This window comes from Ranitomeya imitator, chromosome 8 (genome assembly GCF_032444005.1).
Source record: "Ranitomeya imitator isolate aRanImi1 chromosome 8, aRanImi1.pri, whole genome shotgun sequence".
In the NCBI taxonomy this organism is placed as follows: domain Eukaryota; kingdom Metazoa; phylum Chordata; class Amphibia; order Anura; family Dendrobatidae; genus Ranitomeya; species Ranitomeya imitator.
This window is the reverse complement of record NC_091289.1, coordinates 159,396,899-159,541,077: the sequence shown is the minus strand read 5'-3', so window position 1 is coordinate 159,541,077 and position 144,179 is coordinate 159,396,899. Positions and strand designations below refer to the sequence as shown.

The 144,179-nt window shown below is 44.1% G+C and overlaps 1 protein-coding gene across 1 annotated transcript; it reads left to right on the top strand.

Annotated features, from left to right (window-relative positions):
- The first annotated feature begins 65,240 nt into the window (after window positions 1-65,240).
- On the top strand, window positions 65,241-132,564 carry PTBP2 (polypyrimidine tract binding protein 2). The gene is made up of 14 exons (XM_069737686.1): window positions 65,241-65,452; window positions 91,718-91,748; window positions 92,797-92,872; window positions 106,951-107,123; window positions 115,241-115,384; window positions 117,202-117,366; window positions 117,462-117,572; window positions 117,731-117,926; window positions 119,432-119,571; window positions 120,991-121,024; window positions 121,486-121,578; window positions 130,511-130,727; window positions 130,857-130,934; window positions 131,096-132,564. Exons 1-14 carry the CDS (start codon window positions 65,445-65,447, stop codon window positions 131,223-131,225), a joined length of 1,596 nt encoding a protein of 531 aa, XP_069593787.1. The 5' UTR covers window positions 65,241-65,444; the 3' UTR covers window positions 131,226-132,564.
- Window positions 132,565-144,179: the final 11,615 nt, after the last annotated feature.

The following is a 144,179-nucleotide window of genomic DNA, read 5'->3' as shown; positions in this document are numbered from 1 at the left end:
AGACATATGAAGCTCTATCCTCACTGTGGATGTGATGTGGAGACATATGAAGCTCTATCCTCACTGTGGATGTGATGTGGAGACATATGAAGCTCTATCCTCACTGTGGATGTGATGTGTAGACATATGAAGCTCTATCCTCACTGTGGATGTGATGTGGAGACATATGAAGCTCTATCACCACTGTGGATGTGATGTGGAGACATGTGAAGCTCTATCCTCACTGTGGATGTGATGTGGAGACATATGAAGCTCTATCCTCACTGTGGATGTGATGTGGGGACATGTGAAGCTCTATCCTCACTGTGGATGTGATGTGGAGACATATGAAGCTCTATCACCACTGTGGATGTGATGTGGAGACATATGAAGCTCTATCCTCACTGTGGATGTGATGTGGAGACATATGAAGCTCTATCCTCACTGTGGATGTGATGTGGAGACATATGAAGCTCTATCCTCACTGTGGATGTGATGTGTAGACATATGAAGCTCTATCCTCACTGTGGATGTGATGTGGAGACATATGAAGCTCTATCACCACTGTGGATGTGATGTGGAGACATGTGAAGCTCTATCCTCACTGTGGATGTGATGTGGAGACATATGAAGCTCTATCCTCACTGTGGATGTGATGTGGAGACATATGAAGCTCTATCACCACTGTGGATGTGATGTGGAGACATGTGAAGCTCTATCCTCACTGTGGATGTGATGTGGAGACATATGAAGCTCTATCACCACTGTGGATGTGATGTGGGGACATGTGACGTTCTTTCCTCACTGTGGATGTGATGTGGAGACATGTGAAGCTCTATCACCACTGTGGATGTGATGTGGAGACATGTGACATTCTTTCCTCACTGTGGATGTGATGTGGAGACATGTGAAGCTCTGTCACCACTGTGGATGTGATGTGGAGACATGTGACGCTCTATCACCACTGTGGATGTGATGTGGAGACATATGAAGCTCTATCACCACTGTGGATGTGATGTGGAGACATGTGAAGCTCTATCACCACTGTGGATGTGATGTGGAGACATGTGACGTTCTTTCCTCACTGTGGATGTGATGTGGGGACATGTGACGCTCTATCACCACTGTGGATGTGATGTGGAGACATGTGAAGCTCTATCCTCACTGTGGATGTGATGTGGAGACATATGAAGCTCTATCCTCACTGTGGATGTGATGTGGAGACATATGAAGCTCTATCACCACTGTGGATGTGATGTGGGGACATGTGACGTCCTTTCCTCACTGTGGATGTGATGTGGAGACATGTGAAGCTCTATCACCACTGTGGATGTGATGTGGAGACATGTGACGTTCTTTCCTCACTGTGGATGTGATGTGGAGACATGTGAAGCTCTATCACCACTGTGGATGTGATGTGGAGACATGTGACGTTCTTTCCTCACTGTGGATGTGATGTGGAGACATATGAAGCTCTATCACCACTGTGGATGTGATGTGGGGACATGTGACGCTCTATCACCACTGTGGATGTGATGTGGAGACATGTGAAGCTCTATCCTCACTGTGGATGTGATGTGGAGACATATGAAGCTCTATCCTCACTGTGGATGTGATGTGGAGACATATGAAGCTCTATCACCACTGTGGATGTGATGTGGGGACATGTGACGCTCTATCACCACTGTGGATGTGATGTGGGGACATGTGACGTTCTTTCCTCACTGTGGATGTGATGTGGAGACATGTGACGCTCTATCACCACTGTGGATGTGATGTGGAGACATGTGACGCTCTATCACCACTGTGGATGTGATGTGGAGACATGTGACGCTCTATCACCACTGTGGATGTGATGTGGAGACATATGAAGCTCTATCCTCACTGTGGATGTGATGTGGGGACATATGAAGCTCTATCACCACTGTGGATGTGATGTGGAGACATGTGACGCTCTATCACCACTGTGGATGTGATGTGGAGACATGTGACGCTCTATCACCACTGTGGATGTGATGTGGAGACATATGAAGCTCTATCCTCACTGTGGATGTGATGTGGAGACATATGAAGCTCTATCCTCACTGTGGATGTGATGTGGAGACATGTGACGTTCTTTCCTCACTGTGGATGTGATGTGGAGACATGTGAAGCTCTATCACCACTGTGGATGTGATGTGGAGACATGTGACGTTCTTTCCTCACTGTGGATGTGATGTGGAGACATATGAAGCTCTATCACCACTGTGGATGTGATGTGGGGACATGTGACGCTCTATCACCACTGTGGATGTGATGTGGAGACATGTGAAGCTCTATCCTCACTGTGGATGTGATGTGGAGACATATGAAGCTCTATCCTCACTGTGGATGTGATGTGGAGACATGTGACGCTCTATCACCACTGTGGATGTGATGTGGGGACATGTGACGTTCTTTCCTCACTGTGGATGTGATGTGGAGACATGTGACGCTCTATCACCACTGTGGATGTGATGTGGAGACATGTGACGCTCTATCACCACTGTGGATGTGATGTGGAGACATGTGACGCTCTATCACCACTGTGGATGTGATGTGGAGACATGTGACGCTCTATCCTCACTGTGGATGTGATGTGGAGACATATGAAGCTCTATCCTCACTGTGGATGTGATGTGGAGACATGTGACGTTCTTTCCTCACTGTGGATGTGATGTGGAGATAAGTCTACATTTTCCAGCCAGCTCATTCATGCTGCAGCTCACAAGCACAAAATGACAGCATCCAGCTCCCCTTTGCTTGTTGCAGTTCAACTTTGATGGGGTCATAAATCAGAGAAGAAGATTGTTCAGAACTGTTAATGGTTACAGACCCTGATATCAGACGAGCTCACTGTTACATTAATCTGTTAATAATATTAAAGCATTGGATTATGTCCTTTGGTAACTAATTTTCTTTAAGTTAATATTCTGCATATTTTGTAATTTAATTTACTAGCCCTTAGCTCTGCATTTCCTTCGATACATGTGGTTACAATTCCTTCTGCATCATTTTCAGCAAGGCTAACAATATACAGAACACATGGCTGTTAAAAATAAGGATACTGAGTAGCATTATCAATTTGCTGCATCATATTGATTTTTTTTTTTCAGCTAAGATATTAATGGAAAAAAAAAACTTCTTTGTAAAGTTTACCCCAATCATCAGAAAGAGTACAGGAGGCTATTACCACCAAGAAGAAATCTGCTGTCAAGAAATTGCAATAAAGGAGTAAATTGAAAGTAGAACAGAAGAATTGTACAGTTATGCTGCGCCAGTTATCACAGTGTTTCTTTACAGCAAGACTGATAAGAATCTACAAGCAAGTAGAGCCCAAGGGACTTCAACATGCCTAGTGAAAATTGGAAATCAATAGGAGTCTATAATCGCAAGCAAACTGCATCATTTTCATTAGGGTGAAAGATGACAGACATTGCACTCTTTCTATAGAAATGGTAACACACGGGGCATTTCGGGAAGCTTGCCTCCTCAGTCATCAACAATTCAGCACAGCGGTGGAGAAGAAAATACCTGGCTTTCCTATAAAAGCCTCACTGATAAAATCAGCTACCATGTCACATACCTCCCTTCCAATGCAACCCTTCTTATGATTATGGATGAATATCAGACGCCTTCCAAAGACGTAAGGGGGAAGGGAAGGGCAGATAGAAAATAACGAGGAAATGGAATTAATCAAAAGCACAGATGAAAATATTGCAGTGGATTTTTTTCTCCTTTTTTTTTTTTTTAATAGTGTGCAGGTGTAGACAGTAAATCATTTTTTTTAATGATCCAAAGAATATTTGAGGTAAACTTTTTGCAATTTTAAGGTGAGAGATTTGTATCGTTAGTCCTATAGGCCAAAACCAGGAGGGTGGGTGGGCGTCATTGCTTCACATTGAAAATTGCACCATGTACCCCCATGGTGGGTTACATTTCAGCTGTTCCTCTGTTTTATGTCACAGCAAAAGAAAAATATTGAAATTATGGCTTCTAGACATTTAAGGGGGGCTGACTGCAACAGTTTTATCATATTTTTATTTAAAGGGGTTATGTCACATAACATTGTGGGTTATAGTTAAATTAGTGACCAAATGTACAATTGGCAGAGAAAGGTGGAACTTGACGGACTTAGGTCTTTTATCAACCTATGTAACGACAAACATTCTGTGGTTAGGTGATACATGTATGCTTACTGGGGTTTCGATTGATGACACCTTCACTGTTCAATTAAAAGCGGGTCCTCAAGTTCCCTATGTGAATGGAGCAGTAGTGTGCATGTGTGACCCCTGATCCGTTTACTGCTAAGAGATTGATGTAGGAAGTGCTTGGCTTTCTGTTAGTAGGATATTCATTTTCTTTCTGCAATTGGAGGAAGAGAATAAAGCGTTCTACTTTTAATTCGAATGCAAAATCTTATTTGATTACTCTATCCTCCATAATTTGGTAAAATTCAAGTAGAAATATACCTTCCTTCCACTGGGATCCAGAGTCATGTAAAAGAATCGAGTTGATTACGCAAATCACACTATAATCAAATTCTGATCAGCGTTTGACCAGAGTGTGAGCATTGTGTGATCTGATTCTCTCAGATGAGAAGATGGAGAAAAAATATCTCCATCTTTTCCATTCTGTCAGTCCGTGGAAATTGGACAGCACTCAAATGTCATCTGAGTGCTTTCAGATGGTTTCCAGAAATTCATGACTAGCATGGCCGAGTGCGATCCGAATATCAGATCAAACTTGAGCGAGGTGATTTTTTTGTCTGATTTTAAAGGGACTCTCACCTGAATTTGGTGGGCTATGTAAATGCCCTGTTTTCAGTCCGATGGGCGGTGTTTCTTCTTTTTTCCTCCACCCATCCTTCCCCGCTGTCTGCAATATTTTCCGGAATTGGAGTAGGTGTCCTCCATAGTTCGCGTGTGCGCAATCCAATCTTGTCTTGCTCACGCGCAGTATGCTTTGCCCATCTGCGGGCAAAGCCGGAAAGCATTACTGCGCATGCGCCGGTGCACTATGTTCCGGAAGTATTTCTCTGTGTTCCGGGACATAGTGCACCAACGCATGCGCAGTAATGCTTTTCGGCTTTGCCCGCAGATGGGCAAAGCATACTGCGCGTGCGCGAGACAAGATTGCATTGCGCACGCACGAGCTGTGGAGGACACCTACTCCAATTCGGGAACATATTGTGGACAACGGGGGAGGAAAAAATAAGAAACACCGCCCATCGGACTGAAAACAGGGTCCCTTTAATCTGGATTGCATCGATTTTTTTAAGGTTTTTCAGATCACATTTAAACTGAAAATACGATCTTGTGCACAAAAGTGTAAAAAAAACATATCTTGCCTCTGTTCACAAGTATGCTGTGGTTTCTATTTATTACGGAAGCCATAGATTTTTGTTAGATCCATCCGTTGACTCATAATGAGGTCAACTAGCTCCATCATTTTCACAGAAAAAAAAAACAATGCAGCGAAAAATGCTTTAATTTGGTAAATAAATGACAGAATCTCCAACAAGAACCTCTTCTAGCTCAGTGTTAATGCATCATCTGTACGATGCCCTAATGTTCAGGAGACCGTCATGATGGACACCCTTCCAATGTGGTTTTATGCGTGTTTCTAAAATTTAGAGTCAACAATCAGACACCGGCCATTTGAAAGGACTCGGAAAAGCCATTTCTCAACTTGCTGATAGTACATAATTTGCACTTGTATGGGGGATTCTCCACAGAAGCGCTAACAAATCACCATTGCATATGGATCATTTGCTTTTGTTGCTTTTTTGTTGTTCTAAAAAGGAATTAATTTGCAGACAAAGTGAGAACAAGTTGAAGGGAGAATAAAACAAAATCCTGTGGGGAAAAGTAGAAAACTGTCACCTTGGGTTTAAGTATGGCAACTTTACAAGCCAATCTGTAGGAAACACTTACTTGCCTGGTTTATAGAGCGGGATGTGAAGTTGCAATTATTTTTCACATGGATATTGTAATTTTTTAAATTAAATATCAGTTTTAGTGTTAATATGTTTAACCTTTTTATTTTAAAAAGTTCAGAAAATTTTGTTATTTTCTTGTCCTATATTCATAACTCGAAAGTGGCGGTGATGGAAAGAACAAGGATTCGGTGACATATAAGACTATTCAAGGAAATCAAGTAACATACTTTCAAAGTTATTACCTGCAGCAGAGAGTGAAGAGACCCATAGGATGAAGGAAGCTAATGCCGGCTCGCTCTTTCTAATCATACATGGAGATCTCACTTGGATGCCAGCCTTGAATGCTGGGGATTTTTTTTCTCATCTCCGGAGGCAGCCCCAGAGTGAAGAAATGATGACTTGGAACACAGTGGTGAAGATTTATCAAAGCTAGTGCAAGGGACAAGAATAGATGTAGCCCAAGGCATTTTCTAGGGAAATTTCCTGCCAAGTCAAACTTCAACCCATTAAGGACGTAGCCATTTTTTTCTATTTTTGCACTTTCAATTTTCCTTTCTTTTTTTTCCCAAAAGCCAAGACTTTTTTTTTTCAGCCAACATTGCTATGGGAAAGCTTATATTTTGGCAGCACCAGATATACCATAATTTTGAATAGCACCATTTACTTAATTTTATAATAAAGCAGAAAAAAATTCCAAGAGGAGAGAAATGGTGAAAAAAAAACAAACCAAACTATTGATTCATTGTTACGGTGTAAAAATAACCTGGCAAATTGGTTTTACAAGTTAGTATGTTTACGGCAATACCAAATCTATGTTTTTTTTTAATTTTCCTAATTTTATAAAAAATTCAGAACTTAAAGGGAAACCCGTCACCAGAAAAAATGCTGTTAATCTGCAGATATGGGGTTAATCTGCAGGTTAATAGCGTTATTATGCTGTCCGGAGCCAGCACGTAGCTGAACGCTGTGGGGAGAAAATTAACTTTATTTTCCCCAACAGCGTTCCCGTTTCAGTCATGATGGAGGCGCCAGATCAGTCACCACTCTAAGTATACAGAGCGGCTGCTGTACCGCGCCCCTGACTGACACTCAACTCTGCATTGAGGCCGGCTGTCAGTCAGGGCTGGGGGTGCCGTACAGCTTCCGCTCTGTATACTTAGAGCAGTGACTGAATCCACACCATTGCAGCTCCCGTGACTGAAACCGCACGTGTGGCCCTGACTGACAGCCGGCCCCAATGCAGAGCCAGTATCAGTCAGGCCTGGGGGTGTGGTTTCAGTATCAGGGCAGCGCTGGAGCGGGTTTGGTCACAGCTCTGAGTATACAGAGCGACGACTGTAATCACGCCCTCAGCCCTGACTGACAGCCGATTCTAATACAGAGTGACGGCTGTAACCATGTCATCGGCCCTGACTGACAGCCGGTCCTAATACAGAGCGAAGGCTGTAACCACGCCCTCGACCCTGACTGACAGCCGGTCCTAATGCTGGGGGAGCAGTTACAGCCATTGCTCTATATACTCAGAGCGGTGACTGAACCAGCGTTGGTGGCGCCCCATGACTGAAATGGGATTGCTGTTGGGGAGAATAATTTTCTCCTAGCAGCATTATTCTACAGTAGCATAATAACGCTACTAACCTGCAGATAACCCCATATCTGCAGGTTAATGGCGTCTTTTCTGGTGACAGGTTCCCTTTTAAAAAAAAATGGTTTGTGTTGCCATTTCTATTGATCGATAACTTTTTTGTTATTTATCTCTCAATGGAGCTATATGTTGTGTTTTGTTTTTTCTTTATTGTTTACGGTATGGGTAATTTTCTTTGAATGGACTTTTACAGAAGTGGCAATACCAAATAAGCTTTCTAAATCTTTTTTATCTTTCTATTTTTTTAATCACCTTTTAGTCTCTCTGTGGGATATGAACCTGCGATTGTCTGAAAACTTATACTATATATTACTTTAGTATTGAAATAATTAGTAAAAAAAACAATCTCCTTTGAATCCCATCCACTGACTGGATTTCATTGAAATACCAGGATGGCAACTACTGGGGCCCTCCGTAGTCCTCCGGCTGCAATGGTAATCCATCACAACCCTGTCATTGAGTAGCAAGAGGAAGGGAGGCCATGGGCGCCTGGATGGAAAATTAACCATTTCATAACATTTAAATTCCTCTTGCAAAATTATTAAACAGCAGTGTTTAGAGCTGGCTACCGCGCATGAAACCTGCTCAGCCCCTGAGACTGTTTCATGCTTGCATCTGCACCCATTCTGTGATGTTCTGTGTATATACTATTAATTTAATTTATTAATTAAAAAAACACAAACAGAACAACATATGTAACACCCCAGGTTCCGGGCTGTTACAGTGGCATTGCTTTCCTTACGGGGAGAGTGATGTCACGCTTGGAAGCGAGGAAGGATCCCTTTAACAGGTATTCAGCACATACCACACCGTTCTGACTCAAGGCCAGAAGGGGGAGCTCTACATCCGACTTCAGGTCGGGAGGAGGAGTCAGTTGCTAGGCAGTTGCAAGGCAGTTGGGGAGAGTTAGACAGTTAGTGAGAGGAGAGCAAGGAGTGAGGAAGGAAAGCTGGGGCCATGCAGATGAGTGATTCTGCAGCTCCCGGGAAGGAAAAAGAGCGCAGAACTGAACTTTCTCCACGCTGAGCGCATTTACCAGTAGCCGGAAGACCGAGGTTGTGGGGGTAACTTCATGCCCCACGGCAGAAACCGGTGGACAGCTAGATTTCAAGTTACCTGTCCACCATTAACTCCTGAGGACACAGTAACAGATAGAGCCCGGGTTGTGACAGAGATCCTGTAAAAAGGTTCGAGTTACCTGTCGTACGGGTTAGTGTCCTACCTAAAGGGGGACAGAGAGAGACAGTGAGGACTTTGTGTGAAACCTAAGGCAGCAAGGGACTACAACACAGAGCTAAAAGGAAGGCTTCCAACCCCACCTGGTTAGGGGGATTTCTGAGACGCTTCCAAGCCAACCGGACCACCACCAGCACCTGTGATCTGGTACCCTGAACTGTGGCTGCCTGAATCATACAGTAAAGAGGTAAAGAAACTGCAATCCTGTGTCCTCCGTTTCTTTCTACACCACACACCACCTGTCCCTACTACTCCAAGAGCCCTGGGGACCCAGCTTCACCTGTGGGAAGCTACACCATCCCAGCTGCCATAACATCACCCCAGTGGACCCCTTCAAGCAGCGTAGGTCATACCTGACTGAATAACAGGTGGCGTCACAAACTTTTATTATCTCACACACCCCTTTAAAGACCGTCCCTTTTACATGGGTGCCCAGGGCCACGGACCGGGTCACCGCCGCCGTGAAACATCCCTTTAAGTACAGGACCACCACACTGCCTTGACAGGCGACTCACATACACATTAAAAACAATATAAAAAAGGCACAGAAAGGCCATGAAAAACCACTAAAGGTCAAAATAGGGACCAATAACTGACCTCTTCCAATGTGCTAGCTGCAGGCTAAATGAACATTGATTTGTGAGCACAAAAGGAAAACCTCATGATATTACAGTTGTGCTCAAAAGTTTACGTACCCAAGCATAATCTTTGCTTTCTTGGCCTTTTTTCAGAGAATATGAATGATAGCAACAAAACTTTTTCTCCACTCATGGTTAGTGGTTGGGTGAAGCCATTTATTGTCAAACTACTGTGTTTTCTCTTTTTAAATCATAATGACAACCCAAAACATCCAAATGACCCTGATCAAAAGTTTACATAACTCATTTCTTAATACCGTGTATTGCCTCCCCTAATATCAATGACAGCTTGAAGTCTTTTATGGTAGTTGTGGATGAGGTTCTTTATTTTCTCAGATGGTAAAGCTGCCCACTCTTCTTGGCAAAAAGCCGCCAGTTCCTGTAAATTCCTGGTCTGCCTAGCATGAACGGCACCCTCGAGATCTCCCCAGAGTGGCTCAACAATACTGAGGTCAGGAGACTGAGATGACCACTCCAGAACCTTCACTTTGTTCTGCTGTAGCCAATGACAGGTCGACTTGGCCTTGTGTTTTGGATCGTTGTCATTTTGGAAAGTCCAAGTACGTCCCAAGCGCAGCAGTATTTGATAATAACGTGCTGCATTCATCTTTCCTTCAATTCCTTCAGTTTCCTGTGACTTTATAGCTCACACATGCCCCAAAATATCAGCAATCCACCTCCGTGCTTTACAGTAGGAATGGTGTTCCTTTCATCATAGGCCTTGTTGACCTCTCTCCAAATGTAACCTTTATGGTTGTTGCCAAAAAGTTCAATTTTGGTCTCATCACTCTAAATTACCTTGTTCCAGAAGTTTTGAGGCTTGTCTATGTGCTGTTTTGCATATTGTAGGCTAGATACTTTGGGGCATTTGGGCAGTAATGGCTTTCTTCTGGCGACTCGACCATGCAGACCATTTTTCTTCAAGTGCCTCCTTATTGTGCATATTGAAACAGCCACACCGCTAGTTTTCAGAGAGTCCAGTATTTCAGTTGATGTTATTTGTGGGTTTTTCTTTGCATCCTGAACAATTTTCCTGGCAGTTGTGGACGAAATTTTTGTTGGTTTACCTGACCATGGATTTGTTTTTACAGAGCCCCTTATTTTCCAAAGTTTGTAAGGAAAAATAAAATGGTACCGTTTTTCGATTCCTGTAGCCCCTCCATTTTTCAAGATCTATGGTTGGGTAAAGGTTTATCTGTTGAACGCCGAGCTGACGTTATTATTCAAACCATTTTGACGTAGATATGATGTTTTGATTGCTTGTTATTGCATTTTATTGCAATGTTGAGGTGACCAAAGAAACGTAATTTTGGTATTTTTTTTATTTTTTTTTCTTGGTACGCCGTTTACTGATCAGATTAATTTTTTTCTATAATAAAAAATGAAAAATTTTGGCACCATCAATAAACTCTCCCTTTCAGGCAGTTGACTCGACAGGACATCAGGTGCGTAAATACAAACACGGCAGGCCTCACATAGAAAGAGGACGAGTAATCACACTCACCATCCTTAAAACATCTTTTCTTTATTTGGAAAATATAAAACATAGTGTAGCAGGGGTGAATGGAATATTTACAGGACGACGGCTGTTTGCCTCCTGGCGCTTCAACGGGTCCTAAGATACACTAGGGCCCATTGAAGCGCCAGGAGGCAAGAAACTGCTGTCACCCTGTAAGGATTCCATTAACCCCTGTTACACTATGTTTTATATTTTCCAAATAAATAGATGTTTAATGGACGGCAAGTGCAATTACTCTTCCTTTTAATTGTTTTTATATTTTGATAGATATTTCAGAATGCAGCGATACCAAATATGTGTATTTATTTGGAATGGGTCAAAAATGGGGTGATTTATACTTTTATATTGTTTTACTATTTTTCAAAACATTTTTGTTCTACTTTTTGCTTTTTTCAATAGTCCTCTAGACTTGAAGTTGCGATCATCCGATCGCTTGTGCTACAAATAGCAGGGCTTAAGCCCTGTTATGTGTAGCAGAAATCATCATCTTTTATGAAAGCCATCGACGGTCCAGCAGATCTGAAATGACAAGCATGGGGGTCTTCTGCAGACCTTTGACAGTCATGCAAATCCATCGGCACCCCGCAATCATATGACAGGGGCGCCGATGGGCAGGGTTTGTGACGCGCATCCGGTATACGCGAGTTAAATGGAATTGTCAGAGATTGATAGTGAAATTTAACATGTTAACAGCTGAGGGTGGATCGTGATTCCACCAGTGGATGTTTGGGGCACATGACAGCTGATCATGTGCCAGGAAAAATGCAAGCTTATCACCAGAGCCCGCATCAAAGGGAGGGACATAACCTATAACGTATCTGTACGGTCATAGATCATGAAGGGGCTAAAACAGATATATTACCCTTGACTACATATTATTCCCAAGTATAAGTAATGTTGTTGAGCACTGCCATCACCATCATCACCGTGAAGGTAATCATACATGCTGAATTTCAAGCAATGGCTAAAAAAAATTGTAAAGCTGTTTCTGAAAATTCACTCATCTTTAATTAGAAGAATTGAAGAAGTACAAAAATCATTGAAAATGATTGAAGGATTAAAAGCTGATTTGCTACCAAGTTTAATTTAATTTCAATAACTGTTTTTTTGTGAGCGCAAAAAGAGGCATGATCTTCTTTCATTCCACACATCAGACTGAAGTATTCCTGGGTGCAAACCAATTAAAAGTAAAACTAGCAGACGTTAATTTTCATGAACTGTTAATTTGCATATTGCTCATTACATTTTAATATCTGGGAACATCACATTTAAATAATAAGACAATTCTGTAAGCAAACCTTTTTCAGATTCAGCTATCTTCTGAGGCTGTTTTATCAAGCATGGAAATTGTACCACTAACAGCAATCAGTGGTACATAGGCTGCAATTTCTGCCAATTTATTTTGGAAATGTTTTATTAGGCTTAGACTAGGATTTCTCTGATGAATGTGCAAGTGAGGCTACACTGAAAAGCTTCCATCTTCTGTCTAGTCAATAAATCGTTTATTTAGAAGTCACAGTGCAATAAAGCCACCATTACGCTAAGTATAGTCCATTAGCTCTACATTCTACAGTAGTTTATTCCAATGAGCCATAGTTTGTTTTTGCTATCCATAAATTTCCATGTGCGCACAGACTCTTCGATAACCCATCATGAATTGTACAAAGTTGTGTAATTAAACTTTTAACATCATACGATTTAAGAAGTTGAACCAAAATAGGCTTGTTATTATTGGTAGTAAATCATTGCAGTATATGGACAAATGGGGAACAAAAGGCTAAAAAAAGAAGAAAAAAAATTACCATATCCATGCACCCATTATCTATGCCGTTATTCTCCTTGGTTCAGCACTGCCCTTCTGCTCCTTGTCAACAATTTCAAGCTTTCCCTAAGGTCAGTTATTTTTCTTCTGCAGCCTACTGTGGTCTTTCAGATTTTGGGGCTCAACCATACTGGATGGGCTCTGCTGTCCCACCAGACCTTGCTTGAACATCAGGTTATTGTTTCTGACTGTTTGCAGTATTTCACATAACATATTTATTTTCTGTTCTTAGCTATGAACATTTGCCAAATACCAACCTTTTGCTCCTGTGGTCTCTCTGGTCCTGCACCAGATCTGTGTGCTTGCCTGTTCTCGGTGGTCAGCACAAGCCCTACCAACCTTCTGATAACTTCAGGTTAGTATGCCTGACTGCTAACAATATCTCATTCATTATATACTGGATTCCATGATTCAAAGCCTCTGTCTTCTGTGGAGTAAAAGCTTCAAAGCTCTGGTTATGGCTTCTCTCTGTCCTTCTCTTGTAGAGTGTAAGCTCTTATCAGTAGGTCCATCTCTCTTGCCTAGAAATAGTAAGCTCCTATGGTTAGCAGGGTCCTCTCTCTCTCGTCTATTGAGTGCTTGTAGAGTGTAAGCCAGGGGTCCCCAACTCCAGGCCTCGAGGGCCGCCAACAGTGCAGGTTTTCAGGATTTCTTTAGTATTGCATCGGTGGTAATGTGATCATCTGCACAGGTGATGATTCCAACCCATGTGCAATACTAAGGAAATCCTGAAAACCTGCACTGTTGGTGGCCCTCGAGGCCTGGAGTTGGGGACCACTGGGGTAAGCTCATATGGTCAGCATGGTTCTCTCTCTATCCTCTCCCCATTTGTATTTTCTGAACAATTATAAGTTTGCCGGTATTGAGATTAATGCAAATTTATTCTTGCAAATAAAATTAATTGTCAGAATTCAGCGAATTAACATTTCAAAAGATCCACTCATGTCTATTTACTAATATACTTTATCAATTTTGGCCCATTTAGGAGTGTTCTGAAGCAGTCATACAACCTTTCTGCATGAAATGTGTTCACTTGCACTGATTATCCATACCGAGCGCTGGAATAATTAGGTTTCCTGTGCACTGTATGTCTGGATCATCAGCCTGTCAGGAACCATCAGGAAGAAGGGGGGTGTTGTTCATCTTGTTCAGAGCCTGCATTGAAAGATGCTTTGTGATATTTCAACCATGCAGGCTACAGTAAGTTAGCTATTATTACAGTCATACTGAGACCTTGGGCTGACAGTAAAGATTGCTTCCACGTAGGAAGAGATGGGCGGCCTAGTGGGCTGTCTAGTTGTCGTGGGCATCACGTTAACAGGCAGGTGAGCACAGAAAAAAAGGGCCAGACGTTGTCGGAGCACAAATATTACCAGTGTACAGCAAAGACAAAAAAGCTATCAGATAGTTGCAAAGTTTAATGGAGGGGAAAAATAAGTTGGGTAGTGGCCAAGCTGTCTCAATTACCTTTATGACTTTTGATGTATCTACTAAGTACATCTCAGATCTTTTCTGGTACTTCAGCCTATTCTTGAACAACAGTATTGATCTACAAATCTGTATTTATGACCATGTCTTTGACTGATATTCTCAGCAGTGCTGCTAATGACTACTGTGTGGTCTGAGACTTGAGTATCTGATCAGGAAAGTCCATCCTTCCAAGAGGGATTTAAAGAGTTTTCCATTACTTTATCATTGATGACCTATCCTGTGGATAGGTCATCAATGTCTGATGGGTCACTATCCGACACCCAGCACCCCCGACGATCAGCTTTTCTTCGTGTCGGCAGCGGTAACCGTCGGACGGAAATGCTCAATTGATTTGAATAGGAGGCGGATGTGCAGTACCCGGCCATTTCCACTCTCAGGAGATGGAGCAGCTCCACAATTGAGCATTTCTGACTGGTGGCCACAGTCGACGAGAACAGATTATCGGTGGGAGTGTCGGGTGTTGTACCCTGACCAATTAGACATTGATGACTTATTCTAAGTATTAGTCATCAGTGATAAAGTAGTGGATAGCGTCATTAAGGTCAAAATTTAGTTAGATGATTGACTACACACCCTGGTTACTCAGTGGCACCTGTAAAGTGTTAGGAAAAAAATTCAAATTCAAATATAAAAACTATTGAAAGAATTATGAACTTGGTACTAAACCGTCATCCTAATTCCATACTTGCACATTTTCCGTTGTATGGGGCAAAAGCATAATAATATTCCTTTATACAACTGTTTCCACATTATTGCTTGTTTACTGGTTATTTTATAACAGTTTGGGTTCTAATGTCATTGACTAATTATGAGATACTAGAAGCTGTCTGCGGTTTTGTTTGGGAACTGTTCTCTAGACCTTTAATTTCTTGTTTATTCTTACAGCTCCAAACTTCTAATAAAGCTTACTTTATATTAGTTTTCGTGTGTAATTGTTTTTCAATATCTAGTGATATTCTAACATGTTTTTCATTACAGATGCATTGAAAGGGCAGGGAGCTCCACATTTCTGTTTTTTCCTTTTTAATTGAGGCAACAAATAACTGTGTAAATTAAAAAAAGGAAAGGGACGAGAGTTTAGAAGAGAAAGTAACAAATCTAGTGTTCATCTGTCATTTTAAGAGGAGAACATAACCAACATTTTCTGCTCACTCTCTCAACAATTTAAGAAATCAAATAGCATTAAAGGTGTTGTCCGGAACTTTAACACTCATGGACTATCATTAGGATAAGTCATCAATGTCTGATCGTTGGGGGTGCAACACATGGCGCCATCGCCAATCACCTGTTCCCGATGTTGGCTGGAACTGTTCAATTATGTAGCTGCACAGCACTACACAGCACTACCAACTGTATAGTGGCTGAGAACTGCACATCCACCTCCTATTCAATTCAATAGGGGTTGAATGTGCAATACACGGCTGCAGCCACAATTCCGTCAATGGACCTGTGCAGAACTGAGTAGCTCCAGCCACCGCTGACACTTCGAATACTTGCTAGGTGCAGGTACTGGGTATCATAAAGCCACCGATCATACATTGATTACCTATCCTAACTATAGGCCATCAATATTAAAGTCCCGGGCAACCCTTTTAAGACAGGCAGTAATAGAAGAAAACTATTGAACTTTCTATGGAGATCCTAGAAGACTCATTTTATATTGTACATTTTGCACTGGAATTTTCCAAACACGTTGCTTTCACAGAGCATTTCAAAGACTCACAAAATTTCTGTAAAATCATTGGTAGATAAACGAACAGTGGGTGAAATAAGTATGGGACATGTCACCAATTGTCCAAGTACATATATTTCTAAAAGTGAACATGAATTTCTCAGCAGATGTCGGTACCAATCTATCCAATCAACACAGGCAGAGACATCAAATTATAGGTGTCTGTAAATTAAGTTGTGTAATAACGAGAAATGACACAGGGAAAAAGTATTGAACACATGAAGGAAAAGAGGTGCAAAAAGCCATGGACAGTCATGACACCAGCTGAAATCTATCTAAATAATTTCAGCTGGTTGAACTGATGGCCTATAAAAATATGCCTCATCACCAATGTGCCACACAACAAACATCTCATGATGGGTAAAACCAGTGAGGTGCCTCAAGACCTTCACAACCTTATTGTAGCAAAACATACTGATGGCATTGGTTACTGAAGCATTTGTAAACCACTGAAGGTTCCAGTGAGAACTGTTGGGGACATAATCTGGAAGTGGAAAGAATACTATGTTACAATAATCTGGCAATGACCAGATACTCTTCGCAAGATTTCAGACAGAGAAGTGAAAAGAATTATCAGAAAAGTTGCCCAAGAGCCAAGTGCCACCTGTAGAGAGCAACAGAAAGACCTGGAATCAGCAGATACAATTATTTCAAAGAAAACTGTAAGTAATGTACTCAACCTCCATGGCCTGTATACAGGCTCACCTACGCAAGACTCCATTGCTGAACAGAAAGCATGTACATGCCTGTTAAAAGTTTGCACACCATCATTTAGACAATCTTGTGAAATAATGGGAAAATATAGTCTGGTCAGATGAGACCAAAATTGAACTCTTTGGATGTCTTAGTACACACCTTATTTGGAAGCAAGTCAATTTATTCCACAAAGTAATTTATGGACATCTATGGTTTGATTTATTTGCCTGTGTGGATTGGATAGGTGGTTACCAACATCCTGGTGAGAACTTCATGTCAATAGCACTTTAAGAAATTTATTTAGAAAATTGTTGACGTGTTCCATACTTCTTTCACTCACTACAGTATATATGGATAATACATTGAAGTACATATACAACTATATCACATTAGTGCTGGCCAATGTACTGAAAATTAAATTTTCATAACGTTCTTCTTAAATCTTTCTCAATCAATCTTCAGATCGAGCATGGAACAAAGCAACTGAATATTCAATCAAACAGTTGGATTCTATTGCAAAGAGGCACACAGTAATTGCTGTGAGTCACATGGCTGCCTCAGCAACCCAACCGTCCAGTATGCAGTTACATCGCTGTATGGCCAATCTTAAGTAATTAGTAAATCATTAGGATGATCACCCATGTAGGTGATAATTAACTCTAGTAAACTATATGAAATATGTAGAACACTTGTTGAGTCACAACACACGCTGGATGCAATAATATTTATTTTTCAGTGTCATTTGATTTACATTTATTCCATAAAGTATCTAAGTAGCAAATTTCTATCCACTTTTACAGACAATTTTAAGCCATGAAATGGCCGTTGGAGAGGTCCATCTAGTGGTGTGCTGGACCATGTTGGTCAACAGAACCGAATAATGTTACATAGATTTCACCAGGTGTTGAAATCAATCAGCAGAAATATTGGCCTATGCACATGAGATACATTTTGATCAAACTGTGTGCTCATCATCTACCAGTGATAAGGGAGCCTTTTCAGATAGGAAACTATACAAAGAGACCTGTGTCTCCCAGGTTTGGCCTACAAATTTAAAGGATCTAGCAAGAATTAAAAAACAGCATTGAAAAGATAGGGGAAGTGCTCAACCAACAAAGGGGGCAGTTGCGACACCAAAATATATCAAGACAAAAGCAAAGCAGCTTTTTACAAAATTAAACAAATGAAAAGAAGTTGCTGCGACTGCATTGCAATAGCATACAAACAATCTATGAACCTCTACCATACTTGACTGTAGGTACTGTGTTTTTTTCTTTGTACACCTCATTCTATTTTCTGTCAACAGTAGAATGATGTGCTTTGCCAAAAAGTTCTATCTTGGTCTCATCTTTCCACAAGACTAAATGCCAGAAGAATTTGAGCTTACTCTAATACACTTTTGGCAATCTGCAGTCTAGCTTATTTAAGTCTCTGTGTCAGCAGTGGGGTCTGTTGTGAATTCTGTGGCAGAGCTCCCTCCTGTGGTCACAAGTGGTACTTCGGCTGATTCTCTCTGTGAGCTTCCGTTGGTGGAGGAAAGTGGTACTGCGGCTTCTGAGTTGCCTTCCTCAGGTGATGTGGTGAAGTCGTTAGGTGCTGCTCTATTTAACTCCACCTAGTGCTTTTATCCTGGCCTCCAGTCAATGTTCTAGTATTGGACCTGTTTCCTCCTGGATCGTTCCTGTGGCCTGCTGCTCTGCATAGCTAAGTTCCTCTTTGCTATTTGTTTGCTGTTTTTTTCTGTCCAGCTTGTCAATTTGTTTTTTTTCTGCTTGCTGGTAGCTCTGGGACGCAGAGGGTGTACCTCCGTGCCGTTAGTTCGGTACGGAGGGTCTTTTTGCCCCCTTTGCGTGGTTTTTGTAGGGTTTTGTGTTGACCGCAAAGTTACCTTTCCTATCCTCGCTCTGTTCAGAAAGTCGGGCCTCACTTTGCTAAATCTATTTCATCTCTACGTTTGTCTTTTCATCTTAACTCACAGTCATTATATGTGGGGGCTGCCTTTTCCTTTGGGGTATTTCTCTGAGGCAAGGTAGGCTTATTTTCTATCTTCAGGCTAGTTAGTTTCTCAGGCCGTGCCGAGTTGCATAGGGAGCGTTAGGCGCAATCCACGGCTGCCTTTAGTGTGGTTGGAGAGGATTAGGGATTGCGGTCAACAGAGTTCCCACGTCTCAGAGCTCGTTCTTGTTTTTTGGGTTATTGCCAGGTCACTGTATGTGCGCTGACCTCTATGTCCATTGTGGTACTGAATTACCTTTCATAACAGGGGTCCTCCTGGGTTTCCTGTCATAGCACTTAATTTCATTCAAATCTCGACGGATAGTTTGAATTGACACTGATGCAACGAGAACCTGCAGGACAGCTTAAATGTCTTTGGAAATGCATTGCAACATTTAATCGATTTTTCTCTGCTGTCCACGTCCAGGGAGATTAGCTACAATGCCATGGGTTGTAAACATCTCGATTATGTTGCACATCATGAGCAAAGGAACATCCAAGATCTCTGGAGATGGACTTGAGATTGTTGATATTTTTCAATAAGTTTGGTTCTCAAGTCCTCAAACAGGTATTTTCTCTTTCTTTTCTGCATGCTTAGTGTAGCATACACAGACGCACAATGTAAAGATTTAATCAACTTCTCTCCTTTTTCTGGTTTAGGGCTCCTTCTCACTTGCGTAAAATATGGCCGAGTCTCGCAGGTTAAAACTCGGCTCTGTCGCCGGCACTCCAGAGCGGAGCGTGCGGCCGCACAGCAATACATGGAGCTGCACGCTCCGCTCCCAAGTGTCGGCAGCAGAGCCGGGTTTTAACCTGCAAGACTCGGATGTATTTTACGCAAGTGAGAAGGAGCCCTTAAGGTGAGATTTTCACATTGCCCAAACATGTTACTTGCCACAGGTGGGTTTGAACAAGCATAGGCTTGGTGAGAAGGCAACAAGTGTTGGCACAATTATTAGAAAATGGAAGAAACACAAGATCATTAAATGTTAGAGTCGGAAGGGACCTCAAGGGTCATTGTGTCAATCTTCCTTGGTCTGGGGCTCCGTGCAAGATCTTGCCTTGTGGGGTAAGGGTATGTGCACATGTTGTGGATTCGTGTGTGGATTTTTCCATGCTGAATCTGGAAAATCTGCAGGTAAAGCACTCTGCGTTTTACCTGCGGTTTACCTGCAGATGTACCGCGCATTTAACATGCGTTTTAACACCTGCGGATTCCAATTATGGAGCAGGTGTAAAGCGCTGCGGAATCCGCACAAAGAATTGACATGCTCCAGAAAATAAACCTCAGCGTTTCCACGCAGTATTTTCCGCAGCACATACACTGCGGATTTGGTTTTCCATACGTTGACATGGTACTACTGCGAATCCGCAGCGTCAAATCCACTGTGGAACCGCAACCAAATGCGCAACGTGTGCACATACCCTTAGAATGATTTTGAGAAATGTCAGGAATGAGCCCAGAACTACATGGAAGGACCTGGTCAATGAACTGAAGAGAGCTGGGACCACAGTCTTAAACATTACAGTTAGTAACACACTACACCAGCATGGCTTAAAATCAAGGAGGGCATGCAAGGTTACCCTACTCACGCCAGCACACGTCCAGGCCCTTTTGAAGGTCGCCATTGACTATCTGGATGATCCAGAGGAGCCATAGGAGAAGGGCATGTGGTCAGATGAGACCAAAATAGAACTTTTTGGTATTAACTCCACTTGCCGGGTTTGGAGGAAGAAGGATTAATACAATTCCAAGAACACCGTCCCAACTGTGAAGCATGGTGGGGGAAACATCATACTTTGGGGGTGCTTTACTGCAAATGAGACAGGATGACTGCACCGTATTGAAGAGAGGATGGATGGGGTCATGTATTCCGCGATTTTAGCCAATAACATCCTTCCCTCAGTAAGAGTATTGAAAATGGGTCATGGTTGGGTGTTCCAGCATGACAGTGAGCAGAAACACACAGCCAGGGTAACTAAATAGTAGCTCCGTAAGAAGCATTTCAATGTCCTGGAGTGGCCTTGCCAGTCTCCAGACCTGAACCCAATAGAAATTCTTTGGAGGGAGCTGAAACTCAATGTTACCCAATGACAGCCCTGAAACCTGAAAGATCTGTATAGAGGAGTGGGCCAAAATCCCTACTGCAGTGTGTGCAAACTTGGTCAAGAACTACAGGAAATGTCTGACCTCTGTAACTGGAAACAAAGGTTTCTATACCAAATATTAAGTTCTGTTTTTCTATTGTATCAAATAGTTATTTCATGCAATAAAATGTAAATTAATTATGAAAAATCATGCAGCGCCCCAGGGTCCTGGTCGTTGCAGTGATGTAATTTTCCTCTAGGGGAGAGCGATATTACATTTGGAGGCAAAGAAGGACAACTGAATCAAGGCATCACAAACATGCAACACATTTCGCACTCCAGGCCACCAGGGGGAGCACTGCTCCTATTTATTAGGGCACTTCTCACACTTATGTAAAACTGGTTGCCTGGAGAGGAAGTTAGTTAGTTGCTGGCTGAGCTTCGCTCAGGTAGTTGGTCCCTGACAGGGGTGGGAGCCTGTCAGAGATCGAGACAGAAGGACACGGAGCTGTGCATGCCCTGAGAGCTGTAGCTTCTAGAAAGAGACACCGAAGGAGAACTGTATTGTAAAGAGGGTGAAGAAGTCGTTGCAAAGGAGTGGATACCAGGAGGAGTTCTGCCCTACACAGGCTGCCTCCTTCTGAGGCACAGGATCCCAGTAGCCGGAACACCGAGGGAGCAACGATCCTTTATGCCTTGCTCCAGAGACCGGCAGGACAGCTAATTTCACGTTACCTGCTTGCCCCTACACCCAGGAGGCAAGGTGGCACCTTTTAAAGGCTGGGGCATGATAGATTCCCTGTAAAAGCCTCAAGCCACAGGTCATATGGGTTTGTCCTATCCATCTGGGGGACAGAGAGAGAGACATAACATCTACAGCATCTGTGAGAACCTTATGAGAGGCTTAGCAGTAAGGTACTACCACACCACGGCGCTAGAGGAAGGCTACTGATTCTTACCTGGACAAGGGGACTCTGGATTTGCCTCCAAACCGGCCGGACTCTGTCTGCCCTGTGATCTGGTGCTCTGGACTGTGGATGCTGAACCTTTCAGTAAAAGGTAAAGAGACTGGAACCTTGTGTCCTCGTTCTTCACTGCGCCTCTCACCATCCACCATCTACATACTGGGAAGCCCAGGGGACATACTTCACCTGTGGGAAGGTATACCATCTAGCTGCCATAACATCATCCCAGTGGACCCCTTAAAGCAGCGTTGGTCAACCTGACCGAATACCACAGGTGGCATCACAAACATATCCCTTTAAAGACATTTCCCTTTTACACAGACATCCTAGGGCCACGGACCGGGTCAGCCACCGTGACCTCTCCCTGTGAACCAAAGGACCCGGTACTGAGAACCCCACTTTCCTTGGGGGCACTCCAATCATACAATGTGATTTTCTAGAATTTTATTTAAGATTCTGTCTTTTACAGTTTGTAGTGTACGTACGATAAAAATTACAGACCTCTATTCTTTTAAAACCTACAGGAGAAAAAAAATTACAAAATCCCTGCTGTAACTAACTAAAAAGCAAAAAGTGCATTTAAATAACACAAAGTTTTTAGTAAGGCTTCTTTTATACTTACCGTGATTTTAGGGGCCCATTTTTGCAGGCTGTATCGCCGTAATTTTCCCAGTCTGCTGCAAAAATCTTGCGGATCACCGTTTTTCTGGATTAGAAAAGTAGGGACCAAAAAAAACCGATGATACTCAAAAATGGAATTTATGGTGCACCACAAAATCAAGCTTTCGTTGTTTTTGCGGCCCCATTGATTTTCAATGGGGGCCGTGTCAATAAAGCCGTGAAAAATTTTGAGCAGGCTCAATATTTTTTCATGGCCGTAGATACGGCCCTCATGGTCAAATGGCATACGGCGCTCCGTGGAATTATTGGTGACGAAAAACCACGGCAAGTGTAAAAGAAGCCTAATACTGTTTTTGATCAAAACTAGCATAAAGCTATATTTTTAAGAAAAAAGCTATATAGCAAAAAGCATACAGCTATGCTATTTTTGATCAAAAACAGTATTACTAAAAACTCTGCTATTTAAATGCACTTTTTGCTTTTTACTTAGTTACAGCAGGGTTTTTGTTCACTTTTTCTCCTGTAGGTTTTATACTGTATGTTTTGTAGCCGGTGTGAACATGCGTTTATGTGCTGCATGTGCACCAACTCAAGTCAAGCTCAAATTTTGTGTTTTTTCTTTGTATTATTGCATTCTGTGCAAGCCGGGGTGTGGCCTCCCTTTTTTGAGCTGGAAACTATATAAGGCTTCCCCAGACTGGTGTTCCACTGGTTGGGACCAGTCCTTTTGTCTGGCCTTATTCATACACTGAGGTCAACACTAACACATGGTAAGGTTTTTAATATTAGGCCGGGATCACACACAGCGAGATACAGCCAAGTCTCGCAGGTTAAAACCAAGCTCTGGGACCGGCACTTCAGTGCGGAGCGTGCAGCCGCATAGCAATACATGGAGCTGCACGCTCCGCCCCAGAGAGACGGTGGCAATGCCTGGTATTATCATGCAAGACTCGGCCGTATTTCTCGCATGTGTGATCCCGGCCTTAGGCTAGTTTCACACTAGCGTTTTGAGGAGCTGCGGAGGGCTGCGGACTTCCTCCGTGAAGCCCTGCCCTCGGCCACACCTCCGCCGCTAGCTCCGCCTACTTCTGCATGCGGCCTGCATACCTATCTTTATCATTAGGTACGTAGGTTGTGCGGCTGTATGCGGATGCTTCCACATGCGTTGTTTTGACAATGCAGAGAAAAAAAATTGCTACAAGCTGCGTCCTACGCTGGTCACCACATCGTCAAAACGAAGCATGTGGAAGCATCCGCATACAGCGGCACAACCTGCGTACCTAATGTTAAAGATAGGTACGCAGGCCGCATGCAGAAGTAGGCGGAGCTAGCAGCAGAGGTGCGGCTGAGGGCAGGGCTTCATGGAGGAAGTCCGCAGCCCTCCGCAGCTCCTCAAAACGCTAATGTGAAACCGGCCTTAGACAGTGTAGGACTGTCCCGATCAGAGTTACCTTGTCATGGTGGGATGGCTTTTATGCTATTTTTGATCAAAAACAGTATTACTAAAAACTCTGTGTTATTTAAATGCACTTTTTGCTGTTTACTTAGTTACAGCAGGGTTTTTGTTCATTTTTTTCTCCTGTAGGTTTTATATGTTTTGTGGCCGGTGTGAACATGCGTTTATGTGCTGCATGTGCACCAACTCAAACCAAGCTCAAATTTTGTGCTTTTTCTTTAGACCTATATTCTTTGTAGGTGGGAAAACTTGCAAAATTGGAAGTGTATCAAATACTTAATTTTTCCCACTGTAATATATTCGACTTTTGCTTTGCAATATCCGTCTTCATATCCACTGATATGCAAGTGTCTAAATCTGGATATTTTCCTAGATTTTTCAATTTCATTCTTCACAGTTTACTTTTCTTGTCTGATTGCAGTATTAGGTTTTGTGTACATGATATCTTTAAGATGCCGGTGAATCTGCTGAGGTTTTTGTAGACGCAGTCACTTTAGGAAATAGCTGGTATTCTCCTAAGCTGGCTTTAGGGTCGTTTTTTATGGCCACTCTGCTGCTAGTGTCTTCTATTATTTTAACTACAGTATACAATAAGTAGAAAATGGCTTCCTACCAAAAAATGAACAGGTAACTTCTTTTAACTGCTTCACAGTTTCCAAAGTGCCGAAACACTGATCGTGTGCACAGCAATGTCGGTTTTTACATTACATACTCTAAGTCTGTGCATGGGACTTGACAATGCAAACAAGCACAAAACAATGACAGTGTTTAAGGGGTTTGTAACAAGTTACTTTCCATTAATAGGATAGGAGATAATTTATTGATAAATGAGGGTCTGACAGATGGGATCTTTTGCAGTGCCCCATATGAATAGAGAAGAGGTCCCGCATGCACACATCTGCTCTATTCATTCTTTATGGGACTGTCAAAGTAAGTGGAGTGCAGAATATAAAAATTTCTGTTTAAACCTGCCCATGTGGGCGATGCTGCAGCATTAATCCATCTGTAGTCAGTTTTTCAATGGTAATAATACACACTGTTCCCTTCTAAGCTGTTTTACATGAGAGAAATAGAATGATTGAGAAGGGTTTGTCTGACTAGTGGACAACCTCTTTAAGCATACTGAGCTTTATTTTTCATTAGTTAATTATGGGCAAAGACATTTACAACCCAATCATGTAGGACATTTGTAAGCATGTGATGAAATAAAGCACTCCAATCAAAATTTGTATCCTCTTAATACATTGCAATCATAATATTATATAGCACTGTGGATTTACAGTTGCTCATATTTCCTTTCCGCTAATTCTTCTCTTTTTTTCTGCTCTATGAAGAAACAGGAAGTCTATTTTCCCTGAATTATTATTCCTCTATTAAAATACTGACTCAACTGCTCCTTCCTCCACCCCTACCAGGGAATGTTGCAGTGTCTCAAGACTCATACAGGGAAAATTTAACTCCTGTTTCTACATAGAGCTTAGAAGGTTTCAGCTAGTGTTTTTAGTCATGTGACCTAATAGAAAAGAGAATAATTAACTGGGTAGAAAGGCAAAATGGGAAATTGTAAGAGCATATTGCTATATAATATGCTGGTGTTTTAACTTTATGGGTTGTTCAGCTAAAGTCTCTTTTGCAGTAGGTAATATGGTTCTAGCCATGACTCTTCACAGTTATGGCAAACTCTATAAGGCAAGGGATAAATACAAAGAACAACATAGATTATTTTGCGTATGAACATTCTATTCTTCATTAAAGGAATCTGAAAAATAACCACAATACTATTTTAACATCCCAGTGAGTGCTGTTGTGATTTGGATCTATTACCTTTGAATATTGCATGAGACTGACAAGCACTTGTCATTTAAAGACCACATGGAGCCATTTACTTTTCAATTTAGACATAACACATTGTGCAAATGTATATGCCAAGGAACGCTAGAGGCTTCTATGATGGAAACTACCAAATACAAGTTACTAATAAATGAAGATTTTATATCTCATCTTAAATTGTAAGTCAGAAAGCAGCATGATCAGACACAATGCACTTTTTCGGAATGCCTCGGTTCAATGGTTGCTTCAAGAAACTCTATTAATGTGGTCATTTACAAAAAAAATTGTGCTTAAGTGAAAATGTAATATTTTTTATGAAGAAATGCTCAAGATAATTTTCCTTAAACAGATGCATATTATCATAATCGGCTCATTTTTGGCTATATGATTTTCTCCGGCACATTTGAAATACTTTGTTGGAAACCCTCATTGTAATTAATGCAACAAATTGTATTATCTATTCATGATATGCAAGTAAATTGGGGGCTGAAGAAGCAAATAATAAAAATGAAGCAGTAAAATACTATTAAAATTCTGCTGTTCATGCTTTATCTTAATAAGAAGTCTTCTGAATTTGGAACTTAATAGATGCGCACAAAGAACAGGAAAGTGTATGACAATTGTAGTTTATATGAAGCAATACTATTACAAGGAGTTTTCTTATATTTTGCGTTGCATTAAGAGGAGCTTTAAGTTTTTCAATTGAAGAAAAATTGGGAAATCAGCAAAAAGAAAACACGCAGCTGTAATATTTGGTATTATGGTCAAATCTGTTTTGTGGTGACCAAAGTGGACAAGTATGTGTATTGATGAAATAGGGGATCATGCTTTGCTTCAGTATGTCACAGTACATGTTAGTATTCAAGATTCCCTGAATGAACTGGAGCTCCCCAAAAACAGCAGCACACATGTAACCCCAAACCATGACACTCCCACCACTATGCTTGACTGTAGGCAAGCGACACTTGTTTTTGTACTCTTCATCTTTTTGCCGCCAAACACGCCTTTCACCATCTAAACCAAATAAGTTTATCTTGGCCTAATAAGACCACAGGACATGGTTCCAGTAAGCCATGTTCTTAGTCTGCTTGCCTTCAGGAAACTGTTTGCGGGACTTTTTGTGCATAATCTTTACAAGAGGCTTCCTTCATGGATAGGAGAAGGCTAAGACCAATCCATATTAAATGTGCGCACCTGTTTAATCATATGGTTTATTAACACTAATAGACAAACAAGGAAATATAAAACCATTTAAAACCATACAAAAAAGTGCAATGTCAGAGCACCCCTAGATCCAGAATGGATAGAACAATCACAGTGATAATTGCAATGTATCATATAATAGTCAGCAATATTATTTAGCAATGCAGAATATTTAACCAACATGCTCAATATGCATTTATCATCTCCGGAAACTTGGGATTGCAACCATGTAAAAAGAGAGAGATAAATGCATGAACAATCTGGCACAAAAGTATAAAGTATAGCAGTCACTCATAGGGCTGGTAGCCAATGAATCAATGGGTGTCTCATAAGATTAACAACAGTGTATATCAATGGGCGTCATCAGAGATTCGGCATGCATAATACGCGATCGAAAATAACAATCTGCAGTCAAATAAGCAGAAAGACTAGAGAGACACCGAAAGCAGAATCATAATATGAATTTTAGGATGCCAAAGCCCGTAATAATATATCAGCTTCCATAGGAGTAGGCTATGAACAGGAGGAAGGGTGAGCACTGACTCACAGAGGCACATATAAAGGAGAAATAGCCATGGTGAAGGGTTGTCAGGAGTGACAGGAGTGAAAATAGAACCCACGCGTATCGATGCGGTGAGCTTCATCATGACCGTTGTCATTGCCGATCTGCAGCAAGATTGCAGCTTCAAGTCCCCTTATTCAAGTCAGTAAAAAGTGCCAAAAAGAAAAGATTTTAAAAATATAAAAAATATATTAAACTTCAAATCCCCCCTTTTGCCCCACTCAAAATAAAACAATAAAAAATGCACATATTTGGTATCACTGCGTTCAGAAATACCCGATCTATAAAAATATAAAAAGAATTAATCCAATCGGTAAACGGTGTAATGAGAAAAAAAATTAAAACACCAAAATAGTTTTTTGTTGCCGTAACATTGCAATAAAATGCAATTTGTAGATTGTGAGCCTTCGCGGGCAGGGTTCTCTCTCCTCCTGTACCAGTTATGACTAGTGTTGAGCATTCCGATACCGCAAGTATCGGGTATCGGCCGATATTTGCGGTATCGGAATTCCGATACCGAGTTCCGATATTTTTGCGATATCGGGAATCGGTATCGGGATGAAGATTGATGTGTAAAATAAAGAATAAAAATAAAAAATATTGATATACTTACCCTCGGACGCGCCCTGGTTGTAACCGCTGCAACCGCCATGCTTCTGTTCCTAAGAATGAGCGCGTGAAGGACCTTCGATGACGTCGCGGCTTGTGATTGGTCGCGTGAGCGGTCACATGAGCGGTCACGCGACCAATCACAAGCCGCGACGTCATCGAAGGTCCTTTACGCGCTCATTCTTGGGAAGGGAATCATGGCGGTTGCAGCGGTTACAACCAGGGCGCGTCCAAGGGTAAGTATATCAATATTTTTTATTTTTATTCTTTATTTTACACAGGAATATGGATCCCAGGGCCTGAGGGAGAGTTTCCTCTCCTTCAGACCCTGGGAACCATAGAGGATACCTTCCAATATTTGTGTCCCATTGACTTGTATTGGTATCGGATATCGGTATCGGCGATATCCGATATTTTTCGGATATCGGCCGATACCATGCGATACCGATACTTTCAAATATCGGACGGTATCACTCAACACTAGTTATGACTTGTATTGTTTAAGATTATTGTACTTGTTTTTATTATGTATACCCCTCCTCACATGTAAAGCGCCATGGAATAAATGGCGCTATAACAATAAATAATAATAATAATAACAAGTGATCATAAGATCGTATCTACCCCAAAATTGTATCGATAAAAACATGAGCTCAGCATGCAAAAAATCCCAACCCCAGATCCTGAAAAATCAAGAAGCTACTTTTTTAAAACAAACTTTGGATATTTTTTTCACAACTTAAATAAAACAGAACCCATACATGTTTGGTATCTGCAAAATGGAAATGACCTGGAGAATCATAATGGCAGGTCAGTTTTAGCTTTTAGTGAAAATGGTAAAATAAAAAAAAAAAAGCCTAGGTAACATATCCAGTAAGCCAGATTTTAGCACAGTTAAAAACTCTGAGTGATGGAGTGAGTCAGGAGCACTGAAGAGGGGAAAGGCATGCAGCACTGAGGAGAAGCAGTGTGATGCTGAGAAAATGTTTTAGCAGTACAAGAATATGTCTACTCATTCAGGTATGTGAAGCTGCATGCAAAAAGTAGCAGAAAGGGATGAAAAAAAACAAAGGTACCAGAAAGTCTTCATCTTGGGCTTGGGCTGTATATTAACAATCAGTATGTGTTTACCGTGTTTTGTGAAAAATAATGTGATCGTAGGAAGAATTCTTAAAATTTCACTTTCTGTAAATGCAAACAACACCTGATCAAAGATTTGTGAATTTTCAAAATGTATTTGTGGTAGCAGACAGCTTTTATGGGGTTATACACTGCAGAACAACGGGACATTAGCTACATCTCTCCCATGACACAAAAGCCTTGCTTACTATTTGCTTAACTGTGGGTGGACACAAAAGCTAAAAAGATATTCTGCAGGTACCCGATCACCAAACAGCTTTTCTGAAGACCTTCCTATCGTTACAAGAAATTAGCCACAAGTCTGTCTCACTACGAAGGATGTAGTGACCTTCTGACAGCAAAGTGTAAAGGTGACCACTCTGCTCATTCTTCTTGACCTTTCTGCAGCTTTCGACACCGTTGACCACCCTCTCCTACTCTCTAGGCTCCAGTCACAAGGCATTAAGGACATTGCTCTATCCTGGTTCTCCTCCTATCTTTCTGACCGCTCCTTCAGTGCTCTGTTCTCTAGCTCCACTTCATCTCCTCTTTCTCTCAGTGTCGGGGTACCTCAGGGCTCAGTCCTTGGCCCCCTTCTCTTCTCCCTCTACACGGCCCCAAATGGACAGACCATCAGCAGATTTGGCTTTCAGTACCATCTTTATGCTGATGACACACAACTATACACGTTATCCCCTGACCTTACCCCGCTGTACTACAGAACGCCACTGACTGTCTGCAGTCTCCAACATCATGTCCGCTCTCTATCTGAAACTCAACCTCTCCAAAACTGAACTTCTTCTGCTACCGCCATCTACTAACCTCCCTAAATCTGACATTTCCCTATCCGTGGGTGGCACCACAATAATGCCTAGGCAGCAGGCGCGCTGTCTGGGTGTTATGTTTGACTCCGATCTCTCCTTCACCTCCCATATATAATCTCTTGCCCGCTCGTGCCGCTTACACCTAAAGAACATCTCTAGAATCCGCCCTTTTCTCACCATGGAAACAACAAAAACCCTCACTGTCGCCCTGATCCACTCCCGCCTGGACTACTGCAATGCTCTATTAATTGGCATCCCCCTTACTCGACTTTCCCCTCTCCAGTCCATCCTTAATGCAGCAGCCAGGGTCGTCCATCTAGCTAATCAGTACTCAGACGTGTCCGCTCTTCGCCAGTCGTTACACTGGCTGCCCTTTCATTACAGGATATAATTCAAAGTACTTGTTCTCACCCACAAAGCTCTCCACAGTGCGGCACCCCCTTACATCTCCTCCCTCATTTCTGTCTATCGGCCTAACCGGCCACTGCGCTGCTGCGGCAATCCTCTGGAATGCTCTACCCCAAGATATTAGAACCATCCACAATTTGCATAGTTTTAGGCGCTCCCTCAAAACATATATGTTCAGAGCGGCCTATCATGCTCACTAATCAAAGTCATTTTGTTTATGTTTGTGTGTAGCCCATTCACTATCTCCATCTATCCCCCACCCCTGAAGATGGCTGGACCATCATTGTAAACACATCATTGTAAATACACACCTGTACTTTGTATCTCCCCCACCTCAATGTAGATTGTAAGCTCTCACGAGCAGGGTCGTCTTATTTCGCTTTAATTATTGTATTGTTAACGTTGTTACTTATGACTGTTGTGTTTGAAACTGTAAAGCGCTGTGGAATATGTTGTTGCTATATAAATAAAGACTATTATTATTATTATCTATGAGTGAACTTCATCTGACAAAAAAGTACCCCAAAGAACAGTTTGAAACAAAGCTTTACACTCTGTACTTACAATCATGGACACCTTGCATCAAAAATATAAAGGCAGAAAAAACTGAAAACTTTTTGGAACCCATCAGGAATTGATTTATTGTGTTGTTATGAAGTCACAACCTTTACTTACACCAGAGATTTTTGTGTCATAAGGATCGACAAAAAGCAGAAGACCTCTACAAAAGAGACATTGGCATTTTCACATGACTTCTTAGTCCATCACACTAATTTTTGTTTTTGAAGCCCAACTGTTACCACATTGGTAACAGTGGTAATGATGAGAAATGGTTACAATAAAAAATGGTTAGGACACATTATTTTGGAGTAAGGTTTTATGGTAACCAACAAATATTTGATTGAAAAGAATATGTTAAAGTGGTAGAACCAGGGGTGGAATGTATTGTAAAATGTTAATTTAATGGTTCATTTTGATTTTCACTCTTTAATATTGGTTTAGCTTTTGAAAAGGGGGATGTCAGAGAGTCAAGGGAATACAAGGTACGTTGGCAATTCCAGGACAAAGGCAATCCAAAGTGTGAGCTCAGGGTCTCCAAAGACTTATAACACCAGTCTACAGTTTAGTCATGGGCATCCACAACACAAGGGGGGAAGATGTCAAAATATCCCTAGGGTAGAAAGTTTGAGTTATACAAAAGGCAACAGAGTCCATATGATACTGCAGGATGGACTATTCTTGATAATTTAACCTTCTAAACTACTGGGCTTCAGAGCTGGGGGGAAGGAGGTAGAGTAACCCAGATATGCAAGGTTATCCCATATCTTTTGATATCTTGTCTGCTTAGCTATTGAGGATATCTTTTGATATACTGTATATACTTTGCCATCTTATACATCTTATAAGGTTTTATATTCTCTTGCATGTATTTTTCATTATGATTTCAGGAAACTGAATTCTTTCAAGTAGCCAATGTGTAGGAATCAATTTATCTTCCATCTTCAAATCCATGATAGAACACCAGCGTTTTAGGCCTCCACAGATTTATTGTAACTTAGAAACATACATTGCCTGCATTTGTGTCATACATTATAGTGAAATATGACTAGAATTTAAAGTAGGAATGCTTATAGCTTGATACATGTATAATGTCATAAATAGAAAGTATTTGGATTACCTTATTTGAAAAGGAAAAGACAGGAAACAAGTTGTAATTTGAAAGAAATGTCAAAAGTACCTACCTCTTGGAACACTGTAAACTTTGTATGCATTTTCATTCAATGACACAGCTTTCAATTACTTACAAGAACACAGAGTTCATGTGATAGGCATTTTTTAAGGATTCCATTCTGGTTATTATAAAAGAGTTAAAAAGAAATCTAGCCCTTCTACAATCTTCATATGGCTTAAAAACTCATGCTTACTGTTATTTTTATTTAGGGAATCCTTTTAACCCTGCTGTTTTGTTCGTTTTCACTATACACTTGTACTGTTCGGGTCATTTTTGACCGGACCTATTAAAATGCTGTTTTAGCTACTTAAAATTTTTTTGGGGAATACCTGTTGCATTATTATACATTATGTGAACATGGTTGGTCATTATAAAAAAAATACGCAAAAAACACAATTTTTTTTATTTATTTTGTGTTTATAAAGGTTACAATGGCTTATTGAATTCTGCACAGAAATTTCAAATTTGAGCTTAACTAACTAAAACAACTACTACTACTAAAACTATAACAACTATAACTAACTATAGCTATAATTAACTATAGTATAAAATGTAACTGCGTGCAAACATTTTGAAAAAAATAGTAAAAATAATTTAAAAAAATTTTTTTTTCAGAAAATCTTCACATAATTCTAATCGAAGAAAGAAAGAAGGAGAGGCGGCACTCACCGATCCATGACGAGAGGTAATTTTTATTAATTAAAAGCCATCAGCCGGGGGTACAAAACATGCAGTGCGGCAAGCCTGACGACGGCCGTTTCGCGCCCTCCTGGCGCTTCCACGGGTCAGTGAGTGAGCGTCCAGGGAGGCAGAGGAAGTAGGTGCACGGAGGTAAGATCCCTCCCCCCGCCATCAAACCCACCCCACCTGGCGCTTCACTCGCTTACAAAATACTTTTAAAAACAATTAAAACCAATATCAGCTTAGCATGCACTAATCACCTCTACAAAAACGCTCTGGACTAATGAACAATTATAAGGATAATGTTACATGCGACTATTTTGACACACTCCGATGTACTTATCTCTCAGTCCTTTGAACTGATTCTCACTACGAACGAACACACAAGCTATCGGTTTTAACAAAAGAACCGCACCTTAGGAACTGTAAAAAACATCAGCGAAATGGTAACGATGATCTCATGCACTTTAAACCACCAAGAAAGGAGCAACCAATAGTAATGTGTTAATATATGGAGGATGTTGTGAATTCTGTTGTCGGGCTCCCTCCTGTGGTCATGAATGGTACTTCGGCTGGTTCTGTCCATGGACTTCCTCTGGTGGGCGTTTCTGAGTTTCACAGGTGACGAGGTTAATTCGTTAGCTGCTGCTCTATTTAACTCCACTTAGATCTTTGCTCCATGCCACCTGTCAATGTTCCAGTATTGGTCTGTTCACTCCTGGATCGTTCTTGTGACCTGTCTTCCCATCAGAAGCTAAGTTCCAGCTTGTATTTCTTTGGTTTGCTATTTTTCTGTCCAGCTTGCTTTTTAATTTGTTGTCTTGCTTGCTGGAAGCTCTGGGACGCAGAGGGAGCGCCTCCGCACCGTGAGTCGGTGCGGAGGGTCTTTTTGCGCCCTCTGCATGGTCTTTTTGTAGGTTTTTGTGCTGACCGCAAAGTAACCTTTCCTATCCTCGGTCTGTTCAGTAAGTCGGGCCTCACTTTGCTAAATCTATTTCATCTCTGTGTTTGTATTTTCATCTTTACTCACAGTCATTATATGTGGGGGGGCTGCCTTTTCCATTGGGGAATTTCTCTGAGGCAAGGTAGGCTTTATTTTTCTATCTTCAGGGCTAGCTAGTTTCTTAGGCTGTGCCGAGTTGCATAGGGAGCGTTAGGCGCAATCCACGGCTATTTCTAGTGTGTTTGATAGGTTTAGGGATTGCGGTCAGCAGAGTTCCCACGTCCCAGAGCTCGTCCTTATTATCAGTAACTATCAGGTCATTCCGTGTGCTCTTAACCACCAGGTCCATTATTGTCCTGACCAAAAAGTCATAACAGGAGGAATTGCGGGACATGTTTATTATTATTTTTATTATTTTTAATATTATTTTTATTATTTTTAATGTATTATTAATTTATTATTAATATATTGACCGCCCTCACTTATGATTTAATTTTCTCTATGCCTGCTCACAAAAAAATGGACATATCCAAACGATCATTTAACCCTAAAGGGCCCATCGCCCGTGTATCCATGATCCATCTGGCTTCCCTTCTTAGCAGCATATTATGCAAATCTCCTCCTCGACTTGGTAGAGTTACTTTTTCGATTCCTGCGAAGCTCAGAACGGAGGAATTTCCTCCATGGATCTCATGGACATGGTCAATTAATCTTGGTACTCCTTTCTTGGTGATGATAGATCTAAAATGTTCACGGAACCGTATATACAAGCATCGAAAACAGGCGAAAACATCAAGAATATTAAAAAAAAAAATAATTGGCCACCGATTGGTTTTTCGTTTGCAAGTATAAGTAGTTATTAGTTGGTCAAGTGTATCTACGGCCCCTTTTGTTGCATTGTAGTCCATTATCATGTCCGGCTTTCTATCTTCTCTATTGCTTATTGCATCATCATTGTGCATTGTGCTCATAAGTATCACTTGTTTATTTTTTGGGGGAACATAAGAAACCACTGTTGTGTCTCGATTGGAATAAAACATGGAACTATGTACACCTCTTTTGCTGAGAATACCTTCTGGAAGCTCAGGCTTGTTTTTTCTTATTTGCACAGAACTGTACTGAAAGCCAATGCGTATCGTTTGTACTGAAAGCATGTGTAGATCTGCACCTAAAGCAACTGTTTACTTCATAAACAATAGTAGATGTAATAAGTAGTCTCAAAATAAATTATAACTCATTTGTTTTACTCAAAAAATGGCTGAAATTAGCATAAAATTCTATTTGGTCATTTTTGACCAGGAACAGTACAAGTGTAAAAAAAATGTGGCCCTAAAACTAAACCAAAAAAAAGTACCCTTTGAAAGAACCCCTCAAATTAGGAAAATAGAAGTAACCACAAGTTTCAGAACCGCATAATGAATCTCCTAAAAAATATCAAAGTTCAAAAACGGTCATTTTTGACCGAACATAAACAGCATAATTCATGATGACATTATTTAAAATAAAAATGCCTTTTTACTTGACATCCAGTAAAATAAAAATGATGTAAATCTTGTTTTAGACAAATAAAAAGGCCAAAGTCATAAGTCATGCAGGGAGAAATTTTTATCTTTATCTTTTATCAAATATTCAGAATTTCTAAATATTATTATAGATGATCAAACAGATTTGGCACAAGTTTAATTAACAGTTGAATTTTATGAAATTTGCAGGTCCTGGAAAGTTTGAACAATATGCGACTCATTTTAAGTAAATCGTCCCAAAAATAGCAACCACTATTTTACAAATTGCTGAAGTCACAGAAGGCCGACATGTCCGCAGGCATGACCACTGTCGTATTATCACATGGGATAGCGCAGTCATTCAGGAGACACTATTATGTAGTCTGTATAAAAGTCTAAGCAGTGAATGCAGCAGCCACTTTAGTGTTACCTTTAGGGCCCCTTTCCACTTGTGAGAAAAACGGACGAGTGCAATCCGATAAGAAATCGGATTGCACTCGGACCAATGTTTTTCAATAGGTGACATTCCATTTGCGATTTTTTTCCCAGCCGAAATCGGACTGAGAAAAATCTGTGTCGGCTGAGAAAAAAATCGCAGCATGCTGCGTATTGCTGAGATTCTCGGACGAGACTCGCCAATGCAAGTCAATGGGTGCGAGAAAAAAAACGCACAGCACTCGCACCATGCGAGTGCTGTCCGAATTTTACGCACCCGTGTCCTTAGAAAAGCCGGCAATTCAGCGCAGAGTACAGTAAAATCACACTAACAGGTTAGATGAGAGTAGATATATACACATAGAATAGGTATATATACATATATATATGTCAGGGAGACACCTATATATATATATATATTTATATTTAATGCAGCGTGAGATAGCTTTAAAGCTGGTAATTCAATTACCGGCTTTTGCTTTCTCCTTCACAAACCCGACATGATATGAGACCTGGTTTACATACAGTAAACCATCTCATATCACCATTTTTTTTGCATATTCCACACTACTAATGTTAGTAGTGTGTATATGCAAAATTTGGGCGTTCTAGCTATTATATTTAACGGTTAAATGGCGGAAAAAATTGGCGTGGGCTCCCGCGCAATTTTCTCCGCCAGAGTAGTAAAGCCAGTGACTGAGGGCAGATATTAATAGCCTGGAGAGGGTCCATGGTTATTGCCCCCCCCCCTGGCTAAAAACACCTGCCCCCAGCCACCCCAGAAAAGGCACATCTGGAAGATGCGCCTATTCTGGCACTTGGCCACTCTCTTCCCATTCCCGTGTAGCGGTGGGATATGGGGTAATGAAGGGTTAATGCCACCTTGCTATTGTAAGGTGACATTAAGCCAAATTAATAATGGAGAGGCGTCAATTATGACACCTATCCATTATTAATCCAATACTAGTAAAGGGTTAAAAAAAATACACAAACACATTATTAAAAATTATTTTAATGAAATAAAAACAAAGGTTGTTGTAATTTTTTATTTAACGCCCAATCCACTCAGTGAAGACCCTCGTCCTGTGACAAAAAAAAAAAAATAAACCAACAATATACATACCTTCCGCAGATCTGTAAAGTCCAACGATGTAAATCCATCTGAAGGGATTTTAAACATTTTGCAGCCAGGAGTTCTGCTAATGCAGCACTACTCCTCGCTGCAAAACCCCAGGGAATGAAGCTAAATATAGGTCAATGATCTATATTTAGCTTCATTTGCGGTGAGGCGCCCTCTGCTGGTTGTTCATAGATCGTGGGAGCTTTCCTTGAAAGCCTGGGAGCTTTCTAGGAAAGTTCCCACGATCTATGAACAGCCAGCAGAGGGCGCCTCACCGCAAATGAAGCTAAATATAGATCATTGACCTATATTTAGCTTCATTCCCTGGGGTTTGCAGCGAGGAGTAGCGCTGCATTAGCAGAACTCCTGGCTGCAAAATGTTTTAACCCCTTCAGTGTTATGAAAGATAATTCAGAACCACAATGGACATAGAGGTCAGCGCACATACAGTGACCTGACAATAACCCAAAAAACGAGAACGAGCTCTGAGACGTGGGAACTCTGTTGACCGCAATCCCTGATCCTAACAAACCACACTAGAAGCAGCCGTGGATTGCGCCTAACGCTGCCTATGCAACTCGGCACGGCCTGAGAAACTAGCTAGCCTGAAGATAGAAAATAAGCCTACCTTGCCTCAGAGAAATACCCCAAAGGAAAAGGCAGCCCCCACATATAATGACTGTGAGTAAAGATGAAGAGACAAACGTAGAGATGAAATAGATTTAGCAAAGTGAGGCCCAACTTTCTGAACAGAGCGAGGATAGGAAAGGTAACTTTGCGGTCAACACAAAACCCTTCAAAAACCACGCAAAAGAGGCAAAAAGACCCTCCATACCGAACTAACGGCACGGAGGTACACCCTCTGCGTCCCAGAGCTTCCAGCAAACAAATTGACAAGCTGGACAGAAAAAAACAGCAAACAAATAGCAAAGAGGAACTTAGCTATGCAGAGCAGCAAGCCACAGGAATGATCCAGGAGGAAACAGGTCCAACACTAGAACATTGACTGGAGGCCAGGATCAAAGCACTGGGTGGAGTTAAATAGGGAAACACCTAACGACCTCACCACATCACCTGAGGAAGGAAACTCAGAAGCCGCAGTACCACTTTCCTCCACCAACGGAAGCTCACAGAGAGAACCAGCCGAAGTACCACTTGTGACCACAGGAGGGAGCTCTGCCACAGAATTCACAACAGTACCCCCCCCCTTGAGGAGGGGTCACCGAACCCTCACCAGAGCTCCCAGGACGACCAGGATGAGCCATATGAAAGGCACGAACAAGATCGGGAGCATGGACATCAGAGACAAAGACCCAGGAATTATCTTCCTGAGCATAACCCTTCCACTTAACCAGATACTGGAGTTTCCGTCTTGAAACACGAGAATCCAAAATCTTCTCCACAATATACTCCAACTCCCCCTCCACCAAAACTGGGGCAGGAGGATCAACAGATGGAACCATAGGTGCCACGTATCTCCGCAACAATGACCTATGGAATACGTTATGGATGGAAAATGAATCTGGAAGGGTCAGACGAAAAGACACAGGATTAAGAACCTCAGAAATCCTATACGGACCAATAAAACGAGGTTTAAACTTAGGAGAGGAAACCTTCATAGGAATATGACGAGAAGATAACCAAACCAAGTCCCCAACCCGAAGTCGGGGACCCACACAGCGTCTGCGATTAGCGAAACGTTGAGCCTTCTCCTGGGACAAAGTCAAATTGTCCACTACATGAGTCCAAATCTGCTGCAACCTGTCCACCACAGTATCCACACCAGGACAGTCCGAAGACTCAACCTGCCCTGAAGAGAAACGAGGATGGAACCCAGAGTTGCAGAAAAACGGTGAAACTAAGGTAGCCGAGCTGGCCCGATTATTAAGGGCGAACTCAGCCAAAGGCAAAAAGGACACCCAGTCATCCTGATCAGCAGAAACAAAGCATCTCAGATATGTTTCCAAGGTCTGATTGGTTCGTTCGGTCTGGCCATTAGTCTGAGGATGGAAAGCCGAGGAAAAAGACAAGTCAATGCCCATCCTACCACAAAAGGCTCGCCAAAACCTCGAAACAAACTGGGAACCTCTGTCAGAAACGATATTCTCTGGAATGCCATGCAAACGAACCACATGCTGGAAAAACAATGGCACCAAATCAGAGGAGGAAGGCAATTTAGACAAGGGTACCAAATGGACCATCTTAGAGAAGCGATCACAGACCACCCAAATGACTGACATCTTTTGAGAGACGGGAAGATCTGAAATAAAATCCATAGAGATATGTATCCAAGGCCTCTTCGGGACCGGCAAGGGCAAAAGCAACCCACTGGCACGAGAACAGCAGGGCTTAGCCCGAGCACAAATCCCACAGGACTGCACAAAAGTACGCACATCCCGCGACAGAGATGGCCACCAGAAGGATCTAGCCACTAACTCTCTGGTACCAAAGATTCCAGGATGACCAGCCAACACCGAACAATGAACCTCAGAGATAACTTTATTCGTCCACCTATCAGGGACAAACAGTTTCTCCGCTGGGCAACGATCAGGTTTATTATCCTGAAATTTTTGCAGCACCCGCCGCAAATCAGGGGAGATGGCAGACACAATTACTCCCTCTTTGAGGATACCCGCCGGCTCAGATACACCCGGAGAGTCGGGCACAAAACTCCTAGACAGAGCATCCGCCTTCACATTTTTAGAGCCCGGAAGGTATGAAATCACAAAGTCAAAACGGGCAAAAAACAACGACCAACGAGCTTGTCTAGGGTTCAAGCGCTTGGCGGACTCGAGATAAGTCAAGTTCTTATGATCAGTTAAGACCACCACGCGATGCTTAGCTCCCTCATGCCAATGACGCCATTCCTCGAATGCCCACTTCATGGCCAGCAACTCTCGATTGCCCACATCATAATTACGCTCAGCAGGCGAAAACTTCCTGGAAAAGAAGGCGCATGGTTTCATCACCGAGCAATCATAGTAACATAGTAACATAGTAACATAGTTAGTAAGGCCGAAAAAAGACATTTGTCCATCCAGTTCAGCCTATATTCCATCATAATAAATACCCAGATCTACGTCCTTCTACAGAACCTAATAATTGTATGATACAATATTGTTCTGCTCCAGGAAGACATCCAGGCCTCTCTTGAACCCCTCGACTGAGTTCGCCATTACCACCTTCTCAGGCAAGCAATTCCAGATTCTCACTGCCCTAACAGTAAAGAATCCTCTTCTATGTTGGTGGATAAACCTTCTCTCCTCCAGACGCAAAGAATGCCCCCTTGTGCCCGTCACCTTCCTTGGTATAAACAGATCCTCAGCGAGATATTTGTATTGTCCCCTTATATACTTATACATGGTTATTAGATCGCCCCTCAGTCGTCTTTTTTCTAGACTAAATAATCCTAATTTCGCTAATCTATCTGGGTATTGTAGTTCTCCCATCCCCTTTATTAATTTTGTTGCCCTCCTTTGTACTCTCTCTAGTTCCATTATATCCTTCCTGAGCACCGGTGCCCAAAACTGGACACAGTACTCCATGTGCGGTCTAACTAGGGATTTGTACAGAGGCAGTATAATGCTCTCATCATGTGTATCCAGACCTCTTTTAATGCACCCCATGATCCTGTTTGCCTTGGCAGCTGCTGCCTGGCACTGGCTGCTCCAGGTAAGTTTATCATTAACTAGGATCCCCAAGTCCTTCTCCCTGTCAGATTTACCCAGTGGTTTCCCGTTCAGTGTGTAATGGTGATATTGATTCCCTCTTCCCATGTGTATAACCTTACATTTATCATTGTTAAACCTCATCTGCCACCTTTCAGCCCAAGTTTCCAACTTATCCAGATCCATCTGTAGCAGAATACTATCTTCTCTTGTATTAACTGCTTTACATAGTTTTGTATCATCTGCAAATATCGATATTTTACTGTGTAAACCTTCTACCAGATCATTAATGAATATGTTGAAGAGAACAGGTCCCAATACTGACCCCTGCGGTACCCCACTGGTCACAGCGACCCAGTTAGAGACTATACCATTTATAACCACCCTCTGCTTTCTATCACTAAGCCAGTTACTAACCCATTTACACACATTTTCCCCCAGACCAAGCATTCTCATTTTGTGTACCAACCTCTTGTGCGGCACGGTATCAAACGCTTTGGAAAAATCGAGAACTTCTCTGCGACAAAACAGCCCCTGCTCCAATCTCAGAAGCATCAACCTCGACCTGGAACGGAAGCGAAACATCTGGTTGACACAACACAGGGGCAGAAGAAAAACGACGCTTCAACTCTTGAAAAGCTTCCACCGCAGCAGAAGACCAATTGACCAAATCAGCACCCTTCTTGGTCAAATCGGTCAATGGTTTAGCAATACTAGAAAAATTGCAGATGAAGCGACGATAAAAATTAGCAAAGCCCAGGAACTTTTGCAGACTTTTCAGAGATGTCGGCTGAGTCCAATTATGGATGGCTTGGACCTTAACAGGATCCATCTTGATAGTAGAAGGGGAAAAGATGAACCCCAAAAATGAAACCTTCTGAACACCAAAGAGACACTTTGATCCCTTCACAAACAAAGAATTAGCACGCAGGACCTGAAACACCATTCTGACCTGCTTCACATGAGACTCCCAATCATCCGAGAAGATCAAAATGTCATCTAAGTATACAATCAGGAATTTAACCAGGTACTCACGGAAGATGTCATGCATAAAGGACTGAAACACTGATGGAGCATTGGCTAGTCCGAATGGCATTACTAGATACTCAAAATGGCCCTCGGGCTTATTAAATGCAGTTTTCCACTCATCGCCTCGCTTAATACGCACAAGATTATACGCACCACGAAGATCTATCTTAGTGAACCAGCTAGCCCCCTTAATCCGAGCAAACAAATCAGATAACAATGGCAAGGGGTACTGAAATTTAACCGTGATCTTATTTAAAAGGCGGTAATCTATACAAGGTCTCAGTGAACCATCCTTCTTGGCTACAAAAAAGAACCCTGCTCCCAATGGCGACGATGACGGGCGAATATGCCCCTTCTCCAAAGACTCCTTCACATAACTCCGCATAGCGGCGTGCTCTGGCACAGATAAATTAAACAGTCGACCTTTAGGGAATTTACTACCAGGAATCAAATCGATAGCACAATCACAATCCCTATGCGGAGGTAGGGCATCGGACTTGGGCTCATCAAATACATCCCGGTAATCAGACAAGAACTCAGGAACCTCAGAAGGGGTGGATGACAAAATAGTCAGAAATGGGACATCACCATGTACCCCCTGACAACCCCAGCTGGACACAGACATGGATTTCCAATCTAAAACTGGATTATGGACTTGTAGCCATGGCAACCCCAACACGACCACATCATGCAGATTATGCAACACCAGAAAGCGAATAGCCTCCTGATGTGCAGGAGCCATGCACATGGTCAGCTGGGTCCAGTACTGAGGCTTATTCTTGGCCAAAGGCGTAGCATCAATTCCTCTCAATGGAATAGGACACTGCAAGGGCTCCAAGAAAAACCCACAACGCCTAGCATACTCCAAGTCCATCAAATTCAGGGCAGCGCCTGAATCCACAAATGCCATGACATAATACGATGACAAGGAGCAGATCAAGGTAACAGACAGAAGAAATTTTGACTGTACCATACCAATAGTGGCAGACCTAGCGAACCGCTTAGTGCGCTTAGGACAATCAGAGATAGCATGAGTGGAATCACCACAGTAGAAACACAGCCCATTCAGACGTCTGTGTTCTTGCCGTTCAACTCTGGTCAAAGTCCTATCGCACTGCATAGGCTCAGGTTTAAGCTCAGGTAATACCGCCAAATGGTGCACAGATTTACGCTCGCGCAAGCGTCGACCGATCTGAATGACCAAAGACATAGACTCATTCAGACCAGCAGGCATAGGAAATCCCACCATAACATCCTTAAGGGCTTCAGAGAGACCTTTTCTGAAAATAGCTGCGAGCGCACCTTCATTCCACTGAGTGAGTACGGACCACTTTCTAAATTTCTGACAATATACCTCTATTTCATCCTGACCCTGACACAGAGCCAGCAAATTCTTCTCTGCCTGATCCACAGAATTAGGCTCATCGTACAGCAATCCGAGCGCCAGGAAAATGCATCGATATTACTTAATGCAGGATCCCCTGGCGCAAGGGAAAATGCCCAGTCCTGAGGATCGCCACGCAAAAAAGAAATAACGATCCTAACTTGTTGAACTGGGTCACCAGAGGAGCGAGGTTTCAAAGCCAGAAATAGTTTACAATTATTTTTGAAACTCAGAAATTTAGTTCTATCTCCAAAAAACAAATCAGGAATAGGAATTCTCGGTTCTAACATAGAATTCTGAACCACAAAGTCTTGAATACTTTGTACTCTTGCCGTGAGCTGATCCACACATGAAGACTGACCTTTAATGTCCATTGCTACACCTGTGTCCTGAACCACCCAAATGTCTAGGGGAAAAAAAAAAAGGCAAAACACAGTGCAAAGGAAAAAAAATGGTCTCAGAACTTCTTTTTTCCCTCTATTGAGAATCATTAGTACATTGGCCTCCAGTACTGTTATGAAAGGTAATTCAGAACCACAATGGACATAGAGGTCAGCGCACATACAGTGACCTGACAATAACCCAAAAAACGAGAACGAGCTCTGAGACGTGGGAACTCTGTTGACCGCAATTCCTGATCCTAACAAACCACACTAGAAGCAGCCGTGGATTGCGCCTAACGCTGCCTATGCAACTCGGCACGGCCTGAGAAACTAGCTAGCCTGAAGATAGAAAATAAGCCTACCTTGCCTCAGAGAAATACCCCAAAGGAAAAGGCAGCCCCCACATATAATGACTGTGAGTAAAGATGAAGAGACAAACGTAGAGATGAAATAGATCTAGCAAAGTCAGGCCCAACTTTCTGAACAGAGCGAGGATAGGAAAGGTAACTTTGCGGTCAACACAAAACCCTTCAAAAACCACGCAAAGGGGGCAAAAAGACCCTCCGTACCGAACTAACGGCACGGAGGTACACCCTCTGCGTCCCAGAGCTTCCAGCAAACAAATTGACAAGCTGGACAAAAAAAAACAGCAAACAAATAGCAAAGAGGAACTTAGCTATGCAGAGCAGCAAGCCACAGGAACGATCCAGGAGGAAACAGGTCCAACACTAAAACATTGACTGGAGGCCAGGATCAAAGCACTGGGTGGAGTTAAATAGGGAAACACCTAACGACCTCACCACATCACCTGAGGAAGGAAACTCAGAAGCCGCAGTACCACTTTCCTCCACCAACGGAAGCTCACAGAGAGAACCAGCCGAAGTACCACTTGTGACCACAGGAGGGAGCTCTGCCACAGAATTCACAACACTTCAGATGGATTTACATCGTTGGACTTTACAGATCTGCGGAAGGTATGTATATTGTTGGTTTATTATTTTTTTTTGTCACAGAACGAGGGTCTTCACTGAGTGGATTGGGCGTTAAATAAAAAATTACAACAACCTTTGTTTTTATTTCATTAAAATAATTTTTAATAATGTGTTTGTGTATTTTTTTTAACCCTTTACTAGTATTGGATTAATAATGGATAGGTGTCATAATTGACGCCTCTCCATTATTAATTAGGCTTAATGTCACTTTACAATTGCAAGGTGGCATTAACCCTTCATTACCCCATATCCCACTGCTACACGGGAATGGGAAGAGAGTGGCCAAGTGCCAGAATAGGCGCATCTTCCAGATGTGCCTTTTCTGGGGTGGCTGGGGGCAGGTGTTTTTAGCCAGGGGGGGGGGGGGGCAATAACCATGGACCCTCTCCAGGCTATTAATATCTGCCCTCAGTCACTGGCTTTACTACTCTGGCGGAGAAAATTGCGCGGGAGCCCACGCCAATTTTTTCCGCCATTTAACCCTTCAATAAATGCAACAGCAAAGAAGATGAGGGTAGGAGCATGCAAATATGTCTGGAGTCACACTAGAAAATGGTATCCGATGCAAAATACTAATGACACTCAGCTCCAGCTCTGCTGCGGGCGTAAGCTGAGTATAAGTGCTCTGATCCTCTCACATGAAGGAACATAACATAGCACAACAGCTGGCGCACTCCTGAATATATGTAAATGTAACATGGGGGTGGGGGTGCAGAACCAGTGGCTGGAAAGTACTACTAGAAACAAAAAAGAAAAGAAGCCACTACACAAATGTTCGCACACCACCTGATACGTATCAAAAGACAACAACTTTAATGGGTAACACAACAATAAAAACAGTTAAAACCAATACAACAAAACTCCCCCCGTCAGGTCCAAAATGCTCACAAATGTATATATAAATATGCTGCATAAACCATATGACTATAGAACCGGCTGTGTTCACAATAAGGCACCATGTAATGTCACCTGGGATAGCATCATAAAGAACTGGGCATCCAGAGGGTCAGTGCCCCAATGCCCCGCACGGTAAACTCAGAGGGGGGAGGGAGAAGGAGGACGACGAACCCCAACCCCGTAAATGAAACCCCCTAGAGAGTCCAAACTACTGGAACGTAGGGTATATAAACGCTAAAAACATCTAATAATGCTGTGAGATGTAAACAGGGATCGTAATGCCTGGGCACATACTCTGAGCAGACCCCTAGGCTACCATGCTAGGTGCCTCACTAGCCATATAGTCACCTTAGGTAAGAACACACAGCCGCAAGTGGAGCAGGACCAACACGGGGGAGAACCCAACGCGTGTCGCGGTTACTCGGACCGCTTCGTCAGGGGGAAGTACCTCCCCCGTGTCGGTCCTGCTCCACTTGCGGCTGTGTGTTCTTACCTAAGGTGACTATATGGCTAGTGAGGCACCTAGCATGGTAGCCTAGGGGTCTGCTCAGAGTATGTGCCCAGGCATTACGATCCCTGTTTACATCTCACAGCATTATTAGATGTTTTTAGCGTTTATATACCCTACGTTCCAGTAGTTTGGACTCTCTAGGGGGTTTCATTTACGGGGTTGGGGTTCGTCGTCCTCCTTCTCCCTCCCCCCTCTGAGTTTACCGTGCGGGGCATTGGGGCACTGACCCTCTGGATGCCCGGTTCTTTATGATGCTATCCCAGGTGACATTACATGGTGCCTTATTGTGAACACAGCCGGTTCTATAGTCATATGGTTTATGCAGCATATTTATATATACATTTGTGAGCATTTTGGACCTGACGGGGGGAGTTTTGTTGTATTGGTTTTAACTGTTTTTATTGTTGTGTTACCCATTAAAGTTGTTGTCTTTTGATACGTATCAGGTGGTGTGCGAACATTTGTGTAGTGGCTTCTTTTCTTTTTTGTTTCTAGTCTCACATGAAGGAATCGCAGCACAGGTTCAGAGGAGACGGAGAAATTAATTTTGGGTGATATCTGAGTGCAGTGCAAAGTTTCACACGCAACCATAGATTTGTATGGGTGCGGGTGATCCAAATCTCGGATGCAATCGCACTGTGCTAAGATTATGTTATCATGCCGATTCGGGATGTCAAAACAATCACAGAAGTGAGCTGCCCCATATTTCAACCCCTTCAGCCCCCAAGCCTCTTTTCACCTTCATGACGAGGCCAAATTTTACAATTTTGACCAGTGTCACTTTATATGGTAATAATTCCGGAATGATTCAACCAATCTCGCAGTTTCTGAGATTGTTTTTTGTGACATATTATGCCTCATGATCGTGGTAAAATTTCTTCTATATGACTTGTTTTTATTTGTTACGAAAATAGAAATTTGGGAAAAATTTAGCAATTTTGAAATTTTTTTTTTTATGCCTTTAAATCAGAGAGTTATTTCACTTAAAATTGTTAATAAATAACATTTCCCACATGTCTCCTTTATATCAGCACAATTTTTGAAATATAATTTTTCTTTGTTAGGAAGTTAAAAGGGTTAAAAGTTGACCAGTGATTTCTCATGTTTCCAACATAATTTACAAAACCATTTCTTTTTACTGACCACATCACTTTTGAAGTGACTTTGCATGGCCTATATGACAGAAAATGGCCAAAAGTGACACTATTCTTATGACTGCACCCATCAAGGTACTCAAAACCACATTCATGAAGTTTATTAACCCTTCAGGTGCTTCATGTGAATTAATGGAATGGGAAATGTGGTGGGATGGCTTTTATGCCATTTTTGATCAAAAACAGTATTACTAAAAACTCTGTGTTATTTAGATGCACTTTTTGCTTTTTACTTATTTACAGCAGGGGTTTTGCTCATTTTTTCTCTTATAAGTTTTAAAATCAGGAATTATTAGTTCTGAATCTTGGGACGGGTGAGGTCCATACAGGGTCAGAAAAGGTAGGCGGTGGTTCGGATTCTGTCCTGGAGATCTACGTGGCAGTTCGGTATCACTGGAGAAAGAGGAGGAGGAAAAATAAAGTAAGATGGGATCCTCCTCCTCACTGTCAGTGCCGGAGGCATGGAAAGTGTATGCCTCCTACTCTGAAGCGAATGCCTCCACAGCTGAATACCGGGTTTGAGATGAGTGGCATATTTTTTTTTACGTATGCGAGGCCAGTCAGTGATGTGCATAGGACGAATGCATGGATGTGGTGCAAAGGGGAGGAGGAGAAAAAATGGACAGGGACAAAAAAAAGTCCTTGGCATAAACAAGAACTTGTGCTAATCAGTGGTGTACGTCTGATCAGCGACTGCAGGACATACACACAGAGTGGTGCAAAGGGGGAGAAGAAAAAATAGTCAATGAAAAAAACTTGTGGAAAACAGTGAGCACAAGTGTGGATCAGTGATCTGAATCGCTGATCAACATCCAGCAGCTGCTGAATGCACGCACGGAGGTGGTGCAAAGGAAAGGGTACAAAAATGAACACTAACAAAAAAAAAGTACTGGAAACCAATGAGCCCGGACGTTGATTAGTGATTTGCATCACTGATCAGCGCTTGGCTGCTGCAGGATGCATGAAAAAGAAAAAAGTGCCCCAATAAACAAGCGATCAAGTACCGATCAGCACTCGGCGGCAGAGGGGGGAGAGGGGAATTGGGGTGGATGAGGAGAGACCAGACAAGGATCAGAAACTCTTCTTTCTTCAGCAGGAGCGGTGATAATCAGGCAGCAGCAGCAAGATCTGTGATGTCACAAATGGACAAAGTGACCACCCTGAACAAATCCGAGGCTAGAATGAGGAATTAGAGCACCAGCCTATGATCGACGCTCTTACAGCACCTATCTAAGCCTGGACATCAGAGTTTCAGGCAATCTGATTGCCTGAAACTCTGAGAAACGCTGTGATTGGCTGCTCAGAATTGAACAGCCAATCACTGCGATCGTACTTGCAGGGGGCATCGCCGCCCCCCCGGGACGACGACTCCAGATGGCACTGGAATTTTAATCCCAGCACCGTGACCACGGTCGCAGTGCTGCATTAAAGATGAGACGTATCCATGCGCCCTAGTTCACAGGGACGTATGGATACGTCTCCAGTGGTAAAATGGTTAAATTGAAAAATAAAATTAAATTGTTTTGGGTGGAAAAAGAAAAATAAAGAACTAAAATAATATGGTTGCATAAATATGCATGCATAACATTAAACTAGTACTTTGCTGAAGTATGCTTTTAATTTATGACAGCATATAGTCTCTTTGGGTAGGAGTCTATCATCATGGAACACATCTAGAATTGGAAATCTTTGACCATTCTTCCTGGCAGTAGCGCTGCATATCTGTCATAACATTTTCTCACATGCTTTTGGCAGTCTTGATGAAGGTTTGTTAAAAAAAACTGCTGTATTTGATGTTTTCTTTGCAAGAATAGGTTTCTGTCCTGCCACCCTACCCCACAGGCCAGACCTATGAAGACTACAGGAGATTGTTGTCACGTGCAATACATTACCAGTACTTGCCAGAAATTCCTGCAGGTCCTTCAATGTGGCAGCCTCCTGGACCACTTTCCATCTAGTCTTTTCATGAGGTGCGTCGAGTTCTAGGTAACGTCACTGTTGTGCCAATTGTAGCAACTTCTTGATAACCATCTTCACAGCATTCCATGGTGTAACTAATGCCTTGGAAGAAATTTCTGTACCCGTCTCCTGGTAACTTTCTACAATGAAAACTCTTTACTGTGTTGTAAGTAGTTTAGGAACCATGGATTTAGCTTTAAAATGCAACTAAGAAACGGTCAGGAAAATCCTACTAGATAGACTCGTAGGGTGCGCTTGATCCAAACATCGGTTCCACACACAGTATGCTGTAAGATTATTTTCTCATGCCGAATCAACATGAGAATATAATCACAGATCTATAATAATGTAGCGCCCGCTAAGACCATGGGGTACTTGGTACCGGGTCGGCACAGTTCTTAAAGGGGAAGTCACGGCGGCAGTGACCCGGTCTGTGGCCCTGAGCGTCCAACTAAAGGGGATAAAATGTAGTGGCAAATAAAGTCTAATGTAGTAATGTTCATGAGGCCACCTGTGGTGCTCGGCTGGGGCCGATGGCAATGCAGCTTAGATGGTTTTGCTCTCCACAGGTGGAGCAGAGGCCCCAGGGCTACCAGGACAGTCTATGACGGGTTGTAGATGTTGGGGTGCAGGAAATAATTGGAGGACACAGGATTTGCAGTCTCTTTACCTTTTACTGGTGAAATTGCAGTCCAGGGCAAAGGCTACAGGTGATTTTTGAAATTCGGGCAGCCTGGAAGCAGTTAGGTTGGGTTGGAAGCCTTCCTTTCTGCGCTGGATTCTAGGTTCTTGATGCATTAGCTTTCCTCAAGTCCCTCTTTCAGTCTGTCCTTTTAGTGGAACACTACCCACATGGCAGGCAGCGCAAGCCTTTTTACAGGTGTCCTTTTTTCGTGGTGACTCGGGCTCCAATCTGCTACTGTGCCTTCGAGTGTCAGTTGTGGCCGGGAGACCTGCAATCTCCTGCCCTCTGGTTTCAGCTATGGGACATACAGTTCCCACATAATCTCAGACCCAGTGTCCGGTTTCTTGCGCTCAATCCTGGGGGTGAGCTCAATCGTAGCTCCACTCCCAGTTTCTCTCCCACTTGCTCCTTCTCGCTTCACTGTCTCACACAGATTGACTTCCAACTCCTCCTCCAGACCAGAACTTATAGTGAAGCTACCCTGAAACTGGGTCTAGAGCTCCCCCTTCTGGCCTGGGGTCAGGAAAGTGTTGTATGCTAGTGTTACCTGCTAAGGGGATTCCTTCTCACCTCCAGGCATGGCATCACGCAATACCACTGTGACAACCGGATTCCTGGGGTGCCACAATAAAACATCGGATAGCACTCGGCCATGTTATACTGCAGTGTGAGCTTACCCTATATGTGATTGGCTAATTCTGAAAGCAACTACATCCTCATTTATAAAAATGGTACTCACACTTATGCAACTTTTAATTTTGTTACTTTTACTTTCCATCTCAAAATGATTTCAGTTTCTTTCTCAATGACTTTCTACAGATTATGGGTAACATTAATGGAAGCAAAAGTTTAGAAATGATTCTAATTGGTATCATTATCGTATGATAAAAACCTGGCATTTTGACATGGGTCTATGGACTTTTTCCACTGTGTGCCATCTTTTTACAATTGAAAACGAGATCAAAGTGCACAACCTAACTGAAAAAAATATTCTGTAGCAATTCTCATTTGCTGTAAGTGAAATTATCTTTCCAAAAAAAGAGCAATGACATATTAATTTCCTCATTAATCTTTCTACCTGAAAATTATTGATGACAGAATTAACACAAGAACCCCTAAAGCGCTTTCATATGAGCGCAATATGTTATATTTCTTCTATAATGAACATAAGCCTGATGAGCACATTAGTTCCCTTTAATAAGAGGACATTCATCATCACTGATCGTAAACATGGAGAACCACTAACTGATTTTGGAATACATTTTTACCAGAATCCTATGTGTTACATATCATACCAAAATGACAAACTAATGGTCATTCACAAAAAAAAACAACCCTGAAAGGGTACTTACAATTTTATGGCTGAACCACACTTCAATATGACTTTATTATAATTCTCAAGGTCGGCACTTGGATTTGGCTATCCTAAAACTAAAATTTTCACTTCAGTCTTCTTTAACCATTCTTTTGAGGAATGTTTTTTTTGTATGAAAAATAGGAAAGAGCAGTGAAGTGGAGACAAAAAAAAAAATCAGTCAATGACTTTGTGACATAATCTTCAGGTCAGCATGACGATTGCAAGAAACGTTTGCATTTTGTATATGTTAATGTTTTAAAAAACATCTAAACTTTGTAAAGAAAAAAATATATAAAAAATGGTGTCTTGCCATTGTCTGAGATTTGTATCTTTGAAGCTGTGTGAACGCTTGTGGATCGCCCCCCCAAGGGTCGTGGGGTACATAAATAGGAGCAGAAGCTCCCCCTGGTGGCCTGGAGTGTGAATGTGTTGCATGTTTGTGATACCTGGATGCAGTTATCCTTCTTTGCTTCCAAACGTAGCATCACTCTCCCAGAGAGGAAAGCAATGCCACTGCCACGACAAGGACCCTGGGGCGCCGCACTTGTTTTTTTGTTTGTTTTACTTTTGCACCAGCGAACTGTAATTTTCAGGGCACATACATTGTTTGAATGCATTTCTAATGAATATGTTTTTTGCGAACTGTGGCAACAGAACGATGCAATTTTTTTTATTTCACTTTCTATCCCTTTACAGCATTTACTGTACTGCTTAAATAATTTTGCATTTTGACAGATCAAACTTTTGCTTACATGGCAATACCTTGTGTATTTATTTTTCGTAAAAAAAAAATGTAACTGTTTTGGGAAAAGAGGAACTTTTTTTTTTATAAAAACAGTCCTCCTAGGGAACTTGAACATATGATTATTTATTATTGCTGTCAGAAATCATCCCTACCACTTCCACCAATTTGTCCTGAACAACACACACGTGCCTTGGATGGTACTGTAAAGGGTGACTCCGCTACCCATACTCAGTAGTCCACTCACCTATCATCATAGGCTGACAATGAGTTAAGAGCGCCCCACAGCCATTTCTTGCATCCATACCACACATTTCGCTGCCACAACTTGCTGTTTTGATAGGTCAATGACACACCTACACTGCCAAGCTTTCCCGAGAGCCTGATAGGTACTCTTCTTGACCTCTGACACACACAGGGTAGCACAATCAAGCTATTCAGGGTTTGTGGGTACGTTTAGAGCAGCAAAGAACAAACTTATTACATTTTAGATTTATATATACAGAAATAGTGCAGTGTATAAAAAAGGATACAAAGAGTAAAATAACAAAAACACACATACCGCCAAAACCAATATAAAATAAAGGGATAGAATACAGTACTTCTTACAAAGTAGATTTGTTAGAGCTACTGGCAGAGGAGAACGTTGTTTGAAATATGGACAGATCTGCAGTACTTGTTGCTTTTCCTGGGGTCTGACGTGGATATTTCTTAGATACCATGATATAAGTGCACCAGACCCTTGCACCTCCCTCAGCTGAGGTCAGGGGAGGACGGCTGATTAGATTTGATTCTAATCGAGTTTTAGGCTATATTTTGGCTGTCAGCTATACTTTCCTCCAAGAACCTCCTAAAGAAACAATATAGCCAACATCTTACCAAGCATTAGAGTTGAGCGAATTTGTTCTGGTTCCCTCTTACTCGGCAAGCTATAGCGCTTCCTGAATAAGCTGCAGAGGGATCCCGGCTTCCTGGATCGCGCCAGCTGATCGGCGCCGCATCTGCATCTGTCGCGGCTGTGTCACAGCATATGCATGGAGAGCCTGTTTGTTGGGCTCTCCATGCATGTGCTGTGACTGTGACACAGCCACGACACATGCAGTTGTGGAGCCGATCAGCTGGCGCGATCCAGGAAGCCGGGATCCCTCTGCAGCTTATTCAGGAAGCGCTATAGCTTGCCGAGTAAGAGGGAACCAGAATAAATTTGCTCAACTCTACCAAACATCCTTCAAGTATTCTATACATATCGCACATAAATAAAATATATCCTTGATTTATTTATCTTACTTACTGACATAGAGCCAGCACTGTCCCCATTGGGGCTCACAATCTAGATTTCCTATCAGTATGTCTTTGGATTGTGGGAGGAAACCGAAGTACCCAGAGGAAACCCACGGAAACACAGGCAGAACATACAAACTCCTGTGTATATTGTCCTTGGTGGGATTTGAACCCAGCACTGCAATGCTAACCACTGAGCCGCAGTGCTGCTCATAATTTAGGGAATATTGCTTTCCTGTGGGTTGCCATCTGCCAAACCTTTTGCAATTTTAGCCATATATGCGAATACGTTCCCCAATCATGGATATATCCATGGATTGTGTCAAACTTGGATTTTATAGATATGGCATAGAAAATATTCTACTTCCTTTGCCATGGGAGGTCTCTGATATGGAACCGTACTGACTGCCTGAGGGGCAGATATCTTCCCCTTGCATTGAAGCACCTTTTTGGTAATCAGGCTGTACACAGTCAGTTTTCCCTTCCAACAACTATTCATTTGAATGTGTGAAAAACGCTGCTAAAACAATGAAAGAAATGATGTGCTGCAGCCTGCAGATACGAAAAGAACAGCTTTATTGGTCCAAATTTGCTAGGAAAAAATAAGCAGTGTGCATGAGATTTCAGAAATCTCTTTCACTTTGCTGGGACTGTAAAGTAAAGTGTTTTTTACCACTAAAAAACATGTGGAAAAAAAAAAACGGGACAAAAACACAATGTATGAACTAGCCATTGGAAGAAAAAAACTCTAAGGCAATGTTCCCAAGTAGTGTAAATGCTGTTTTCCTGATGCATACCCACTGTGCGTTTAGAGATGCGGCAGAACTAAAGTATATCTTTGCCAAATGCTACTTTCCATATACAGGCAGGCATACAAAATATATCTCCGCTGTTCCCATGAGAAAAGTCAAAGAGACAATGATAGTCAGATATTGCAGGAAATTATTTGTAAAGTGACCTATTATCTTTCCAAAAGAAATTTGCTTTTGGCTAAGAGCAAAATAAGAAATACAGTAAGTGATTACTCAAGAAAAATGGTTAATCATCTTTCTCATGGATAAACACCAAAAAAGGACACATTCAAGAAAAAACACCAAAAAACAGGCAAAGATGCTTACCTGTCTAAATAGGCCTCAATACAAATGCACAAGCATGGTGCATCGGACCCAAAAAAAATAGCAAGTGCACAGGTGCAATACCTAATGAAACAGCCAGCCTTCAATAAGGGTTTGGCCGTGTGGTACACCAATGCACTAAGATAAAATACTCTGTATGTGGCGTGTTCACACAAGGAAAACAAAGCGTCTGGATACAGCTTATAAATGACGCCATATGGCGGGCTTCCCAGTGCTAAAATGCATCCTGTGTGAACAGAGGCCACAGTGTACAGAACAATTTGGGCCCAAATTGCTATAAGGTCTGGGAGTATGTGAAAAATGTAGCTAACCATATGCCGACAGTGTCTGATAGCTGGATCCAAGTTTTAGTAACAGCCAGAAGGTTAAGGGAATTAGACAGAAATGTTTGCTACACACTGACCTTGAGTTCCAGAGGGCACAATTAAAAGAGACAGGAGAAGGCATGCACTGAATGTTAGCAAGATTAGCAGTATTTCTATGTGCAGCAGGAAGAGAGTTATATTTGCTAATGGAAGGAGGGAAATGGTTAGAGGAGATGTCGCCAGCAACTGCTTGTGATTATTTACCTTGTACTTTGGTATAACATGGTAGTTTACAATGAGGAGAGCCACATTCACATATTATTATTATTATTATTATTTATTATTATAGCGCCATTTATTCCATGGCGCTTTACATGTGAGGAGTATACATAATAAAACAAGTACAATAATCTTGAACAATACAAGTCACAACTGGTACAGGAGGAGAGAGGACCCTGCCCGCGAGGGCTCACAATCTACATATGATCTACCCCTCTCTTAAGTGCTAACTGGGCATAAAGGGGGCCCATATTATTCCCATAGGTGCAGGGTCCACTTTCTTAGCTACTATCTATCAGGCACTTCTAGCATATGATTTTGATATGCCATCAATATCTAAGATGGTAATGCCTCCTAGTTTTTATTGCCGCCCTTAGGAAGTGATTCAGCATGACTTGACATGACATGGCCACATCCTTTGGACCAGAAAAGCTTGTGCATCCCTGGTCTCATGATAGGTTAGCTGCATGATACCTGCTGATCAATAATGAATCCCAGTAGATGCAATGTCAATGGACATTTTCACTTCCTGATGTCCAGTGAGCAGAACTGGGGTAAACCTTTTAGCAGTTATCGCCGGTCGTGGCTGTTATTCTCTGACAGCAGTGTTAAATGGAACGAACCACTGCTCGCACTCTGAGGGTGTCAATATCAGGGTGTCAGTGGGTTACTATAGCAACCCGGGGCCTGCTGAAGGCCCCCGTTACCATCTTGGTGCTCCAATGAAACTCAGCTATTTGTAGAGCTTCAAAGGAGACTGAGATTTACATTATATACTGCAATACTGTGCTGCAGTATATACAGTCATGGCCATGTTCGCACTCTTGAAATTATTCCAGAAAATGAAGTATTTCTCCCAGAAAACAACTGCAATTACACTTTTTTTATACACATGTTTATTTCCTTTGTGCGAATTGGAATAATGCATAAAAAAACAGGAAACAAAAAAGGAAAATTGGACATCATTTCACACAAAACCCCCAAAATGGCCCGGAGAAAATTGTTGGCAGCCTCAACTTAATATTTGGTTGCACACCCTTTGAAATAAATAACTGCAATCAATCCCTTCCTATAGCCATCAAAAAGCTTCTTATACCTCTTAACTGGAATTTTGAACTACTCTTCATTTGCAAACTGCTCCAGGTCTCTGATACTTGAAGGGTGACTTCTCCCAACCGCAATTTTAAGATCTCTCCACAAGTGTTTAATGGGATTTACATCTGGACTCATTGCTGGCCATTTCAGAACTCTCCTGTGTTTTTGTTTCCATTCATCTCAGGGTGGTTCTTGAAGTATGTTTGGGGGTCATTGTCCTGCTGGAAGACCCATAAACTAGGATGCAAACCCAGCATTCTGACATGAGCATTACATTGCCACCCAAAATCATTTGGTAATTTTCAGATTTCATAATGCCTTGCACACAGTCAAGGCACGCAAGGCCAGAAGCAGCAAAACATCCCTAAAACATTTTTGAACCTTCACCATAGTTGACTGTAGGTATGGTGTTCTTTTCTTTGATGGCTCATTTTTGGGAGGTAAACTGTCATGATTCCAATGGCAGGGAATCACAAAAGGACAAGCACCAACGAGCTCTAGGGTGATGGAACCTGAGCTGACCGCGACCCTAAACCTGAACACACAAATAACAATAGCCGGGGAACGTGCCTACGTTGATCCTAGACGTCTCGCACCAGCCGAAGATCTAACTTCCCCTATTAGAAGAAACACAGACCTCTCTTGCCTCCAGAGAAATACCCCACAGAAATAGCAGCCCCCCACATATAATGACGGTGAAATGAGAGGAAGGCACATACACAGTATGAAAACAGATTCAGCAAAATGAGGCCCGCTAAAACTAGATAGCAGAGGATACAAAAGTAAACTGCGCGGTCAGCAAAAAACCCTTCAAAAAACCATCCTGTAATTACTTGAACTCATGTTCCAACTCATGGAACATGAGGAGCAATTACAGCCCACTGGAGCAACCAGCAGCAAAGAAACAATTATATGCAAGCTGGACAAGACAAAAATAAAGCAAAACGTGGAACAAGAAAATCAAAAACTTAGCTTGTCCTGAAGATTACTGAAGCCAGAAGCTGAGGTAACAAAACACTCTGATAACCTTGATAGCCGGCGGGGAAATGACAAGAAAGCCCGGTTAAATAGGAAACTCCCAAATCCTAATAGAACAGGTGGACACCAGAGACAGCAGAACACAAATCACCCAGTACCATCAGTAACCACCAGAGGGAGCCCAAAAACAGAACTCACAACAGTACCCCCCCCTTGAGGAGGGGTCACCGAACCCTCACGAGAACCACCAGAGCGACCAGGATGAGCCCTATGAAAAGCGCGGACCAAATCATCAGCATGAACATCAGAGGCAACCACCCAAGAATTATCCTCCTGACCATAACCCTTCCACTTGACCAAATATTGGAGTTTCCGTCTGGAAACACGAGAATCCAAGATCTTCTCTACAACATACTCCAATTCTCCCTCCACCAGCACCGGAGCAGGAGGCTCAAGCGAAGGAACAACAGGTACCTCATACCTCCGCAACAACGACCGATGGAACACATTATGAATAGCAAACGATGTCGGGAGATCCAAACGAAACGACACAGGGTTAAGAATTTCCAAGATCCTATAAGGACCGATGAACCGAGGCTTGAACTTAGGAGAAGAGACCTTCATAGGAACAAAACGAGAAGACAACCACACCAAGTCCCCAACACGAAGTCGAGGACCCACGCGGCGACGGCGATTAGCAAACTGCTGAGCCTTCTCCTGGGACAACTTCAAATTGTCCACCACATGACTCCAAATCCGATGCAACCCATCCACCACCATGTCCACTCCAGGACAATCAGAAGGCTCCACCTGACCAGAGGAAAAACGAGGATGAAACCCCGAATTACAAAAGAAAGGAGAAACCAAGGTAGCAGAACTAGCCCGATTATTAAGGGCAAACTCGGCCTGCGGCAAAAAGGTAACCCAGTCATCCTGATCAGCAGAAACAAAACACCTCAAATAAGTTTCCAAGGTCTGATTAGTTCGCTCCGTCTGGCCATTCGTCTGAGGATGGAATGCAGACGAAAAGGACAAATCAATGCCCATCTTAGCACAGAACGTCCGCCAAAATCTAGACACAAACTGGGATCCCCTGTCAGAAACTATGTTCTCCGGAATCCCATGCAAACGAACCACGTTCTGGAAAAACAGAGGGACCAACTCAGAGGAGGAAGGCAACTTAGGCAAGGGTACAAGATGAACCATTTTAGAAAAGCGGTCACACACAACCCAGATGACAGACATTTTTTGAGAGACAGGGAGATCCGAAATAAAGTCCATGGAAATGTGCGTCCAAGGCCTCTTCGGGATAGGCAAAGGTGACAACAATCCACTGGCTCGAGAACAGCAAGGCTTAGCCCGAGCACAAACCTCACAAGACTGCACAAAAGAACGCACATCCCTCGACAAGGAAGGCCACCAAAAAGACCTGGCCACCAAGTCTCTAGTACCAAATATTCCAGGATGACCTGCCAACGCAGAAGAATGGACCTCGGAGATGACTCTACTGGTCCAACTATCCGGAACAAACAGTCTCTCAGGCGGACAACGATCAGGTTTACCCGCCTGAAACTCCTGCAAAGCACGTCGCAAGTCTGGGAAGACGGCCGACAAAATCACCCCATCCCTAAGGATACCAGTGGGCTCAGAATTTCCAGGGGAGTCAGGCACAAAACTCCTAGAAAGAGCATCCGCCTTCACATTCTTTGAACCTGGCAGGTATGAAACCACAAAATTGAAACGAGAGAAAAACGGTGACCAACGAGCCTGTCTAGGATTCAGACGCCTGGCAGACTCAAGGTAAATCAGATTTTTGTGATCAGTCAAGACCACCACACGATGTCTAGCACCCTCCAGCCAATGACGCCACTCCTCAAATGCCCACTTCATGGCCAAAAGTTCCCGATTACCCACATCATAATTCCGCTCAGCGGGCGAAAATTTTCTAGAAAAGAACGCACATGGCTTCATCACCGAGCAATCGGAGCTTCTCTGCGACAAAACCGCCCCCGCTCCAATCTCGGAAGCATCAACCTCAACTTGGAAAGGAAGCGAAACATCAGGCTGACGCAACACAGGAGCAGAAGAAAACCGGCGCTTAAGTTCCTGAAAGGCCTCCACAGCCGCAGGAGACCAATCAGCAACATCAGCACCCTTCTTAGTCAAATCCGTCAAAGGCTTAACAACACTAGAAAAATTAATTATAAAACGACGATAGAAATTAGCAAAGCCCAAGAACTTCTGCAGACTCTTAAGAGATGCAGGCTGTGTCCAGTCACAAATAGCCCGAACCTTGACGGGATCCATCTCAATAGTAGAAGGGGAAAAAAATATACCCCAAGAAAGAAATCTTCTGGACTCCAAAGAGACACTTTGAGCCCTTTACAAACAAGGAATTAGCCCGCAGGACCTGAAACACCTTCCTGACCTGCTGAACATGAGACTCCCAGTCATCAGAAAAAAACAAAATATCATCCAAATACACAATCATAAATTTATCCAGATATTCACGGAAAATATCGTGCATAAAGGACTGGAAGACTGAAGGAGCATTAGAAAGTCCGAAAGGCATTACCAAATACTCAAAATGGCCCTCAGTCGTATTAAATGCGGTTTTCCACTCATCACCTTGCTTTATTCGTGTAAGATTATACGCACCCCGAAGATCAATCTTAGTGAACCATTTAGCCCCCTTAATGCGAGCAAACAAATCAGTCAACAAAGGCAAAGGATACTGATATTTTATGGTAATCTTATTCAAAAGACGATAATCTATACAAGGCCTCAAGGACCCATCTTTTTTGGCCACGAAAAAAAAACCTGCTCCCAAAGGGGACGAAGATGGACGGATATGTCCCTTTTCCAAGGACTCCTTAACATAATCCCGCATAGCAGTATGCTCTGGCACTGACAGATTGAACAAACGACCTTTAGGAAATTTACTACCAGGAATTAAATCTATAGCACAATCGCAATCCCTGTGAGGAGGAAGCGAACTGAGCTTAGGCTCCTCAAAAACATCCCGATAATCAGACAAAAATACAGGAACCTCAGAAGGAGTAGATGAAGCGATAGAAATCGGAGGTGCATCATCATGAACCCCCTGACATCCCCAGCTTAACACAGACATTGTTTTCCAGTCAAGGACTGGATTATGAGTTTGTAACCATGGCAGACCAAGTACTAGAACATCATGTAAATTATACAATACCAGGAAGCGAATCACCTCCTGATGAACGGGAGTCATACGCATGGTCACTTGTGTCCAGTACTGAGGTTTATTCATAGCTAAAGGTGTAGAGTCAATTCCCTTCAAAGGAATAGGGACTTCCAGAGGCTCAAGACTAAACCCACATCGCTTGGCAAATGACCAATCCATAAGACTCAGGGCAGCGCCTGAATCTACATAGGCATCGACGGATATGGATGATAATGAGCAAATCAGAGTCACAGACAGAATGAACTTAGACTGTAACGTACTAATGGCAACAGACTTATCAACCTTTTTTGTGCGTTTAGAGCATGCTGATATAACATGAGCTGAATCACCACAATAAAAGCACAACCCATTTTTCCGCCTATAGTTTTGCCGTTCACTTCTAGACTGAACTCTATCACATTGCATTGTCTCAAGTGCCTGTTCAGAAGACACCGCCAAATGGTGCACAGGTTTGCGCTCCCGTAAATGCCGATCAATCTGAATAGCCATAGTCATAGACTCATTCAGACCCGTAGGCGCAGGGAACCCCACCATAACATCTTTAATGGCCTCAGAAAGGCCATCTCTGAACTTTGCAGCCAGGGCGCACTCATTCCACTGAGTAAGCACTGACCATTTCCGAAATTTTTGACAATATATTTCTGCTTCATCTTGCCCCTGAGAGAGAGCTAATAAAGCTTTTTCAGCCTGAATCTCCTGGTTAGGTTCCTCATAGAGCAAACCCAATGCCAGAAAAAACGCATCCACATTAAGCAACGCAGGATCCCCTGGTGCCAATGCAAATGCCCAATTTTGAGGGTCACCCCGCAGGAAAGATATAATAATCTTAACCTGCTGAGCAGGGTCTCCAGAAGAGCGAGATTTCAAAGAAAGGAACAGCTTGCAATTGTTCCTAAAATTCAGAAAACTAGATCTATCTCCAGCAAAGAACTCTGGAATAGGAATTCTAGGTTCAGACATAGGAGCATGTACAACAAAATCTTGTATATTTTGAACCTTAGCAGCAAGATTATTCAAGCTGGAAGCTAAACTCTGGACGTCCATGATAAACAGCTAAGGTCAGAGCCATTCAAGGATTAAGAGGAGGAAAAAAAAAAAAATCAGCCAGGCTGCAATTAAGGCTAGGCAGCAACCTCAGAGGAGAGAAAAAAAAAAAAAAAAAACTTCCTCAGACTACTTTTCCTCCTACTTCAGCCCAAACATTTAGGCCGGCTATACTGTCATGATTCCAATGGCAGGGAATCACAAAAGGACAAGCACCAACGAGCTCTAGGGTGATGGAACCTGAGCTGACCGCGACCCTAAACCTGAACACACAAATAACAATAGCCGGGGAACGTGCCTACGTTGATCCTAGACGTCTCGCACCAGCCGAAGATCTAACTTCCCCTATTAGAAGAAACACAGACCTCTCTTGCCTCCAGAGAAATACCCCACAGAAATAGCAGCCCCCCACATATAATGACGGTGAAATGAGAGGAAGGCACATACACAGTATGAAAACAGATTCAGCAAAATGAGGCCCGCTAAAACTAGATAGCAGAGGATACAAAAGTAAACTGCGAGGTCAGCAAAAAACCCTTCAAAAAACCATCCTGTAATTACTTGAACTCATGTTCCAACTCATGGAACATGAGGAGCAATTACAGCCCACTGGAGCAACCAGCAGCAAAGAAACAATTATATGCAAGCTGGACAAGACAAAAATAAAGCAAAACGTGGAACAAGAAAATCAAAAACTTAGCTTGTCCTGAAGATTACTGAAGCCAGAAGCTGAGGTAACAAAACACTCTGATAACCTTGATAGCCGGCGGGGAAATGACAAGAAAGCCCGGTTAAATAGGAAACTCCCAAATCCTAATAGAACAGGTGGACACCAGAGACAGCAGAACACAAATCACCCAGTACCATCAGTAACCACCAGAGGGAGCCCAAAAACAGAACTCACAACAGTAAACAGTAGAAACATTTACTTTACTAAAAAGCTCTATCTTGGCCTCATCTGTCCACAAGATGCTTTGCCAGAAGGATTTTGGCTTACTCGCCTACATTTTGGCAAACTGCAAACTAACTTTTTGATGTATCTGTCAGCAGTGCGCTGCTCCTGGGTCTCCTGCCATAGCACTTCATTTCATTAAAATGTCAAAGGATAGTTCACGCTGATACTGATGCACACTGAGCCTGCAGGACAGGCTGAATTTCTTGGGAACTTGATTGGGGCTGATTATCCACCATCTGGACTATCCTGTGTTGCAACCTTTCATCAAGTTTTCTCTGCCGTCTATGTCCAGGCAGATTAGCTACAGTGCCATGGGATGTAAACTGATATTACCAGTATTGGAAAAACCATTACCAGTGCTATCCGTGTCCTTGTGTTACATACATGTGGCATCCGTGTGCTGCATCAGTGTGACACGTACCAGTGCCTTGGAAAAGCAGTACACTTAGCGCTGTTGCCAGGCACCGGGTGCTGAATGCAGCTTTCATTATTGTCGCCTGGTCTCCCTGCAATCAGCTTCGGTCACAGTGCTGGCTCACGCTGCGTGAGAACCGCAGCTCTCTGACTGGCTGTAATAATCTTACCAAAGATCAGAGCCACCGATACTTCTCATCCTGTCATTCAGATGAGAGCAAGGGAAGCACCCGATGTTTTTGGGTGCTGAACCCAAACAGTAACACGGTTCCTGGAGAAGTCAGTGTTCAGGATCCATGTCCGAACAGTAGGCGTTCATACGGACCCCAAACTTTACTGTTCAGGTTTGTCCATCTCTAATTAATGCCCAGGTCTCATGATGATCCGGATGGCTTGGTAGGCAGTCACATCAGTGATATGACCTCTCACCATGCCAGCCGGAACACAGTGAGCCCCGAGTGTTAGAACCGCTGCCTGTGACTGGAGATAACCTTAATAACGTCACCGCTGGTCACACGCAGCCGCGTTCTCAAGCTCAGATGTGTGCTCCGGCTGGTGTGATGAGAGGTCATATCACTGATGTGACCGCTCACCAAACCACCCGAATCGTTGTGGAATATGGGCATTAATAGATTATTGGCGGAAAGGTGAGCATAAATTTGCTTTTTAATTTTTATTTTTTTGTGAATAAATGGGCAAAAGAGGGTCGGGGAGTGTTTATTTTACTTAAAAAGACTATGTATTTATTACATTTGACTTGTGGTTAGTAATGGGAATGTCTGATCGACGCCTCTCTATTACTAAGGCTTGGTTCCCATTGCGTTAATGGGAAAGCGCTAACGGACAGCGTTGCACGGCGAAATTAACGGCGTGCAACGCGTCCGTTAGCGCGCCCATTCACCGCAATGGGAACGCGCAGCACTAGCGTGTGCCATGTTCGGCACGCGCTAGCGACGCGCCGGTGTTTCCTGGCGCACCGCGGACGCTGCTTGCAGCGTCCGAGACGCGCCCGCGGTCCGTTCCCCGCTCTCGCAGATCGGGGATCTGCGAGAGCGGGGACGTTACCGCGACCCCGGGACGCGGCCCCATTAAAAACATTGCGTTAGCGCAACCCGCTAGCGCTAAACGGATTGCACTAACGCAATGTGACCCTAGCCTAACTCCTGAGCTTGATGTCAGCGGCCATAAACCAGCTGACATCAACCCCACAACTATTACACCACTTGTCACCGCACCAGGGCAAGTGGGAAGATCGGAGACTAAGTGCCAAATGTGGTGCATCTAATGTATGCACCATTTCTGGGGCGGATGAGGGCTGATGTTCTTAGTCTGGGAGGGGGACAATATCCATGGCCCCTTCCTAGGCTGTTAATATCAGCCCACAGCTGTCTGTTTAGCCTTTGCTGGTTAGTAAATATAAGGGGGACCCCATATCATTTTTTGTGGGGGGTCTCCCCTATAAAAATCAGTAAAGGTTAAGAAAACAGCCTGGGAACCTTTGTGGCTATTGGCTCCTTTTCAGAATATTAACATCAGCACCCAGCTTTCCCTCAGCTGGTTAAGAAAATGAAGGGGGGACCCCACTGTTTTTATTAGTCAATTATTTAATTAACGCTATACACACACAGCGGGTGCCGACTCCAACTCCCATCAGTCGCCTGATCTCGCTGATCGCAGGGAGACCAGGAGACAATGATGAGAGTCGCCTTCAGCGCCTGGGAACAGCGCTAAGGGCAGTCCCACACGTCCAGATAATTCCGGTACCGGAAAAATCGGTACCGGAATTATCCGTGTCCCTGGGCCCGTGTGTTTCTGTGGCACATCAGTGTGGCACACGTGTGCCCACTGGGTACCACACGCACCGTGCAGGAGACAGCGCTAAAGTTTAGCGCTGTCCCCTGCATCTGGTGCTGAAGCCGCCATTCATATCTTCTTTGCAGCAGCGTTTGCTGTAGAGAAGATATGAATATTCCTTTTTTTTTTTGTTTCTCGTGTTTAAAATAAAGATCCATGTGCCCAACCCCCTCCCACCCCCTGTGCGCCCGCCCGCTGTTCTTAAAATACTCACCCGGCTCCCTCGCTGGCTGGCGCTGCTTCCTGTCCTGGCCGCACCTTCTCCTGTATGAGCGGTCACGTGGGGCCGCTCATTTACAGTAATGAATATGCTGCTCCACCCCTATGGGAGGTGGAGCCGCATATTCATGACTGTAATCGGCGGCCCCACGTGACCGCTCATACAGGAGAAGATGCAGCCAGGGCAGGAAGCAGCGCCAGCCAGCGAGGGAGCCGGGTGAGTATTTTAAGAACAGCGGGCGGGCGCACAGGGGGTGGGAGGGGGGTGGGCACATGGATCTTTATTTTAAACACGAGAAACAAAAAAAAAAAGGAATATTCATATCTTCTCTACAGCAAACGCTGCTGCAAAGAAGATATGAATCGCGGCTGCAGCACCAGTGGGGGGGACAGTGCTTACTGTAGCGCTGTCTCCTGCACGGCACACGGACTGCACACGGACAACGTCTGTGTGCGGTACGTGTTTTACACGGACCCATTGACTTTAATGGGTCCGTGTAATACGTGCGCTCCCACGAACACTGACATGTCTACGTGTTTGGCACACGGAGACACGGTCCGCAAAAAATCAATGACATCTGCACAGAGGCATTGATTTAAATGTGTCTACGTGTGTCAGTGTCTGCGGTACGTGAGGAAACTGTCACCTCACATACCGGAGCCACTGACGCGTGAAACCGGCCTGACAGAACTGATACGTGTCACACAAAAACCAAGCCCTCATAGGTAAATGGATAAAAAGTTATGGCGTGGGTATGAGAAAAAAAACAAGTGTATGAAAATGAAAGCTGGAATATTGCCATTTACTACTCTTGTTACTGAATGTACTGAACCCCTCCCCCCCAAAAAAAAAAAATCATCATGTGTGAACAGGACAAGCCTGTAAAGAGAGACGGTGCCTGCACGGTGTGAGGAGAAGGGCTGTGCCCGCCTCACGCGCCGCTCCCCTCGGTAATTTCCGTCCTGTGTCGTCGCTCGGCTCGCCCAGCACTCGGCTATTTCCGTCACATCGGGCGGCGCCATTTTGTTTCTATCTGGAGTCGGCGCGGAGCTGCAGTTCAGGATCACACAAGGAGCGGTGACCAATCCGGCAATGGACGGGTAGGTGTCTTCTCCGGAGGTTGTGTGTTTGTGTGTGTGGAGCCAGTGTGTCCCCGCTGATATCGCCCATAGATAGCACCGGTGTGTGGCGAGCGCGGCGGTTACCTCAGCCCCGTTATGGCGGGAAGGCGCTCGGGCTGTGGCCGCACTCCGGCGCGGAGGCCGCTACGCAGCACAGCCGCTCTGTGGAGACGGTGCGAGGCGGCGGCGGAGGAGGAGGAGGAGGGAGAGCTTCCCCCTGCCGTCATTGTCCGGGCCTCCATCACTGGGGACCTGCTGCCCTTATGGCTGCGGGATGGCTGCCGTCTATTGTTCTCTGGGAGCAGCCATTCCAGGCTCGGGCCTTGTGAGGCGGCCGCTGACACTGGCTACATGCAGCCGTAATGTAAGGGGATAGTTCAGCCATAAGAGAATCCTCACATTGTCCCTTGTATTAAAGGGAATCTGTAACCCCCCCAGGCCATATATAACTACTAGATGGTGGCCCGATTCTAAAGCATCGGGTATTCTAGAATATGCATGTCCACGTAGTATATTGCCCAGTGACTTAATATACAGCACAGAGCCACGTAGTATATTGGCCAGCCACGTATGTCACAGGTTAAAAAAAGTAAACATATACTCACCTTCCGACCGAGGGAAGCCCTTGTAGTCATGTCGCCTGTGTGCGGTGCACTCGGCAGCTTCCGGTCCCAGGATTTGTAGCGCAGCACCCGTGATGACGTCGTGGTCACATGACCGTGACGTCATGTCAGGTCCTTCTCGCGCAGGCGCACCGGACCTGTGATGAGATCGTGGTCACATGACCGTGACGTCATGGCAGGTCCTTGTTGCATACCATCCTTGCCGCCGGAACCTGCCGCTTGCATGGAGCGGTTACCGGAGCGGGAAAGGCGGTGGAAGCTGAGTATATACGGTAATTACTTTTTATTATTTTTAACATTAGATCCTTTTACTATTGACGCTGCATATGCAGCATAAATAGTAAAAGCTTGGTCACACAGGGTTAACAGCAGCGGTAACGGAGTGAGTTACCCGTGGCATAACGCGGTCCGTTACTGCTGGCATTAACCTTGTGTGAGCGGTGACTGCAAGGAGTATGGAGCGGGCGCCGACTGCAGGAGAGTAGGGAGGGACTAATCGGACTGTGGCCATCGCTGATTGGTCGCGGCAGCCATGACAGGCAGCTGGCGAGACCAATAAGCGACTTGGATTCCATGACAGACAGAGGCCGCGACCAATGAATATCCGTGACAGACGGAAGTGACCCTTAGAAAATTATATAGTAGATTATTATGGGCATACAGGAGATAGAAATGTTACACTAATCCTACCTGTATGCCCATAATAATCTGTCACACCCCCCCTCGGGATGTACCTAACCTATTAATATGGGCATACAGGTAATAGAAATGTAAGGGTATGTGTACATGTTGCGAATTTGCCTGCTGATCTGCAACGGATTGGATGCTGTGGATTCGCAGCAGTTTTCCATGCAGTGTACAGTACCATGTAAACCAAAATCCGCAGTGCACATGCTGCGGAAAATACCGCGCGTAAACGCTGCAGTTTATCTTCTGCGGCACATCAATTCTTTGTGTAGAATCCGCAGTTTTACACCTGTTCCTCAATAGGAATCCGCAGGTGTAAAAACACAGGTGAAATCAGAACAAAAAAACGCTGGTAATCCGCACTGCGTTTTACCTTCAGATTTTTAAAAAAAATCTGCCCGGAAAAATCCGCACACGAATCTGCAATGTGGGCACATAATAATAATCTTTATTTTTATATAGCGCTAACATATTCCGCAGCGCTTTACAGTTTGCACACATCATCATCACTGTCCCCGATGGGGCTCACAATCTAAATTCCCTATCAGTATGTCTTTGGAATGTGGGAGGAAACCGGAGTACCCAGAGGAAACCCACGCAAACACGGAGAGAACATACAAACTCTTTGCAGATGTTGTCCTTGGTTGGATTTGAACCCAGGACTCCAGCGCTGCAAGGCTGCGGTGCTGACCACTGCGCCACCGTGCTGCCGTAACACGTAGCCTTACACTAATCCTACCTGTATGCCTCATATTAATCTCTCCCCCCCCCCCCCCCCAAACATATGACTTAAAGGGAACCTGTCACCCCGAAAATCGCGGGTGAGGTAAGCCCACCGGCATCAGGGGCTTATCTGCAGCATTCTGTAATGCTGTAGATAAGCCCCCGATGTTACCTGAAAGAGGAGAAACAGACGTTATATTATACTCACCCAGGGGCGGTCTCGCTGCTGGTCAGGTCGGATGGGCGTCTCCGGTCAGCTCCGGCGCCTCCCATCTTCATTACAAGACGTCCTCTTCTGATCTTCAGCCACGGCTCCGGCGCAGGCGTACTTTGCTCTGCCCTGTTGAGGGCAGACAAAGTACTGCAGTGCGCAGGCGCCGGGCCTCTGACCTTTCCAGCGCCTGCGCACTGCAGTACTATCCTCTGCCCTCAAGAGGGCAGAGCAAAGTACGCCTGCGCCGGAGCCGTGGCTGAAGATCAGAAGAGGACGTCTTGTAATGAAGATGGGAGGCACCTTATCGGACTGCGCATCGGAGGTCACAATGACTCGCCAGCGCAGAAGATCCCTGAATGCAGCGCCCATAGAAGGGAGGATGAGGTATGGATATCTGAGGGGGTGCAGGATTCTGAGGCCATAACTGATGCTGAATGGAGGGGGTAGTATTACAATGAAGAAAGGAGGCAAGGATTTTTTTTTTCTAGGCACCAGTTCCCAAGCCTGGAATCAATCATTAGCATACAGAAAGAATATAATTTTTCTTAGCAACAAGATCATTAATTTGAAGCATACAAGTAGGACCAGTGTACAATTTCTATTACCTGTATGCCCATATTAATAGGTCATATAGTTCACGGGGGGAGCCTGTTTGTTGGGCTCTCCATGCATGTGCTGTGACACGGCCGCGACACATGCAGCTGCGACACTGATCAGCCGATGCGATCCAGGAAACAGAGTTCCCTCTGCAGCTTATTCGGTAAGCGCTATAGTTTGCCGAATAAGAGGGGACCTGAACAAACTCGCTCAACTCTACTCATGACACACAGGAAGTGTCTGCTCAGCCAATCAATGCCTGTGGGTGGTGCCTTGTGATTGGCTGAGCCCATGTTTCTGATTGGACCAGGAACTGCAGAAGGGCATTAGCAAAACAGGAAAATCACCTGGAAAGTTCAGAAGTATTATGTTTTTATAGCCTGCAATTTAAATTTATATATATATTTATGGGACTGTAAGTTAATTCCGTCACATTGCAGGCAGTTTTAAAAGTATGGAGCAATTGTTCCTTGGTGCTCAAAGGTTTAAAGGGGTTGTGCCATAAATACAAGTTACTGCTGAGCACTGACCTGCCCACCCCGACCCCTCCACCCCAAAGGCGGGGATCTAAGGCCTGTTTCACACGTCAGTGTCTCCGGTACGTGAGGTGACAGTTTCCTCACGTACCGGAGACACTGACACACGTAGACACATAAAAATCAATGCATCTGTGCAGATGGCATTGATTTTTTTTTTTTTTTTTTTTTTTGCGGACCGTGTCTCCGTGTGCCAAACACAGAGACATGTCAGTGTTCGTGGGAGCGCAGGTATTACATGGACCCATTAAAGTCAATGGGTCCATGTAAAACACGTACCGCACACGGACGTTGTCCGTGTGCCGTGCAGGAGACAGCGCTACATTAAGCGCTGTCCCGTCCCCCCCACTGGTGCTGAAGCCGCCATTCATATCTTCCCTGCAGCAGCGTTTGCTGCAGAGAAGATATGAATAATAGTGTTTAAAATAAAGGTCTATGTGCCAACCTGTGCGCCCCCCCCCCCCCCCCCCGCTGTTCTGAAAATACTCACCAAGCTCCCTCGTTGGCTGTCACTGCTTCCTGTTCTGGCCGCATCTTCTCCTGTATGCGGTCACGTGGGGCCGCTCATTTACAGTAATGAATATGCGGCTCCACCTCACACAGATCTTTATTTTAAACACTATTATTCATATCTTCTCTGCAGCAAACGCTGCTGCAGGGAAGATATGAATTGCGGCTTCAGCACCAGATGCTGGTACGTGTGGTACCCAGCACGGTGCATGTGGTACCCAGTGGGCACACGTGTGCCACAATGATGTGCCACAGAAACGTAGGGGCACACGGACACGGATAATTCCGGTACCAATTTTTTTCCGGTACTGGAATTATCTGGATGTGTGAAACCGGCCTAAAGCGGGGTCGTGGAGGCTGAGCCCATTTTGGTGGAGTCAGTGTCATGGAAATTGAGTTGAAGATTTGGCTTACCGACTCCACAGCCCTACCAGGGTCATGAAGTCGGTGTCATGGAAATTGAGGAGTTGGAGGTTTGGCTTAATGACTCCACAGTCCTGATAAAGTGCCCAGCAATGGTCCTGCTGTCTGTGCTGGTGTGAACCCTCTCTCAGCCGTCGCCAGTATTTGGAGCATTGCTGCTGTCTCCCAGTTTAGATGGGGCACTCCGGAGGCCATTCTCTAACTACAGGTACACAGGTTGGGGTCTATAACAAGTTCACAAACATCGCCACCTCGCTTTTTCATCACTTAGCATTGCCATCTTTGGCCATGCGACTCCTGCCTAAAGGCCACATATGAAATAGGAAGCAGTCGGCTGAATGATGGTGTTCGTCCGGCAGCCATCTATACCATGTCACTCTTTTACACGGGAGCGCTCGCTTTGCTCAGCCCTCTGTTATTCGCTATGGGAGAGCTGCTGACGGACTTCTCTGACACCAACTTATCTTGCTGAAGCAAAATGATCTGCAGTCTGAAGTCAAACGTTCCGGATCCCTATTACCCCCGGCATCATTTGCCGTATTTAACCCCTTCCCGACCTTTGACGCATACGCTGCGTCATGAAAGTCGGTGCCATTCCGACCCATGACGCAGCATATGCGTCATGGAAAGATCGCGTCCCTGCAGGCCGGGTGAAAGGGTTAACTCCCATTTCACCCGATCTGCAGGGACAGGGGGAGTGGTAGTTTAGCCCAGGGGGGGTGGCTTCACCCCCTCGTGGCTACGATCGCTCTGATTGGCTGTTGAAAGTGAAACTGCCAATCAGAGCGATTTGTAATATTTCACCTAAAAAACTGGTGAAATATTACAATCCAGCCATGGCCGATGCTGCAATATCATCGGCCATGGCTGGAAACACTTATGTGCACCCACCCCACCCCTCCGATCGCCCCCCCACCCCCCCGATCTGTGGTCCGCTCCCCTCCGTCCTGTGCTCCGCTCCCCCGTCCTCCTGTCCGCTTCCCCGTGCACCAATCACACCCCCTGTGCTGCAATCAAACCCCCCCGCACTCCGATCCACCCCCCCCGCACAGCGATCCCTCACCCCGTGCTCCAATCCTTCCCCGTGCTCCAATCCTCCCTCCCGTGTTCCGATCCACCCCCCCCCATGATCCGATCCACCCCCCCGTGCTCCGACGCCCCCCCCGTGCCCTGATCTCCCCCCCTTATACTTACCTGGCCGCCCGAGGTCCGTCCGTCTTCTTTCCTGGGCGCCGCCATCTTCCAAAATGGCGGGCGCATGTGCAGTGCGCCCGCCGAATCTGCCGGCCGGCAGATTCGTTCCAGAGTGAATTTTGATCACTGAGATATATCCTATCTCAGTGATCAAAATAAAAAAAATAGTAAATGACCCCCCCCTTTGTCACCCCCATAGATAGGGACAATAAAAAAAATAAAGAATTTTTTTTTTTTTCACTAAGGTTGGGGTAAGAACTAGGGTTAGGGTTAGGGGTAGGGTTAGGGGTAGGGTTAGGGGTAGGGTTAGGGGTAGGGTTAGGGGTAGGGTTAGGGGTAGGGGTAGGGTTAGGGCTAGGGTTAGGGGTAGGGGTAGGGTTAGGGCTAGGGTTAGGGTTAGGGTTAGGGGTAGGGTTAGGGCTAGGGTTAGGGTTTCGGTATGTGCACACGTATTCTGGTCCTATGCGGATTTTTCCGCAGCGGATTTGAAAAATCCACAGTGCTAAACCGCTGCCGATTTATCGTGGATTTACCGCGGTTTTTCTGCGCATTTCACTGCGGTTTTACAACTGCGATTTTCTATTGGAGCAGTTCTAAAACCGCTGCGGAATCCGCAGAAAGAAGTGACATGCTGCGGAATGTAAACCGCTGCGTTTCCGTGCAGTTTTTCCGCAGCATGTGTACAGCGATTTTTGGTTCCCATAGGTTCACATTGAACTGTACACTCATGGGAAACTGCTGCGGATCCGCAGCGTTTTCCGCAGCGTGTGCACATACCTTTAGAATTAGGCCATGTGCACACGGTGCGGATTGGCCGCTGCGGATTCGCAGCAGTGTTCCATCAGGTTTACAGTACCATGTAAACATATGGAAAACCAAATCCGCTGTGCCCATGGTGCAGAAAATACCGCGCGGGAACGCTGCGTTGTATTTTCCGCAGCATGCCAATTCTTTGTGCGGATTCCGCAGCGTTTTACACCTGTTCCTCAATAGGAATCCACAGGTGAAATCCGCACAAAAAACACTGGAAATCCACGGTAAATCCACAGGTAAAACGCAGTGCCTTTTACCCGCGGATTTTTCAAAAATGATGCTGAAAAATCTCATACGAATCCGCAACGTTGGCACATAGCCTTAGAGTTGGGTTGGAATTAGGGTTGTGGTTAGGGTTAGGGGTGTGTTGGGGTTAGGGTTGTGGTTAGGGGTGTGTTGGGGTTAGGGTTGTGATTAGGGTTACGGCTACAGTTGGGATAAGGGTTAGGGGTGTGTTGGAGGTAGAATTGAGGGGTTTCCACTGTTTAGGCACTTCAGGGGGTCTCCAAACGCAACATGGCGCCACCATTGATTCCAGCCAATCTTGTATTCAAAAATTCAAATGGTGCTCCCTCACTTCCGAACCCCGACGTGTGCCCAAACAGTGGTTTACCCCCACATATGGGGTACCAGCATACTCAGGACAAACTGCGCAACAATTACTGGGGTCCAACTTCTCCTGTTACCCTTGAGAAAATAAAAAATTGCTTGCTAAAACATCATTTTTGAGGAAAGAAAAATGATTTTTTATTTTCACGGCTCTGCGTTGTAAACGTCTGTGAAGCACTTGGGGGTTCAAAGTGCTCACCACATATCTAGATAAGTTCCTTGGGGGGTCTAGTTTCCAAAATGGGGTCACTTGTGGGGGGTTTCTACTGTTTAGGCACACCAGGGGCTCTGCAAACGCAACATGACGCCCGCAGACCATTCCATCAAAGTCTGCATTTCAAAAGTCACTACTTCCCTTCTGAGCCCCCACGTGTGCCCAAACAGTGGTTTACCCCCACACATGGGGCATCAGCGTACTCAGGAGAAACTGGACAACAACTTTTGTGGTCCAATTTCTCCTGTAACCCTTAGGAAAATAAAAAATTCTGGGCTAAAAAATTATTTTTGAGGAAAGAAAACGTATTTATTATTTTCACGGCTCTGCGTTATAAACTTCTGTAAAGCACTTGGGGGTTGAAAGTGCTCACCACACATCTAGATAAGTTCCTTTGGGGGTCTAGTTTCCAAAATGGGGTCACTTGTGGGGGGTTTCTACTGTTTAGGCACACCAGGGGCTCTGCAAACGCAATGTGACGCCCGCAGACCATTCCATCAAAGTCTGCATTTCAAAAGTCACTACTTCCCTTCTGAGCCCCCACGTGTGCCCAAACAGTGGTTTACCCCCACACATGGGGTATCAGCGTACTCAGGAGAAACTGGACAACAACTTTTGTGGTCCAATTTCTCCTGTAACCCTTGGGAAAATAAAAAATTCTGGGCTAAAAAATTATTTTTGAGGAAAGAAAACGTATTTATTATTTTCACTGCTCTGTGTTATGAACTTCTGTGAAGCACTTGGGGGTTCAAAGTGCTCACCTCACATCTAGATAAGTTCCTTTCGGGGTCTAGTTTCCAAAATGGGGTCACTTGTGGGGGGTTTCTACTGTTTAGCCACATCAGGGGCTCTGCAAACGCAACGTGACGCCCGCAGAGCATTCCATCAAAGTCTGCATTTCAAAACGTCACTACTTCACTTCCGAGCCCCAGCATGTGCCTAAACAGTGGTTTACCCCCACATATGGGGTATCAGCGTACTCAGGAGAAACTGGACAACAACTTTTGGGGTCAAATTTCTCCTGTTACCCTTGGGAAAATAAAAAATTGCGGGCTAAAATTCATTTTTGAGAAAATAATTTTTTTTTTTTATTTTCATGGCTCTGCGTTATAAACTTCTGTGAAGCACTTGAGGGTTCAAAGTGCTCACTACACATCTAGATTAGTTCCTTTGGGGGTCTAGTTTCCAAAATGGGGTAATTTGTGGGGGATCTCCAATGTTTAGGCACACAGGGGCTCTCCAAACGCGACATGGTGTCCGCTAATGATTGGAGCTAATTTTCCATTTAAAAAGCCAAATGGCGTGCCTTCCCTTCTGAGCCCTGCCGTGCGCCCAAACAGTGGTTTACCCCCACATATGGGGTATCTGCATACTCAGGACAAACTGGACAACAACATTTGTGGTCCAATTTCTCCTATTACCATTGGCAAAATAGGAAATTCCAGGCTAAAAAATCATTTTTGAGAAAAGAAAAATTATTTTTTATTTTCATGGCTCTGCATTATAAACTTCTGTGAAGCACCTGGGGGTTTAAAGTGCTCAGTATGCATCTAGATAAGTTCCTTGGGGGGTCTAGTTTCCAAAATGGGGTCACTTGTGGGGGAGCTCCATTGCATAGGCACACAGGGGCTCTCCAAATGCGACATGGTGTCCGCTAACAATTGGAGCTAATTTTCCATTCAAAAAGTTAAAAGGCGCGCCTTCCCTTCCGAGCCCTGCCGTGTGCCCAAACAGTGGTTTACCCCCACATATGAGGTATCGGCGTACTCGGGAGAAATTGCTCAACAAATTTTAGGATCCATTTTATCCTATTGCCCATGTGAAAATGAAAAAATTGAGGCGAAAATAAATTTTTTGTGAAAAAAAAGTACTTTTTCATTTTTACGGATCAATTTGTGAAGCACCTGAGGGTTTAAAGTGCTCACTAGGCATCTAGATAAGTTCCTTGGGGGGTCCAGTTTCCAAAATGGGGTCACTTGTGGGGGAGCTCCAATGTTTAAGCACACAGGGTCTCTCCAAACGCGACATGGTGTCCGCTATCGATGGAGATAATTTTTCATTCAAAAAGTCAAATGGCGCTCCTTCCCTTCCGAGCCTTACCATGTGCCCAAACAGTGGTTTACCCCCACATGTGAAGTATCGGTGTACTCAGGAGAAATTGCCAAACAAATTTTAGGATCCATTTTATCCTGTTGTCCATGTGAAAATGAAAAAATTGAGGCTAAAAGAATTTTTTTGTGAAAAAAAAGTACTTTTTCATTTTTACGGATCAATTTGTGAAGCACCTGGGGGTTTAAAGGGCTCACTATGCATCTAGATAAGTTCCTTGGGGCGTCTAGTTTCCAAAATGGGGTCACTTGTGGGGGAGCTCCAATTTTTAGGCACACGGGGGCTCTCCAAATGTGACATGGTGTCCGCTAAAGAGTGCAGCCAATTTTTCATTCAAAAAGTCAAATGGCGCTCCTTCCCTTCCAAGCCCTGCCGTGCGCCCGAACAGTGGTTTACCCCCACATATGAGGTATCGGCGTACTCAGGACAAATTGGACAACAACGTACGTGGTTCAGTTTCTCCTTTTACCATTGGGAAAATAAAAAAATTGTTGCTGAAAAATCATTTTTGTGACTAAAAAGTTAAATGTTCATTTTTTCCTTCCATGTTGCTTCTGCTGCTGTGAAGCACCTGAAGGGTTAATAAACTTCTTGAATGTGGTTTTGTGCACCTTGAGGGGTGCAGTTTTTAGAATGGTGTCACTTTTGGGTATTTTCAGCCATATAGACCCCTCAAACTGACTTCAAATGTGAGGTGGTCCCTAAAAAAAATGGTTTTGTAAATTTCGTTGTAAAAATGAGAAATCGCTGGTCAAATTTTAACCCTTATAACTTCCTAGCAAAAAAAAATTTTGTTTCCAAAATTGTGCTGATGTAAAGTAGACGTGTGGGAAATGTTATTTATTAACTATTTTGTGTCACATAACTCTCTGGTTTAACAGAATAAAAATTCAAAATGTGAAAATTGCGAAATTTTCAAAATTTTCGCCAAATTTCCGTTTTTATCACAAATAAACACAGAATTTATTGACCTAAATTTACCACTAACATGAAGCCCAATATGTCACGAAAAAACAATCTCAGAACCGCTAGGATCCATTGAAGCGTTCCTGAGTTATTACCTCATGAAGGGACACTGGTCAGAATTGCAAAAAACGGCAAGGTCTTTAAGGTCAAAATAGGCTGGGTCATGAAGGGGTTAATAGACTGTTGGCCGAGTCCATCGATATCTGCACTTTTGGCCAAAGTTTCATTTATTGTGTGGGGGGCCTTATGAGTAGCACATTTCAGGTGGTTAACCAATACTGATACTATAGATGAGTCCTTCAGTGCTCATTTACTGGCCTGTTGGAACGGTTGCATCATGTTGTCAGCAGTATATCTCCTATTGTCAGACAAAAAAAATATGTCGGCATGTTTACATTGGCAGATGGCTAGGAACAAGTGTTATCAGCTCATCTCTGAGGGACTCTTCCATCATGAATTCAGTTTGTTTCCAGAATTACCCTTCCTTGCTGTTGCTGCTGTTGTGTGGCTGTTAATTTCAATGGGTAAAAAAAATTGTTAACTCACCAATAAAGGCCCCTTCACATTAAGCGACGCTGCAGCGATACCGACAACGATGCCGATCGCTGCAGCGTCGCTGTTTGGTCGCTGGAGAGCTGTCACACAGACAGCTCTCCAGCGACCAACGATCCCGAGGTCCCCGGGTAACCAGGGTAACCATCGGGTAACTAAGCGCAGGGCCGCGCTTAGTAACCCGATGTTTACCCTGGTTACCAGCGTAAAAGTGAAAAAAACAAACAGTACATACTTACCTACCACTGTCTGTCCCCGGCGCTCTGCTTCTCTGGTCTGGCTGTGAGCACAGCGGCCGGAAAGCAGAGCGGTGACGTCACCGCTCTGCTTTCCGGCTGACCGACGCTCACAGCTAGAGCAGGAGGAGTGCAGAGCACAGCGGTAGGTAAGTATGTAGTGTTTGTTTTTTTCACTTTTACGCTGGTAACCAGGGTAAACATCGGGTTACTAAGCGCGGCCCTGCGCTTAGGCTACGTTCACACTAGCGTTCGGCTAGTGTGCGTCGCGCTAGCGTCGGGCGACGCACGCGTCATGCGCCCCTATGTTTAACATGGGGGACGCATGCGTTTTTGCTTGTTGCGTTTTCCGACACGTGCGTCTTTTTTGACGCTAGCGTCGGACCAAGAAAACGCAACAAGTTGCATTTTTCTTGCGTCCGATTTTCGTCAAAAAACGACGCACGCGTCGCAAAACGCAGCGTTTTTGCGTGCGTTTGCACGCGTTTTTCGGTGCGTTGTGCGTCGCGTCGCCGACGCAGCGGCGCACAACGCTAGTGTGAACGTAGCCTTAGTTACCCGATGTTTACCCTGGTTACCAGTGAAGACATCGCTGGATCGGTGTCACACACGCCGATCCAGCGATGTCCACGGGAGATCCAGCGACGAAATAAAGTTCAGGACTTTGTTCAGCGACCAACGATCTCCCAGCAGGGGCCTGATCGTTGGTCGCTGTCACACAGAACGATGTCCTTAACGATATCGTTGCTACGTCACAAAAAGCAACGATATCGTTAACTATATCGTCTAGTGTGAAGGTACCTTAAGACAAACCAGATTGTTAACAAAAAGCAGCACAGGTTCGGGCCGGTTGGTCGAAGCTGGCAGCACGAGCAGGCTGTAAAGCATAGAGCCTGCTAGCAGCACAAGTTAATTACCTAGGTAACAGGCTATTGTGTTGCCTAAGTTACCGACCACCCTGCAGTCACAAGCTACACGATAAAGTTTAAGGCCATGTGCACACGTTCAGGTTTTTTCGCGCTAAAAACGCTATAAAAACTCATTAAAACGCATACATTATGCATTCTATCATTTAGAATGCATTCTGCATGTTTTGTGCACATGGATGTTTTTTTCTGCGAAAAAAACGCATCGCGGTAAAAAAATGAGAATGTTCATTATTTTTGCGGATTTTCTGCGTTTTTCCCGCAATTCTATGCATTTGGGAAAAACGCGTCAAAACGCATGCGGATTTCTGGCAGAAATGTCCGGTTTTTGTCAGGAAAATTTCTGCAAGAAATCCTGACGTGTGCACATACCCTAAAGCTATGTGCACACGTTCAGGAATTCATGCAGAAAATTCCTGTGAAAATCCGGACATTTCTGGGAGATTTCTGCATGAAATTCGCATGCGTTTTTTACGGGTTTTGACGCGTTTTTTGCTCGTTTTTTTCCCGGACATTTCCCAATGCATTAGACAGTGGGAAATCCGCGAAAAAAACGCAAAATTATAGAACAGGTTCGTTATTTTTCCGCAATGCGTTTTTCATGCGGAAAAACGCACATCATGTGCACAAATTGCGGATTTCATTAAAAATGATAGGATGCTTAATGTAAGCAGATTATTTGCGGTTTTATAGCGTTTTTATAGCGCAAAAACGCTAGAAAACCACAAATAATCTGCAACGTGTGCACATAGCCTAAAAATCACCTCCATTCTTGGGGACAGAGTATTTTTAATCGGTAAACCTAGGAAAGGTGTATAAAATGTCCAATAACTGTCTTCTGTTCCTGATCTAAGCATCTGGGCTTTTAGTTTAGATGAATCTGTGCTGCACTTTATGAACCTCCTCAGTAGAGAGGCAGGGCTTCTGTCTTGGAGTCGGTAGTTTGGCTTACGACTCCATAGCCCTGCCTCTTACTATAAACACAAGACCTACAGGCCCCCATTCAATGGCCGCTTTATATTTAAAAAAAAAAAAAAAAAGCTGTCCGAGTTCTCCTTTTGCTCTTTGAGAGCCTGGTGACGGCTTATCTTCATAATTATGTAAAGGACCTCCTGTTACTTGTCAGGGGAGAGGCATTAGCCCCCATACACATTAGGCTACTTTCACATTGGCGTTGTTTTGAATACGTCGCAATGCGTCGTTTAGGGGAAAAAACGCATCCTGCAAAGTTGTTTGCAGGATGCGTTTTTGCCCCATAGAGTAACATTACCGACGCATTGACACACGTCGCAACCATCGTGTGACGGTTGCGCAGTGTTGTGGCGGACCGCCGGGAGCAAAAAAATGTTTAATGCAACGTTTTTTGCTGCCGATGGACCGCTTTTTCCGACCGCGCATGTGCGGCTGGAACTCCGCCCCCACCTCCCCGCACCTCACAATGGGGCAGCGGATACGCCGGAGAAATGCATCCACTGCACCCGTTGTGCGGCGCATCAAACGCTAGCGTCGGAATCTCGGCCCGACGCAATGCGACGGGCCGAATCCGACGCTAGTGTGAAAGTAGCCTTAGATGTGCAGCTGATCCCACCAATGATGGTGGATTTGGCCAACTTATATTTTTGTGAGGCCCTAAGTTTACTAAAAGGATGAATGGTAAGACAATATTGATCATTCTGAATCACATTGACTATCATGACAGGGCTACACATAGAATTATAAATTGTTACATAAATTGTTGAGTGGGAGCACAGCATGCCATTTAATGTATTCCTCTGTACAGCGGTTGTACCTTGCCCTTAAATATTGCAATATGCAGTTACAGTAAGTTTGTGTATCACTGGCCTCTGCTCATATGTGAATGTAGTGGTTAAATATTACCCATTAATCCTATTTTTGAACCTGATTCAATAGTTCTCTAATGTTTAACGAGTTTTCCAACCTCCATGTAATCCTCTGCAGTTAATTTGTGATTACTGCCAGGATTCTGCGCTGAAAAATATTTAGAATTGAGAGTCCTCAGTGGTTGATACCCTTTAATGGCTAACTGAAAAGATGGTAACAAATTGCAAGCTTTCGAGACTACATACGTCTCTTCATCAAATTAGGATTCTGCGCTGTAGCTTGAGCAGTTGTGGTATGACCACGAATATACTATTTCAATACTAGAAGTCTTGTGCTGACAAACTTCTCATCTGCTGCTCACACTTGAACTCTGAGAGTAACAGTAAAAGTTGCTATTTGTGACCTCAGCTGTGTACAGTAGTGGTCACGTGACAGACAGAACAGAATTCTGACTAATTTGCGTGCTGTCAGGATTCGATAATCTGCAGTCACAGCGAAATGCATGTGAAGCTTGGAAAAACCTTTAATTCTACCACTGCCTTCCACAAATATCTCCTATAAACATTTCTTAAACCAATTCATAGGAAGATAATAATTGTTTTCCACGGACGCTTGGTTTTGCTTGGCAGTGTCTGTGGATGAGTAGTGTGGGAAGGATTGAGCATGTTGGACTTTACAACCTGATCTCTTTAAATCGTAACCGTTTTACTCTTTATTTCATAAATCAATAGTACTCGTGAAAATAAGTTGCCTTGTAATATGTTATCTGAGAAATTTGCTTCTTTCTCTGCCAGAATTGATCAGTTATCAAAATTCTCAATCCTGTTGTAAAATTGGAAGTCAGTGAAGACCTACTTTCCCATTAGGAATCTTTTACACATACTGGGCATTTTGCGGCCCATTATTGTGGGCCGTATCGCCACGATTTTCACGGTCTGCCGCAATAGCGGACCACAAAAAAACTTGCGGATCGCCGTTTTTCGGGTTTCCAATACTATGGAAATAGTATTGGGATAAAAAAGGCATTCCGCTAAACCGGAAGTCACGGTGCACCGTAAAAACAAGCTTCTGTTGTTTTTGCGGCCCATTGATTTACGGTGTCCGTAAGCTGTGAAAAAGATCAAGCAGGCTCAATCTTTTTTTACCGCTGTAAATACGACTCTCTCAGCCATACGACTTACTGTGAAATTATTGCAGCCCATTTTTTTGGCCCCATAGAAATCTATTGGGGCCACAAAACAACGGTATGTGTAAAAGAAGCTTAACTGTGAGGCAGGTGCTACTGGTAAGATTCTATATCGCCTAGCCAAATCAGGCGAAAACGGCGACTTTACTAAGGTATTTTGGCAGCAAAGGTGGGGAATCGGGGGACAATAAAGACACTATTGTAAAGCACAGCTCAGGCCCTATTGAACGCTATTTTTAGCTCATATTGAAAATACGGGGTGATGGGTTCCCTTTAATATCCCATGGAGGTCAGGGTTGGGAAGGATACGCAAAGTCAAAGTGGAAAATTAAATTACAGGCTGATCCAACTTCAGTGGATATGCCTCAAGATAAGGAATTGACGCTTAGTAGTGTGTGTATCCTCGACGTGCCTGTATGACCTCCCTACAACAATGTCTTTGCATACTCCTGATGAGGCTGCAGATGTTCCCCTTAGTGATCTCCTTCCAGACCTGGATTAAAGCATCAGTCAGCTCCTGGACAGTCTATGGTATTGGTGGATTGAACAAGACATGTGCTAGATTTGATTCATGTCTGGGGAACGGGCAGGCCATTCCATAGCATCAATGCCTTCATCATACAGGAACTGCTGACATACTTCAGCCACATGAGGCACAGCATTGTCATGCATCAGGAACCTAGGGCCCAGTGAACTTGTATATGGTCTCACAATGGGTCTGAGGATCTAATCCTGGTGCCTCTGGCTAGTACATGGAAGGCTGTGCACCCTCCAAAGAAATGCCTCCCCACACCATTACTGACCCACTGCCAAACCAGTCATGCTGGAGGATGTTGCAGGCCACAAAACGTTCATGGTGTCTGCAGACTCATGTCTGTCGTGTGTTCAGTGTGAATCTGCTCTCCTCCGTGAAGAGAGCTGGACTTCAATGTTGAATCTGCCAATTTCGTTCTTCTCTGGCAAATGCCAATCGCTCTGTAGAGTGTTGGGCTTTGAGCACAACACTCACTTGTGGACATCGGGCTTTCATACCACCCTCATGGAGTCTGTTTCTGACAGTTTGAGCAGGCACATGATGTCAGTGTCATGCTAAAGGTCATTTAGCAGGGCTCTGTCACTTCTCCTGTTCCTCCTTGCACAAAGGAGGAGGTAGCGGTCTTGCTGCTGGATTTTTGCCGTCCTACAGCCCCCTCCATATCTCCTGGTGTACTGACCTGTCTCCTGGTATCTGCTCCATGCTCTGGACACTGCTGACAGAGCTATACTTCTTCCACAGCTTGCATGGATGTGCCATCCTGGATGAGCTGCACTACCTGAGCAAATTCTATGGGTTGTAGACTCATGCTGCAGTACCTCTAGGGGTGAGAGCAATGACAAAATGCAAAAGTGACCAAAACGGCCAGCAAGCATGAGAACCGAGAAATGGTCTGCAGAACCACTCCTTTGTATAGGGGATTTCTTGCTAATTGCCTATTATTCCTACCTGTTGTCTGTTCCATTTGCACAACAGCAGGAGATATTGATTCACAATCAGTGTTGCTTCATAACTGGACAGATTGATTTCACAGAAGTGTGATTAACTTGGAGTCACATTGTGTTGTTCAGGTGTTCCCTTTATTTTTTGAGCAGTGTATTTATACCTTTTTTTTTCTATAGGAGACGTCCTGTTGTAGTTCATGTTAGTTAGGATGAGCATGTGTAGGTGCATCGCTGTCTTCACCTGTATAGCGAGTTCAGGTTGTCTGCTCCAATGAACAGGACACGCATGCGCAGGGTACAGACAGCACTGTGCTCGCCCTAGTTTCTCGTTTTGTATTGGTGCTGCTCAGCTGCATGACTGCAATATCTGAGAGCCCAGAGGACCAAAACTCCCCCAAGTATCAGCACTGCTCTGTTGCTGTGGTCACACAAAGCGTGGCATTACACATGTCGACTAGCCAATAAAAACAAAGCTGATGACCGTCACGTGTACAACAGCCAGGTGATTGCTTCTGTTAGTAACTAAAGTGCCGAGACCTTGTTGCCAAGATGTCCATCTGAGCATGCACAGCCCCCGACAGCCATTTTTCAGGAGTCCACCGCATAGTAAACCATGTAAGTGTGGGGGCTCTGGGCTTTCACAAAATGTTGGCAGAGCCCCTGCCCAACTGAACACCGGCGCACATCCGAATCCCCCCCCCCCCCCCATCCCAGCCTGCAGCAACGCTCCACTCTTGCCTCCTCCAGCAGCGACACTTGGACCCCGCTTCACCCCAGCCACCACCCCTGGTAATCAATAAGATGCATAGATTATAAAAAGCACCACCATTTTATTAAAAAAAAAAATCCTATTTTTCTACTCAAAATTGGGGTGTGTCTTGTAATCTGCAAAATATGGCATATCTCTAAATTTCTAATGCATTTCTGTGAAATCTCGTAATACCCATTTGGTGTCTCCCAGTGAGTGTTGTTGGGCCTGAGGCTTCGTTTTTATTTTGTGATTTATAGTGAATCCATCTCTAACAGCAGTTCTCATTTTCCCCCCAGAAATTAACAGCGGTTACTACAACTATACAACTAGAACCTCAGTGATGGCTAAGGTGCTTCTCTCTTTTTGGGGAGTAGAATGCTGTAGATAAGCCCCTGATGGCAGTGGCCTTAGCTTATAGGCCTAAAATGGGGTGACAGATTCCCTTTAAGTGAGTTTACTGGACGTAGTAAAATATATGCATGTATGTATTATATCTATTGTACAATTGTAACCTGTGTATTGTCCATTATAAGTACCCATATTTTTCGGACTATAAGATGCACCGGACCATAAGACGCACCCCAATTTTTCAGAAGGCAAATATGCAAAATAAATTTAATGTGTCAAATTGGGGTCCGAATTCAGCTTACTGCGGAGAATCTGCAGCTCTGGTGGAGCATTGTCAGGCTATTTTCACACTTCCGTCGGTACGGGGCCGTCGCAAACCGTCGGCCCGACGGACGTTGTGCTAAATTTAGCACAACGTGAGCAGCGGATGCAGTTTTACAACGCATCCGCTGCCCATTGTGATGAGAGGGGAGGAAGGGGTGGAGTTTAAGCCACGCATGCGCGGTCGAAAATGGCAGACACGTCGCACAAAAAACGTAACATTGAACCTTTTTTTTTTTTTTTTTTTTTTTTTGGTGCATCGCGTCCGCCAAAACACAACGGATCCATCGCACGACGGATGCGATGTGTGCCCATCCGTCGCTAATACAAGTCTATGGGCAGAAAAACGCATCCTGCAAGCACATTTGCAGGATGCGTTTTTTGCCCATAACGACTGATTGCAACGGAGCCCAGAAGACGGAAGTGTGAAAGTAGCCTCACAGGGGTTGTTTGGTGGTCTGGTGATATGACTCCCAGACTGGAGGTGCGGTACTCCGACACTTTCTGAAAGCCCGGAGCCCCCGCACATCCATTGCTGTAATGCAGTGGCCTCTAGGAAATCCTATCCCAGTCTGGTGCGGCAGGTTCGGTGATGCTCTGTGGTATGGGGGGCTCCGCTGGCGTTTCATGAAAGGCACACATCCATTGCTGCAATGCAGTGGTCTCTGGGGAAATGGCCACCGGGGGCAGCACATGCTCAGATTGTGATCTCAGCAACGATATCTTGTTGCCGAGATTTCAATCTGAGCATGCGCCACCCCTGGTAGCCATTTTCCTGGAGGCCACCGTATCGCAGCAATGGATGTGCGGAGGTCTCCGGGCTTTCACAAAATGCTGGCGGAACCGCCGAACCTGCTGCACCAAACTAGGAAGGGAGTGTGATCATCGCCGTGCAGCATCGGACCGGGACCGCCACAGAATCGCCCCACTCCTGCTGCCGCCACACTACTTGTAAGTATATTCCGACTATAAGACGCACCCCCATTTCCCCCAAAGAATGTTTTGGGGACAAAAGTGTCTTATAGTCCCAAAAAATATGGTAAGTTAAAGACGAGTTGTAAAATTGTCCTAACCTGTGAAATATCACTGCCATTGCATATGGATCACATGGACATCATTCTATTTTTTTTTTTTTTTTTTTTTCCTTTTGTGGTGTCAATCTGCATCTGTGCCGCTTTGATATCAGCCCACTAGGCATATCATAGGCAAAATGACCTGGGCTACATGACTTGATATAGCATTTGTTTAGCTTCCCCCTGTATCCTGATGCTTTATTGTTGTCTGGGATTTCCCTCCCCGTTTGTGTTGTAGCTGGTGTAAAATGAGGGCAGCTGTTTTCTCTACACACTGTAGTCCTGGCACACTGATATCTTTTTTTACCACATTATTTGTATAATCTAGTGGTTTTATTCAGTAAACTTTGAAGCCCAGTGATGGGGGGGGGGAACGTATGTTCACACGTTCAGGATTTCCATCCTTTTTTTTTCCTGACTGTTTTTTAAAAAACTGCAGCTCTTGGCAGAAAATGCAGGTCCTTTTTTTGGTCCTTTTTTGGTCCGTTTTTGATGCGTTTTTTGATGCGTTTTTTTGATGCAGTTTTCTAGCCAGAGTCTGTGTGTTTTCTAGGAATTTTTTTAGGGTTAAAATGGCTGAAAATACCCTAACCCTACCCCTAACCCTACCCCTAACCCTAACCCTACCCCTAACCCTACCCCTAACCCTACCCCTAACCCTACCCCTAACCCTACCCCTAACCCTACCCCTACCCCTATTCTAACCTTAGTGAAAAAAAAAAAAAAAAAATTCTTTATTTTTTTTATTGTCCCTACCTATGGGGGTGACAAAGGGGGGGGGGGTGTCATTTACTATTTTTTTATTTTGATCACTGAGATAGGTTATATCTCAGTGATCAAAATGCACTTTGGAACGAATCTGCCGGCCGGCAGATTCGGCGGGCGCACTGCGCATGCGCCCGCCATTTTGCAAGATGGCGGCGCCCAGGGAGAAGACGGCCGGACGGACACCGGGACGCCGGGTGAGTATAAGGGGGGGAGATTAGGGCACGGGGGGGGGGGCATCAGAGCACTGGGGGGGGGCATCGGAGCACTGGGGGGGGGGGGGGCATCGGAGCACGGGGGGGCGGGATCGGAACACGGGGGGGGCAGCCACACTCCGCCCACGCACTTCCGCCCGCTCCCCGCACTTCCTGCTGCAGCGGTTCTGCACATCAAATCGCAGTAAAACCCGCAGATATATTTTTGATCTGCGGGTTTTACTGCGGTTTGGACCTCACAATGGAGGTCTATGGGTGCAGAACCGCTGCGGCTCCGGAAAAAGAATTGACATGCTCCTTCTTTTTTCCGGGAGCTATTCAGCGCGTCTTTTTTTTTACAATTTCCGGACCATGTGCACAGTGTGTCCTGTTTTCCATAGGGTACAGTGTACTGTACCCTGCATGGAAAACAGCTGCGGAACCGCAGCGGCAAAACCGCCGCGGTTCCGCGGTAAAAAACGCACTGTGTGAACATGGCCTAAGACAATGTTGTGAGGACAGTCTGGCAGTGGTCTTTCAGCCATATGCAATTGTTCCTTTGTATCCTGGCATTGATCCAGAGAGCAGTCAGCACATTGCATGGCTCTGTCTGGTGATGGAAGGGAGGAGGAGGGGGTCTGCTTATTGTGTCCAGCGCAGCATCCGCCTTCCTAAGTGTAGCTTGATGGAGATAATTGAGCCTTGTGGTGAAAAAGCAGACAAAACAATGGCCTGGATGAGATTGGGCTTTGGGAACACCCTATAATAACTGTATGTTTCGTGGTGTATTGAAAATATAGTTGCAAACACTGTTCTAACCGAGCCCATGTATATAATGGGGATTTTGTCTCCTTTCTTTTTTTAAAACTTGATTATGAAGTAATTAGCGATAAACTTGCAACTATTTTAATATATGCTGAAGAACCCAGGAGCTCATGGTAACAACAATTTTCATACTACAAGCATCAAGTTGATCACAGTATATGCTATTATGTGCATAATATGATTCTTGATTCAGTCTTGTGGTCTTCAGTTACGGGTAGTGGTGCCTTTTTAAAGGGGGTTCTCTGGAAATAGAAAATGTTTAAATCGTGTCATTTCAAAAAAATAAATTTCAAAGGTGCCTTTCAGTTACTAAATTGCACTGGTTTTATCTGGAAAGGTGATTTCTGTAATCCTTTGATGCCTTGTGATGCCATGTTAGCACGCAACATTTTTTCAACTTTTGTTTTTTTTTTCTGCAGCCAAAACCTATTCTTTTGGCAGGAAAAAAAACCACTGCGTTCAAAATCTACTTTTCAGCATTCGTGTTACTTTTTTTTTTTTATGTGTATCACATCTGTGCTTTGTGTTTTGTTAACCAAAATCTTTTGCAGGTTTTATTTTTTCACTTTATATAAATGACATTTTCCTGGCTATGGGGAGGACACTGCCTGGAGTATCTCTGCTTCCATAGATTATTTTACATGAAGGGTGAGTTACCAGTGTAATGTGTAAAGACCGCTCTCTGCTCTCCTAATCTCACTGCAGAGCTGTGTGTGATTTTTACCTAAAGGTACTGTCACACTCAGCGACGCTGCAGCGATATAGGCAACGAGCCGATCGCTGCAGCGTCGCTGTTTAGGTCGCTGTAGAGACGTCAAACACAGCAGCTCCAGAACGATGCAGGAGCGATCCAGTGACGTAACAGCGACTCGCTTATTGTTGTAGCTGGTTGTTGGCTCCATGTAAAACATTGCTGGCATCGTTGCTTTTGCTGTCAAACACGACGATACACTCCAACCTGACGACCAAATAAAGTTCTGGACTTCTAGCTCCGACCAGCGATGTCACAGCGGGATCCAGATCACTGCTGCGTGTCAAACACAACGAGATCGCTATCCAGGACGCTGCCACGTCACGGATCGTTTTCGTTCTCGTTGTAAAGTTGCTGAGTGTGAAGGTCCTTTGAGCTTCCCTCTCGCAGGCAGAAGGGGCTGCAATATTGGTACAATACAGCAGAGCTCAGAGTGCTGCAAAAAATGTGTTTGCAAGAAGAAAAAATATATAAATTTCACCTGTTTTGGGTTAGTTACTTGTCTCACATTGGTAACTCCTCCTTTATGTAAAATAATCTCTGGAGGCAGAGCTGTCTTCCAGGAAGTGCCCTCACCATAGGCTACTATAGGGCAAAAAATGGAGACACAAAGCGCAAAATAGGGTCTTATCCGATAAATAACCAAGAGAGCTTTCTTAGAATTGCTCACCTGATTTTCTTGAATTAAGAGCTTGCAGCGATTTTGGCTGCTGCAGATCCACAAGCTGATCAACGGCCCTATGACAATATAAACTGTGCAGAAGGTGTGGGTTAAATCCGCGCTGCCTTGATAATAAAGTTCCAAGGATAATAAATTTAGACGGTGGTTTATTCAACGCAAAACTTTCAAGGCCAGTGCGACCTCTTCAGGAAATTCCACATACAACATACCTATGTTGTATGTGGAATTTCCTGAAGAAGAGGTCTCCCCATAGGCTGGAAGAGGTACAGTAATTTACATAGTGATGAAAGAGGATTTCTCACCATCAATGCATCTGATATGAGACACAGGTATCACTCTTTTTCAGCAGTCTGTAACCTGTATGTCCATATTAATAGTTTAAATGGGACAAATGTGGTGACAAATTTCCATTAAAGAACTAGCATGCAGTAGATTTTTTTTGGAAAAAAAAAATACCAGCATTCTGAAATCTCATAACTTCTGCTATTACTATAAAAAGCATCTTTTAATTTTGTTAAAAAAAATGCTGGGTGTGAACATAGTCTCAATGATATAAATCTGTCCAGAAATATTAATAGAACAGGTGCCTTTTGAGCATGTGCGCTAGGAAGCTTCAACTCTCCCTTCATATATAAAATATTGTGTTCACTGGATATTCTAGTCTTATATTGGAGGTACGAGGGGTGGCTAGGTAAGGAGAAGCTGCTCACACTGCTGTCCTTTTGAATATCTTTTAAAATGTGACTGCTGTGACCTGAGACGGCTGGTATGTTCTCTAGGCCAGTGCATTCACTGCACATTATAAAGATGGGGTGGACCGCATTGAGAGCAGCCTCGCCTTACCTCAGCTCCCCTGGCATTCCCAGTATCCAGTGTTGGATCAAATGGATTGCAGTGTGAGCAATAACTGTTGGATAGCATTTGGCTGAATAATTGTTTGACCACCTACCCTTTATACAGGAATGCCTGACTGTTCCAAGCCCTCCTGTGACCTCTGAGAGCCATCTTCTGGAGAAAAAAGCTATCAGTCGTTGGGGGAGTTTACAGGCCACCACATACATTAGATAGCCGTATGATCCCGACGTTATCAGCTTCAACGTGAAGTGATCTACAACACCTGAGTAACTGGATGTTGCTATATTATATCAAAGGCTTGTGTCCCTGCAGCTGTCATTGTATCATACTTTTTTGGCTCACAAACACAATTTTTTTTATTTCCCCCTTCAAATTTGGGAGGAAACTGAGGCTGCGTTTTATAATCTGAATGTAGCTTACCGGCTCCGGTGGTGCAGGGGCACAGGAGGCAGTGTCGATGCTGCGGTCCCTGGGCTGGGAGGACAGTGTGTCCTGGCATTGCATAGCTGCAGGCCCTGGGCTTTCATAAAATGTCGGCGGTCAGCAGAGTCTCATTGATTTTCCTGCAGTGGGCTTCAGGAAAATAATCACGGAGGTGGTGCATGCACAGACTGACGGGGCCCACAACATCGCCTCATGGAATCTACCTCCACCACAGCCACACCCTCGCTCCCCAAAATTTGGAGTGCATCTTATGGCCCACTAAATACGGTACATACATTTTTGCGCCATTTTATGAGAAATACAAGTATTCCCTTTTATTAGATGTGTCAGAGCTGCCAGTTTCTTTACCCCCAGTTTTAACCCCTTCATGACCAGGGGATTTTTCGTTTTTCCGTGTTCGTTTTTCGCTCCCCTCCTTCCCAGAGCCATAACTTTTTTATTTTTCCGTCAATTTGGCCATGTGAGGGCTTATTTTTTGCGGGACGAGTTGTACTTTTGAACGACATCATTGGTTTTAGCATGTCGTGTACTAGAAAACGGGAAAAAAATTCCAAGTGCGGTGAAATTGCAAAAAAAGTGCAATCCCACATTGTTTTTTTGTTTGGCTTTTTTGCTAGGTTCACTAAATGCTAAAAATGACCTGCCATTATGATTCTCCAGGTCATTACGAGTTCATAGACACCAAACATGACTAGGTTATTTTTTATCTAAGTGGTGAAAAAAAATTCCAAACTTTGCTAAAAAAAAAAAAAAAAAAAAAAAATTGCGCCATTTTCCGATACTCGTAGCGTCTCCATTTTTCGTGATCTGGGGTCGGTTGAGGGCTTATTTTTTGCGTGCCGAGATGACGTTTTTAATGATAGCATTTCGGTGCAGATACGTTCTTTTGATCGCCCCTTATTGCATTTTAATGCAATGTCGCGGCGACCAAAAAAACGTAATTCTGGCGTTTCGAGTTTTTTTCCCACTACACTGTTTAGCGATCAGGTTAATACTTTTTTTTATTTGATAGATCGGGCAATTCTGAGCGCGGCGATACCAAATATGCGTAGATTTGATATTTTTTTTATTGATTTATTTTGATTGGGGCGAAAGGGGGGTGATTTAAACTTTTATGTTTTTTTTTATTTTTTTCACATTTTTTTAAACTTTTTTTTTTTAACTTTTGCCATGCTTCAATAGCCTCCATGAGAGGCTAGAAGCAGGCACAAGCCGATCGGCTCTGCTACATAGCAGCGATCTGCTGATCGCTGCTATGTAGCAGAATTGCACGTGTGCTGTGAGCGCCGACCACAGGGTGGCGCTCACAGCGACGGGCAATCAGTAACCATAGAGGTCTCAAGGACCTCTATGGCTACAATGGAGACGCATCGCCGACCCCCGGACATGTGACGGGGGTCGGCGATGACGTCATTTCCGGCCGCCCGGCCGGAAGCGGTAGTTAAATGCCGCTGTCTGCGTTTGACAGCGGCATTTAACTAGTTAATAGGTGCGGGCAGATCGCGATTCTGCCCGCGCCTATTACGGGCACATGTCAGCTGTTCAAAACAGCTGACATGTCCCGGCTTTGGTGCGGGCTCACCGCGGAGCCCTGCATCAAAGCAGGGGAGCCGGCATCGGACGGTATAGTACGTCCGATGCCGGTAAGGGGTTAATATGGGATATTAACATTTAGGTAAACGGGTTGGCTTTTAGTCATGACTGTGGTGTAGAGTGGCTGAATAAGTATTGTAACACCTGCTGAAACATCTGTGCAATTAATTATGTGATGGAAAATCCAACTTTTTTTTTTCTTTCCACAAATGACATGTCATTCTTAAGCCTACATATGATTTGATTTTTAGCAAGAAAAAAAATCCTGCTAAAAAGTTTGTGCGTATTATTGTCTGAAAGCAGCTTCCTCTGATCAAGGATAATGTGGGGTCTGTGTCCTTCCTAATCGCCGAGAGAACAGCGCTCTCCTCCTGCCCCACACTGATCTATGTTGATCAGTACATGGCAGGAGAGGAAGCTTTTGTGACTTGCAGGGATGCTGCTCATCCTGAGTAGCTGAAGGACCTTTTGGGTCACATGCCTGGAAGGAACTTCAGAATGTGGTGTGTGTTGTTAAGCTATATGTGTATAATGCACATGTGGCAGAAAAATAACCATAGCTCTATTACCTCCTTACGCCACCATACTGCATTAAACTTGGTGAAATCGACTCCTCGACTCAATTTGATCGACTTGTAAATGTAACCTATGACCTGCCTTACTTTCTTTGCTAAATAGGTATTTGAGGCTCTCTGAACTTGTTAATGTCACCACTGTTTCTGGCCTGTAACACTTCTCTTGACCAGTCTCTTCTGGTGTCAGAATGTGAATGCACCCTGCCTGCCCAGCGCAGGAGGTAGGAGGACACGCCATTGTGCACGCATTGGTTGCACAGTGATTTACTTGCTGGACTTTCTGCCAACACTGGGCTCTGGACTGCACAGACTGGCTGGAATCTGATTTCCATTAGGAACTTTTGCCAAACAAAGATTTGATTTGTGATCCTGGCTTACAATAAATGGTGAACTTAATGCATTCCTTTCCTGACAGTTTGTGTTACTTGTTTGGCTCCTGTACAGGTCTCTCTTCAGATTTGATCCCGTTCATTGTTTATATGATCTGCTTTAAATCTTGTTTGGCTTCTTATCATGGAGGTTTATTGTTGTGGGCTTGGGCATAATATTTTCTCATTACTAGTTGTGTATAATATCAGTAATATTATTGATCAAATTCAATTAACTTTTTTGTTGCCTCTTTTTACAGCATTGTTACTGATGTTGCAGTGGGCGTTAAGGTAAGTTTTTTTTTTTTTTACACTATCTCAATCATTCTTGGCTGCAATTAAAATGGGCTGCACAACGTGATGAAAAGGTGTTGGCGTTTTAGTTTTCTGCGGGTCCATGGTCAATTCAGATTTCTTAGAGGCTAGGGCTACAGTCATGCCACAGCAATATCTGTGCAACTGATTTTGTTGTAAAATAAACAGCCAGGTTGCAACTAGTCACATGTTTGCATCTTGCTGTGTCATACTGAAACTGAAAAGGGCCTTCCCCAAAAAAAGGTCCATAGTCATGGTTGGGTGTGTTTTTGGTGTGGAAGAACTTAAATTGCTCACAGAGCTCTGACCACAACCCAGTCGAACACCTTGGTGATCATCTGGAACAGATTGTGAGCCTCGCCCTCTCATCCAATATCAGTAACTGACCTTGAAAATTCTTTTGGATTGACGAATGAGCAAAAATGTCCCCAGACGCAGTCTGTAGGTGTCCCAATATGTTATTCTACATCAGTGGTGGGGAACCTCAGGCCACAGGTCCATTTACGGCCCTCAATGACCTTTTATCAGGCCCCCGGGCAAGATTCTCAGGGACCACAGTCTTGGGCAGGGAGCTGTATTGTGATTGTCACAAGCTCATTCATTTCTTCTTGCTCTGTTATCACACACACGCAGTGTTCACTACTGAACATTGAAGGGCATGCAATGAAAGATTATGTCCTGAAACCAGTGTCTGAGTCTGGATGTACTTTGTGGGCGGAGTTTGTACGGCCCCCGAAGGATGGTATAAATATCCAAATGGCTGCAGAAAAAAAGATTCCCCACCCCTGGTCTAGATTATGTCCTACTTACTTTGGCTCAGAAATGCCGTACTTGTTACCTGGATTAATGAAGAAAAAAATCGTTTTAGATTTGTCTGGAGTAAAAAGTTGCTTTAAAAGGATCTTATAGTAAATGTGCAGTTTGCATTTGTAACGCCCTGAAACATCCAATCTTCGTATGGCCAGATTTTTGGTTACACAATTGGGAGCGGCCTTTTAACCTGTTCCATTAATTTCCTTTTCAGAGAGGTTCAGACGAGCTGCTTTCTGGAAGCGTTCTTAATGGTCCCAGTTCTAACATGACCAGCCTAGTTGTGACGGGTGAGTAACTGGTATAGTTTGATCACGTAGTTTTGGTTTTTGTGAGGCAAGTATTTCTGAATAAACAAAATCTCATCCAAAATAACAGACTAGTGCACGCTGCAATTTTTATTCACGCGTCCATTCAGTCTGTCTTAAAATTACCGAAAAAAAAAAAAATAAGAATGAATAATAATGAAAAATGTTGGTCCCAGTGCTTTATTTATTTATTTTTTTGAGTTGTGCAGTAACTGTATAAGGTATTTTTTCAAAGCTCTTATTTGCTGTACAGAGTTCAGTCTCCTAATTCGAGAGCAGAAGGTGTTTGTTATATAAATCTTTATCACAGGACTGCATTGACTCAGTCTTTAGTCTCCTCCTTTTCTCTGTCACAGGGTGAGTTATTTCAAATTGTCATATAATTATAAAAACAGATTATTTAACCCTTTTCCGATGTTGGGCATAACAATACGCTCACATCGGACTCCCCCTATTTGTCGGAGGCCGCACCTTTCTGGGCACATGTCAGGTGTATATATATATCAGCTAACATGTGCCCGCAACAGCCGTGGGTGGAATCTTGATCCACCTGCGGCTGTTAACAAGTTAAATGCCACTGTCCATTTCTGACAACGGCATTTAACACGCACTTACCAGAAGCACATCCTTTATTCTACCCATCGGGAACCCACAGGTTGCATTATCATGTGTTACTGATGGGTAGGCATTTAACCCCTCTGATGTCGCTGTCAGTAGTGACAGCGGCATAGAGAAGCATCGTGCAGGGAGGGGGCTGCGCGCTTCCATCAGGCCAACGCAATGCTATCGCTCTGGCCTGATGGTCTCCATGGAGACCCCCCTTCACCAAGATGGCCGTGGGGTCCTGGAGGGAAGGTGGCTTGGAAGTGCGTGCTGAGAGCAGGCGCCGGCATGTCTCCTTCCCAGGCTGTCAGATCGCTGATCTGATACTCAGCTGTGCATATGTATATAGTGATGTCCCATACTGGGACAATGTTAAAAAAATGCAATTTTTTTTTTTTTTTAAATCCCTACATGAAGAAAATATTTTTCCAATAAATACATTTTTCTCTTACGCCTCATTGGGGGACACAGGACCATGGGTGTTATGCTGCTGCCACTAGGAGGACACTAAGTTAACACATAAAGAATAGCTCCTCCCCTGCAGTATACACTCTCCTGCTGGCTCTTAAGTGAACCAGTTCTTGCTTAGTGTCTGTAGGAGGCACTTGGTTCTGTTTCAGACCCCACCGTTTTTATTTTTATTCTATTTTTACTTAACGGAGCGAATGGGGGCGAAGGACCCTTTCTAGGTTCCGATCTCCCCCGAACCATCAAAAGGCAAGTATGTGGAGCGTTCCTCCCGTATCCTTTTCCTGCAATGTTGGATGCCAGCCCTGAGCTCACCTTACGAGCGACAGTTCCTTCACATTCCGATTTCCCCCCTCCATAGCAGGCGACCACATGGAGTAGCCCTGCAGCTACCTCTCCTGGAGCCAGGTGCAGAGCCGGACATAAATATGTATGGCGTCTGTGCAGCCCCCCCCCCCCCACTGCATCACCACTGATATAGCGGATGACGCATGGCGGCAGAAGCTCTCCACCCTCTCCCAGTCTATGGCGACGGTGGATTGAGCACCGGCCCACAGCATCTACCGTGAGTACACTGCTCGGGGGTTCTTGGTCCCAGGGGTATGAAGGTCTGCATCTCTAGCGGGGCATAAAGCCTGGGTCCGTGGGTAGTCAGCAGTGCGGCGTTTTTAAGGAGCGTGGTTCAGGGGCACTATTAGCGGTCATGAGGCCGCAACTGCAATTTTCAAAATGTAGTCCCCGGCTTTTCCCTCATACAGGCTGGAGTTCTTAGCCACGCCCACCGTCAATTACCGCCGCCCATCTTTTCCAACGCTTCTCGATTCTTGAGAAGCGCTCACAAGATCTCGGCGGCCATCTTGGACACCCACAGCGCTGATTCTGCAGCGCTACTTCAGTCTAATCTCCGGATACGGTCTACAGCCTTCAGGACCATACATTGCGGACCTCCCCTGGGGACTCAAGACACAGGACCTGGGTAAGGCCGGGATCACACACCGCGAGATACGGCCGAGTCTCGCAGGTTAAAACCAAGCTCTGGCGTCCGCACACTCCGCTCTGGAGTTCCGGTGCCAGAGCTTAGTTTTAACCTGCGAGACTCGGCCGTATCTCGCTGTGTGTGATCCCGGCCTAAGCTGCAGATACATAGCTTAACCCTTCCCCTGCTAGTAAGCACTCTCATCAAGGCCTCACAAAAAGTCTGGGAAAACCCACACTGTTTTCTTCGCTGCATGTACCTTTTGTAAGGTCTCATTACCCCGGTGTCACAATACTGCATTGTGCACAGCTTGTGAATCGGTGACTGTTCAGGAACCACCTGTTACTGATACCGAACCTAGTGAGCCTGGTCCCCCTGAGTGGGCTACCTCCCTTACCCGGTCTATGGCATCCCTGGCAAAAGCGTTGAAATCGTTCGAAGACCCCTCCTCTAACCAGGGCACTCTTACGGACGACGCTTCCGATCCTCAAAACCCCTTGTATTCTAGGGGTCATACCTTGCCAAGGGGCTCTCGCCCTTCCAGAAAAAGGACTCATGCCATTTCCCCAGACCATCACCTGGTTTCGGGTTCTGAGAGCTCCATTTCTCACTCCCCTTCTATCGGGGCTAGCAGAGAACCTGTTTGAGGATGATTCTTTCTGACACGTCCCTAGATCAGGAATTTCATCACGATCAGGAGACTGAGTCAGTGAATAAGGCTTTGAAACTTGAGGAGGAACCTTTTATCTAAAACGGATCATGCCGTGTCCTTTAAGAGGACCAAGGGAGCTCACAAAGTATTCGCTACTCATCCTGAATTTAAGGAAATCATTGAATCTCAAAGGATTCGTCCCGATAAACGATTCACAGGGCAGAAGCTCATGGAATCAAAATATCCCTTTGCCCAGGATCTAAAAAAAGATTGGTCTCAATCTCCCCCGGTAGATCCTCCGGTATCACGCCTGGCTACTAAACCTATTTTATCCTCTTCGGACGGCGCCTCTATTAAAAACCCAACCGATCGTCAGATCGACAATATGGCACGTTAAGCCTTTGAAGCATCAGCAGCCGCACTCTCCCCATCTTTTGCTGCTAGGTGGTTTTCTAAGGCTATGACCCACTGGGCTGAGGTCTTATCTGCAGTGGTGCTGGATACGGATCTACCCCCTGAGATAGCAGACCTCGCTACTCGGATAGCCAGAGCTGGAGATTTTGGAGTTACCGCGTCCCTGGATGCTGCTAACTGTGCTTCGCAAGCAGCAGCAAACGTCATCACCATCCGGAGGTCCTTATGGCTGGCGTGCAGATTCGGCTTCCAAAAAGTCATTGACTTCTCTTCCATATCAGAACAGTCGCCTTTTTGGCGAAAAGCTCGACCAATTAATTTCTGACGCCATTGGAGGGAAGAGTAAATTTCTTCCACAACAGAGACCCTTTCGGCCTTTTCGGAACCAGCAGCAGGCTCGGTCCCAATTTTTTTCACTTCAACTCAAATTGGTCCTCTGCTTCCACATCTTCCGGACCTGGCCTGGCACAACGTAGGGATAGAGGTCCTCAGACCTCTTACAAACCTTCCCCTTCTTGGAGAGGCAGGCCTAGGCAGTCAGGGTCCAGAGGGTCCAGACCGGGCAGGTCTCCCACACAATGACTCCCAGCAGTATTCGGAGGACACCCTCAAGGTAGGCGGCCGTCTGCTTTCCTTCAGCGACACGTGGCTCTCAGTCGTTCACGACGAATGGGTCCGCGACCTAGTGTCCTCTGGATACAAGATAGAATTCTACTCTCTTCCACCAAATCGCTTCTTCCGGTCTTCCCCTCCCAGGGCAAAGGCATCAGAGTTCTTCCAGGCCATAAGTTCTCTAAAGGAAGACGGGGTTATTATCCCAGTCCCTCAAAGCGAAAGGTTTCAAGGTTTTTATTCAAACCTGTTAATTGTTCCAAAGGATGGTACAGTACGGCTCATACTGGACCTAAAACTGCTGAACAAGTTTGTCAGGGAGCGACAGTTCCGGATGAAATCGCTTCGTTCTGTCATCACCTCCATGGAAAAAGGCGAGTTCCTGGTGTCCATAGACATCCAGGACGTGTACATTCCCATTTTACCTTCTCGCCAAAGGTTTCTTTGCTTTGCAGTTCTGGAAGTTCACTTTCAATTTGCTGCTTTGCCTTTTGGCCTTGCCGCCGCTCCCAGGGTATTCACCAAGGTTATGGCGGCCGCCGTAGCCATCCATCATACCTGAGGTGTGGTGTTACCCTATCTAGATGATGTCCTCATCAAAGGCTCCTCTTTCCGCACCTGCAAGGAGGCCGTGAACATCACAATAGATACTTTCTCGCCTGAGTTGGAAGATAAACTTCAAAAAATCTTCCCCCAGTACCTGCTCAGCGAATTTCCTTTCTAGGAATGATACTGGACTCGTCTCGGGGGTTGGTACTTCTTCCCCCGGAAAAGATCTGTCTTACAGCAGGAAGCTCAGAAGCTCTCCCAACCTCATTCTCACTCTCTTCATTTCAGTATGAGAGTCCTCGGCAGGATGGTGGCAGGTATGGAGGCGGTCCCATTCACTCAACTACACCTCCGCCCCTTACAACATGCTCTCCTGGCTGTATGGGACAGGAACCCGTTCTCTCTCGATCATCGTTTCCTCCTTCCCCAGCGAGTCAGTCTCTCAGGTGGTGGACTTTGAAGTCCTCCCTGAATCAAGGGAAATCTTTTCTCCCAGTACATTGGCGTCTGTTGTCACAACTAGCCAGTCTTCTGGGCTGGGGAGCAGTGTTCCACCATCACACTGCTCAGGGCTGCTGGTCTCTGCAGGAAGCTCGCCTGCCCATCAACATCCTAGAAACATGGGCCATCAGGTTGGCTCTTCTTCAATTCCACCCCTTCCTGGCGGGTTGTCCCATCAGGATTTAGTCCGACAATGCCACGGCAGTGGAATACATCAACCGGCAGGGGGGAACACGCAGCAAGGCAGCCATGTCCAAGGTAGGCCACATTCTTCGTTGGGCCGAGGAAAACCGCTCAATATCAGCGGTTCACATCCCGGGAGTGGAAAATTGGGAGGCAGATTTCCTCAGCCGTCAAGGTCTCGACTCGAGAGTGGTCTCCATCCGGAGATCTTCCACCAGATCTGCTGTCGTTGGGGAACCCGGACGTCGATCTGATGGCCTCGCGGCTAAATTCCAAGGTTCCCAATTTCATAGCTCGGTCCCACGATCTGGCGGCCATCGGGGCCACTCGTGGCATCCATTCCAGCTTCTGTACATATTTCCCCCGCTTACCTTGCTGCCGAATCATCACGAAGATCAGAGCGGAGGGAATACCAGTAATTCTGATTGCGCTAGATTGGCTGCGCAGGGCCTGGTGCGCCAAACTAGTTCAACTAGTCAGACGATGTCCCCTGGGGATTACCGAATCGCACAGACCTGTTGTCCCATGGCCCCATTTACCACCAAAACTCCGAGGCCCTGTTTGACGGCATGGCCGTTGAGTCCTGGGTGCTGACACAGGCAAACTTCTCTCAGAAAGTAATTTCTAGTAATTTCTACTATGATTAGTGCTAGAAAGCCTACGTCTATTCGTATATATCGCATTTGGAAGATCTTCTCATGGTGCAAGGACCGAGGACGCCCTCTTAAAATTTCCATTCCTTCCATCGGGTTTGGACTTGGGTCTCGCCCTTAGTTCCCTCAAAGGGCAGATTTCAGCCTTGTCAGTCCTGTTCCAACGTAAAATTGCCAACAGATTACAGGTAAAGATGTTCATTCAAGGAGTCTCCCATGTGGTGCCGCCCTATAAGATGCCGTTGGAACCATGGGACCTTAATTTGGTCCTCAGTCTTGCAGGAGGCTCCTTTTGAACCTCTGCAGTACGTTTCCCTGTCTTTTCTGTCATGGAAAGTTGCCTTCCTGGTTGCGGTCACGTCCATCTGACGAGTCTCAGCTGGCAGCTTTGTCTTGTCAAGTACCTTTCCTCCATTTTTCATCAGGATAAGGTGGTTTTGAGAACATCCCTGTCTTTTCTACCAAAAGTTGTCTCCTCTTTCCACCTCAATGAGAAAATTGTCTTGCCTTCCCTTTGCCCGACACCAGTACATCGCACCGAGAAGACTCTTCACACACTGGACTTGGTGAGAGCTCTCAGGAGATACGTCTCGAGTACGGCGTCTTTCCGCAGGTCAGATGCCCTGTTTGTGCTACCGGAAGGACCAAGGAAAGGTCTAGCTGCTTCCAAAGTTACGATAGCCAAGTGGGATTCGTTCAGCTATCCAGGAGTCCTACCGAGTCAGAGGTCACTCCGTCCCAGCAGGGATTAAGCTCATTCTACTCGGTCAGTGGGTGCGTCTTGTCATCCGGCACCAAGCATCGGCAGCACAAGTCTGCAGAGCTGCGACTTAGTCTAGCTTGCATACGTTTACAAAACATTACCATGTCCATTCTCGGGCCTCGGCAGATGCGTCTGTCGGCAGACAAATTTTGCAGGCGGCAGTGCTGCATCTGTAACTTGTGGGTACAAGGAGCAATTGCAGTGGATTGTTTCCCACCCAGAGACTGCTTTAGGACGTCCCATGGTCCTGTGTCTCCCAATGAGGCGTAGGAGAAATAGGGATTTTTGTGTACTCACCGTAAAATCCTTTTCTCCGAGCCAATCATTGGGCGACAACACCCACCCTGTTAGCCTATTGGCTGTACTTTTTTTTTTTCTTTTTCCTGTGTTGACTTGATTTTGACACAGTTCATTATTGTTAAAGTTCACTGACCCGCAGAAAAGGAACTGAGCGGCACTCGATGTGTTAATCTTCACAGGCAGTAACAGTGTAGGAGAAGTCTCGGCATAAACTTCAAGCCACCAGTCTATGTATTTGCAGATGCCGGGTGGTGCTTAGCATATAAAGCAGACAGACTTTCCAACTTGTTAAATAACAAAAGATGCAGCACTCACCAGATTCTTGCTGAAGATAGTGTCCTTTATTCGCTTAAAGCGATGTGAGACATTATGCGGAGAGGCGGCAGGAAAGAGGATTGGGTGCGGGGGAGAGGAGAAGTCCTTCTCCTCTCCCCCGCACCCAATCCTCTTTCCTGCCGCCTCTCCGCATAATGTCTCACATCGCTTTAAGCGAATAAAGGACACTATCTTCAGCAAGAATCTGGTGAGTGCTGCATCTTTTGTTATTCATTATTGTTAAATGTTAAGCTCCTACTGCTTTGTTACCGAACTGGTTCACTTAGCCAGCAGGAGGGTGTATACTGCAGGGGAGGAGCTGTTCTTAATGTGTTAAGTTAGTGTCCTCCTAGTGGCAGCAACATAACACCCATGGTCCTGTGTCACCCAATGATTGGCTTGGAGAAAAGGATTTTACGGTGAGTACACAAAAATCCTTGTTTTTGTAAATAAACAAAAAACAGAGTACACATATTTGGTATCACTACGTACTTAGGCTGGTTTCACATTTGAGTTTTTTTGCATGCGTTCTGACAACGCGTGCGTTTCTTCTCTGCATGCGTTGTGTTGCAGAAATGCAACATGTAGTAATTTTAGCGGCGTTTTTTTGCCGCAAAAAACCCATATTGATGTCTATGTAAACGCATGTGTTTTTAAGCACATGCGTTTGCATGCGTTTTTATAGAAAAACACAAGAATACACACTGAAAAACCACCCCCCAACCCTACCCCTAACCCTAAGGGATCCTAACCCTAACGGTTAGGGTTAGGATCCCTATGGTTAGGGTTAGGATCCCTATGGTTAGGGTTAGGATCCCTATGGTTAGGGTTAGGATCCCTATGGTTAGGGTTAGGATCCCTATGGTTAGGGTTAGGATCCCTAGGGTTAGGATCCCTAGGGTTAGGATCCCGATGGTTAGGGTTAGGATCCCGATGGTTAGGGTTAGGATCCCGATGGTTAGGGTTAGGATCCCTAGGGTTAGGATCCCGATGGTTAGGGTTAGGATCCCGATGGTTAGGGTTAGGATCCCGATGGTTAGGGTTAGGATCCCGATGGTTAGGGTTAGGATCCCGATGGTTGGGGTTAGGATCCCGATGGTTGGGGTTAGGATCCCGATGGTTGGGGTTAGGATCCCGATTGGTTGGGGTTAGGATCCCGATGGTTGGGGTTAGGATCCCGATGGTTGGGGTTAGGATCCCGATGGTTGGGGTTAGGATCCCGATGGTTGGGGTTAGGATCCCGATGGTTGGGGTTAGGATCCCGATGGTTGGGGTTAGGATCCCGATGGTTGGGGTTAGGATCCCGATGGTTGGGGTTAGGATCCCTAGGGTTAGGATCCCTAGGGTTAGGATCCCTAGGGTTAGGGTTGGGGTTTGGGTTTGTGTTTTAGGGTTGCTAGGGATCCTAACCCTAGGTATTTATGTTTATAGTGGGTTTTCTAGTTGATTTTGATGATTGGCAGCTGTCACACACTTCTCATCATGCGTTTCAAAAACGCAAACGTTTAAATATGGATTTAAAGAAAACAAGAATTGCTATGCAATCAGTCTTATTACTGCTCTTGTTGTGTTGGTGGTGTGTCTGCAGTACAGTCCACCCTGCTTGTTTCAGGCACAGACAACACATATAAAACCCTATGTTCCCACCTATGACATGTTAGAAGGGAGCAGGTTGATTTAAAAAAATAAATAAATATCTGGCAATTGGGGCTCTGACATGCTCTGCCTTTGCTCTGTTCATTGCCAGTGGACTGCTGGAAATACTCGGGCAATGTACTCTGCTTTCTGGTGGTCCCATTGACCATGATCTGCTTGATATTTGTGAGGTTCCAGAGCCCAAATCTCACAGCAATCAGTAGGTTCTTCCCTCCCTCATGAATAGAGGACTTGTGGTTTTAGAAGGCCTCTTTTTTTAAGATGCATTAAGGCTATGTGTACACGTCAGGATTTCTTGCAGAAAATTCTTGAAGAAAACTGGACATTTTCTGCAAGAAACCCGCATGCGTTTTTGGTGCGTTTTTTGCGTGTTTTTCCCCAATGCATTAAATCGCGGGAAAAAAACGCATCATGTGCACAAAAATTGCGGAATGCATTCTAATTTATGGGATGCATATGTATGCGTTTTTATAGCGAAAAAACGCGACATGTGCACACAGCTTTAATGTATCGATCTAGAAATTGTCCCTTTAAATGATGTGTTGGACAACGAGGCAGTGATATATATATATTTATTTATTTATTTATTTTGTCTAAGGGGTACTTCCGTCTGTCTGTCCTCAACTTCCGTAACGGAAAACCTGCGTCGCTGATTGGTCTCGGCAGCTGCCTGTCATGGCTGCCGCGACCAATCAGCGACGGGCACAGTCCGATTAGTCCCTCCCCTACTCCCCTGCACTCACTGCCCGGCGCCCGCTCCATAATCCTCTCCAGTCACCGCTCACACAGGGTTAATGGCAGCGGTAACGGGCCGCGGTGTAACGCACTCCGTTACCGCTGCTATTAACCCTGTGGGTCCCCAACTATTTACTATTGATGCTGCCTATGCAACATCAATAGTAAAAATGTCATGTTAAAAATAATAAAAAAAACAACCTGCTATACTCCCCATCCGCCGCCTTTCCCGCTCCTCGCTACGCTCCAGTGACCGCTCCATGCAAGCGGCAGCTTCCGGTCCCAGGGCTGGTATGTGACAAGGACCTGCCATGACGTCACGGTCATGTGACCACGACGTCATCACAGGTCCTGCTATATAGTATAGCAGGACTTCAACGGGCCTTTGGAAGGGGAGTATGATTTTTTTTTTTTTTTTTTTTTTTTTTTTTTTTTAATTTTAAGTGGCTATATTATGTGGCTGGCCAATATACTATGTGGACATGCATATTCTAGAATACCCGATGCATATATATATATATATATATATATATATATATATATATATATATATATATATATATATATATATATATATATATATATATATATATATATATATATATATATATATATATATATAATTTTTTTTTTTTTTTTTTTTTTTTTTTTTTTTTTTTTTTTTAGGGGTAGTCTAGATTTTTAAAATATGGTATTAAGAATTTAATAAAACTGGAACAAATCCTAGATGTGTTGTCACTCCTCTATTCCAAATGCTCCATGATTGATTTCAGAAGTTTCAACTTTCTGGGTGATAAGTGTTCAATTTCTCCATTCTGATGCTTTGTGCACTTATTTTAATTTTACCTTCAAACAGCCATAATCTGGCCCTCCAAAAGGATTTTTTTTTTCTTTTCCTTTTGCGTGTTCTCACTGAATGTGAATAGCGGTTTTGTAAAAGCTTACATTTAGGACACTTTAAAAGTAAATCTGTTCAGAATGTGTAGAGTCTTTTGTTAGCCGGTAAATGGGATTCAGACATGCAGTGTAGAATTCTTCCCGATGATTATGACATTGTAAAGGATCTATTCATTGGTACTTTCCTCACTTATTCCAAGGTCATTTTCTGCTGGGAGAAGACAGGAAAGCAGGTGCAGAAATGCCCATGAAGAGAGACCTAAATGTTTTACATTGGCAGTTCTCAAACAAAACATGAGATTTCTCTTCTGTGAGAATAAAACCCCTGTGTATTTATGTTATGGAAATTGAAGCAATTTCATATAAGGTTTATTTTACATTTTGTTGTTTTCACCTTTTCTGTTTTTATAGATATACCCCAGATTTCCAATGTGCAGGCACTTTGATAAATAGTAAAATATTTAATAGGGAGTATATTTTGTAAGCTTTTTAAGGACTAATTTTAAAGTACCGTAATAAAAAATTGCAAATGTCAGTTTACTGTAAATTCTTGAAAAAGCCCATAATTTAAATGTTAGGTTCAGAAATCTTTCTGGTATATACAGCATTGTATATACCAGAAAACCGCCCCACGGAACAGGTCTAGTCCTGGCTTTGGTCACCAATCATCATGGGTAAATACCTATAACTATGTACCTTGACTTGCTTCATTATTGGTAAGTGTTCTCTATATGCGATTGTACTTACCGCATTTAATGCACAGGCACTTTATTAATGTACTAATGGAGCCTTGTATAGTGATTCTTTAGGTAACCCTTTGACATCTTATGCATTCGGCTATTTTTTTAGCACTGTTTGGTATGGCTTTTTACCTGGGCCAGCCCAGACTTTGGTCCCTTTTGGGTTTTTTTTTTTGCTTTTCTCCTTGGGTCACACTGTGTTAAGACCTATTTGTATCCATCATACAGTTTTATATGTTGAATAATTTTATGAGACACTGATTAACATTTTTTTTGAAAGTCCCCCTCTCGGCTTATACTTGAGTCATACGCAGGGGAGGGGGAGCAGGGGATGTCTAATTATACTCACCTGCTCCTGGTGCGGTCCCTGCACGTCTTTTCTCCGGCGCTGACAGCTTCTTCCTGTACTGAGCGGTCACATGGTACCGCTCATAACAGTAATGAATATGCGGCTCCACCTCCCATAGAGGTGGAGCTGCATATTCATTACTGTAATGAGCGGTACCATGTGACCGCTCAGTACAGGAAGAAGGCACCGGGGAACAGACGTGCAGGGATCGCACCAGGAGCAGGAGAGTATAACGGGGAGCACTGCGTGATATTCACCTCCTCGTTCCGGCGCCTCAGCGTCTTCTGCAGTGACGCTGCGGTCAGAGGGCGCGGTGATGTGGTTAGTGCGCGCCCTCTGCCTGAATGTCGGTGCAGGAGACGCTGAAGATGGAGCGGCGCCGGAACGAGGAGCAGGTGAATATTGAAAGTGCCAGGGGCCTGAGCAACGGAGAGGTGTTTTTTTTTTTTTTTTTTTTTTAAATTGTAGCAACAGGAAATGGGGCAAGTGTCTGTATGGAGCATCTATGGGGCCATAACGTTTGTGCAGCACTGTATGGGGCCATTATTAACCTTTATGCAGCATTATATGGGGCTCCTGATTTAATATGGATATTCAAAAACACTTAACCTACTGATGTCTCAATTTTACTTTTATTGGTACAGTGGGGCAAAAAAGTATTTAGTCAGTCAGCAATAGTGCAAGTTCCACCACTTAAAAAGATGAGAGGCGTCTGTAATTTACATCATAGGTAGACCTCAACTATGGGAGACAAACTGAGAAAAAGAAATCCAGAAAATCACATTGTCTGTTTTTTTAACATTTTATTTGCATATTATGGTGGAAAATAAGTATTTGGTCAGAAACAAAATTTCATCTCAATACTTTGTAATATATCCTTTGTTGGCAATGACAGAGGTCAAACGTTTTCTGTAAGTCTTCACAAGGTTGCCACACACTGTTGTTGGTATGTTGGCCCATTCCTCCATGCAGATCTCCTCTAGAGCAGTGATGTTTTTGGCTTTTCGCTTGGCAACACGGACTTTCAACTCCCTCCAAAGGTTTTCTATAGGGTTGAGATCTGGAGACTGGCTAGGCCACTCCAGGACCTTGAAATGCTTCTTACGAAGCCACTCCTTCGTTGCCCTGGCGGTGTGCTTTGGATCATTGTCATGTTGAAAGACCCAGCCACGTTTCATCTTCAATGCCCTTGCTGATGGAAGGAGGTTTGCACTCAAAATCTCACGATACATGGCCCCATTCATTCTTTCATGTACCCGGATCAGTCGTCCTGGCCCCTTTTCAGAGAAACAGCCCCAAAGCATGATGTTTCCACCACCATGCTTTACAGTAGGTATGGTGTTTGATGGATGCAACTCAGTATTCTTTTTCCTCCAAACACGACAAGTTGTGTTTCTACCAAACAGTTCCAGTTTGGTTTCATCAGACCATAGGACATTCTCCCAAAACTCCTCTGGATCATCCAAATGCTCTCTAGCAAACTTCAGACGGGCCCGGACATGTACTGGCTTAAGCAGTGGGACACGTCTGGCACTGCAGGATCTGAGTCCATGGTGGCGTAGTGTGTTACTTATGGTAGGCCTTGTTACATTGGTCCCAGCTCTCTGCAGTTCATTCACTAGGTCCCCCCGCGTGGTTCTGGGATTTTTGCTCACCGTTCTTGTGATCATTCTGACCCCACGGGGTGGGATTTTGCGTGGAGCCCCAGATCGAGGGAGATTATCAGTGGACTTGTATGTCTTCCATTTTCTAATTATTGCTCCCACTGTTGATTTCTTCACTCCAAGCTGGTTGGCTATTGCAGATTCAGCCTTCCCAGCCTGGTGCAGGGCTACAATTTTGTTTCTGGTGTCCTTTGACAGCTCTTTGGTCTTCACCATAGTGGAGTTTGGAGTCAGACTGTTTGAGGGTGTGCACAGGTGTCTTTTTATACTGATAACAAGTTTAAACAGGTGCCATTACTACAGGTAATGAGTGGAGGAAAGAGGAGACTCTTAAAGAAGAAGTTACCGGTCTGTGAGAGCCAGAAATCTTGATTGTTTGTTTCTGACCAAATACTTATTTTCCACCATAATATGCAAATAAATTGTTAAAAAAAACAGATGTGATTTTCTGGATTTTTTTTTCTCAGTTTGTCTCCCATAGTTGAGGTCTACCTATCATGTAAATTACAGACGCCTCTCATCTTTTTAAGTGGTGGAACTTGCACTATTGCTGACTGACTAAATACTTTTTTGCCCCACTGTATCTATTTTTACTTTTGACATTGACTGGTAGCTGCTGCATTTCCTTCCCACCCTAGGCTTATACTCGAGTCATTAAGTTTTCCCAGTTTTTTTGTGGCAAAACTAGGGGGTCTGCTTATACTCGAGTATATACGGTATATATTTATTTTTTTGGCCAGTAGAGGCTGCAACAAGCCAGGTGTATTGCAGATGTAGCATTACAGGGAGGACATTGAATTAGTTTTCCCAAAATAGGAAGTTATTCTCTATCCAAAACATGTGCGATAACTAATGTTGACTGCTTGGAGTACAAATGGTAGGAATCCCAACTATCCCACTGGAATCTCTGAAATGTTGGCGATAAAGGGTTCTTCCCAAAAATTACAAGTTAAGATGAAATTGTGTATTTTCTTGCCTTTCAGAGTGAATGATTTTCATGTCGTGTTTTTTTTATTTTTTTTCCCCCCAGCCAATGGCAACGATAATAAAAAATTTAAAGGAGATGATAAAATGGAAGGTTCGGCATCCCGGGTGCTTCATATCCGAAAACTTCCTGGTGAAGTAACCGAAACTGAAGTTATCGCATTGGGTTTACCTTTCGGGAAAGTGACAAATATTCTAATGCTAAAAGGAAAAAATCAGGTACTGTGACTTTTTGTGTTTTATGTTCCTCAAATGAACAGTGTAGCTATTTCTGAGAATCTGGAAGTAGAACTTGATTTCTATTCCCATATAGCCCTCTTTAAACATGACATGAAACCTGGAAAATAACCTTTCCACACGATAGAAGAACCTCCAGAAAACGACCTGCTTAAGACTTAACTTTGTGTCTAGGGAAATGGTAGTGTTGTTTGCCCCAGGCCGCCTCTTTGTAAGAGAGGGGCTGGCTCTTGGGACATGGGGCTTAAAAATGTGGATCACTGACATGCAGGGCTGTGGAGTTGGTAAGCCAAACCACCTACTCCTCGATTTCCCTGACTCCACGACTCCGACTCCAGAGCACTACTGAGCAGGTACATAAAGTGCAGCACAGAATCATATTGACTAAAAGCCGATATCCTGAGATTGGGAACAGAAAATACATTTAGAGGACATTTTATATCTTTCCCAAATTATGAAAACTTTTACCGCACATCCTGCACTGAACTACTGAACCCATTTTATTTATTATATATTTTTGGAGTCAGTCCATTTTATGCCAACTTTGACTCCATATCCCTGTTGACATGTTCATGACTCAAATTCAGGTGCTGCAGCCCAGGAATCGCCGAGCACCCTTTAACCTGAGCGCATCACATGATGAAGAAGAATAATGGGAATGGTTTCAGCACTTCTGATATGAACAACTTCCATATACCCAGAAGCTGTCGTTCCGGTTCCCACAATGCCAAAGACCTGTTTTGCCATCTAGGACATAACTTTGATGGTACTTTAATTTTAAAACTCACGCAAGACTTATCAATGTGAACATAATGACTAAAGTCACCGTGTAAAGCTGTGGTAGTATGAAAACAGACTACATATTTCACTATAAATTATGAATGTCCGCTGTGGTGCGTTCGGATATCCCAGTCAGTTGTTATGCTTGATTTTCTGAGATTTCCAAACGCCAACGCGTAGCCACTATATCAGAGATGTGACTACTCAAAGAAAATGCCCTTTCTGGTGGATACCCACGATGGCTGACTTATTGTTTAATCCACTTCCAAGAATGTCCATCAGAACATTGGCTATGAGTGATCCAACAGCTAACATAGAAAAACTCAGAAAAAATACATACCATGAGATACGGCCTTCCCAAAACCCTGTCTGATGACAAATGCACACTTAGCAGGATGCAGCCGGCCTCCACTGATAAAGGCTAGGAGCGGCACAGGTGCAAACTACTTGATAAAAACAGCCACCCCAACCAAACATTGCAGGGGTTGGCTGCCTAGCAGAAAAAATGCACATTGATATGACTCGCATAGGACGCCAGTCACAATGATAGGTGTGGTGCACAGGGTCTGGTATGCAACCTATTAATGACGCCCCTTGTATTAACAGGCGGGCTGCCCAGCACTAAAAAATGCAGCACACAGTGACAGACGCCCCAGAAAAACCTAGCCAACATAAAGAGGCCTGGCCACATCCTGCAAAAAAGGATATGATATAGTGGCCTTCCCAAAACCCTGTCTGATGACAAATGCACACTTAGCAGGATGCAGCCGGCCTCCACTGATAAAGGCTAGGGGGCTGCACAGGTGCAAACTACTTGATAAAAACAGTCACCCCCACACCAACCAAACATTGCAGGGGTTGGCTGCCTAGCAAAAAAAAAAAAACCCTGCAATGTTTGGTTGGGGTGGCTGTTTTTATCAAGTAGTTTGCACCTTTGCCGCCCCTAGCCTTTATCAGTGGAGGCCTGCTGCATCCTGCTAAGTGTGCATTTATCCTCAGGCAGGGTTTTGGGAAGGCCGTATCTCATGGTAGCTATGAGTGATCCAACCCAGAGCTTGAAGGCAATTTACATAGCACAGCTAAATGGCTTCCCCCTATCGTCTGTTATTCATAACAGCTATAATATGCTGGAGTATCTGATAAGAGAAATTTCAATCCGTTTTACTTTGAGGGCAACAAAAAAACGCAATTTTACAAGGTTTGGAATTTAAATGACAACACTGTGGTAGACATGCCATACAATTCAACCACATAATAAGGTAGATTAAACCGTTAAATCTCCCCCAATGTCATTTTACTATGAGAGCTTTTATCTCACATAGAGTACAGCTTGTTTTGATCACTACAGCCTGTATGCCCAGTAGTTACATTTTGTGCTGATGCGTTAACTCCTAAAATCCCAGTCGGCTCTCTCCAGCCCATTTGATTTCTATACAGCCGTTTTCTGCTAATCTCCATCTCTGCTCCTGAGCTAATGTTGTTACTTCTGCTAAATCACCAGCCCCGCATAATCCACATTTTCTCTATCCCCATGATGGCACCACGGAGAGAGGGGTCCGCCCCCAGGGACAGGAAACCTACAGATGAAAAAGGGCGTACCTCTCTCCCACATCAGTTGGTTTCCTGTTCCTGACGGGGAACCTACAGCACGTACCTGAAGGATTCTTCGTGGGATTCCAGGGAGCTGGCCGGTCGGTTCCTGACAGGGGGCGCCCTGTCACGGCTGGGTCCAGCAGGTTTTCGCCCCCCTTTTCATCCAACCCTGAAGCACCACCACGGGGGTCGGCGGGCCCTATGGGTGAGTGTTGCTGGGGGAGGCAGTGAAGAGGATCGAGCCTGCCTTCCCCAGGAAAAAAAAAAAAAAAAAAAAAGGGGGGAGGAGAGAGGCAGGTGACGGCGGTCACTGATACAGCCTCTGTACCGCTATTCGGTACATGGAGGTAGCGGCGGCTACGCTACCATAGCAGGCGCAGGAGCGCTAGATCGCGCAAAAGCGCCTCATGTCACCGCTGGACACCGCCGCCCAAACCGGAAGTGCGGGCTAGGGCGGAACGATAGAACGCGCGCACAGGCGTCCCCGATAATATCTTCCCTATAGGGCGCCTGTGCCGCGAACCGGAAGTGACGCGCGCGCATGCGCAGATGACCGCTTCTGCCGGCGGCAAGTTTAAAAATCAGCGTTCTCTAAGGAGGAAGCGTGGGAAACCCTCTCTTTGCGGAAACCACTATGAGCGATAAAGAGCAGCAAGAGGCACAGGAATGTGCACAATCATCACCTGAGCAAGTACTGCGGCATCCGCGTTCACAGCATCAGCGCAAGGGAAACTCTTCCTCCCAGCAGCGCAGCAGCAGCGGACGCTCAGGGTCACAACGCAGCCGAGTCTCTGGGAAAAGTACGCGGCCGGCGACGAATCCAGTGGATATAGTCCCGAGGCCAGAGACGGTATCTCTTAGTCGTAAGGGGTGAGTGATCTGCGTGAAAGTAATAATGTAATACGAGATTACTTTTTTCTCCTAGGGAAAAAAATGTACAGGCAAATCAAAGCACAAACAGTGTGCGATATGTTCGGAAGAACTACCGTCCTCATGGGAAAAAAAGCTATGCGGGTCCTGCATAGAAAAAACCATTCAGGAGGAATCTCCGGCGTTCGCATCAGACCTGAAAACACTAATAAAGAATCAAGTTGAGAGTGCCCTCAAAGGCATTAAAATTCCGAGGAAAAAACATAGATCCGGTCATAAGTCTCCCGAATCCAGTGTAGAAGAATCAGAAAATGAAACATCTGACTCTAATGACTCATCGACATCCGAGACCTCTTCACTATCATCAGAGGGGGGACGCAGTTGCTTCCCCATCGAGGAGACAGACGCACTGGTAAAGGCCATCAGAACAACTATGGGTCTGGTAGACGAACGTCCTAAAAGAACAGCACAGGACATAATGTTCAGCGGACTAGAACAAAAGAAAAGAAGAGTATTTCCAATAAATGAGAAAATTCATTCTTTGATCAAAAAAGAATGGAAGAGACCGGATAAAAAAGTTCTCTTGACCCCCAAAAGGAAGTACCCGTTCGATGACCCTGCCTGCTCATCCTGGAGCAAGGCACCCAAACTGGATGTGGCCATAGCAAAGGCCTCTAAAAAATTCGCCCTGCCCTTCGAGGACATGGGCACACTAAAGGATCCAATGGACAAAAAGGCAGACACCTTTTTAAAAAAACTCCTGGGAAGCAGCAGGAGGGGGTCTAAAACCAGCCATCGCAGCCACCTGCACGGCCCGTGCTCTAATGGTATGGCTTGAGCATTTGGATTCGCAACTAAAAGAGAAAGTCCCAAGAGAGACAATACAAAAGTCAGTGTCCATGATGAAAGGGGCAGCAGCTTTTCTGGCGGACGCTTCGGTGGACTCAGCAAGATTATCAGCCAGGTCGGCTTCTTTCTCAAACGCCGCAAGACGCGCCCTGTGGCTAAAGTGCTGGCCGGGAGACCTGCAGACAAAGACCAAGCTTTGCTCAATACCTTGCGAAGGTGAATTCCTGTTTGGGTCAACATTGGATGACATCCTCGACAAAGCAGGAGATAAAAAGAAATCTTTTCCCGGGTTCCCCAACCAGTCATATAGGCGCTCCTTTCGGAACAGAAAGTTCATGCGCAGAAGACCTCCAAAAGGAAATAAAGACGGATGGGAAGACAGAAGAAACAAAAACAGGGGCTTCTTGTTCAACAAACCCCCCCCTCCAGATAATAAAAAATCCCAATGAAGGTACTCCCCGGGTCGGAGGGAGACTAGCCGAGTTTCTTCCAGCCTGGGAAAGAATTTCAAACAGTCCTTGGATTCTAGGTATTATACGAGAAGGCCTCAAATTCAAATTTCGTGTTCCTCCCGGCAACTCCTTCATGGTAACGCCTCAAAAACAATCACTCGAACAGTCAGCTCTCCAGAAGGAGATTCTGAGCCTAATCCAGAAAGATGTATTGCAAGAAGTTCCATACCAGGAAAGAGGCACGAGTTTCTATTCTCCTCTCTTCCTCCGCAAAAAACCGGACGGATCGTACAGAACGATCATAAATCTCAAAAAACTAAACAGTTTCCTGGAGATACAACATTTCAAAATGGAGACAATAAAATCTTGCGTGAGAATACTCTTTCCTTTGTGTTTCATGACTGTTCTAGATTTACGAGACGCATATTACCATGTGCCCATCCACAGAGATTACCAAAAATATCTCAGACTGGCAGTGAATATCCAGGGGGAAGTAAAACACTTCCAATTCCGGGCTCTCCCCTTCGGGATAGCTATCGCTCCTCGGGTATTCACGAAAATAATGTCAGAGGTAATGGCCCACATACGGGAACAGAATATCCTGATAGTTCCCTATCTGGCCGACCTCCTCGTGGTAGGGAACTCATTTCAACACTGCGAACAACAGTTGAATCTGGTCATTGCTTCTCTGTCGAGTCTAGGGTGGCTGCTAAACATACCCAAGTCCAAAATGGTTCCATCCCGGGTACAGGAGTATTTGGGGATAGTTCTAGACTCGATCACGCAGACATGCTATCTTCCTCAGGAGAAGGTACAAAAAATGACACAGGCAGTGCTACAGCTGACGGTATCCCCAGTCACCACTCTGAGGAGAGCAATGTCCCTCCTGGGCTCTATGACTGCCTGCATTCCGGCAGTTCAGTGGGCACAACTTCACTCCCGGGATCTACAATGGGAGACTTTAAATTTAGGCATATCTCTGCACAGAAATTTAGACGGGCAGTTAGGTATTTCTCCAAACACGATACACTCCCTAGCATGGTGGGCAGACCCAGGGAATCTAACCAAAGGGGTTCCTTGGGCGCTACCAACGGAGAAGATTCTAACGACGGATGCAAGTCCCTGGGGCTGGGGAGCACATATAGGCGATCAAGTGGCACAGGGGAGTTGGAACAAAAGTCAAGAGCTAGACTCTTCAAACATGAAAGAACTGCTAGCGGTAAAACTGGCCCTAACACACTTCCTATATCTCCTTCACGGTCATCATGTAAAAGTCTTTTCGGACAACCAGGTAGTGGTTGCATATCTAAACCACCAAGGGGGAACCAGGTGTCGAGCTCTGATGGAGGTAACCCAATCCATCTTCCACATAGCGGAACACAGTCTAAAGTCCTTGACAGCTCTCCATTTAAAAGGCTCAGAAAACCAGACTGCAGACTTCCTGAGCAGAACATGCTTAAAGCAGGGAGAGTGGGAGCTAAACCAATCGGTCTTCAATCAAATCGTGAATCTCTGGGGCCTACCAGTAATAGACCTATTCGCGAACAGTCAAAACCGCAAAGTAAAAACATTCTGCTCAATCGATCCCCGGGGGAACCCTGTAGCTCTAGACGCATTGACAATTCCTTGGAACTATCACCTTGCCTATGCGTTCCCTCCAATGTCACTCATCCCCTTAGTGCTGAGGAAAATTCGGGAGGAGGGGACTACAGTGATACTAATAGCGCCATTCTGGCCCCGCAGAATATGGTTTTCTTGGCTAAGAAAAATGTCAATATCAAGTCCATGGGTTCTACCAGACACGCCGAAACTTCTGTCCCAGGGTCCAGTATTTCACCCCAATGTAAAAAATTTACACATGACAGCGTGGCTTTTGAAAGGAGGTTGCTAAGGGACAAAGGGTTCTCTCCTAACTTGGTGTCCACTCTATTACAGAGTAGAAAACCCGTAACCACTAGAATATATGGGAAAGTGTGGAAAAAATTCATGTCAGTATCGGGGGCAGACCCGTCTGGGGAAATTCCTATAGGGAAAGTCCTTGAATTTTTACAGAAAGGCCTGGAAAGAGGTTTGGCTACAAGCACCCTAAAGGTTCAGGTAGCAGCCTTGGCAGCACTGTATAATTATGATCTGGCCAGAAATCGTTGGGTCATGCGATTTATTAAAGCCTCATCTAGGTCCAGACCCATTCCCCTCCACAACTCTCCCCCATGGGATCTAAACCTCGTACTAAACGCTCTAACCAAACCTCCCTTTGAGCCCCTGACAGAAATTCCTTTAAAGATCTTATCTCTAAAAACCACACTCCTAGTGGCCCTAACCTCAGCTCGTCGTGTCAGCGATATACAAGCATTATCTTCATGCCCGCCCTTTACTCAAATACTTGATGACAGAGTCATTCTAAAAACTGACCCGGCTTATCTCCCTAAAATAGCGTCACAGTTTCATAGAACGCAAGAAATTTCTTTACCCTCCTTTTGTCCCAACCCAAAAAATGAGGGGGAAAAGACACTGCATACCTTAGATGTAAAAAGATGTCTGGTCCAATATCCATCAGCCACTAGGGAGTGCAGGAAGGATAGGGCTCTGTTTGTCTGCTTCCAGGGTCCTCGGAAGGGACAAAAAGCATCGAAAGCCACCTTAGCGAGATGGATAAGAGACGCCATCGCCCTATCTTACTCATCCTGTGGGACAGCTATCCCAGAGAATATAAAGGCTCATTCGACCAGAGCAGTGGCATCATCCTGGGCGGAGAGAGCTGGCGCTTCAATACAACAGATATGTAGAGCGGCCACTTGGTCTTCCCAGTCTACATTTTTCAAGTATTACCGCTTAGACTTGACCTCCTCTGATCCTACCTTTGGGCGAAGGGTTCTAGAGGCAGTGGTCCCTCCCTAATAGCTCGATCAATTCAAATCTCTCCGTGGTGCCATCATGGGGATAGAGAAAATGGTAGTTACCTGCCGATAACGGTATTTCTCTGATCCCATGATGGCACCCGTATATTCCCTCCCTCTTCACACACAGGTGTGCACATTATAATGTACTAGTAATTAATTTTAGTCACGGTGCCTCTGTTAAGTTAGATTGGTTAAGTTTAATTTGTGCAAATATTGTGTTGCAGCTGAAGTTCTGTATAAGGCTCTGTAATCCAACTGATGTGGGAGAGAGGTACGCCCTTTTTCATCTGTAGGTTTCCTTTCCCTGGGGGCGGACCCCTCTCTCCGTGGTGCCATCATGGGATCAGAGAAATACCGTTATCGGCAGGTAACTACCATTTTCCAGAGCAGTTCTCATTTTCCCAAAGCCATGAGTTTGTTCATAGTCCCGGGTTATGTCCATACGTAAATGTAGTGGTAACCATGCACTTGACAGACCATTAATGTGTCAGTGTCAGGTTATGGACTAACTAAAATCTGTATGCCCCCCATTCCCTTCTTATTCACAGCAACAACTAAGGAAGTAGATACAGAAAGAAGCGTGCTGCCCACAACTAGTGAATAACACTTTTTAATTCTATTTTGACTTGATATTATGTGCATTTTGGTTTTGTAGGCTTTTTTGGAATTGGCTACAGAGGAAGCGGCTGCCACCATGGTTAACTATTATACTTCACTGACCCCTCACTTGCGTAACCAACCTATCTATATCCAGTACTCCAACCATAAAGAACTGAAAACAGACAGCGCTTTAAACCAGGTATTTATGTTTTAAGGTTTTATGTTAATTTCTGTTCAACAATGTAGGGGTTTACAAGACCAACAAGGAAATTACCAGGCACAGTCTTGTACTTCTGTGTTGAATGGGGCTGGGCTGCAGTGAATTCTACTACTTGGCACAGTGCAGAGCTGTGCATTGGAAACCATGTGCACTGTGCATTTAGACAGCTGACTAGTACGATGTGCCAAGTGTAGGACCCCAATTTATCCGAACTGCTTCCAGTCAGTGCAATATTGATAGGCTTCTTGACTGTGTATCCTGCAGTCCTTAGATTGCTCATAGTGGTTGTCTGATGAAGGCAATCCTCCATGTTGCTTATTGGGCAATATGGTTTTCATAGCGGGTGATCTCCTCCTCATTGTCCTCTAAATAAATAAATAAATAAATAAATAAATAATAAAGCATACAAGGGATCGTTGGTCTTTTCAAATTTTCATTCATGATCCTCCTTGTATCGCATACATTCATCTTAAAGTGAGTTTTCTGAAAATTGCTGGTCATCCTAGAGAAATAACTTGCGTGCTGGGACTCCGTAGAGCACTGTCATGGAGCTTGCTAGACCTCCATTGCATTGTTCTCCAATACAATGGCTTTTATAAAATGCTACATTTTCGCCTTCTGAACTGAGCTTGCTGCGGCTCCCCTAGGCACAAAATCCTCAGGTTTTAACGCAGACCGTATGCGTTGTAAACCAGTGGTGAATCTATACAGCATTAAATTAATATATGCTTCAGATAGATTTATGGCCCGCACCGCCGGTCAGTTTCTGCTGCAGATTTTTTCCGCAGTGTGTGGAAGAGATTAATAAAATTTCATCCACTCTGCTGATGCTGTATTACCAGCCGTGTATCTGCCCATGTGTCAATATTCTCTAAGGGCCTGATTTTTGAAGGTATAAAACTCCTTCATGGGTCGCAAAGTTTTTTGCACGACGTGGATTTGCTCAGAAATTATCTGACTTTTGGCCAGATGCGCCTCAATGGGTGGACCAGAAATGTGAAGCGGAAAGTCGGCGTGACAAATTTAGTGAAAAATTGTGGCATACCTGACACCAGAAGTTTCTTTTTGGAGTAACATTTCTGATATGGGCACACACCCTCCATAAGATGCGAGTGGTGTTCTCCTCGTAATGATGGGCGTGCTGGAGAAAGATGCCCCAATGATGACGTGTGCATGAAACCAGTCATAATGAATCTGGCCCTAAATGTCACATTCGGTGAATGGCTTTTTGACAATTGTCGAGAAGATATCACTTATATTGCAAAATATAATCTAGAAGGAGCAGATGCTAATGTGGCAGGAAGTGTGAGGCTATGTGCACACGTTCAGGATTTTTTGCGTTTTTCGTCCATTTTCTGATGAAAAAACGCTTAAAGCGCATACATATGCATTCCATCATTTTTAATGCATTTTGCAATTTTTGTGCAAAAATTGTTTTCCATGGAAAAAACGCATTGCGGTAAACGCAGCATGTTCATTAATTTTGCGGATTTTTCGCGTTCTTGCCGCTATTTTATGCATTGGGAAGCTCTGGGGAAAAAACACACAAACATCAAAAAACACGAAAAAAACGCATGCAGATTTCCTGCAGAAAGTCCGGTTTTGTTCAGGAAAATTCAGCAGAAAATCCTGACGTGTGCACATAGCCTAAGTTTTTCTTATATTTTTGTAGTTTACATGAATTTTTGTGCGTGCTCAGTGTTGTATCATATAGTACACGTCTGCAAATTCCCTTTTATTCCCTTGTACAAAGCAGCGGCTCTTTCCCACCACCTCAGTCGTTTGTTTTCTTTCAGCGTGCCCAAGCCATGCTTCAGGCGGTATCTGCTGTTCAGACTTCCAATTCCACTGTGGCCAATACTGCGGGAAGTGAGAATACACTATCTTCTGCACAGAGCCCAGTGCTGCGAATAATCATCGACAACATGTACTACCCCGTGACACTCGACGTCCTTCACCAGGTTTGTGAACTGAATTCTGTTTTTCTGAACTGATTTTTTTGTACAAGCATCGATGTGTTTAACATCCCTCCTTTTTCTGGCCTCCCCTCCTTCAGATCTTTTCCAAGTTTGGAACAGTCTTGAAGATAATCACTTTTACAAAAAACAATCAGTTCCAAGCCCTTCTGCAGTATGCGGACCCAATGAATGCACAGCAAGCAAAGCTGGTAAGTGACCTTGTAGTGGATTTGGTGTGGGGGAAAAAAAATGTTCAGAGTAAAAGATCAATCGTGTGAGGAGTGATCTTGAGATTTTTCCTTTAATGTATGGCTCGTGACTTAACACCTGCAAAGTTAATTAATTTTTTTTTTTTTTTTTTCTCCAGGCGTTAGATGGTCAGAATATCTACAATGCTTGTTGTACACTCCGTATTGATTTTTCCAAGTTGGTTAACTTAAATGTGAAGTACAACAATGATAAAAGTCGAGACTATACACGTCCAGACTTGCCATCTGGGGATGGGCAGCCGACTTTGGATCCAGCAATAGCTGCAGCATTTGCCAAGGAAACATCACTTCTAGGTACGTCTTCCCACAATCGTGTCTCCATGCTTTCCCGTATATGGCTTGTTTCACCGGGATGATGAGCTCTGCTGAACTCGTCATCTGTTTTATGTGAGTGCTGCCTTGTTCCCGGCAGTAACCTAATATGGTGTTTTCCAGGTCTGCTTACAGAAATTAGGAAACTGATGTGTTCTATGCATCTGGAGCAAATGTTTATACAGTGATATTTATTTAAGATCAGACTTTTTAGAATTGTGTTCTATTGAACCACTGCTTCCTTACAGTACAGTCTGCTTTGTATCAGATTTCAGGAACTACCACAGGAGAGCTTTACTGACACAACATTCGCTACCTCCCTGTAGCTCTCATTAACTTCTCATAGACCATATCCGTACAGCCAAGAAAATGCCAACAGTAGCCGTATATAAGCTGTTAGGGATTTAAAAGCAGAAAATCTATTCTTTATTCTGTTCTTATGGTCTCCTTTTGCTAAGGCTTAATGTTAAGGCTAGCCTCTAGGTACAATGTGTAAGGCCGGGTTTACAGGCCATGATCAGGGCCGTTGAACGTGCTACCTGTAAGCTGATCATTTAATGGCCTGTTTGTTTAGACAGGATGATCACACACAGATCGGTCATTATGATTTTTTCTGTATGTACAAAATATCATGCAGCACTACTCTCAATTAATTGTACAATATGCTGCAAGGACCATAATTTTTAAGCAAGATTAGAAATCCTTGCACCTAACACATGAGCGTTTTTTGTTTTGTCTGATTCCAACTACCGTATATGATCGAGTATAAGCCGAGATTTTCAGCCCAAAATTTTGGGCTGAAGGTGCCCCTCTCGGCTTATACTCGAGTCATGGTGGTCGGCGGGTGAGGGCGCTGAGGCATACTCACCTAGTCCCGGCGGTCCTGACGCTCCCTCTGCCCATCCCACGGTCTTTGGTGCTGCAGCTCTTCCCCTGTTCAGCGGTCACGTGGGACCGCTGATTAGAGAAATTAATATGCGGCTCCACCTCCCATAGGGGTGGAGCCGCATATTCATTTCTCTAATCAGCGGTGCCGGTGACCGCTGATGGAGGAAGAGGCTGCGGCACCGAAGACCGTGTGACAGGCAGAGGGAGCGGGACGCCGGGAGCAGGTAAGTATGTCATATTCACCTGTCCGCGTTCCACACGCTGGGCGCCGTTCTGTCTTCGCGTCCTCTTGCTCTGACTGTTCAGGTCAGAGGGCGCGATGACGCATACAGTGTGCGCGCTGCCCTCTGCCTGATCAGTCAGTGCGGAGAGACGCTGGGAGCTGCAAGCAGCGAGGTGAGTATGGCGTTTTTTTATTTTTTTTTTATTGCAGCAGCAATGGCACCGCTTTATATGGCACAGCTATGGGGCAATAATGCTGCAGTTTGCAGGTACCTAGCGTTACTCTATTTCTCTCCTTAGGCTTTTTTACCTTCATCTCATTCTTGTAAAGTTGTTGCGTTTTTTTTTTCACATGAGTGTTTGTTTCAATGTTGCAGCTGTTCCTGGTGCACTAAGTCCATTAGGAATCCCGAATGCCGCTGCTGCGGCCGCCGCTGCTGCCGCGGGCCGTGTTGGTATGCACGGCGTTACAACAGCTGGCAACACTGTTCTTCTTGTAAGCAATCTGAACGATGAGGTCAGTGACACAAATTCATAACAAATACGTGTAACAAAACAATACTTTTTATACAGTCGTTTTATTGTTTTTGTTTTTTTTAACAAAAGTTTAACCTGGTACATTCATAAAATTTACACATGTGAAGTGGTGTTTATGGTGAACAGATCACTGTGATAGTCATGGTCATGCTATAACCTCTCCTGCTCTTTGTCTCCATTCATTGTTATTCACATTGTATGAGTTATCATGGCTCCTGAGTTTTGTTGTTAATAGCTCCCTTTATTGTATGCTTCATACTTGCCTTTTTGTTTTTCTTATTTCAACAATTCTCAATTTGTATCGACTGCTCTAATACATTTTTCTTTCAAGGTTCTTCCAAAGATTTTGATGAAGCGCCCCTTCCTGTCTTAGTAATTTTATTCTTTCCAGTATCTGGCCGTACTCTCACCTCTGTTGCTGTATCTATCTCTGAGACCTGTCTCTCTTCTCCTAGTGCTGCCATGTTTGCGCTGTCCTTCATTTTCTGTCTGGATGCTGAGTATACTGAAATGTGGGAAGTTTTGGGAACTTGTATTTCCCGCCGGCTGCTTTCTCATGTTCTTTATTGTGTACTGCCATGTGAAGGCGAGCAGATTGCCGCTCTCCAGGAGTTGCCTGAGTTCTCAATCCTAGAGAGCAGCAAGCTGATTCATTCCTGTACGTCTGTTCATCTCTCTGCTAAGGCTGCTCCACGTGTACATTGTAGGTCTCTCATTTCACATGTCTTAATAATTAGTCAGCCATACACTTCGATACGTCCTACTCCTCTCAAAGCCAGCCACGCCTTATGCAGTGAGATGTAAGCCCATGATTTCTACAGCATGCCTTCCCATGTCAATACAGATTAGTATTGTGACTTCTGATTATGAATGTGACTTTTTTTCTCATATGTCTTGGATGACAACATTTTTAGTTTTTATTTCTTGTACAGTACATAAGCCAACCATTATTCTGACCAAACTCCTGCATTTCCTTTGTACTGACCTTTATTTTATTTTCTCCCCACTTCTTTTTTTTATTTTGTTCTGCATCATCTCCCATCCCTCCCTCCCTCCCTTCCCCTTTGCATCCTTATCCTCCTCCTCATGTGTGACGTTCATGTTTCTTACTGTTTTCCAATTACTGCTGTCAAACGTTCCCCATCTTGTGTGTCCATCTTCACCCTCCCCACCCTCTCTCCTCCCCTCCTCCAACCCTCCCTATGTTCATGCTTCTTTGCTTGAACAATTTGTTCCTGGGACCAACTTGCCCCAATTAACTGCCTTGAACCATGATCCATGACCACCTTCACCATTCTGCGGGATCCACCCTTCGTTATGGATGATCTGTTCATCTCCGCTCTTCCTCGACTCTTCTCTCTTCTTGTCTTACGCTGCTTGCTCTTCTCTCCTTCTAAAGATGGTTTCGCCCCAAAGTCTGTTTACCCTCTTCGGTATGTTATTGTTAGCACTATACTTTTATTATTAATTTCATTTTTATTTCACTTAAATTTGTTTTGTTTTTTTATTTGTAGCTAGCACTTTGGCGTAATTTTCAATAGTAATTTGATTTTATTCCTTTTTAGTTTTTTATATATATATTTTTTCTTTTCTCATCATTGGTTTCTTCTTTTTATAAATTCACCATAGTCACAATTGTTTTAATGCATGTGAATTTATTTTGCATGGTCTTTTAATTTATCATTCACATAGCTTTGAGGGTATATCAAATATATTCTTATCCGAAATTCACTGTTCAAGATCTTCTTTCATTCTTGTGTATGTGAGGCCTGGTTGAATGGTACTTTTTTGATGTCTGGTTGTTTCATTTGACCTTTCAAATCTAATGTTGGTAACGAAACTCATATATTTGGTAATTAGACTTTTTTTTTCCCCCTCTCGCATTTAATAAAAGGTGTTTATGGAGATGTGCAGCGCGTGAAGATTTTATACAATAAGAAAGACAGCGCTCTCATACAAATGGCTGACGGCAACCAGTCACAACTGGGTAAGGGGTGTCTTATTGCGTTAAGCACTTCCAAAAGTGCAATAAGCAAAATAGTGTATCGTGCGTTTTTCCCACTTCTAAAAGAAAACCTGTTATCTTAAATTTGAGGGGGCGTTTTGTTTTTTTTCTGTTGTGAAGTATAAGTTAAGATTAAGGGTATGTGCACATGTATTCTAGGTCCACTGCGGATTTTTCTGCAGCGGATTTGAGAAAACCGCTGCGGATTTACTGCGGTTTTTCTGAGGTTTTACAACTGCGGTTTTCCATAGGGGCAGTTGTAAAACCACTGCAGAATCCGCAGAAAGAAGTGACATGCTGCGGAATGTAAACCGCTGCGTTTCCGCGCAGTTTTTTCCGCTGAATGTGCACAGCGTTTTTGGTTTCCCATAGGTTTACATTGAACTGTAAACGCATGGAAAACTGCTGCGGATCCGCAGCCAAAATCCGCATCGTGTGCACATACCCTAAAGGTTAAGTAAAGTGTTTTATGCCAGGGATGCGTAATGACTTGGTAGGCATAAACACAGTAGAGTTTTCCAGCCTCGTGAAACCCTGCAGAAATTTAGTTGGTTCTTCTGACTTATCAATATTACTAAATCTACTCCACATGTGAGTCACTTATTAGAAATGTTCAGTAAGCTGTTCCTGTTATTCTTCTGGAAATGTATGGATAAATTGATACCTGGGTGTTACAACTTGGGAACTTGTTCATAGTCTTGCGCGATCTAATTCAGTGCTGGGACTGTTGACCAGAGGAATGGTAACACCCAGGTATTTTCATTCATACAGATCCAGGTAGAATAACCAAGGAATGTGCAATGCAAGGCTTAAAGGGAAGGTGCCACCAGTTTTCTTGCATTTTGTTTTTTTGTGAAATTAAGCTTAAAATAGTAATTAAAATGTATTAATGCAATGTTTGCACTGTTTGCAAACATTTCTATATGAAAAATATTATATATTTTTCTACAAATATACATATTTACCACTAGGGGGAGCATTTTCCGTTTTAGACCTCAAGCAGCTATAGTAAGATTTAGCAGCTCTGCCCCAGGGATATTAGACCACCCAAAAGGGGAGGGAAATGGTGATGTCGGCAGTTACTGCTCCAACAATAAGAATGAAGAGCAGCATCACAGGGCAGCACCATTTTGTGTGTGACTGCCCTGTGACCTGCTGTCACCAGCAGTTACTGCATCAGAGGCACAGCTTGTTTACAGAGGAGCAGAACACAGTGGACCCAGCAGCATTTTTTGTGAATAACATTGTTGCCATTCCCCTTCCCCCACCTTAATCCCTGTCCTGTCAGCTGCCCTGCTCTCTCTCTCCAGGTGTCACCTCCCTCTCTGCAGGCTGTGAGTGCAGCTTACTGGAGATCACAGGGACTGTGTGTGAGGGGGAGGCAGAGACAGAGCAGGAGAAGCACACAGGGCAGCTTGTGAGGAGCAGAGGACATGCCTGCTTGGAGTACAGAGGAGCAGTGAGGGCTTCTTCTGTCCTGCGATAGAGAGCACAGGGCTATAATAAAATGGCAGCTAGTCACACCTACAGCAGTGAGTTGTGCAGCCCACAGAGGCATGCCCAGCTCACTGCTAATGCTGCTGCAATGTTACAGATAGGGTCCGCGCTGGTCTATTATCTCCTATGTCCATGGGGTGCCGTAATCTGACACTGATAGTGCCCTGCTACTGCTGCAAAACCAAGATGTCAGCCCCCAGTGCATTCTTTAAACTCATATAACACATGAAATCTGTTTCACATGCATTTCAAACTTGCTTATAGCAGCATGTTATGCTACATTACAGCGATTTATTAATAACCTACAAACGCGGTACCTTCCCTTTAAAGATGCTCCAGAATGATCTTCTGGGGATTACGTGTATTTACTGAAAAACATAGCTGTTACTTAATTCAACAATTCCTGATACAGTAAGGTATGGTTTGGCATTATGCTCAAGTTATTTGGTATATTTTGTTCAATCCTGACCATTTCGCTCGAATCGAAGCATATATAACATTGTACATGCGTCATTCAAATGGGATTTAGAGCTGTGTACCACAGTGAATATACCTGATTTTTATTGTGGAATTTTTGCGAGAGGGTGAACTTCTGCAGCATTCTCAGCCGTGGCCTCCCAATAACCGCTTTAGATCTATCCTAGCGGTCTCTACCAAAAGTTAATACTCTGCAAGCAAGACCAGAACGCTTAGGGTATGTGCACACATTGTGGATTTGGCTGCGGATCCGCAGCGGATTTGCGTTGTACCATGTAAACGTATGGAAAACCAAATCTGCAGTGCACATGCTGCGGAAAATTCCGCGTGGAAACGCTGCGGTTTTTCCACAGCATGTCAATTCTTTGTGCGGATTCCGCAGCGTTTTACACCTGTTCCATAAGGGAACATTCACACTGCGTTAGTGTGACCCGTTTAACGGACTACGTTACACCGCGGCATAACGCGATGTAACGTAGTCCGTTAACGCCGCCATTACTTTCAATGCCGGTCGCATCGCTAGCGCACGCCCACAATGGGCGTGCGCTAGCGATGTGCCGTCATTGAGTGACGGACCCGAGACGCGGGCTGCAGCTTTTCCGGGTCCGTCACTGCTAGCGCAGATAGAGCTAGCAGATGCTCCATCTGCGCTAGCGCTGTGCGAATGTCGGCACTTGCGCTAGTGCAGTCCGTTTAACGGATGTATTGAACGGACTGCACAACGCAAGTGTGAACTTGGCCTAATTGGAATCCGCAGGTGAAATCTGCATAAAAACCGCACAAGATCCGCGGTGATTCTGCAGGTAAAATGCAGGGCGTTTTACCTGCAGATTCTGCAGAATCCGCCTCTGAAAAATTCGCAATGGAATCTACAACGTGTGCACATACCCTTAGACGCTACAAACAAGTTCTCTCCTTAGTGCTCCTGAAGCACTTTAGTCTTTAATTGGGCACTACAACCCCTTCCCAACATGGCCGATTTCCAGCCCCCCCTCTTCTATATGAGAGCTTGTGGTGTGTTTTTTTTTTTCTTTGCTGGACAAGCTGTACTTTTTACAAGATGTCATTCATTTTTACCACAGAGTATACTGGAAAACGAGGGGAAAAAAATCCAAGTGCAGTCAAATTGCAAAACAAATACGTAATTATTTTTTATTCAGACTCCCATGACAGCACCACGAGAGAGGGGATCCGCCCATTAGGAACAGGAAACCTACAGATACAAAAGGGCGGCACCTCTCCTACGTATCAGTTGGTTTCCTGTTCCTAAATGGACGGGATCCTACAGAGTATTCAAGTATCTCAGGCCGGCCGGCTGACTCGGGTAGCGGGGAGGTCTCCTACCTCGGCCGGTGCAGAGATCCTGGAGATGTCACGGTGGTCCTGGCAGGGCTGCACGGCAGTGACGTTCACAGCAGGGAGCAGTCGCCGGTGGTGTTCTGTCTCCGGGGCCAGAGCGGGGTAAGTATATTCCCCTGGTGTCTCCTCCTTCCGGGCGGGCTGGTGCTGCGGGCTGTGTTCTGTGCGGCGGCATTGTGGTGGCGCAACCCGGTATTTTGCTGGCTAGCCGGGCATCCCACGCTGCTCTCAGCGCTGACAGGAAGCGCTGAGGTGAGGTCTGGGGGTGGAGCCGGCGTCTACTTCCGGGTCTCGGGGTTCCATGCATGCGCGGTGTCTCCAAGATGTCAGCGCCCACCGGGATTTGCACGCCGCTCACTTACAGACCCCCGGCCGATCTCCGAGGGGGCAGACAGCGAATCAGGGGGAAGCGATTGGTGTGTCTGCTGACCGGAGGAGGGGTTACATAAACAGACTCCAGATCTGGTCCCTTGCTTCTGGCCTCAAACCGTGCGGTATGGAGAGTGATCGTGAACAGCAGCCTCGGCTGCTGGACAAGGTATGTCAGAAGCCCAAAGGGAAGGAGCATGACAGAAGAAATGATGAGTCTGGTCCCAAAAGCTCCTCCAGACGGGTCTGGAGCGTCAGCCAAGAAGAATCCCCCTCCTATTCCGGTATCTTTCTTTTTGGGCAACCACTGGTAAGTGATCTTCGAGAATGTTCACTCAGTGATATGATTCCCATCATATTTATTTTAGGGGAAGAAATGCATCGGTAAGGTGAAACATAGAGAATGTGCCATCTGCGGAGTTCCCTTACCTGATTGGTGCCCTAAAAACTATGTGCCCCCTGTATCCAGCACACTGTGAGGTCTCAGGAAAGGGGTGAGGGAATTAGATCTGCATAGACAAGATTGCCTTCTTGCCCCCTCAGATAGAGGAAGAATCCTTTAGTGTGGCAGCAACCCTGAAAGAGATGGTCAGGACGGAAGTTAAACAATCCATTAAGTCCCCATCTCAAGCAGGAAGCTCTAAGTACAAAGCTCCTCTGGTCTCTGATTCTTCGGCGGATGAGAATACAGATGATGTTTCCTGTGATTCAGCTGCATCGTCTTGCCCGCTTTTGTCTACCCCTTGAAAGGATAGATAAGTTAGTTAAGGTGGTCAGAGGGACAATGGGCATAGCAGAGCCCTAGCCTCAGTTATCCAGAGAACAAATTATGTTTAGTGGATTGGAGCAAAAGAAGCGTAGAGTTTTTCCGCTAAATTAATAAGTTCCTGAATTTTTTTTTATAGAGAATGGAAGAAACCTGAGAAAAAAGGTTCCATGCCACCAGCACTGAAATACAGATATCCCTTTGACCCAGTAGTCAGCAATTGGGAGAAGGCCCCTAAATTAGATGCGGCAGTAGCCAAAGGGGCAAAACGAGCTTCTCTTCCCTTTGAGGATATGGGAACCCTTAAGGACCCCCTTGACAGGAAGGCGGACACTTTTCTGTAAGGTACCTGGGAAATGGCGGCCGGTTCCTTAAGACCTTTGGTGGCATCAACCTGTACAGCCAGGTCAACGATGGTTTGGCTGGACCAATTAGAAACCCAGTAGTAAGAGGCCTCTAGAGACTCTATTTTAACTGCTTTACCGGTAATTCAGGAGGCGGCTTCCTTGTCAGACTCCTCTATTGACTCAGTTAAGATGGCGGCTAGAGCGGCAGGACTCTCTAATGCAGCTAGAAGAGACCTGTGGTTAAAATGCTGGCCGGGAGATATACAGACAAGATCAAAGCTCTGTGCCATTCCTTGTAAGGGAGAATATTTGTTTGGTCCCACCTTGGACGAACTCCTAGAAAAAGCGGGAGATGACAAAAAAAGTTCCCTAATTTATTTGGGTCCTACTGTCGTCCCTTCAATAAGAGGTTTGGCCGGGGAAGGAAACGTACCTTTTCACCCGTTAGAGATCGGTCTAGATGGGAAGATAAGCTTAGAAGAGGTACAGGATTTATGTTCCATCGTTCCCCGAGGGAGAGAAAGAAGCCAGACCAATGACTAGCAACTTCGGTGGGGGGTAGATTGTTACATTTCTTTTCAGCATGGTCAAAGATCACAAATAGTGTTTGGGTGGGGAACACTGTATCCCAGGGACTCACACTTGAGTTTGTTCGTACCCCATGGGATAATTTTAAGTTGACTCCCTTACACTCTTCTCCCCTTGAACAATCGGCTTTAGAAGAAGAGGGGGTGGCTCTTTGTTCTAAAAATGTCTTGATAGAAGTTCCAGAATCTGATAGAGGAAGGGGATTTTACTCTCCCCTGTTTCTTATTCAAAAGCCTGACAAAACATATAGGACCACCATAAATCTTAGACACCTTAATAATTTTCTGGTCAAACATACCTTCAAAATGGAGTCTATTAATTCAACAATAAAGATGCTGTTTAAGAACTGTTTCATGGTAGTAGTGGATTTAAAAGATGCCTATTATCATGTGCCCATTCATGCAATTTCCAACAATTCCTTAGGGTAGCGGTATTAATGGGGGGGAATAGTTTGCCATTTTCAGTACTGGGCACTTCCTTTCGGTCTAACTTCTGCCCCTAGAGTATTTACAAAAATAATTGCGGAGGTTATTACACATTTACGGGAATCTAATATTCTTATTGTTCCCTACCTAGATTTCCTCATAGCAGGGAATTCAAGGGATCACTGCTTGTCACAATTAGAAGTATTAGGATTAAGTTGGAACACCTGGGTTGGATAATAAATTATGAAAAATCTCGATTACAGCCCCTAAGAATGAAGGTTTTTAGGGTTATTAGATTCAGCTACACAAGTGTCTTCTCCCTTTTGAGATATTAGATCAAATTCAGCGCCAGGCATTAAGGTCAATTAATACACCCTCCATGACTCTTCGACAAGCTATGTACCTGCTAGGGTCCCTCACTTCATGCATTCCAGCTGTCAAATGGGCTCAACTTCATACTAGATCCCTACATAAAGATGTCTTGATTAATGACAAAGCCTTGGGAGGGGCCTTACGTGAAAAGATAACCCGGAGGCCGCTAACTCTTGAATCCCTTAGGTGGTGGTTAGATAAAGATAATTTATCTGCAGGCATTCCCTGAGTAACGGATATAACTCGGGTGATAACCGCGGATGCCAGCCCCTCAGGGTGGGGGACCCACATGGGTGACATGGTGATTCACGGATAATGGGAACCCTACACAACATCTTCATCTAATCAGAGGGAATTGGCAGTTAAAAAACTCCTCATATCTGCAGGGACACCACGTCCGGATCCTCTCGGACAACCAGGTGGCAGTTGCTTATGTAAATCATCAAGGTGGAACACGTTCCGAAGCTGTGATGCGGGTCACAGATCGCCTGTTCCAAACAGCAGAGACACATTTTCAATCTTTGACTGCTCTTTACATCGGAGGGAAAGAGAATATAAAAGCAGACTTTCTCAGCCGCAATATGCTAAGACAAGGAGAATAGTCTCTAAACTGAGACATTTTCAATCAGATTGTCCGCAGATGGGGTCAACTGGTGGTGGACCTCTTTGCCACCAGAGACAACAAAAAAAGTAAAAAGATTTTGCTCTGAATCCCAGAGAGAATCCTCTGGTGGTGGATGCATTCCTAATAAAATGGGATTTTCCTTTGGCTTACACTTTCCCACCATTGAACCTATTACCTCTAGTGGTGAGGAAAATCAGGGAAGATCGAGCGAGAGTCAATCTAATTGCCCCATTCTGGCCCAGGAGAACTTGGTTCGCATGGCTCAGGACAATGTTGGTAGGCGAGCCCTGGGTACTACCAGATATCCCGAACTTGCTTTTCCAGGGACCGATCTTCCATCCACAAGTGAGGGGATTCCATTTAACGGCTTGGAGTTTGAGCGGTCATTGTTAAAGGACAGAGGCTTCTCCCCAAATTTGGTAGATACCCTTCTAAAGAGTAGGAAACGGATAACAACAAAAATCTACTCTAGAACTTGGAGAAAATTCTTGGCCTTCTCAGAATTCAACATCAAAGAAGGGGTGCCGATATGCCAGATCTTAGTTGTAGATACGCCATATCTAATGGTTGTATATGCTTGTCATTAACCGCGGTAGTTCTCTCAGGCTCTGTAATAAAACTGAAACGTGGGAGAGGTGCCGCCCTTTTGTATTTGTAGGTTTCCTGTTCCTAATGGGTGGATCCCCCTCACTCGTGGTGCTGTCATGGGCCTCCAAAAAAAGCCGGTAAGTAGCTTAATGCCTTTTTTTTTTTTTTTTTTAAGAAATAGTTTTTAGGCTGTACATTGTGTGATAAGTGACCTAGCACGGTACAATTAGTTACCAAAACTGTCCTTATATCCCACACACCCCTCTAAAAAAAAATAAATAAATAAATTGTAAATGCAAAAAATTTATGCTGCTGCCAGTTTGACAGCAGTAGTTCAGATTAAGAGTCTCTGGCGGCACTCGAACCACCACTATTAGAGGCCAGTCCTGGCTGTAACACAGCCATTATCACCCTGTGAACCTGCTCCATATACCTGCTACAGACTTGCGCCGTGCATGTAATAGCCCCACTATAGTCTAAGGGTATGTTTCCACGTGGCATATTTGCTGCAGATTGGACGCTACGTACAGCAGCAGCGTCCAATCCGTAGCATCCAGATATTACAACATAGTGGAGGGGATTTTATGAAATATCTCTATACTTGGCTCCCGTGCCCACCTGTACACATGAGCATCATCAGTCCAGGACACTGTACCCTGCTAGTCTTCTATCATGGTCTCATGTAGCTGATCAGCCTTCATACTGCCATCCAAGCAGAAGAAACTGTTCTTCCACTTCGATGGGATTGTGCATGTTGTAGTCAGTCAGCGGTCACGTGTTTGTCAGTAAAAATAAGTAGCAGCCGACAGCAGTTCAACGCAGGGGTGCACGTTCCAGTCCAATGGCCCAATTGGAAATAAAACAGTCCAGTACAATAAAGGAACATCATCCCATCCACAGCTGGTGATAGAATAAAAGAGCTTTATTCTGCCATGATGCATCTGGACAGTGTTTGTCAGATCTGTGGAGGACCGACAAGGCTAGGAGTGACGCCGGCGTGCCAGCCAACTATAGATTTTTATAAATTAATATAGTGGGGCTATTAATGAGGGGTTGTCCAGTAGTGCCCATATAAAGAGCTTAAGTGCTTTTGATTTGTCTGTTTTCTACATGATCAGGAGATCCTTATTTTTGCCATATGTGCAGCTTGTAGTGTGAATGCACCCTATAGGCTAAATATGAACTGGCTGCGGCTAGTCCCATACACACTTCAGGTTGAACTTGCATTTGTGGAGCATGAACAATTTTCATGGAAATGACAGAGCTCTATAGGCCACTGTAACTCCCATAGCCAACCAATGAAAATTGTGACCACAGTGATGGCAGAAATGAGGGGGTAACATTCAGGTAGGTCTAGTTCCGTAACTTTACTTTGGGTTTTATGATGTTTTCCTGCGGTTGATTTTTGAACTATGGTCTCACTTTAGTTACGCTATGGCGTGTTACATCTAGCAGAGTCATTGCCTGAGCGTAATGTTTAATGCTGGTATTTCTTCCTCAGCAATGAGCCATCTTAATGGACAGAAGATGTACGGAAAAATTATCAGGGTTACATTGTCCAAGCATCAAACAGTACAGCTACCTCGGGAAGGGCTTGATGACCAAGGGCTAACTAAAGATTTTGGCAACTCTCCTCTTCATCGTTTCAAGAAGCCCGGCTCTAAAAATTTTCAGAATATCTTCCCACCATCGGCAACTCTTCACCTGTCAAACATTCCGTAAGTAACGTGTGCCCTAATCATTGCACACTTCCCATTCTGGGACAGCTGGTCATGGGAAGAACAAGGTGGAAGTTGAAATTGGAAAGGTTAAAAAATACTTCTCTTTTTTTTTTTTTTGTCTTCTAGGCAAACCATTACTGAAGATGATTTGCGCACACTGTTTACCAACACAGGAGGGACCGTAAAAGCGTTCAAATTTTTCCAGTAAGTTATAGTGTAATTTGTGTATAGAAAATGGCAGACTTGAGTGTAAAGGATGTATATATTTTTCACTGCTAGGCAAGTAAACTGCGTAATTTAGATTGTATAGGTCTTTATAGAAAGTAACATTTTTTTTTCTTTTCTTCCTTCTGATCTCTCTTTAGGGACCATAAAATGGCTCTCCTCCAGATGTCTACTGTGGAAGAAGCTATACAAGCATTGATCGACCTCCACAACTACAACATCAGTGATAATCACCATCTGAGAGTTTCATTTTCCAAGTCAACCATTTAAAAGATGTGGGAGGAGGGTCGACGAAACAAAAAACAAAACACGGCGCGTCTGGTTTATTTGCATTGTTCAGTGTATTGTCGCCAATAGACTGTTCAGAGAAGTGGGGACCTGAGCCTTTTGTTCTTCACTCTGTTATCATTCCTTGGTTCATTACGTAAATTCGTTTTAAATGCAGTTAACATTTAGCTGCAGGTTGTACAAGGTGACTAGGGAAAGCCACTTGTGTTTTAAAGTTTCCATTTCAGCTTTTACTTATATTTTTTTTTTCTTTATCCATGGACATGTGCCTTATGAAAATGTGTATTGTTTTCTTAAGTGTTACCATTTTAGTACATCATCATGGGCACATTGTTACATGTGTACAAATGCATTATGCACTAGTTGATGTGTAAAAAGGTTAAGCTTTGGTTCTTCTACTGTGAACCATTTCTTTTTCTTTTCTTCCCACTCCGCTTCACTTAATTCCCTTGTTACATGTTCTAAAGTTGTTTTTTTTTTTTGTTTTTTTTTTTGCCACACACTTAAACACTCAATTTGGAATTTTCCCCCTCAATCTATAGAAAACCTTGTTGATTCTTAACCTTTTTGTACACTGTTATGAGACGCATCATCTAAATGTGAGCACTAAAGTAATGTCTTGTTTGTGGCTGAATATTTTCTGTAGTTTTTGAAGTTGACATGACTGATGTGCATTTAACTATATATTGCCATCTTCTGTTTGTAATTCTACTCGGCTATAGTTGTGGATTTCTGAGCATGTGCAGACCGGTCAAGCAATTTCAGAAACAGGTGCATGTATTTCTACTATGGCAGGGAGAGCCTTTTGACAAGAGAAGAGAATAGTGACAGTTTTTGATAACTGACAACCAGGTGGGACCAAAGTTTTACGTGCCTTTAGTCTTAAAAATTTTTTTTCCTTGCATTGTAATATGTTTTAATAAAAAGAACTTCAGAAATATTTTGTATTTTAGAAACAGACCTGACTTATAGACATGGCTCAGAATCTACAAGCTGCAATCAAGAAAACTGCTCTTTTTATTTCACTGAGCTGTTAACTTGATTCTCTTCAGTACAAGTACATTTTTTTTTAAAGTGATGTATTTGGTTAGAATCCATAGATTCTGTCTATGTAGGGGGAAAAAATGGTCATGTATATTTTCTATTAGTTGAGTTTTTACATCTTTAGAAATGTAAAATTTCAGTCTAGTTTTGGTTGCGGCACAATTAAAAATTTAATTTTCTAACAAAGTTGGAAGGTTTGACGGTGGTTTTGATTTCATCTTGTGTGTATTCTGCTTACCTCTGTAGCATGCTCAATAAACACTTCTGTAGCTCTGTATTCTCTCTTCTGTCTCTCTCTCGCTGCCTCTTCTTTCCTCAGCTCTGTTTCTTTCTACTATGCTTCTAAATTCACACTTCTCTACCAGGGTGACAAATGCTTACCTTTTACCTTAACTTGGTTGTCCTAAAGGTCAGAACACCAAGCAATCCATGCTAATTTCCTACCCTTTTTGAAATCTAGTACTTTTATGGACTTGCCATTGGCTTGTCTGATTTTGGGGTCCTAATTGTCTCACTATAAAGGCCCCTTCACATTTAGCGACGCTGCAGCGATACCGACAACGATCCGGATCGCTGCAGCGTCGCTGTTTGGTCGCTGGAGAGCTGTCACACAGACCGCTCTCCAGCGACCAACGATGCCGGTAACCAGGGTAAACATCGGGTAACTAAGCGCAGGGCCGCGCTTAGTAACCCGATGTTTACCCTGGTTACCATGCTAAAAGTAAAAAAAAACAAACACTACATACTTACCTACCGCTGTCTGTCCTCCAGCGCTGCGCTCTGCTTCTCTGCTCTCCTCCTGTACTGTCTGGGAGCCAGAAAGCAGAGCGGTGACGTCACCGCTCTGCTTTCCGGCTCACAGCCAGTACAGGAGGAGTGCAGAGCGCAGCGCTGGAGGACAGACAGCGGTAGGTAAGTATGTAGTGTTTGTTTTTTTTTACTTTTAGCATGGTAACCAGGGTAAACATCGGGTTACTAAGCGCGGCCCTGCGCTTAGTTACCCGATGTTTACCCTGGTTACCAGTGAAGACATCGCTGGATCGGTGTCACACACGCCGATCCAGCGATGTCTCCAGGGAGTCCAGCGACGAAATAAAGTTCTGGACTTTATTCAGCGACCAACGATCTCCCAGCAGGGGCCTGATCGTTGGTCGCTGTCACACATAACGATTTCATTAACGATATCGTTGCTACGTCACAAATAGCAACGATATCGTTAACAATATCGTTATGTGTGAAGGTACCTTTAGGGCTCGCCAACACTGGCAAGTAGGCAGAGTATAACTGACGAGTTCTATCCAATATTTCATCGGATAGCATTAACTCCATGCCATGCCAATGGTGCATCGAGCGCCTGTGCTTGGTTTTGAACAGTCATTTTTATGCTGAAATGCCCCTTTTTAAAGAATAACCATTGTAGGTATTTTTTATTAATAGTGCAGGTGAAAATAAACTTTGTAATACATGTTAGAGAAATTCACTTTTTTCCGCATTTTGGACAGATCATTCTCAAAATAAAGGATCAATAAAATGGTGAGTGGGGAGTTGAGCTATTGGGAGATGAAAAAAAAAAAACATCCCACACTCAAAAATTTCATACAGCTATGTTGATGGTGGTAAAAAAAATGTTTATGGATCATGAAACTTCACAATAAAAAAAGAAAACAAAATAGTTGGTCTTCAAGGTAGAAAAAGAAGTTGAGTATTATGGGATTAAAAATGTTCTAAACGGCCAGAATAATTTTATATAGCAATGAAAAATCTCTTCATATCTGCATAGTCCACTGCTAAATTATTAGCATCAGTTGTAAAATAAGTACAGTAAATGACTTAAGAGCGACTGTAGATACTGGCCCCACTTCATCAAAACAAGTGATTTTTATTTTATTTTATTTTTTGTTTTATGCAGATCTTAATAAATCAGCAGGAGCGTCTGACTGCAACAAGTCCCATCAATAAGAGTGAGCCTCCATGCATCACACCAGGAATCTTGCTCCAGTCCCAGACTTTAGTAAGATTTCTGGTGTAAGAACTGCCACAGGTTGGCATGAATTAGATGAGCTGTGGTGTAACTCTCCCTGCCCCCTTCCTCCAGGTCTGCCAATTTAAGCTGAGCTTTGAGTTGTGCAAACATTGTGCGACTTTTCAACGCCATTAACGACAGATTTCTGGCAGAATTGATTTGATGATCCTGGGCCTGTTTGTATGAAAAGCAATGGCCATTAAGTTACTCAAAGAAGATCTTTATAAAACTAACGTTGGGGTATGTTCAAATAAAGACTGAATTGTTATACAAGGTAGCTGAATGCAGAAAAAAAGCTGTTCTTTAGATGTAGCAATGTTTTAAAGGACTTGTCCACTACTCACACCAATCCTCACTGTTCCCCCAAGTAAACTAATAACATCTATACTGTGCTCTGGTGTTGGCACTCGATTTCCCAGAGCTTGCATGAAATGTTCACGCCATTCCTACGGCTAATCAGCTGCTTCATTATATTCAGCTATAACTGATGTCCAGAGGAAGTAAGTGGTTTGTCACGTCCTCTTGATGTCTTATTTGTCCAAAGGAGAGTGAAGTGGCCACATCACCTAACAATTTCACTCAAGTCTTGAGAGAGTAAATGCTGACTCCTCCAGAAAAAGGCACCAGAGGCATGTATAAGTGTTATTTTACTCACGGGAAACTACGTGATTGAAGGGGTTACCTAGTAAGTTGACAACCTCGTTTAAGGCGTTTTTTTTTTCCTTTTTTTAGGGGTTTCCATTGTCTTGTTTGAATTTGAACTTTTCCATCACTAACATGGTTAGGGGTTTAAAAACCAAAGTATAAATCAAAAATAATTTTTCAAGATTTGTGTGTATAGTGCTACAAATATTTGACGTTTTTCTAAAACGAACAATGATTAAAATTTAGGTTTTCAAAGCAAACAATTTGAAAACTTCTTTCCAATTATAATGTTTAGTTTATTTTGGGTCTCTCCTGAACAGCTTCCATTTGTAGCTATAATTTTATTACTTTGTTGCACTCTTAATTTTCCATATGACCTAAAACCTTTAGTACAGAACTTGCTTTGTCAGCATGATCAACATTCATCGCCTAGGTATATTTCTACTTTCCTCAGTCTTTACCTTATACTATGTCTTGCCATTTTCTCTATTTGCCTCTGCTATTTTTCTATCTCAAACCTATATTGCTTCTTCTTTAACTTTCCCTATTGCATAGAGCTCCACTGTTATGTCTCTTATTTCAACTACTGTGAAATACTTGTCTTTTAATCCTATTGTTCTCATGCTATCCGTATGTCCACAGCAGAGTTTTGTAAACTTATGCGGAGAATGGTTGTGCACTTCCTGCCCTTGTTTTGCTTTTAGTAGTAGTCCAGGTACACTTGAGATATATCTGAGAAGGTTGGTGCCCCATTAAGATAATTGATCCGATTAATAAAACAATAAAATAGGCAAAAGACACTCTTTAAAATGGTAAACCTAACTTGATTTTCCGGCCACTTTGTTAACCTGGCGATTGGCATTCTTTAAGTTGCCAGTTTTTGCCCTTATAATATTATGCTCCTGAAATTTATAATATAACTTTATTTTTAATCTACCATACAGTTCTACAAGTCTTGGCCTTTTTATTCAATATTTTCATGGTCTTTGCCATGGTGTTCATGATCACAGGAGTCAGGCGGGTGTCTTTTAGGCCGTTCAGCTTTTTGTATATTTAAATTCCCCTATACGCTGGTAATACTAGACAAGAATGCAGAATACTCAGGGGAGCAGCCGGAATAAGATAAAACTGGCCAGTAGTTGGTCTAGCATATCAGTTTTCGCCCTTTTAGAAGTTTTATTCGAAGTACAATCCCTGGCATAACTTGGATTTGACACACAATGATTTCTTGATAACTGACAAATCTGGTCTCATAAAACCTTTTTATTATGCAAATAAAAAAAAATTCTACCAATTCAAAGACAACACACAGACAATACTGCTGAGGAACATCACACAATCGGAAACCTGCTAGTGGATATATATACATCATGGTGTAGTAATCTGGTCGAGGTCCCAATTCCAGACCATTGTACAAAACATTTCTAACGTGATGAAGTGTAGAGACCCAATTAACATTATCCGGATTATGGGCACTTTCACGTTTAGCAGGAAACTGAGCAATAGTTTAAAACAATAGTTTAAAAATATATATAGATTCCCTTTTAGGTGGGGTTTTCTTCTTACACCACTTGTTACATATTATGAAACATACAAAAAATGACATCCTACTCCTCCCTCAAAAAAATGTAAGATCAAGACTATAATGCCACGTGCACATGTTGCGGAAAGTCTTGCGGATTTTTCCAGACTGATTTTGGTATATCCGCAGGTAAGGCTGGGTTCCCATTGCGTTATGGGACCGCGTTAAACGGACAGCGTTGCACGGCGAAATTAACGCCGTGCAACGCGGCCGTTAACGCGCCCATTGAAGGCAATGGGAACGCGCTTCACTAGCGCGTGCCATGTTCGGCACGCGCTAGCGACGCGCCGGTTATTCCTGGCGCGCCGCGGACGCTGAGGCGCGCCCGCGGTCCGTTCCCCGCTCTCGCAGATCTGTGAGAGCGGGGACGTTACCGCGACCCCGACCGCAGCCCCATAGAAAACATTGCGTTAGCGCAATCCGCTAGCGCTAAACGGATTGCACTAACGCAATGTGACCCTAGCCTAACCCGCACTGAAGATTTCCTGCAGATTTACAGCTATTTTTGTGCATATTCCACCTGCTGTTTTGCACCTGCGGATTCCTATTAAACCGCTGCGGAATAAGCGCTACGTTTCCGCACGGTTTTTTTTTCTGCAGCATGTGCACTGCGGATTTTGTTTTCCATAGGTTTACATGGTACTGTAAACTCAGGGAAAACTGCGGCCAATCTGCTGTGGATCCGCAGGAAAATCCACAACATGTGCACATACCCTCAAAATTCGTATTAATTTAAACTAAACCTGAAAATTTAACAGTAAATATATATTAAAAAAAAATATGCAACTGTTCTGTTAAGAGAAAAAATGGCTGGAGAGTAAGGGTTGTTTGGGGATCGCAAAATACTAGTGATGAGCGAATATACTCGTTACTTGAGATTTCTCGAGCATGCTTGGGGATACTCCGAGTATTTTTTTAGTGCTCGGAGATTTAGTTTTTCTTGCCGCAGCTGAATGATTTACATCTGGTAGCCAGCATAAGTACATGTGGGGGTTGCTTGGGAATCCCCACATGTACTTATGCTGGCTATCAGATTTAAATCATTCAGCTGCGGCAAGAAAAACTAAAACTCCGAGCACTAGAAAATACTCGGAGGAGCCCTGAGCATGCTTGAGAAATCTCGAGTGACGAATATATTCGCTCATCACTACAAAATATCTTCGAATAATCCATGAAGGGAGAGGTAAGTGGTTTCAAGCCAAGGTAACCCCACCAGAGATGCATCATAGTTCCTCTTGTCACAAGATGTGCGGTTCCAAGTTGCTGACATTTTTAACCTGTTTCCTGAGCATTGGTGACTAACTTCCTTATTGAAGAAACTAGGGTGCACTAGCGCAAATAGGTTGATACCCGTGATACAAAGGGTGAATAAACTGGCGGTGTATGCTTGTTTGGCTGCAGTTGCAGTAATGAGTATGCTTGACATCAACAGATTTGTACTGTAATTAACAAATATCTTAGAAACCATATCAAATTTGGAAAAACCGAAGTCCTATTATTTATCAGCACGATGAATTTGGTATAAAACCGTTCAGACATCGTTGGCACCAAAATCGCTGTATACCAGTGTTGTACTTTTCTTCTGAATCATCCACTTCTGGTTTTGGCTTACAAATATTGAGGGGGGAAAAAAACCTCACAAAATACTTAATGTGTACACATGGCCTTAAAGAAGTTGTCTACTACGTGGCCAACTTCTCACACCCCCTTGCTTTGATAACATAATAAAGCTTAAACTCTTCTTGGGCTGGCTCTGTTTCCGCTGTGTCGGTAGTTGCTTTTGCAGGGGCTGTCATTCGGCATTGTGACACGTGCTGCTGGCGCCCAATCAGCGCTGGTGTCACTGTCTCTGCCTTTGGACGTTTTGAGCATGAAGAGGAAGCCAGGGATCAGCTGCAGCCTGGAATTCCTCATTTTCAAAACATCCGAATGCAGAGATGGTGACCCAGCACTGATTGGGCGCGGCATCATATGTCACAATACTGCACGACAACCCTGGGGAGAGTAACTGCTGACACCCCTAGAACCGGCATGGGAGGGGAGTATAGGCTTTATGTTATCGGGGTCAAACCTTTTGGTCATGAAGGGGTTGTCCTAGTAGTGAACAACACCTTTTGAGAACACCTGAAGATCAGTAAAGCTAGCACTAGATGGCAACTTTGCCCATAACCCAGGACACCCTGCTAAACAACTACATGCCACTGCCTGGCAGTGGAATGCAAGTTACTGAGGTTGCTAAAAAAAAAGTCAGATTCAATTGGATGTTTTGTGACTGCCTTGCCACAGTACCTTATGGGTGGCAGGTTCCCCCTTCACCAGTGTTATGATGCAATGCACTAGTGCCACATAGTAATCTATGACTGTGTACAAATTAGGCATGAGGCTAAGTGACACGGTTCACATTTAAGAGTTTGCTGGTGCCAGAAAAAAAAAAAAAAATCTGAGGGATGGATATTGGCAGTAGAATTATTGATAAATAAAATTTATTATGAGATATAGAGGTTCACATCTGTGGAAATGTAGTCCGGGACCAAAGCACTAAGCCTGCAGTAGTGTGGACCGAAAACTTTGACCACAGAGTATTGCCATGTATCATTGAATATAATATATCGTAAGGGTAAGACCTTCTCTCAGGAATTAGATCTACGATGTTATTTTAAACTTAGTCATCACATGTCGTTTGACTTCCTTACATTCTGCTGCTAAGATTCATCTTTCTTGAAATACGGTAGTAAATTTCTGGTGCTCATCACCATGGTGGTCAAGGGGTGTGAAATAAACTCCCTGCATAGACTGCCACATAAGAGAATACATTTGCGAAGTGCTGTCTAAAGCAAGTAGTCCAAAAACCAAATGGAGATCATTGCCTTGCAACAAAGTAAGGGCGAATTCAGACGGCTTTGTTTCATGGTCCATGTATTAACTATTTCTTGGACAAAGTGCCAGTCTCTTGGCCAAAACTTGTAGCCTTTGCGCTGTCTTGAAGGCCAGGTACAAAGGCATTGAATGTTCCTATTGGTACAGTTAGACACCTAGTTCAAAGTTACATAAAGACCAGCTCCACTACCTGGATGTAGCAGGAGAAAGCTTTTGTCTGTTTCCACCAGATTCCTGAGAAGGCATGTGAAAAACCATCAAGGGACTGCAAAAGACATGCAGTAAGACTTATTGGTAGCTGGCACTCAGTTTGCACAGTAAGGCACGTATTAAACGTCAAAGATCTCCATGGCTGTACTTCCTCAACTTGCATGCACCTCATTTCAAAAGCACACAAAAAAAATACAATATTCTCAATCCTATAACTAAACAACGTAAGTTTTGGGATTTATTTTGTTCTGTGGAGCATAATAAAAATTTTTTTTTTTTTTTTTTAAACCTATGGATCATCATGACTGGAGGAGGAAGAATGACGCATACACTGGAAAGCACACTCTGCCTATAGTGTTTCCAATATCTGTCATAATCATTGACTCCTGTTTCTCATCAATCTGTCTCTTTTCGTACTGAATTCACACCTGTGTATCCTACTTTTCCATTATGTTTTCCTAGTTGTAATTTCCTGTAATCCTTTGATATCTTAATTCACACCTGTATATCTGTTTATTCTGGCCTGTCTGCCTTCCCTGCTGTCTAGCAAGTATATGTCCACATTAGCTCTTGCGTCTTAATTACCCTGCTGTGATCCTCTGATCTGTGGCTCTTCCCTCCTGCCCACCCACATCTCGTCTAATCATCTTAATATATACTTACCTTGTAATGTCTTCACATCCTGTTCTGTCCAGATGGGTCCGGATCCCAGAATTCCAAGCTGAAGTTCACCGATCGCCATATTGGGACACCCAAGTGATAAGGGTCTCAATATGGAAACTGCTGGTGGTACCAGCCTCTTGCACGGTACCACCAGCGGAACTCCGTCGTGAACACACCGCGGCCAGGACTAGCCGAATTATTCACTGACCTCCGCCATCTTTGTATAGGAGGAGCGCATGCGCAGTTTTCACTCCACAACAGTGCCACTGCATTCTACAATGCCACTCTCGCATCAGCTATTGACACGGTCATACCTCTCTTTCATAGCAGTGCGACGTATCAAAAAGACAACCCTGGCACAATAACCGCACTAAAAATCTCCAGGTGTCCAGGGTGGCAGTGACGTTGGAAGAAAAGAAATTTGAAAAATGATTTAACTTCACTCAAACAAGCAGCACTCGCTTTCAAATCTGCCCTCACCTCTGCTAAACAGGCCTACTTCATAACCCTCGGATCTTCTCTATCCTACAACCCCAATTATTCAAAACTTCTAACTCCCACCACTGCCCCCTCCAACCTCCCTCATCTCTGCTGAGGACTTTGCCACATGCTTCAAAAATAAGATCTGCCAAACAAGGCAAGTCTTGACTGTTCAACCACCCCAACCCCTTTGTATACCAGATCAAAGCCCTTCCCCCATAACCTCTCTCGCCAACATCGCTGAAGGGGAGCCTAATTGTCTCCTCTCCAAATCACACCTCACCACTTGTTCACTTATCCAATCCCTAACCCATTTCTTCAACCTATCACTAACTTCTGGTACCTTCCCTTCTGCTTTCAAACATGCCACAATCACGCCTATACTTAAAAAGCCAACCCTCGATCCAATATCGCCCAATATCACTGCTCCCATTCGCTTCTAAACTCCTGGAGCAGCATGTCCACGTTGAACTTTCCTCCCACCTCTCATCTAACATGCTCTTTGACAATCTGGTTTCTGTCCCCATCATTCCACTGAGACTGCCCTGACCAAAATTACTAAGGACCTACTTACAGCCAAAGCTAAAAGACAAATACTCTATACTCCTTCTAGACCTGTCCTCTCCGTTCGATACAGTGGACCACTGCCCCCTACTACATGTCATCTTCCTTTGACATCAAAGACCTTACCCTATCCTGGATCTCATACCTTTCCAACTGCACATTCATCGTCTCCCACACTACTTCCTCATCCCACCCTCTCTGTTGGAGTCCCCCAAGGCTCTGTTCTAGGACCCCTACTCTTCTCAATCTATACCCTTGGCCTGGGACAACTCATAAAGTCCCATGGCTTCCAGTACCGCCTTTTTGCTGATGACACTCAGATCTATCTCTCTGGCTCAGACGTCACCTTGCTGCTGTCCAGAATCCCGGAGTGTCTATCAGCCATATCCTCTCGCTTCCTCACACTCAATGTGGACAAATCTGAACTCATCATCTTTCCTCCATCTCACAGATCTTCTGTACCTGATCCATCTATCACAATAAATTACATCACCCTTTCCCCTGTAGCGGAAATCCGCTGCCTCGGGGTTACCCTGGACTCTGTCCTGTCCTTCAAACCGCACATCCAAGCTCTTTCCACCTCCTGTCGCCTCCAGCTCAAAAACATTTCCAGAATCCGTCCTTTCTTCAACCCTCAATCTACTAAAATGCTTTTGCATGCCCTCTTCATCTCCCACCTTGAATACTGCAACATACTTTTCGGTAGCCTCCCTGCTAACACTCTCACACCTCTCCAGTCCATCCTTGATTTTGCTGCGTGACTAATTCATCTCGCTACTCCTCCGCTTCTTCCCTCTGCAATTCTCTTCACTGGCTCCCCTTCCCTCAGTGTATCCAGTTCAAATTGCTATTACTGATCTACAAAGCCATCCTTAACCTGTCTCTTCCATCCCCCTCTTTTAATCTCCAGTCCTCCCAAGACATCCTCTTCACACTTATTCGCTCCTCACCTAATCACCTCCAAGACTTCTCCCGAATATCCCCCATCCTCTGGAATTTTGTGCCCCCACACGTCCGTCAACTACATTTGGATCCTTCAGACAGAACCTGAAAACCCACCACTTTAAGAAAGCTTATAGCCTGCAATGACCCCGCTGCCTCCTCACCACTGCCGGAGGTAATGCCTCACCAACACCGGAGCTCTTGCAACCCCCAACCTATTGTCTCCATCCCCACCATCCTGTGGAATGTAAGCCCGCAAAGGCAGGGTCCTCGCCCCTCTGTATCAGTCTGTAATTGTTAGTTTGTTTACTGTAAGTGATATCTGTAATTTGTATGTAACCCCTTCTCATGTACAGCACCATGGAATCAATGGTGCTATATAAATAATAATAATAGTGAAGCATGGCAATGACTTGTTGATGCTCTGGTGCTAGAAACATGACATTTGTGGATGGCAAGGTGAATTTCATAACATCAGGAATTCTTTGTGAAAAAATGTCACATCTTCTGTCAGGAAGTTGAATCTTGGGCATCATTGGACCTTCCAACAGGACAGTAATCCAAAACATATCAAAGTCTTGCTTGAGTTAAGATCGATTCTGGAGTAGTCACAGTTGCCTAACTTGAAACATGCAGAAAATTTTGGGTGATTTTCAAAGGCAGTTACACCTGACAAACCCAATAATATTAGACCATTCCACAAGGGCAATGGCTCAAGTTTAGAGTTGAGGGAATTTCTTCAGGTCCCCGCTTATTCGGATACATGGAGTACGGCGGCTGATTGGCACCGCAGCTGCATGTGTCGTGGCCCAACCAAAAGGCTCTCCGTGCATGTACTGTGACAGTGACACTGCTGCGACACATGCAGCTGTGTCGCTGATCAGCCGGCGCGGTCCATGTATCCGGGTTCCCTCTGCAGCTTATTCGGTAAGCGCTATAGCTTGCTGAGTAAGCGGGGACCAAACAAAGTCGCTCAAGTTGACTAAGGCTGGGTTCACATTGCGTTATGGCTGTCCGTTAGATGAACTGCGTAACACCGCGGCATAACGCGGTGTAATGCAGTCCGTTAACGCTGCCATTAACCCCTCTTATCGGGCGGATAGCCAACGCATGCCATAATCGGCATGCGCTAGCGATGTACCGTCATTCAGTGACGGAGCCTCGGACGCGGGCTGCAGCGTCTGAGGCTTCATCACCGCTAGCGCACATGAATCATCTGCGCTTGTGGCATAGCATAACGCGATGACGTGTATGCTATAGCGTTAACGCAATGTGAACCTGGCCTAAGATTAATCAGGACCACAACCAGAAGCAGGCCATGATGTCGATCATAACAGCCAGAGGCTCCACTGAGTACTAAAGACACTTGTCATGAATGGGTTGAATAGTTGTGAGACTGCAGTTAGTAAAAGTGATGTTTTGTGCTGAATCTAGAGAAAAACCACTTGTTATATTAGTTTTGTTGAACTATTTATATTGGGTTTTTTGGGGCATTGATTTATTTCAAATAGCAGAAGGTTTGTCAATATTCTTAATAAGCTTAGATTGCGATGGGGATTGAATAATTTAGATTGCAGCTATATTGATAACATTTTGGAAAGCTGCTAAGTTTTAAATGAAAACTGTAAAGCTTTTAATTCACTCCAAATTCAATCAAAATCAACTCACACTGTGATTGTCAGAGAATGGGCTAAGCAAATTCCAGCCCTAAGGACTTGGGGCTCAAGTAACTCCTTCATCAAGATCTTCAATGACTAGCCCATCCGGCTTCTGAATTAAAAAACAGCAGAATAATATAGATTTGAAACGTCTACACAGTTACTGTCCGTGAGGATTCAGGAGTTCTGGAAGAACAAAGTATTTTACTGTTTTACTGAATATACTGAAAAATAATGGCCCACAATTA

What these genes read in the sequence shown, in the direction of transcription:
- PTBP2 (XM_069737686.1), top strand. An exon ending in CACTCGACGTCCTTCACCAG is followed by an intron (nt 117,367 to 117,461) that starts GTTTGTGAACTG and finishes CCCCTCCTTCAG; the next exon opens with ATCTTTTCCAAGTTTGGAAC. An exon ending in CTTCACCTGTCAAACATTCC is followed by an intron (nt 130,728 to 130,856) that starts GTAAGTAACGTG and finishes TTTGTCTTCTAG; the next exon opens with GCAAACCATTACTGAAGATG.